Genomic DNA, 144179 nt, shown 5'->3' with positions numbered 1-144179 from the left:
ACAACAAAATAACAGAAATATGGCTCACTGCTCCTGGTTTTCAAGTTCAAAACATGAAAGTCCCTGGATGCAAAAATCCTTGATGGATCCTAAGGCCGTTTGGTTGCAAAATGGGTCCATTGCAGCTAATGCTAGGGAGAAAGTGCAATGATGTAGCAATTTTAGTTAGCTACACCTAATTAGTTTAATTTATGCATTTGCTAATTTTTAAGATTATTTCTTTCTCAAGATCAGTGACGGAGAAAAATTAAATCATCAAACTGGAGACTTCAGCTTGCAATATTTGTTTGAGAAACTGTGGAGAGAGACAAGAATTCTGAATCTTGCTACTGTACGATATTTTTTCATGGTATAGGATAGAGGAAAGGACTCAATGAAGTGTGAATGATTTTTTAAAATAACAGATTGCCATGTCTTTTAAAATAGGTCAAGTTTTTGGCCTAGTTTCCTTTATAGTGTCCCTTAAAGCAATGGGATTTGAATATCCAAGATAGTACCATTGCTTTTTTTGTTTTTAGCCACATCTATGTGTAGCTCTAGTTGTAAGGCAGAAATGTTCCAACGTAAGACTACAATGGCAAAGACCATGTGTCTCAAGCAGTATTTCTGAACAAGTCACACTGAACAGTAAAATTTCAGCAGTGGCCGCATTTCATCCTTATGTGTGATGTTATTCTGAAACAAGTGACTAAGAAAAAACAAACTATAAAAAAAGGTGATGGCCAGTGAAGCCAACACCTGCAGACCCAAATCGTGTCAAACTTGGCCTATTAACTCTCCAAATTCCAGGAGCGTTAGCACCATTGTTTGCTTTACATCTTTAAATTGATTAATCAATTGATTAACTTAAGTAGAATGTAGAATTACAATAATGACATTTAGATTGAAGATACGCAAGATAGTTCTTATAAGAACAAACCACGGCCACCTATGTTGAATGGAGGTAAAATACAACTGCCAGCTGTCAAAGCAAAAAGAATCTGTATGTGTACATTTAGATTCTAAAAAAGGATGTTCAAGATATTTAAAGAGGGAGGAAATTCTGCATGCAATATTAATTAATATAGAATAAATACCATCTGCCTTCTATGTACGGAACAGTCTGGTACATATATTTATGGAGGCATCTTTGCTCTACGAACATAACTTAGGTATAATACACATGTATTTATGATGTTACATAAACTTAATTACTCAACATAATACACATACCAGTCATTGCAGTTGGCCTTAGTGCAGCTATATGGAGTGAGGCAGGACATGAGGAGGATTTCCTCCATCCCAGAGCCCTAGGAAAAGGCCAGGTACAAATCAAGAGTGGTTGTGCTTGGGGAATACAAGGACAGGACTTGTCACTCTACCTACTCTCCCCTGAGGCTGAGGTGGGAGCTCAGCACATCCTTATTAAGATGCAGGTTCTTCTCCCCACTAAGCTGATCCATAAGGGATAGTGCCCTTCAGGCACAACCCATCTAAAACGTACTTTGTTGTGGTGAAACTCTGGATTGACCTAATGCGCAGCCAGTGATAAACATTAGTTGGCTCACACTGTTGTACAGTAATAAACATACCCAAGAGCTTGTCAGTGCATGCTTCGGGAAAGAAGTACAATCTGGAACAACAGGGTCTATGCATACACTTTGAATACAAATCCTTTGCAGGCCGTGGACTTCATTATGAAAACTGTTAATGATTCCAGTTAAGCTGTGAGTGAAGGCAATGCAAAGGCTTGTCCGGTATTTATCCCACTATAATGTGGAAAGATAAATCAGCCTTTAATAAAGGCGACAGTTTGAAGAATACCTTTGTTTTAATGATCACCATTGTTTTGCACTGAGATTTGTAGTTGTAACCACTATCATGGACTGGAACCTTTGTTTTGTATGTGGTCCTACTCTGCATCCTTTGCTGAAGAACCAGCGTGAGCTGTTACACACATGGCACTGTGGGCATGGTTTGTGACATAAAAAGGCTCAAGAAGAGGAAAGAGGATCTTTTTTCAGAATATCACAAAGTGCAGGAAAAGTCATCTAGAGAGCTCCCAAGGATACTGATTTGTGAACAACTCTCTTTCACATATTACTCCCACTACTTCCTGCGAGACAAGAATATTATGCACACAGATCCGGTTTGAGTTTTCACACTGGTGGTTCCTCCCAATACTGCTCATATATCAAAGTTGCTTTCACTTCATAATAGGTCATAAATTCTTCCAATAATAATTCTAAGAATATTGTCTTTGTCTGCTACACTCTAAATAATTAACAAAAATGCCAGGCAGATTTGTGCTGCATTTGATAAGCAGCAGGAAAATGTTAGTATCTCTGCAATTATCTCAATTCCAATAGCTGGCAAAGTCTTATCCTGCAAAGAATCCCACTGAAAGGTCTTCCTCAGCATGACTATGTGATTGCAGAATTACTCAGTAAGGACTGGTGGACTAAATCTCATTCATTTATAATCTGAATCAAGTTGGGAGAAAAAGACGTATTATCTATTTGCATTGCATAGGTTTACAAGATTCACAGGGAGTTTTTCCTCACCAGCACAGAGCTCCATGGAGCATAGACATTATTTTTTCTTACCCGGTTGAAATGCAAGAAATGAAAGACTGTTAATTTATAATACTATACATAGATTCTTAATGCATACATCTACCTTTGTAAGGAAGTTCGCACTGTGTGGTCCTGAAGTCAGCAGCACATCCAGATTTCAGGTGGAAAACAGAAGCTCTGAGTGGAATACCTGTTATATGGAACATACAGGATAATTACATTCCCTGCTAAAGTAAGGCAACTGGCTCAGCTGCCTGAAGGACAGGATTTTATTCTGTTGGGCTAAAACAATCTTCTGTGAGGTTGGAGCCAAGAACATCGAAAAGAAAATGTTGTTCATAATCCATCTGGCTGAAATCTTATACTTATCCTATATCTAGGCACTGGGCCTAGCTCAGAGCCAAAATTAGGCTATGAGGAAAGGTACCACAGAGATGGGGATGAAGCCAGAGAGCTGTTGAGGGAACCCAGTCCATGGCAGACAACAACATGTGAACGGGGGTGGGAGAGAAAGGCTGGGTAGTGGTTCCCGTGTCAGATGAGTGTGGCAGTGAATGAGTCAGCAGTGGTGGTTAGAGTCTTCTCAGTACCCACAGGGATGATCTTTGCGGTCTTAACCAATGTGTTTGGGTTGGATTCTCAACCTAGCAAAAGGTTGAACCAAGATGCTTTATCAATGTCTTATTTAGTTGAACAGTTACAGTATCACTACTGTTACAAATCGATACCACATACAGCCAAGAAACAGCCACTCCCATACTATCAGGCTTCTAACATTTCTCTAACAATTCAAAAGAAAAACAGACTAAGGTATAAACTTCGGCATGAGAGAGCACTTCATGTCCTCTGCTATTTTTAAGTGAACCTGAGAGATGATTGATGTATTTAAATAGCTTTTTAATAAATATTATGTGTGAAATTATGGAAATTTAGCTAAAAGCTGCCATTTTACAACTGTACCATCTGGGAATAGGAGGAAAGTGTGGGGATTATAATTGATCAGATCCTGGACTTTATTGTTTTGGATGGTGCTCAGAGATTTTCCGCAGTTTTAATCTGAATAAGCTCTAGTGGAGCAGCTCAGTTTACAAACCAGTGCACTTTGCAGCTGGATGTTTTATACTACCATGAGACGAGTAAAATAAATAAATTGGTAGGTCACCTTCCTAACTTGATTTTCCTGAGGCAGATCATTTTCTTTCCTTCATGAAGTAAGGAACAGATCTCTTTCAACATTAGGAAGAAAGGAAGTAGGGACAGCTTCCCCTCTGCTCTTCATTTTCACTTCAACCCCTAGAATGAGTTGATCACATTTTGTTCATTAAAATTTCCCACGTTGGAGGGGATGGGGCATTTGTTTGTTTGCTTCTTTGCTTAATTTCTCCCCTTTCAGTTTTTAAAAAGTCCTCTCCGTGAATTATAGCAGCTCCCAAGCTCAAAAATCCGACTGTCTAACCCCAGTTTAAGAATATTGCTATGTACACAATTCTGTAAGGGCCAATTAGCCAAGTGTGACATCAACCCAGGAGTAAGCCTTTTCTCAGATACAGGCTGTGTTCTGTCCATGTTCAGAAGGTAGGAGAAGTAATGTTTAGTCCTTTTATTAACATAGCAGGCACCCAACTTAGAGCTGTGCCTATTTAGGCTTCTAAAAACAGTTCGCACTGAATATGCCCTCTGGCTTCCTGGCAGGGCTACTCCCATACCAGTAACTTGATATGAGCACTCATGGTCACCATAACACCAGCCAAGCACAAGGAAATAAGAGCATCTTTAGAAAATACCTCAATGGGTTAAAAAAACAGCAGGGCACAGCTACCAAAGCCATGTCTGAGATTCCTCCCTCTGCAACACAGAGAGGGGGCTCCCGGTACCTTCTGGCTGTTTGCTACAGAGGAAAAGGATGATTGTGCAGATGGCAACTTCTTGCACAGAAAATCTGTTTTCAGAATTGCAGCAATTGACTAGTTTGAGTTGCTTTTTTCCTCCAGCACTAAGTTGGGAAGGGGGCAGAAAGGTAGCAGCTCTGCTAAAGGCACAGAGATTAACTAAATGCTACAGGCCCAGATTCTGCCCTCATTGTACTGGTGCAGCTTATAGCAGATGATGCAGTTGCACAGCCATGTTAGAGGACAAACACTGTCATGGCAGAGATACAGAGCTTTATTACTAGTAATTTAACTGTCAAAAAGGAAACAATATACTGCATAAATGCCTGGTAGGTGGTTAGAAAAGATGGTGGTTTTAACCTTATCCACAGCGTATTTAATATCAAATTACAAATGCAGACATAGAACACACTGATGTTACTTTTAAACATACCAGACTTGCCTCACTGTGAGATATTTTCTTTTTTGTTGTTCTGAAATTTTTTCATTTTGAGGGATTTCTTGAACAGAAAATTCTACAATCACGACACACAGTTGCCTTTTGCAAAAAGAACACTACTCTACTTTTCAAATTTCCTCCCTTCCTTTCTGAAAGTATAGACAAATTAACAAAGAATAATCATAGCTTAGTCATAAAAACAATCTGTCAATATTTACATGGTGCTCTTCCGTTTCTTGGTCTTTCCTTGCTGGTTTGAAACTTCAGCTAAGCTCAGTATGCACCATCAAGCCCTGGATCTAATAACTTGGGAAGATGATATTTTGAGATGCATTTGCATTAGCAAGTGAAAATCCAAAGAGAGTAAGGAAAAGTGTCCTCAGCATGATTCAAAATAATTGTTGAATGACAGGTCAGGATATAATGGGATGAAAAGAAAACCCAAAGAAAAAAAAAAAGCAGGGAACCAGACTCCAACTAGTGAGCTGAGCAGCTATGTGCAGCAATGAGAAGGCCTGTGGGTGCATTTGCAGCTTCCTCAGACATCGACTGTAAAACTTCAAGTTTATTTATACTTATATTTATATATATAAGTATAAGTATAAATAATATATACTTATTTATTTATATGCCGGAAGGCTGCGCAGCCATTCAGAGAGACCTGGACAGGCTGGAGAGTTGGGCGGGGAGAAATTTAATGAAATATAACAAGGGCAAGTGTAGAGTCCTGCATATGGGCAAGAACAACCCCATGTACCAGTACAAGTTGGGGACAGAGCTGTTGGAGAGCAGCGTAGGGGAAAGGGACCTGGGGGTCCTAGTGGACAACAGGATGACCATGAGCCAGCAGTGTGCCCTTGTGGCCAAGAAGGCCAATGGCATCCTGGGGTGTATTAGAAGGGGTGTGGTCAGCAGGTCGAGAGAGGTTCTCCTCCCCCTCTACTCTGCCCTGGTGAGGCCGCATCTGGAGTATTGTGTCCAGTTCTGGGCCCCTCAGTTCAAGAAGGACAGGGAACTGCTAGAGAGAGTCCAGCGCAGAGCCACGAAGATGATTAAGGGGGTGGAACATCTCCCTTATGAGGAGAGGCTGAGGGAGCTGGGTCTCTTTAGCTTAGAGAAGAGGAGACTGAGGGGTGACCTCATTAATGTTTATAAATATGTAAAGGGCAAGTGTCATGAGGATGGAGCCAGGCTCTTCTCAGTGACATCCCTTGACAGGACAAGGGGCAATGGGTGCAAGCTGGAGCACAGGAGGTTCCACTTAAATTTGAGGAAAAACTTCTTTACTGTAAGGGTGACTGAACACTGGAACAGGCTGCCCAGAGAGGTTGTGGAGTCTCCTTCTCTGGAGACATTCAAAACCCGCCTGGACGCGTTCCTGTGTGATATGGTCTAGGCAATCCTGCCCCGGCAGGGGGATTGGACTAGATGATCTTTCGAGGTCCCTTCCAATCCCTAACATTCTGTGATTCTGTGATTCTGTGATTCTGTTCAAATAAAGACGCAGCTAAGTCACAGTTATGTCAGGTCCATTTTAAACTCTTTGCTCATCTGTGATTTTTTGATACTACTTTTTAGGGGTCTAAGGAAATCCTTTTGAGAAAGGAGAGAATTGGGACTTGAAAACTCCCAACTACCACAGCTGGTGCCCCAGGCACTGTCTGGAAGAAAGAGCAGTTTAAGAGCTATCGAATTGCTTTTCCATCTTACTGGCATTACAGCTTCATAGTTCTGACTTACTGGGGATCAAACTTGGATATTGATAGATATTTCAGCATAAATATAATTTCTCACACCAGAAGTGGGGGCTTTTAGTGCGATAGGAGCAGGCCCACTGCTTTAGCAGTGGCATCGGAACAAGGCAAGTGAATGCTCTCTGTTTCTTTTTTGTTGCAAGTACCTAAGTGCTGCTGCTTCTGAAACTCAATTGCTATAGTATTGCAAAAAATAACTCGGAGCAAGTATGAAAGGAAAAGTACTGACACATAGTTGCAGCATATTTCTTTCAGAAGGTTTCTACCCAGCAGCCTGATTGTTAGCTACAAAAGTCTCTCTCATTTATGCCTTTCCCTGCCCCCCTGCCCCATCCTTCTGGCAAACCTGGTGTTTGGGGACTAAGCAAATAAATTTTATACCTGCAACAGCTTTATCACAACTGATTAAATGAGCATCCTCTCTCTTTCTTCACATTGAAAATCACTCTTAAGATATTTGCAGTTATTGGGGCTGGTGATACTGCAGTCAGAAAAGATATCTGGAACACAGCACGATGGTGGTGCTTTCAGGGGCAGCATACCTGAATTTACTAGTGAACTGGCATCTGAATCCTCCAGTTTAGGGAGCAAAAATATGACACAAGGCATCCCAAATCCCGTAAATGGTTCCAAATAGTTTGTTTTCCAAACATTTCCAAGTGGTTTGCTTATTTTGCATTTCTCAGACACTTATGGACGATGTAATCTTAGCATCAAATTATTGCCAAGTGTGCACAAGCCTTTTCCCAGAAGATCTGGCCTGGGGGTGAATAATGTACTTCGTGCATTTGCAACACAATTACTAGGCAGAGCACAGTGTATGCACGGCCCTGCTCTGCAGTTTGCCCCAATTCAGATACTCTCACTCATGATACTTGGGTAAAACAAGTAGCTTTTCAATTTTCCCCACTGTACACTTCCCTCCTAAAAATCTCCCACATAAGCATTCTTGCTCCTGCAGCTCCACCAATGTCAGCAAATGTGGGAGGGCTGGCATTTTTGGTACAAGAATATTTGGACCCTCTCTACAGTGTCTGCTCTGCTCCCTTGAATACATTTGCAATTAATCAAAGGAACATATGACAAAGGGTGGTCTGCTGTGAAAGGTATCCAGTGCACTTGGACTTAATATCCCCTCATTTCATGCAGATAATGATGCCCTCTCTCCCCTCGGACTCCCTCTGTTTCTCAAACCTGCTGATCAAGGAAGAATAGAAGTTCTGTCTGAGGAAAGGGAAAACAATAAAAGCTCTGATCTACTTACGAAAAGTGCTGTAAGAGAGCTCTACATTATTATATTGTCTAATATACTGTAGTAAAACATTATTAAAATTGAAGCAGTTGAGTTCATTTTCAAACAGATGATGCGTGGAGATGAATGTTCTTCAAATTATCCTCATTAGTACTTTAATATATGTTACACTGATTTTCATATAAATATTGTCTGATTTTATGTAGTATGTAGTCAAATAGCTGGAATCCATTAAAACTGTGCTCCAGCTGTGCAATCGCTGTCCTAACAAAGATACATTTTTACATGTGGTTAATGCCAGGAAGAATCCACAGCTTCATTTATGAGAACATCCAAACATGTTGTTTATTGCAGAAAAAAGCATTTGCGGCAATTTAAAATATCCAGTCAACACCACACTGCTAAATCTAGATAATAGAAATCCTGGAGAAATTTGAGCTAAATCTGTCTGGATTATAGCTGTGGGATTATCTGAATGCTAAATTACTGTATATGTTTTACTCACAAACATGGGCACAGACAGTATAGAAAGATGGACGACTATGCAGATCGCAATAAAGCCCATCCCCAAGAGACTTTTTCATACACTAGGTAAACAACCCCTCTCAAATTATCAAGCATTCTGGATTGAATTAATGCTGTCATTTACTTTGCTGTTGCTGTGTAGAGGAACACGGTTTAACTTGAACAGCTCCTTTAGCACCAGAAAGATAACAAAGATTTTCTCTGTACATCCTTCACAACACACAAAGTGCAGGAATATTAATTGGCTGCCGTGTTTGTATAACTGAATTAAAGAAAATACAACTGTAGTTTAGTGTGTAATCAGACAACCAAATCACGCACAATATTGCAAGAAAAGATTAGCCCTGATTGTCTTGTTAAACCTTCCCTTCCCTCCTCCATTGTTCACACACCAGTGTTTCTGGCTTTCTAAGGACATACAGTGAATGAACCTGGATTGACCTGACACATAGCATCTCTCAAACTTTCCCCTTCAATGATTCACAGATGTGTGAGCTGTGATCAAAAAAAGCAAAGAGGAAAAATGCAGGGCACTGTACAGGCTGAGTAAATTTGAAAGAGGTGATACTGAGTGTGCCATGCCCGAGTCTCTCCTTTGCTGCAAGCGCACAGCTACTGATTACAAATACACATTCCTTCGGTTGGCAGTTTAGCTCAGGTTGACAACTGCAAGTGAAATTACTTTCAGTTGTGTTCATGCAGGAATTAGAATAATTCCTATTATTCTACTCATATGTATTAGTTTTTATTGCTCTCTGATACTTTTTTGATATTTTGGGTGGCAATGCTGCACGTCCATGCACCACGCAGTTACATGGTACGTAAAGCAATCGGGAGGGCTTTCCTGGGGAAGAAGGCTAGACAGCAATTGCTGCTTCCTGTGAACAGCTACCAGCTGATGTAGACATGGCCACTTTCATTTCCTTCTTTCTCATTCAAATAACCTATGGAGGTCTGTAAACAGATTAAATACAACTTTGGATCCTGTGAAACTGTCAATGTAATCCTCTGGTCAAAGTAAAAACAAACAAACGAATAGCCTTTGCCAGAGAGTTCAGTTGCATCCAGATTTTAAGACACATAGTTTTCAGCAGAAAGCAAATTCAGAAAGGGCACCAAAACCTTGCTTTTTTACTGAGAAAGAGGGACTATTATGAATAGATGCCATGGAAATTTGGGCATGATAGCTGTTAGTCTCAAACTGTGCACATGTGCTAACAGATTCACAGTGTCAGCACTCTCTGGTGTTTGAGATAATGAAAAGCAGGTTCCGTTCTTCAGTTTTTCTCCCTCAACCAAAGGAGTAATTTCTCACCATTTCTGCCACTAGTTTGTCTGCTTTTGTGATGAATGTCTGAGTACTAGTTGACCTAGAACACAAAAGCTTGGTTGTTGCATGAGCTGTCTGTAGACTAGTGCTCTCACAGAGCTGAATCAGAGGCGGTAACAATGAGATATTTTACGAGTAAAAGGTTAAAGCCACCTAGACACAAATACCACAGCACGAGTGGAAAGCTGAGTTAATGAGCTCAGGTCTACCCTGTGTCAATGACTGCAATACACATTTCAAAGACTCTAGACCACACAGCTTCAGTCCCAAAGCTGGTTTCTGCCTTGTGATCTCTGCCACAAAAATAATATGCAGAACAGAAAAACGTGAAAAATAGGTGAGGCAAGTGAAGGAGTACAGGTTGGAAAGGGCTAACATGAATATTTTTTTAAAAATCGAGCTAAACTCATGTATAAAAGTAAATTCTAAAAGAACTTGGAAAGAGACAGTACGGCTTCATACCATATTACTAATTTCAAGGATAAATACTTTGGGGGACTGAAACATTAGGAAGAGCTTTAAAGCAAAAGAAGAAATCTTATTTATCTCAAACAGTACAGCAGAGCCATAGACCAAACAATAAAATAGGGCGCGTCATATTACTTTCAGAAATGCTAGATATGCTTCTCCCATCTCTTATATATTCATTACAAAATTAGTTCTACTGTAGCCCAGACATAATTTAAACTATTTCCTCTGCCAGAAACAACCAAACTTTAAAGGCAAATATTAACTCATCTACCATGACTTTCTGAAAAAATAAATATGTTTTGATTAGCATGAGCAGTATTTCAGAGGATGGATCAATTGCCGTTCAAAGGGAGATGAAACAAATTTAGAAATCTGATTCAGCAATGTAGTTAGATAACTGCTCACATGCTTAGAACTATATATGAGCTTAACCCCTTTCCTGAAACAGAGTTCCAACATTAGAATAAATCTCCAACAAAACTCAAATCTTTGTCAGACAAGATCTACAAAAATCTTATGTGAGTTGGGAAAAATATGTTTTCAGTTTTACACAAGTAGTGCTTTCTTCAGTGTAGCCCCTCAGATCAACTGCCATTGTCACATAGGTAGCTTTGTAAAACTCCACAGACACAAACCTGGACGCTGCTCTATAAAACACTGAATGCTCAGACGCACAAGTGGTCAGCACTTACCTAACAGTTTTTCAACGTGGCCCAGAAAGGAGGTAGTTTATTTTAATTTCCTATTGGACAGCTGACCACATAAGGAAAAACACAATTATACATGGCATGGAATAACATTATGTGCAGCTTTACAGTTAATGTCAACACAGTTGGAAAAGCTGCATGGAAAATAAACCACAACGTTAGTGGAGGTGGTTTCTCTACTACAGGCCAGCACTTAGTCATGGTGCCAGAGTAGCACAGGGAAAGGATGCATGATTGGTGTTCATGCTGTACTGACTTCACAGATAAAAAGGAAAAAGGAACATAGTTTTTACTGCCATTACCTGCTTTTTTTTTCTCTTTCACAAGCAACACGTTCCAAAGATTTTTGCAGTCCTTAATTTCCCATTGTATCCTGGTTAAGTGATTTCTTCTTTTCGTCTTTCCATGTGCTTGATTTGAAAGACAGTCATCAGACAAACTTCCGCTAACTCTGCTCATTGCTCTTTCACAACTGATGTGCTAGACTCTCAACAGCTCCCTCTTTGCTGTCCCAGTCTCTTTGACTTTAGAGACCTTGTCTTTAGATCATTCACCAACCCTGAACGAGCTCTGACAACCTGTTCTGGGGATCTGTTTTCCTTTTCCTCAGTTTGTGTGATCTCTAGCATCATCTCCCAAATCAGCCAGAGAAAGTTCCTTCTCTGATTTCCTCTGCACACGGGACACGTTATTTTACTGTACCTCAGGCCAGTGAATGGAGCAAAACACACATGTGAATTACTCAGGCCTACAGCAAATTTGTTATATAGCAGGAGAACAGAAAACAGGAATGCTGTGAGCAAACCCCTGAGAGTTTGCTACTGTCTCAGAAATCCATAGCTAAGAGTTAGCTTATTAGAAAATATGAAGATGATTTTATCGTATTCAATATCTGCTTAATGTGATTTCAAATTGAAACTATTCCTCTTCTAATTGAACTAATTCATATTCTAATATTTAAAATAAGGAGAAAGATTAATTAATAGACTTCAGCAACTTTACATGACCAGCATCACACATTACTTTTAACAAGGAAGTCCCTAAGAAAAGAGTCTCAATACATTTGTTGTCACAGAATGCATTAAAACTCATGTCAGAGATAATGACTCCCTCTATAAATAATGCCTGTACAATGAGTACAGCAGCTTTTCATATTGCACAGTATTAGTTGTGTGGGGTTTTTAGTGCATATACACTATATAATATGTAGATATAACACTAATATAGCTGTTAGTGCAGCCTGGTTAAGAAATGATAGGCAGGTGATTGTTACAGAAGTGAAGTCACCATTCTGGAGGTATGACATAAGTTTATGACAATCTCAGTCTAGAATTTTATTATTTTAAGTTTTAATTCTACCTAAGTACCTTTTAAGACTCAATATACAATGAAAAGAAGCACTACAGAATCATGTTTATAACCAGAGCTGTCTAATATGCTGATTTTTGCATTTAAAAATGATTAAATGTAACTTTACACTTAACGCTAAAGTGTAAATTTTTTAATTTACTGATACCAGCAATAATTTTGCAATTAATATTTTCACTATTCAAACTATCTGTTTACAGTGAGAATTCAACTTTTTTTGATAGCAAACATTTGCTTTCATCTCTACATTCCACTTTCTGCTTCTTATGCAGTGGCATGATCTTGCAAAATCTGAGTTGCCAACACTGGAGAAGAATGTCCATATCTAAGTAAACAAAACAGCTGTTCCAATGGATCTTTTTCTTTTGATCAGGTTTTAGAGAAAAGAACCCACAACCTAGTCTTTGAACTTAAACTCCTTTGGAGTGCTCTTTTTACTCAGGACAGCCAAAGGCATGAAAGCTGATTCATTCAAAATTAACATCAGCCAGTTTTTCTACTCTCCTACCTTGTTAAACAAAGGTTCAGAGCACTTGAACACAGACTTGAATTTAACAATGCTAATAAATTAGTTGACAATAAATTTTAAAGGAATGCAGAGTCTTCTACCTGCCACTACATTGCTTGTACATCTGTCCTATAACACTGAATGAATATACACCACCTGAATTAAAGTAGGGATTCAACTTTGTTTGGGAAAGAGGACAGTAAGGAGCGATGGGACAGAAGCAAGGGCATTTTTCCACTTTGTTTGCGTATGTAACGAATACACTTTGTATTTATGTATTTGGTTTTGTCAGGGATTTGAAATCTTGTGTGGATTTTTTTTTCAGAAGGCCTTCTCAGTTATCTGTTACCTGCTGACACGTGAGTCCTGGGAAAACCTTAGCTGCTCTAAGGGGGAAAAAAATGTTGTGACCACACAACAGAAACCTTTAAATCTCTGTCAGATGGACCTAGCCTGGGAATTTAGCTCAGTATTCAGTCCAGGGTTATTTTTGCCATAGGTAGTTTCTGCAAAAGACAGATGTTTCACTGTGCCTGATTGTCCCACAGTAGTTATGTCCAATTCTTACCTCTGCATTCCCCCTCACAAAGCAATTCCCATTAGAGAAGCCCTGCTTTAGTTTAAGCTAACTTGCACCTTACTACTTAGGTTGATTGCTGTGATGACATCTTGGCAAAGTTTGTGAACACACTCAATATATGTACCTTTGAAAAGACTCAGTCCAATTTGAGTTCATGTATAGAAAACAAAAGCCCCCGTGCTTTTCCTGGTGGCTATCCTCACATCAGAGATGTTCCCTAATGTTGTACTTGGATCTCGAATCTGAGGGACTCCTTAGAGTGCTGTGGGGCATCTGCAGTGAGAGCTGACTTCAATGGCAATTGTGGGGGCTCAGCATGCCTAAAAATTAGGCTTTGTATTTTTAAAAGCTATCAAACATTCTGTTGCTAAAATAACATCTCTTTTTTTGTGTGGCAGAAAAGCAAAAAGAAAACCCCTACGAATTTCTGCTGGCTCTGCAATAACAACAATTGCTGTCAGCATTTGTTTATGAAAACAGGCAAAAGAGAACAAAATACCGTTCTCCCCCCAGCCAACACTGAGCTACACGTCTTTTACTACAGTTAGTGAAAAAGTCTGAAATAATTTTCCAATGCAGTTTAATGCACTAACAAGTCAAGTGCATTCATACTGGCAGTTTCCAGAGGGGCATGTAGGTTGACTTTTGATCCATTTTATTACACTGGAACATGTTTTCTAACAGTGAGTAGGCATGAGAAGGGAAGCCAAGGGTCTGCACTAACAATATAGACTGAATTAGCATTTCTTTTATCAGGCAACGTAGAACGTGCAAATGCCAGACGTGTGTTATTCTGGTTTAAGGCTAAGATTGAATGCTAACATTGACATATTTAAAATGTTAGAACTTGTTTGTACTTGCTACATAATATTAATTTGCTTGGTGATGCCATACTATATTCACGGAATATTTTAGAACCATTATGTCTTACTCTGCACTGAATGAAAAATTAATAAAAATATGCAAGTTGATAGTAAAGGCCAGAACAGTTTTGGTGTGTCAACACAGCAAAGTAATTTTAAAAGACCTCATCTGCATTCACCCTTCATATGCATGCTCAAATGTACAAGGTGGCAAGCCCCATAAAAGCAACAGTATAAAAAAGTGTTTTCTAATTGATTTTTATGCTACTTAGCAAAACATAATCTTCCAAGTGAAGAGGAACTGGATACAAGCGATGACACACCTATGCAAATAAAATATTCATGAAAAAAGCAGAAGAGTATTTGGCTCTTTCAGGCTCTAGGGTTTTTGGTACTAAATACACGATTGGATTTCTTACTGACAACTGCATGGACAGGAACAATAAATGCAGGCCAGTAATGAAGGCTGTGATGAACAGGAATAGCATGGGTAGGTTTGCGCTTGCTCCTGTTGTAACTGCAGGGCTCTGCATCTAGGTGACAAGATTGTTTCTTTTTCAAAATCTGCCCTGTCAGTAGCATGCCTCTCTGGTGAAAAGTGAGTGATTTCTTCTTAAAAGCAGCTTGTTACCTCCCTTAAATTTTAGTGGGATGGGGTGGTTTTGTTTAGACAGAGATCTAACATGTAAAGTGAGTCTTTAGGAGTCCCAGTGATCAAATATAGGGAAAAACATTTAGCCCAATTTTATTTCTAGTTTGCAATAAGTAAAATGAAACTTGGGGAGGAGGAGTCACTGATTGTTTCAACTTATGTAGCCTTTGTTTGAAACAGGATGAGGAACTAATCTCATTTAGGAAAAAACTATATACTTCCAGAACAGACCAACGAACATTTGACAAAGCTGTCTGGTAGTAGGGTCTAAGGGACTGATTTTGGTCTATGGATGACATGCAGAATTCTTTCTTTTTATCTAATGCAACTTCACATATGGCAGTATTTCAGGTAGGCAATGCCATGAGATTTCTAGTTTCAGTACAATTAATTACTACTTTGTAGCTTTGGGAACAAGCTAGGAAAACAGCATTTGTATACATTGCAGCAGGCCTTTAAGGGTACCCTCCATTAGAAAATGTTGTGTCTTACACAGTAGGAGGAATTTCCGTCATCAGTGAAGGGTATCTCCCTTTTGACATTGCCATGTTCTGAAATCCTCTGAACCACCGCATTGGAGGACCATGCACTTTTTTATTAATTTTCAATGTGGCAGACTGTTGCACTGATAAACTAACTTCTCTGTTTTTTCCAAAAATACCAGCGACTACTGCAATGACAAATCATACAATCATACAAAAGTCATAACAACCTGGTAATATTACAGTGGCCACTTTGAAGAGTGGTCTGAAGAGTATTTGCCAAACCTTTTGATCCCTAGTAATCAGAACAGAAGTGCCCAAAATCCAGAGATTAAAGGATTAGGCCTCAAGAAAGACTTGTGGTATTTCAAGAAAATGTGACGGATGCTCACCACTTATTTTTTACAGTGCTGATGAGATTTAGTGTTTAAGGTCCTTTCCTGTTCAGACATAAAAGCTGCTGTAATCAGAGTATTACTAGGGAAAACTACTCTGGTTGGGGATTCAATATGTTTAAATTATTGAGCCAAGGTTATTGTTTGGATTAGGTTAGGAAGGATGAAACTGAAACAAGTAAGCCCCAATAGTGCAGCGAAGCAGAGAAGAACAAAGAAAAATATTTATATTTTTAAATATAATCTGGATAGCCTAAGTATGCTAGTTATAGCTATATAAAAAAATAACTTTGACTAGCCTAGAAACTAGGTATATGTCTACATGGCTACTAGGAACAGACTAAACATTTCCATTGCACTGAAATCCATATGAAAGCAAAACTGGAGACACTGGAGGTGAAAGAGACTCAGCTTGCCCATCCCCTAGAGCCCTGTTGCCCCTCAAAATCTGCATGCTTGGTTCCCACATACCTCCTCGACTTCTGCCACACAAAACTTGACACAAGCAACTAGCATCCATCAGGGTCATTCTGCTAGAAAACAAAAGATATCAGGCTATACTGATGGTAAACCAGCTTAGGATATTTGTCAGTGAGGTCTAAAGATTTTTTGCAGACTTCATCGATCCAAACAGCTAGCAGCTTTTACATAAGAAATACATGGCTATTAGTAATACTTGGTCGTCTTTGTATTTTAGGCAGCCATTAGAGAGGCATGAGAAAGTATCAGCACAAAAATACATTCCAATATACAATCATGCCATTTCAAACACCATTGGATTATTATTACTGATTAGGGAGAAAAAAAACAACAGCTGTCTGGGGAATTCCCTCGATGTCTGGATTATTGATTTAATAGCTACACATCATTGCCTAGATCCTACCACTCCACTAATGTTTGAAAATGCTGTACATGAGTTTACAGTATTATTTTTCCTATTATTGCACAAAAATTCTGTATTTTAGTATGATTTTTAGGTGAATTCAAGATTAGCTGTTACTTCCACTCCATACAATAGGAATATGAAATAGCAATTGTATCTTTTTAAGTAAAAAATAAGTATTTAGAGCTAAAAAAAAAATCCAAATTTTCAGAAAGTTGCTAAGTATTAAATTTCACCTACAATTCATTCCAAAATTCTGCTCTTCCCTCTCTCCCCTGCAGGAAATTTGAACTGGAAAAACTAAGCAGAAATTTAAGGTAGGGAAACTACTCAGTGTGAAGGGGCTGTAAGTGTTACAGTTGCTTAGGTTATGGTGATAGGCTTTGGATATGAGTTTGACATCCTCTCTGGTACATTTAGAATAAAGAAGTAAACAAACAACTGCCTGCTAGCTTTAAATTCTTTGCCCTCATCTGCGAGTGCTGCAGTCAGCCTGTCTCTAGTTTACTTCCTTATGACCAGGTTCAGCCTGCAGAGCCTGTGGTTTTTGTTCTGCATGAGGCTCCCTGTGCATGCCCTGCTTGTGAAGCACACCGATAAGAGGCATGGTGTGCACGGCAGCTTACGTCACGTGGACCACGAGATATGGCAGCACTGTGTGGCACGCTGCTGCAACGGAGGCAGCCCTGGTGGCACCACAGATCTCCTTCGAGTATGGATTGGATTGCTTTGGATTCTTGTGCCTAAAAACATGGGTGTTGACTGAGAAAAGTACCAGTGTTCAGACCTGACAGGGTAAAGTGGTGCGGTAAACAGTGTCTCCATGATGGCTTAACCCAGAGCAGGGTAATCTAAGCAGTACAGACTGTCCTGGTCAAATAAACTAGCATACAAGCAAGAATGACACACTTTGTGCTATACTGCCTCAGTGAAGCATTCCTCTTTCCTAGGATGGGGGTACACCTGGCAGCAGCAAGTCCTGTAAAAGACTTTTCCTTCTAGAGGTGGAATCAACAGAGGTAATATTTTACTACAGGCCTCTCTCATATATATAAGTTTAATTGAATTTAGCTCTACCACATACCAAAGACAATATATAACCCTTAACATGATTCTTGGTCTAAAAACAGTAAGCATTTTTGCATATATATGATGATATTTATTTGTTTAGCATAGGCCTCATTTTTTTTAAAAAAAAAAAGAAGAAAAACTTGAGGAAGGCCTGATACATTTGCAATGATTTTTATGGAAGAAAATGTTGTCTTAAACACTATTATTCTTCTGTTTCTGACAAGTAATGTGATATGCAGTGAAAACCTGTCCCTTCCTACAATGTTGGCTGTTGGTAGTATTCTAGGGCTCTGCTAAATATCACAACTTCTATGAGAAGCATGGAAAATTCTGTATAATGAATCTTTAAGTCAATAAGAAGATATTATGAACAAAAAAAGTGTCTAAAAGTGTAACGATAATAGCTTAAATAGCTTAATATATAAATCTCATGCTTTTATATTTTTATTGGGGAAGGAAAGGGAGACAACAAAATTTGTGCCTGCAGAAGGAAGAGGGCCATAAGTAACAATTAAATAACACATGTTCTTTGGTCTAATCAAAAGTAAACACTGTATATTGATCCTCAGCAGTCTTGTGCAATAAACTATTCTAACATCATACCAGCTATGCACACCTTTCTGTTCTGAACCACTCCTACCAGCTATATTGATTGAGCTCTTCTGTTCTGTGATCTACCTCCTCCTTTGCTGGAAAAGCAACAATGGCAGTGCAGTGAACCACTTAATTTGGAATCTAATATTTCTGTTAGAGCCATTTAATTCTGGGATCTTATCATCCTCAAAAACAAAGAAAAATTGAAACACTTGGAAAATACAGAATGATGATGTACTACTCTAATCATGGAGGTCCCAAGCAATAGGTCCCAAGTAATAGGTCCCAAGTAATAGTTGATCTGCATCTAATCTGATGTACACTTAATTTCAAAATGACAAAACATTTTGATTTTACAGTCATAATAAAGTTTGAGTCAACTTTTAAAAAATAATTAAATTAAAAATGGGAATCTGCTAACAGATAATGTTGGCTAAATCTTATACCATACCAATGCTATGCTTTTCAAATGCCTTTTTTTTTTTTTCCCCAGATAAATACTGAGATAAATTTCCCTAGCTCCTTATGTATCTCACTATTGGTTGTCATCTCTCATATAAGCCTATTCTCTACCCAGTTACCAACTATGTATTAGAGAATTAACCACAACTGTTAAGGTCACATCAGGTCAACTTTAAAGTGATAAAACCTTAATGGAGTAATGGATCAAGGGCGTAACAAAATCTCTTATTTCTGTTTTCTACATCTCTGAAGAAATACTTTAAAGTTCACTAAGAAATACTTATCTAAACATACTAATCTTTTCATATTATTTCAAATATAGGTTGAATTCTAAATCCCATTGATACAATATCTCAATAAATCATACTAAATAAATCATGTTGTGGATCTTAGAAAAAATCTGCAAATCTGCAATCCTAATATATATCTATGTTATTTTTCCCAGAGGGCTCTAAACAAAAAGAACCTTGCGTTGCTGTGTTTTTTAACATATTCAATAATTTATGATATAATAAATTACCCCTCCTTTGTTTATTAAGACTTAGCTAAAAGCTGGCTAGAAAACCAGTGGCTCTAATCTCTCTAATCTAAACCAGTGATTTTGTTGCCTCAGTACCTAACTAGCAGAGATCCTCTAGCTAATACTTTTGGCATTTTTAAGGTGCTGTGATCTTATAGCTATATTGGACAAGAACTTTAAAAACAGTAAGAATATTACTAAGATGATATTTTAGTTCTGCAAAAAGAGATAGTACTTTTCTTTTGAAAAAAAATATTTATTGCTGTTTGGAAAGTGATCATTTCTACTTGTAGCTTTCATCATGCCAACCTTGTTTCCCTTCTCTAGCTCCTCTGTTTCTCTCAAAGCCCCCCAGAACCTCACTAAACCTCACTTTGGTTAGGATGCTTTAATCTCTCATGGAATCTACAACTTATTTCTTAACAAAATCTGTCTTTGTCCCAGTGGAGATTTGGTTTCTTCTATTGACTTCACCCCTTCTTGTTTCTTCAAATCAAAATTGTAACTGATGGAGTTAAATTCTGCACATCTTTTTTAGAAAGGCCACCATTAATCTCTTGCTATTTTCATTAGTAAAAAAAAAAAATTAAAATTATTGTAATGAACTGACTCCTTGGCTGACAATTTTTTCAAAAGCTCCATAAGTTTTTTCATAAGCTCACTCATTTCCCTCTTTGTGTCAATACCTTTGTATCAACATTACTGGTAAGCACTTTCATTTTCTATATTGATATTGCTATTTTTTGGCTTCTACTAATCACATTTGTCCTGTCTTTCATTTCACCTCCATTTATCCCGTTACACTGCATGTCTCAGTGCTCAAAGTTAATCTCCTCCAAGCATTTCTTCTGTTTTGCAACTAATACTTCTGCAGAAATCCTTCAACTACACACAGACATTCTACTTCCTGTCAGTTAAGCCCTTCTGATTTTCCCTGTGCAAATCTGTTCATTAAAATCTCATACAGCCCATGTAACTCCGAGTACAGAATTCCTGCTATATAGATACCCAGCTACCTATATGGGTGCAGGGCAGCGGCGCCGTTGTTGCATGGAGGGGCACCATCTGTTAGAAACTTGGGAAAGGAAACCGGAGTGAATGAGCAGGTGAGTGGCAGAGCAACAGATGAGAGAGGGAACAGGCTGATGGGTGACTGGGAAGGAGAAACACAGCAAAATCAAACAGTGTGGGGGTGAGGGACAAAAATAATGGAGAGATTCAAACGCGTGGCAGAGGACAAGGTTAAGAACAGATAACAGCCACAGAAAACTGGGAATAGAAAATGCAGAGAGATGACAGCACAAAAGAGCAGTAAAGAGTGTGGAACAGTTGCTGTAATGCTTCAAACACTGAAGTTTAATACACTGAAATGAAGGGAAGGTCAAAAGTCTCGAACAGAAAGGTTATAATAAATATTTATTACAATAAGCGTAATGCCACCTCAGACCTTATCACTTCCCCCTCACCCAAACCCATGGCGGCCCCAGTGCCATGCCAGGAGCCATCTGACCCCTGGCCTCTGGTCAGAGGTCCTGTCCCCTCGGACTGCAATCGCTGTCACAGGGGTCCTGACAGGGCGTCTCCCTGGCACCAAACTGTGCGAGGGAAAAGGAAACGAAGTGTTTCAGCGTCTGCCTGGCGGCAAGGGCTGAAACGTGCCTGCCCCTGCCCTCCATACCCAGCAGCGCCAGGAAGCTTGGCCAGGGCTACAGGCCGCAAGGGCGGCCGTCCCTCGGCCCCACGGCGGACGGAGGCAGAGCCGCCACCCCCGCGGCGCCAACCGGTTGCCCTGGCGAAGGCGACGCCACGCAGCAGCCTCCGTGCGAACAAAATGGCGGCGGGCGGCAGCAGCGCGGTCCGGCGGAGCGGGGGCCTGCCCGGGGTAAGGCGGCGGCCCGGGGAGGCAAGCGGGGGCAGCGGGAAGGGGCGCAGGGCAGGGCGGCCGTGCCGTGTCCGCCCCGCACACTAACTCGTCCTCGCTGCAGGTGCGGACACCGCCCGGCGGCGGCCTGCAGCCCAGCGCGGCGGGGCCCGGCGTGGTGAGCAGCGACCTGTTGGCCGAGCAGGCGGAGTACAAGTAAGGAGGCGGGCGGGGCCGGCGGCCAGGCCCTGTCACCTCAGCGTTGTCCCGCTCGCTGCTGGCACTCCTGACGGAGGTTGCAGTTAATCGCCTGTAACTGAGTCCCGCAGCTAGTTCCCGCACAGCGTACAGATGAGGGTACCAAACGCAACGTTTAACGTTCTCCCGCCCCTGCACAGCTCTCCTGCTGCCGTGCTACACGGCCGCCTCAGGGCAGGCTGTGAGTGCTCTAGGCCTTGCTTCGATCCCACAGCAGTGGACATTAGATTTTTCTGCATTTAAAACACATTACTTTAAAATTATGACTATATAAGTGTTTAAGCCTGTTCAAAAAAGCTTAAAAGCCCTAAAGTGTGTGACAAACGCAGTGAAAGCACATTTAAAAGCACTCGCTCTGTTACCTGTCAGTTCTCAGCCCCTGCAAACGGTGAGGATGGACAAGGAGCCATGTCTCAGAAACTCAGTCACACTGCATGAAAAGCTGTAAAGTGAAGCATGCGAGAACACAAGGTTATTTTAACCTGTACATATGTATAGTGACACAATCATACATGACTCCTTCCCCAACCCCTGCTGCTAAGTATATCTAAGGTAAGAACTGGGTTAAAAATAGAAAAAGAAATAGACATAAAATGTATATTAAGCAATGACATGGCCAAAAACAAGGACACCCTTTACCTCTTAGAATTATAGCCTAAACCTTACTGTTTAATGGGTATAGCTGTTTTATTACTATTAATTTGACAGAAACCCAGGAAATTGTTGAAATGTAACTTTGTTAATGCCCTGAAATATATTTCAGTGTTCCTTTGTAGGGTTTATTAAAATTTCACTTAGTTCAGGCAGATACACTGTCATGCTTACATTAATTTATTTTAAATCTTTAAAAAACTCAGTGACAAGCATTCTTACTCTTTCAGGCGACTGAATGCAGAATTAAAAGCAGAAAAAGTGATGCGTCAGGCTGAAGAAGTAATGGTGAGTAGGATATGCAGACTGTTACATAACTTAGCCTTAGTTCACATGCACACAGGGTCAAGTTTCAAAAGAAATTATTTAGACCATGACAACTAAAAGTGTTTTAGTTTCAAATGCAATCTGAGCTTTTAATTATTTTTTTTCAAAATTGTAAACTTCTAAAAACACATCCAAAAGTAGTTTTTATGTAATTTTATCAGGCAGGTATATGTTCACATAGATGCGTAGAGCATTTGTGCAGATACATACATAAAACCACATTAAAAACTTGTTTATGATGTTTAAGAAAAGTATCTGTAGATGGACTTATGTCTTAAATACCAAAAAAAAAAAAAAAAGTATTTGAAAACCAGATACTGTTGCGATAACATCCTGGTGAAATAGGATCTACATTGTTCAACCTGAAAGAAATACAAAGAATAAGCAAGATTAATAGATAATATGTAGTTAGTAAGAAGGAAACTTTCTTAAAATAGAAAAATTTCCTGTTTATTGTCAGTATTATCTTTTAACATTGGTGTGTCTGTGTACCAGAGAGAGTCACGTTTTTGTACGAAAATCAGACAAATTAAAAAAGGGAACGGGGAAGGTATGGTTTATACCCAAAACAGTTTGGAGAAGGTGTTCTGCATACTAGATACATTCATTGTAAGTGCACGCACTAAAATAAATAAGGCTTAAAAAGAAAACTATTAAGTTTTCTGGAAAGCTATACGTATATGCACTTTTCCTACTGTTGAAACTTCATTTTTATGTCCTGTGAAAACATATTCTTCTCTTGAGCTGTGGTAAGCTGAGGCTAGCTGCTTGGCATTTGAACAGAAGCAGATGAAGCTTCCAAAATAGCATCTAATGTCTTTCCTTTAAAAACAGCAACAACTACTTTTTTTTTTTTTTTCCTTCTCTAAATACAGCAGAAGATCAGATATTCTTAGGACACTTAATATACCACATGGCACTGCCACATAGCACAGATATACATTTAACATCAAAAGAAAAACAGTCTTAAGTTGAAAAAAAAACAAAACCAAAAACAAACCAAAACAAACGCCAAACAGGACAACTGCATTTTTTTTCTGGATTATGCTTTCCAACTGTAACTTATCAACATAGAAGCTATCTGAACATTCGGACTGACTTGTTCTCTAAAGTACATGCAACATATATCAGTGTCCAATTGTGGTCATATTGCATGAATAAAGATCTATTTTGAAGGCTTATTGTGCAATATGGAAAATTGAAAATTTGTTCCACCTGCTGTGCATTTGCTACTCCTGTATTTCAGAGAAAAAGGAGGGAGGGTAACAGCATCTCAGATGATGTTAAGATGGGCAAAAGCTTTACGGGAAAAACTTTTACAAGCAAAAGGCAAATACATGTTGTGGAGCAGAAATAAATGTTGGGGGATAGCAATGGCAGTTTAATTTTTAGCCATCTTTTCCTGTGTTTGAGAAATTCTTTTCCATAGTAGATAATTGTCTTTGTGATCTGTGGTTTACAAATATGTTATTCATCTTTAATGGATTTTATTCCCCCAAAACTGACTACTATTTTTTTTTAAATAAAGAAAAGCCAACAGGAGATATTATCGAGACTAGTTTCAGTACAGACTAAGTCATGTGAAGACAACAGACAGAGGTATGTGCGTTACAACTGCTTTATACAATTCATGGGGAATCTTCCACGCTGATCCTGCACACCCTGACTTGCGCCCTAGTCATGCTCGTGTTTTCTCTGTCTTCGCAGCATCCTAGATTGGTGGAGTCTAAATTTTTTCCTGTTATTTGAAACAATTTATACTAAGTGTTGTTCCTTTTTATTTCAAGAAAGTCCTATTTTTGCTGAAATGTTCTATCTAGGATGCTAAGTAGTGCTGACATCTGTAAAAAAGCAAGGTAAGGTTAACAGATTTTTTTGCAGTACAAAACAATAGACACTCAGCAGTAGATGGTTTCTAACCAGTTCATCTGACAAAGCGAAGAAATAGATACTGATTCACATTTAACTTGGCCTAAATGTTCCTGGGACAGGAAGTGCTTGATAAAAAAAAAAAAAGCAAAACCACAAAACACAAACACCCAAGACAGACAAACATTCAGCTGCCACCCTCTGGAACCTGGATATCATTACACTTCGGAGGCCAACATATCTTTGGTCTGTATGAGCATATGCACAACTGTGGGGTTTGGCCTGTATGTTCAAACCCGTTAGCTCTAGAGTGGATACATAGCTGTATTTACTTAGTTGCTCAGAGGCATTATTATTTACTTAATTGTTCAAGAGTTTGTATATTGATAGTGCAGGAAGTGGGTGAATTGAAGATGGACTAATACACAGTTTATCAAGGATCTGATCTGGTAGGTTCCTAAATTTATGATGCCGCTAATCTGGATAACAAAGATACAGGGCCAGACTACAAGGTGCTTCAAATGTTAAGCTGCAGCTGAGAAACTGTTTTGAAATAGTATATATGAAAGTCTGCTAGAGATGATCAAATAATTACTTTTGTGCAGAGCAAAAGTGAAAACAAAAAGTGAGGTTTTTTTATGAAGGTAAAAGGATTTTTTAGTACACAAAAAGGTATGACAAGAAGCATCTGATAGAAGCCTGGCTATACCAGCACAAGTTTGCTACAATAGTTAAAATTATTCCTGACCTATTTTAAAGCCATATCTGTCAGTTTGGGGGGGTGTGTGTGGAAGAAACTCCATGTAGACAGAACACAGAAGATTTTTAAAGAACTTCAAACTGGAGTTGAGTTGTAGGGCTGTTTTATGAAGTAACGTGATCAGAGGATTCAGCTTCCCCAAGGGAGTTAACAGCTTTGATGGTATACATTTGAAATAAATAGGAGTGCTGGCAGAATTAAAAAAAAATATTGGCAATTAGCATGTCAGAGTAGCAGCTGATCTACCAGTTACCTAAATAAATTAAAACACCTTAAAACAACCATAGTCTTTGTTCTGGTAAACATTTATGTGAGAGAAGAATTGAAATCCCATGCTGTAGGGAAAAAAATTAGAAATGTGTGCTAGAAATTAGGCACACTGATTATCCATGAGTGAACATTGAGGCCATTCAATTAGATTAGTTCCAAGTATTTAATATTTAATTATTTTTTTTTCTTTCAAAATTGTGCAAGCTGATAGGCCAGAAATCTAAAGGAAGCACTTGGGATATTTTTGAAAGATCCATTTGAAATTTCCATTGATTCCTTTAAGGAGAATGAATACTAAAGCAACTGGAAATAAGGGGAGAAATTGAAGCAAAGAAAGAGGTAATATCAGGTGGGGAAAAAAAGGCAGGTTAAGAGAAAAAAATGAGTAAGCAAAGAAAAAAAAAAAGGCAACAAATATTTAAGTCACTCTCCAAGTCAGTGTATATTTTAAAATAAGTTGTTCTGGAGTTCTTGTAGCATATTTTTTGCAGAGAAGCTTGAATTACATAGAGACAAAGCAGCTTCAGTGACACGGCATGGAAATCAGCTTTTGTTTACACTTTCTCTCTTCAGAGCATTGCCAGGCTCATGGCGATGGGAACTGTACGCGCATGGGCAAGCATGCTATAGGCTTTGAATAGGATTAGCAAACACAAAGGGTTTGCTCATGCACATGCATCTCATGTTTACATGCAGAGATGGAACTGTTAAACGTTAGCTTCAGTTTCAGTATTGCCACAATCCTCTAGCAACTTATTTTTATACCTTTTCAGGATTTACACATTGATTTCACTTACTGAACAACTGTGGAACTGTATTATGAGGTTTAAAAATGGGTTGTCATGTATGGGGAAGAGGAAAGAAGCCATTAAGGTTAAACAAATTTGAGGAATTTAGTGAACAATGAGGGGTGTTTTTTTTGTTTTGCTTTTTTGTGTTTTTTTGTTTGTTTGTTTGTTTTAAAAAAAAAGAAGGCCCTGAGACAACAGATACAGTAGGAACAAATTAATCTATTGATGGAAATAACATTACTGTTTGAGTATAGAAAGTGGCGTATTTTCATATTTTTCAGAATAACATGTAACTGCTATTTTTGTGGCAGCAAATCCTCACTTTCTGCATGCTCCTAAGGCTAGCCAATAGGAAGAAAGCATGAGGAAAATAGGGTAAATAGACAAAAACTAATCATCCTATTCTTGAAGTCTGTTGCCAACCACACACAGACGATTTCTCCCATTTTTTTTGGATTAATAAAATCTGGAGCTTTGTGCAGATAATTCTTGTTGATGAATGGATGTCTGTGAAATTTTTAAAGGCAAGATCTAGACATTTGCTCAGATCAGCGGGGCAAAAAAAATGAGGTGACTTGATGTGCCTGAAATTTAAATTTTATTCCAAATCTTTTATAAACCAGTATTTCAATTGATGTAAAAAATTATAAAGGGTAGTAAAAAAGTAGCCTTTCAGTGCAATAACACAGACTCACATAACTCATTCTGAAAGCAAAAAAAGTTATATATATGACAAGACACAGCATGCTAAAACTTTCTGCTTGTTTCCAGCAGATTTTAAAAGTAATCATTTAACCTGAAGTTCAGTTACTATGAGGCATGGTTTTCAGCCAAATAACCAGCTAAGAAAGCTGCTTTTTTGTTCCTGATTTTTTCATCTGTAAAATGGATACAACATTTGTAATATGTACTTCACAGAAAATTCTGTGAGGCTTAATTGATAAATTGCTCCCACCTCATATTCACTTGATAGTCCCTGTCATTGACTTGACAACAGTCAATCTGAGCGTACAATTGTACTCCCTTTTAGTATGTATAGGACACTGGTTTATATCTTCATTTTCTTTGTATTAATTCAGGGATTTGTATGTCAGGTAGGTGTATTAACCACTGAGCTGTCGGTGATCTTTGGTAATGGATTGTCAGTCTCTCTTGTTGAAGCTGATAACACTCCGCATACTGCCTAAGTACTCCCTGGTACAGGGAATCATTGATCTTATAAGCCAGTAGTTACAGCAATCGCATGAATTGCAAGAGATGAGATTCAGATCCTGGTACGTAAGTAAACTACTGTATTAGATACCCTAGGCTGACCAGGTGATTTAGATAGCAAACGAGGTAGAATGGAAAGACAAAGAATGAGACTGAATTTATGATTGAACTTAGTATGTGTTGCCACCTTAGCTATGTTGTTTATTCTAGACATATAAAATGTTATTCTCCTGACTCTGACCGGGGTGTTGAATTTTTATTGTAAAATGTTTATTTTGTTATACATGTTCAGTGAATTTTTTTTATTTTTTTTTCTGCAGAGATCCACTCTGTCCTGAAGCTTCCTCTCTTACACACTCACATGACAAGGTATCAAAGTCAAAACTATCCTGGTTAATTTCTCCTCTAGTATAATTTCCACATATTACTTCTGGTTTTGAGGCTGTGCTGCACTGGGGACTTACATGGGTGCGAAGCCAAAAGGAAATGATATTCAAAGCAGTGCTACACAGACAGTGTTACTAGGGTTTCTCAGTGCCACTGGTGGTTAAGTGGACTTACATTACGTTTAATTTTTGTGTTCTAAGTTTCCTTGTCTGTAAAGCATTGACAGAAGTGTCCAGTGTTTTGAACATCAAATTAAGAATTGCAGGTACTAAATATTGGAACATAATTCATTTCTTCCTTTCTCTCCTTCCCTCCCCCACCAGTGTAATACCAAAGGCAGTACTACTGTCTTCTAGATGTAATAATAGACAAGTAGTCAAAATAACTGAATACGGGAAGGGAAATATAATGGAGAAAGGAGATTGAGATTAGGAACAAACTCAATAGGCTCCAATTCCAATTACATTGAATCTTTTAGGATGTGAGCTAAAGCTTCCAAAATACTGTCTGCAGTTATTTATAAGGATGCAGTAGAAAAAAGCCTAATTTTTGAAGAATATTTATTTTAGTGAAAGTAACAAAAATATTAGATCTTCCTTCTACCGGGAATCTCTAAGATTAAAATAATGCATTAAAATAGCATGTTTTTGAAGGTATAATAAGCATTTTTCAAAGAAATGCACTCTATTGACAGTCCAGTAAAGATCTTGATAATAGCTGAGAGCCTTACTTATGCATGAATTTATTATGAATATGTGTGAAAAAAACTCCCACAAGCAAATGACTATTGGATGTATTATAATTTGGGCATATGGATGTGAAAGTTATAAGATAAAGATGAGTGCAAATGGAACTAGAAAATTATATTTTTGAAAGTTTGAAAAGCATACTTAGAAAAGTATCCTTGAGTTTGAATATATGAAAAAGAAAAAACAAACAAAACAAAACACAAAAACACTAGAAAAAAGTAATTCCTACCTAAAAAAAAAAAAATCACTCCTTTCTGAAAAAAATTTGTAGCTCACAAGCAAGAAGAAACGTGCTTCCGTGCCCACGGCTCAGAACAGACTGTACTCTGGATGTAAGGGAAAAAGAACAACTTCAAGGTATATTGTAAACATCTCTTTCTGTTTGTAATAAAATATTTAGTTGCTATTTTTGTCTATCAGGTTATTTTTATTCATGTATGCTTCTACATTTATATATATATTTGTATAAATAAATGTATCAAACTTTTGGTCCTCCTCAGTCAGCTCCACCATGTAGCGATCTCTGTTTACTTGCATAGAGCACCAAAAAGTATTAGTGAATATGTGTGATCAGTGTTACAACAAGGAAACTGTTGCTTTCTGCTCAAGCACTTCTCAAGGCTGACAGTTAACCTCTGTTAACTCTTTCAGTGAAAGGATGCCTAATGAGCATACACGTGGGAAATACATCATCTGAGGCAACATGAGAGAGCAGGCTTAGGTGGTGCAGACTGATTTGTGGCCAGACTTGTGATGGGAAACATGAGGCCCTCAAGGGTCTCCCCTATTTTGGTGAATCTTAGGCTCGCAGGATGAGAGTCAATAATAATATCACAGGTTTCAGGGGTTTCAAGCTGAAAAGTTCAGCTCTGTAGATAGCAAATTTAAGGTTGTAAAAGAAAGAAATGGAGATCAAGAGTAGAGAAACGCATAAAATCCTGGGAGCACATTAAAACTGCCACAAGATAAGGACTAATACCAAAATTGGACAAAAATTGTCTGCAAAGTGGCAGAACATGGAATTGACACAGGCTGAGGTTGTCTTTCAGGACTTGGGAGTCACTTGTGGACCTCCCTTGGGCAGTTCAGGGGAGGCTGTCATGCTGGCACCACATCATGAGATTTAGAAGTGCAGATACAGGACCTGCAGGGTGAACCCAAAGATGTGGGAGAAAGTTAGCAGCTAGAAAGCTAGAAGGAGTTTGGAGGCTGCACTGGGATGAGGATATATTGGAATAAGAACTTAGGAGCTTCAGATCCTGTGGGAACTAATGTCATCTTTTTATAAAAGAAAGCTGAGGAGATACCCTATGTAGCAGATGTGCCACATACCTTGTGTTTTGGTTTTATGAAAACTTTGGTATGCAGCTTCTAGGATCAATGAAGTTTCCTAGGCCAGACATAATGATACAGAAATTGTGGTAGCAAGGTAGGAGTATAGCTAGAGAGGACAGAGTTCTAGAAAAGTTAACATCTGGGGAGAAAAATAGCAGAATTTAAGACAGAGGATAGTAGCTAAAGCCAAGAGAACATTCCTCTGTTTCCTTCTTTTACTCTGATTTAGTTATGAAGTTGTTGGATGACAAGACCATGCCAAAATCTTCTCAGTAGAAAATGGTACTGTTTCTCTGCCTCCTACATTATAATATGTAAAATCCTATAGTTGTTTATGTAGAATACGGTAAAGGTATCTTACAGAAAGAAAATGAGAAATTGTCACCAATGCATCTTTCATGCAAATATGAGCAGTGAAGTTGCATTAGGTAAATAACTGTATAGTCTTAAAATAGCAAATGCACTATATTTTTGTAAATTTTTTTTTGTATTATAAATTTAAAATCTAGGGTTTACTTTTTTTTTTTTTTAGTTCAAAAGCAAGAAACCTGGAAGTACAAAGGACTGATGATGTTGCAGTACTGGAGGATTGCATAGATTTTTCTTTAGCAAAACCAATAAGCAAAATGGAAGAAAAACTAGAGAGAGGAGGCTTAGCAGATGGTCTAGATGATATTATGCCAAGTGTTGGAAATGAAATTGGAGCAGGTAGGTTTTCTCCCATGGTTAAGTACTTTTATTCTTACTTCCTGACTGTTAGAAAGGGGTTCTCCTGGGAAAAAAAGGAACAGTTTCTGTAGAAATTACAGGGAAAGTTCTAAAGCCCTTAAAGGAAAAGGAAAAGAAGGTTTTGCTTCTTTATGTAGTCCTAGAGGAAGATCAGGTCACATATGAATAATCGTGGGAAAAAGTGAATTATCATGATTTCCATATTTGTAGGAAGACACTTGGATGGTTACACATTTGAATATGTGCATAATATTTGATTTGTTTCACTGGGGAAATAGAAATACATGGTGCTAAGCTTGTATTTCCAAAAAGATGAGCTTCAGTCCTTTGCACAGATTCTGCCTTTATAGGAAAAAGCCTTTCCTCAGATCAATGCTGAGGCTCTTAGTAAGTGGCTTAAATGAAGTAATGTTTCAGCTGCAGCACTTGAATGAGAATCCTCCAGATACTTTCCCACTCCAAATGGTGTGTTTATATTTGTCCTAGAAATAGAGTAGGGAAGGGGACGGCAGCATTTGCCAGTGAAGCTAAAGGCATAATGCACATCTGTCTTCTTGGCTCTGGTGTGATAAAAGTGGGTTTATGTCGTTTCTTACAATGCTGAAGCAAGCATGAAGTCAGAGATTCACTGCAGTAGTACAAAATGCCCCAAACCTCTTCTTTTAATCTAACAGCTTGATGTCAACAAGCATGCCAACATAGGAATAGCTTGATTTTTAACCTCATGTAATTCTGTGCAAGTCTTCTGTTAGTAAGTCTCCCAAAATACGTCCTCAGGTATCTTTTTTATAGTTCTTGTTCCTGAAGTAAAAAGAAATTGCTTTGGACTGCACTGAAAGCTTACACCAAATAAATCCAAGGTAACTCAGGAAGAGTTACTACTGGTGTCTAGTAATCAGGTCTTGAGGACCAAGGGCATGTATTTGAGTATTGAGAATGGTTTCTGTAACTTTAATGAAGAAATGAAATTAAAATACTCTGGATTGATTTTTACTTTTAAAATTTGATACTGACTACTTAGAACACCCTGAATGCCTCCTTAATATGCTAAGTAAGTTATTGCAGAGCATGCTAGCAGTGCTAAACTCACAGAACAGTTACAGTTTTCACAAGGAAGTAGATACAGATACAAAATAGGCCCTGTTACAGAGTGGGCTGATCCCTTAGTGGGAATCTCCTAGTAAGGGATTCCTTAGGGCTTATATGCCTGTGCTAGACTTTTTTACACCAACATGCTGATAAGGTTCCATAGCATTGTCCTTTCCCTGAGCTTCTTGCAGCATTCTTCCCAGCCTTAGGTTCCATATCACAGAATCACAGGTTATCACAGTACAGCCATTTTTCTGCCAACACAGTAGCTTATAAGTTATATTTCTCAGGGGCTGTTGTTGTGGGTTATCACTCAACTCTGCAGTAGCAAGCAATGATAGAACCACACAGACATGTAGAAGGCTGAAAATGAAGCTCTATTTTTATCTAATATACCCTCACACATATGAACAAAATACCTGAATATGTTGTCACATTTCATGTTAATCTTCAGATTATCTCAGGAGTTCAAGACACCTATTCTATCTTGCTTGTAGGGTGTCAGAGTCTCTCAGATGTCCTTTTCTTGTTTACCATTCCCTGAACTGCTGGTTACTTTATAACCTAAGGCCATCCTATTAAGTAATGCCCCTCCCTTTTGTCAGCCTCATCAAGTGATTAAAATTGACTAATTAGGAAAATAATTGTTTAATTATCTTTACCTCTTGTGAGAATTCAAACTAATTTTGATCATAGCCACCTCCCAGGGCTGATCTGGTTCTAGCTGCGCTCTTGGATTTTCAACAAGGTTTACTACGAAGCGCTCTTAATGACACAGAGCTGTCTTAAGACAGAAGAGTCTATGGACTGATAACTGTGTAAAAGAGGAAACCAAATGTTAAAAAACAACATGCAGTTTTTGCAGGTACTGGTATAGTCCTAGGGTGATCTATCATGGAGCTTACATTGTTCAATATACAGAAAAATAATCTGGAAAAAAAGAACAATAACTGGTAAAGAAATTTATATATGAAACAATGATTTTAGGATAGTTAAAACTGACATTGAAGTGTTGTAGAAGAATCTCACAGTACTGAGTGAGGTGATAGAATGGAGGTTTATATTCAGCATTAAAAAGTACAAAGTAATGCTGATAGAAAAAACGCCAATTACATCTGAGTTGGACTTTGTGTAGTTGTTACTACGTAAGATGTTTTCAAAAGCATAAACTTATTGCTTGTTCACAGTGGAAAAGGGAAACTTTGTTAGTAATCCTTCAGAAGATAACAGAAAACAAAATATTGTACTGTTACCATTATGCTATGATGTAATTGATGCTACCCCATCTTGAGTAAGAGACACAGTTCTGCACACCCCATCTCAAAACCAGGATGTAGAAATAGGAAAGGTACAGGAAAGCTTATATAGTAGCAATTAGAAGCGTGGAACAACTTGAATTGGATCTTCAATTTGAAAACAAAACAATTGAGGGCAATGTGAAAGATTCTGTAAAGAAAACAGTAATGGTAACGGGAAAGCTGTATTTTTGTAATGCAAAAACTAGTAAATGCCACATTAAATCAGATTTAAAGCAAGCTACATAAAGTGTTTTTCTTTCACATAATGTATAATTAAATTAGCCAACTCTGCCACAGGATATCATGAATGCCAAAGTACAATATGTTTTATGAAGAAAATCAAATAACTTAATAGTATAGAAGTACATGAAAGAATATTAAACTTCATGGCTTCAATATGGGCTCCATCTCAGGATAGCCACTAGTTACCAGAAGCTTGCAAGGATGTAACAGGAGGAAAAAAAGTCAGTCTATCTTATTTTTTCATGGTGTTTTCCTAAATTCTACTTATTATTGGCCTCTGCAGAGTTACAACTTAAATTACAGAATTACAGAATCAATCAGGTTGGAAGAGACGTCTGGGATCATCGAGTCCAACCATTGCCCTGACACCACCGTGTCAACTAGACCATGGCACTAAGTGCCATGTCCAGTCTTTTCTTAAACACATCCAGAGAGGGTGACTCCACCACCTCCCTGGGCAGCCCCTTCCAATGGCTAATGACCCTTGCTGAGAAGAAAGGCTTCCTAATGTCCAACCTGAACCTCCTCTGGCGAAGCTTGAGGCTGTGCCCTCTTGTCCTATCGCTAGTTGCCTGGGAGAAGAGGCCGACTCCCACTCCACTACAACCTCCCTTCAGGTAGTTGTAGACTGCAATAAGGTCACCTCTGAGCCTCCTCTTCTCCAGGCTAAACAACCCCAGCTCCCTCAGCCATTCCTCATAGGTCAGACCCTCTAGACCCTTCACCAGCTTGGTCACCCTCCTCTGGACTCGCTCCAACACCTCAACATCTTTCTTGAAGGGCGGGGCCCAGAACTGGACACAGTATTCAAGCTGCAGTTGGCAGTTGATAAGGGAAGGTGGGTGAAATTAAAAGAATTCCTATTACAGCAAATGAATACATGTACCAATCCATCCCTTCATGTTCAGCTCCAGATACGCCTCCTCTACTTTCTTCTTTTCCACTTGTACCTACGCGAATAATGGTTATCCCTATCTTGCTCAACTGGATTCTTGTACTGTTTCCCTGCCTTGTGCCTGTGGAAGTTCAGAGGGAGTTCCTTGTGAATGATCAGGGGAAATGGTGGGGAATAGGGAACAAAACAACATACTGTTCACACACTGCTCGTTTTGTCATGACAGTAGTACATTTCTTAGCTGTCCAAGAGGGAGGAAGAAAGTACTTCATTTGGAAAGAACATCCAATTAAATTGATTTAATTTTAAACTATTAATTGAATAATGTTAGCAGCGTACTTTAAAAAAGCATAGACTACTGTGTGGGAGGGCTATTTACCTATTAGGAGGGTTTTGCAGTCTACATTTTATTCCTTGTTGTGAGCAGTTTGAAACTACTTTGGATGTAACTACACAAATTGCAACTACAGATTGATTGCAATGTAGACATACCCTACAACAGAGTTTTCTTGACTTCAGTCTCAAGGAATGCTGTAATGTATAGCATAGTATGATGAAAGTTTCTAGTAAGTTTCAATTTTGAGAATTATGCGTCTTTTACATTTTAAAGATGTTGAGTTCAGTCATTAAAAGGAAAAATCTATTCAAAGCTTTGCCTAAGAATCGGAAACTTACAACATTTATTTAGAAATCTGAGGTTTCATTTGCCTATTTCTCTTTAATAATTATAAACAATGTAGTGTTTTTAAAAACAAGAAGATGAAAGTGAGTTCTTACATCAGTCTTTCTTCTCTTCTGCATTGAATAATGAGTACTTGTGGATATTAAATGTAACTTCTTTATGTTCACAGAAGCTCAAAACAGATTTCTTAAGGCAAAGTTATGTTTTATGCAGGAAGAGCTCGATAGTGTAGTGTGTGAATGCAGGAAAAAGGTAAGAGCAGAGTTTTCTTATCTGTAGAAATGGAGTAGGTTCCCCTTTAACAAATAATCACAACAGAATTCCCTCAACCTTTCCTTTTCAGGTATTAAGAGCTAAGGTTGTATTTTTTAAAATTTCCTAAGAATTTAGAGTCAAAAATAGTACTTTCTGTAGAAATGTGATTGTGGTCTAAAAGCTTGCAAAATATACTTAATGAAAAAGAATTTGAGGCAGGAAAGAACCACTGGGAATGAAGACGTGCCCCAACTGTAGGGAGACTGTGGTGCTGCAGAGTGCCCTAGCCATCACTGCTGGGAAGGAGAGCATTACCAGAGCCTGAGAAAAAGGAGGAGGATACAGCAGCAGTCAAATAGAGATTTTGGTATACAGAGAGAAGTTGAGTGGTGCCCAGTGATGGGAGGAGAGGGATGTTTAGGGCAGAATGAGAAATAAAAACCTTGAGAAATTTTAGTCAGGTGCTGAGTGTCCTTGGTGGAAAAAAATGTGGAAACAGCTGATCTGTGATCTGCTTTAATGGAATATGGTAATCAAAACAGAAATTACGCTGTCTCTGTTCTCAAGATTATACTTGATGCGGAGGACTGTATTTGGAATAACATATTTGGGCAGATCAGGCTGAAGTTAAGGCAGTGTGAAGCTACACTGATATTTTACTATTAGAGTGTACTACAAGTGAGTTTCATGATCTGCATTGTCCGGCAATATGTCTTTAGGTGATGCTCAAACATCTTTTGAACTGTAAAACCTTAAATGGTTTGTGTCTGTCTGCCAGAGGGATCACCTCTTTTTTCATGCATTTGTAATCAAGCAAGGTTTTTCAACTAACTTTCCATTTTACAAAATTAGATTATTCTTAGTTTTGGTCTCTTACCTTCAGAATGTTTTTTTCCGCCTATTCCCCCAGGCCCAAATGTGATGATGACATCCAGAACATACAGCAAACCACCTATATGTCTTCTCTCAAGCTTTTAATTTAGAGTTAGGGAGCAGGATGGTATTAAATAAGTTTTTTGAGATAGGTACCTGGAGAAAAACTTTAGAAGGAATTCGATTTTTGTATTTTATATCTGTACTTCATACTTTATTTCATTTTTATCAATACAGTTGGTTCTGCATTTCAATACTTTTATGCTGTGATCAGAAGTAAGTTGTTACATTAGATTTTTGAAGACATTTCCACTTTCAAATCAAATATAATTTTGTCAGTAGCTATTGAACTTCATCATTCCATGCCAAAAATACTACAGAATTCAGTTACTATAGCAGATGACAGGAGCCAACCTTGTACCTATTCTTGTCCTGCTCCCAGAGCACTCTGCATTTAAATGTATCATTTTGGGTACTAGTTTCTCTGGTGTGAAAATAACTTTATTACATTCAGAAGGTCACAAAAATTTCATATTGCCAAAGCCTTGAGATAGATTCTGGGTTTTGTTCCAATTCACAGTCCAGTTATTATAAGGAAGCAGTAGATCTGTTTTAAATATAAAGAAGTGGGAGTTTCTGAGGTGCATGCGGTCACGTGAAACTTAGGGTAAAGCATATTATTTCCCAGGTGAGAAGCATGTATTCCTAGGGCCTGAGAGGACAGGAGAGAAAGACTTGTTTTCATAGAAACTCCATTTCTGCATGTGCCTTGATTTCTTTTCCTTAAAGAAATGAAAGGCATAATGTATCTCTGAAATAGTCTACATTAGTATTCACTTATAATGTTTAAAAGGTTATAAAAGAAAAATGCCTTGAAATTATAAGGCTTAATGTGGGATGTAATTGCCAGTAGGTCATGAAGCTAATACGGGATTCACATGATGTTAAGAGAATCTTGAATTTGAATACTTGATGTATCCTGGATCATTAGCTTGCTTTTAAGTCAAAACCAGATAATGTCCTAAAACATAATGGATTGATTTATCAGTAATTATCTTCTTTCTCCCAGAGTTTTTCTTCATGTGTGCATTTAGCTATTCTCACAAAAATGTCACGAAACATCTATATGCCACTGTTATTCATATTATTCTATAATATTTTGATAGTTCTCAAAACCGTTGAACTATGAGAAATTAAATGTTTTACATACTGCTACAAAACAGTTCCAAGTAAAAGACTGCAGAAAATTAAATGAGAGAAGTGTTACTGTTTTTTGAACTACTGTCCTGGTAAATTGGTCTTTTGTTTTCTTAGTTTGTCTTAGTTGTTTCTTAAAATCGTGGTGAAATCAGCCGTGAAGGATCTACACATTTAAAAATAACATAATTTAAAAAAATCGTTACCTCCGTATCTACTATATATATATTTTTACTGCCTTTTATTTACAAAACATTACTATCACATTATCCTACTGCTTCCTTGCAATAATTTAGTTGCCTTTTTTTGCTAATTACTGCCAAACAGGATGATGAAAATGAGAATTTAAAATCTCAGCTTAAAGATACTGAAGGAAGAAACGCCAGACTGCAACAAGCAATCAGTACGCAACATTCTCCGACTGAAAAGTACAAAATGTTGGCAGAAGAAGCAACCAAAAAAAGTGAAGGGTTACAACAAGAGGTCATTGCGCTAGAAAAGGTATTGCAGATATTAGTCTCATTTATCTCATGGAAGGGAAAAAAACGTATCAAATCACCCTCTGTATCCCAGTTTGATAGATTCATATCCAATGATCCCATTAGCATTCCAGTCTCTAATAGTAGTTCTAGAAATTGTATTTTTAAACAGTCTAATCACTTTTTTAAAGGAAGAAATAATATATTTTGCTTTTCTTCTGCTTCTACAATCACATATTTCTGTATTTTAAAATTAAATTCTTGTATAAAAGACCCGCAAGAGACAAAACAACCTTTTCAGAAACTGCTGTCAAATTCACAAAGGAATCTGGAAAAATACAGGGAAATTTTTTTTCTGGTTTTAATTATAATTGTTAAAAATTACTTCTCGTGATAAAAATTTTATGGTAAACTGTAGGACCTGGTGAACATCTTAAAAAAAAAACAACACCTGCAGCTTATATAGTATCTTCTGCACGTAGAGGAAAGGATGTGTCTTTGTTCTTGAAAATGGACTGTTTGAAAACCAGCCGCCCCAGTTTGGATGAATCAAATTAACCTGGCTCCTGCTGTAGGCCACATATGCAAAATTGTGTACGTGCCTAGTTGTAGCAGATGGGCCTGCACACACAGCTTTGTTTTGTTTGGAACTTAATCTAAGAGCAGCATGTGTTTTTCTTTAATTACTCGGAGCTAGAGAGGTTAACTTCAAAATCATGTAATACATACAGTATTGTGTAGTACATGTAATATAACTAGGAGAATGTTTCACTTCAAAATTTGGAGAAAACAGAACACAACGCGGCCCTAACAAAGTCTCATTATACTTCATTCAATCATACTATGCATTGTATAGGCATGCTTTCATCTTCATGTTACGTAGTTCTGGCATTTCAAAACTAAAATGTTCTCAGTTTGTGTGTTCTTTTTGTGCAGATACTTGGAGGTTTTAAGGTCCCTTAAATAAGTACCCCGATTGTTGATTCTGTCAGGAAAAATATTCAGAAGTAGTACTCGTACTACTGTCGGCTCACAGTAAATAGGGCTAAGAGACTTACAGAGTCGTTTAGTCAGTTCTCTTAAATAAGACAGAATAGATTATTTCCAAACCATGCTGGACCCAAGTTTGTTTAACCTGTACTTAAAGCCTTCTGTGATGGCAATTTCCATAATTTCCTGAGACCGTCTATGCTGGTTCTTGTACATGGGCACAGTTAGGAAGTTTATGCCAGTGTTTAGGCATAATCTCATCTGTTGTGATGAGAAGTTTATTCACTTCTGCTGTACAGCTACCACAGCCAAAATATGGTTGCTTCCCTCACTTGTCTTTGCTCTGGATCTACCATCCTCAGTTCCTTCAATTATTCCTAATAGGTTGTGTTTTCTAGAATTTCTCAAGGTTACTGATCAGACACGATCATGACAAATAGTGGCAGTTCTTTAAAACACTGAGAAGGCAAAAAAGGCAGGTTTATGTAATGAATGGTTCTCTGCTAATTCAGAAGTTATTTTACATATTTTTTTCTGATATAAAAAAATTATCTAACTGCCAAAACCATGCATTTAAAACTCATTTTGCAGTAGCTGCTTAAGTCTCCTAATGGATTTAGCAATCTGAAAACTATTTTTCTTTAGGTATGAAGTATTGTTCAATACTGTATAATTAATATAGTTGTAGATTAATTCTAGACATGTTTAAAAACAATTTACTGTGAAGATGGGCCCAAATTTTTACTGCTGTGCTGCTGAACTCTCAAGACTCATACTTTCAGCCTAGAGAAAGTTTTCTGTATAGTTGAGATAGCACAAGTGTAACCTCTGATTTTTGGGGTTTTATTGCTGCTTTTGTCGTTTCTGTGGCGACATAAATAGGAGAAGACTTAAGTTGTGATATGTGCTTTCCCAAACTTGCTTAGATTGTCAACAATTTACACAATTTCATTGATCCCCCAGCTACATTTTTTGTATGTGCCTAGGCAAAGATTCTCACCTAGGTTTCACAATTTACCTGAACCATGGTAACTAGTTTGTTATTTTTACATTTCATTCTTTCGGTGTTTGGTCTCTGAACATTTCTGCTGGAACACCCACCTCAGGCAGCATCTGAATTGTTATGCTCCCCCCAAACTTCTATCCTCTTCTTTCCAGCATTCCCTTTTTTTCCCCCGTCTAGTTGATCTAATAAATGATATCACCTCTCCCGTCTTTTTTCACCACCTGTCTACAAGAACATTCCTTCCTCTGTGTTCTCTCTCACATGTTAATTCGATGGAGCTATAATGTTGGCTAAAGGTCAGGAAAACACCAGGAGTGCTCTTACTCCTTTTGAGGCTTTGTGCAGGGGATTTTATAATTGAAGAAGGGCTTGATGTTAAGCAAGCATTCTCTCTCAAATGTTTTGGGGAGTGGACAGGTGTTGCTGAGCTTTCTAAAGACCTAAGTGCTGTGTATGCTTGCTACCGGGAGGACAGAAAGCCTGCTCGGAGGGTTACTCATAGACGAGCTCTCTGGTATCACACCCCATACTGATACTCAAGTGCCTCAGCCATGCCAGAACAGAGGAGAAAATCCAGAGATTGAAATGGGATGCAGTTTTAGAACATAGTAGGTTTTTCCCCCCTCTTAGAGAAATATTATATCAGAAAATTAATCCAGCTTTTACTTAAAGTATTGAAGAATGGGCAGAAACGTTGCCTACTTACAAAGTAAAATACTTATTTCAGGCATTTTGAAGATGAAAAACTTGGAGTCTAAGATATTTGACAATACACCCTCACTAGATGACTTCTAAAAAAATCCTTGATAAGATATTATATATTACAGGAAATGTCAAAAAGCCCTAAAAGAATTATTAGAATTCTTTCATTAAATTATATGATTAGCTGATACAGAATTTGCATTGCATGCAGACTATTTGTCTGGTCATTAAATGCTTGAAAGGCTATATTCCAAAGCTTTTCATATGAATATAGAATAAAATACGTAGCACAAAAGATTTCATTGACCCTATTCACAGCTCCATCATCTTGATACAAGACAAAGAGGTTTGCACGCTGTGCAGCTTGTTGTGTTTGGAAACATGGGGGTCAGTTGCCAGCAAATGAATTTGCATTTTCTGATGATGGATACCCACGTGTTCCAGAAAGGGGAACTTTTTCTTTCTGTGCCCATTACTAAAAATTTTATAATCTTTAAAAAAATAGTCTATTTCTTTTGCACAAATGACAAGATGTGCTCTTTCTGCCAGAATTGTTTATTTCTTCTACTTTGTCTTTTATCTATACTCCCTGATCTTTAATATCATTATTCCATTCCTCATCTTGGTCTCTTTTTCTCATTTGCCCACTTACAGCACTATGAAATACTATCATCAGAGATAAGAGGGAACTGTTTTGATTGTTGCCATAAACACTTGATGAACTATTTTCTGCTAGATGAAATCGTTACTCCCCTCAGCCATCTTCAGGAGGCTGTTTTAACTTTTTGTTGGTAATTGCATGTAGTCATCTCTGGGCAAAAGAGGTAAAAGGAACAGTGGGAAGAAGCAGCTGGGAATACTAGCTGCCGTGCCAAAATCTGCCACAGAGCAGACATACCAACGTTTTTTTTCTCTTTTTCTGACCGGGCATACAAGGTTTTTCAGTCAATCCTGTGGTCTCACATGATCAGCTCCACAATTATTCTAAAAGAAGTTTAAAACAAAGATGAGAAAGATCCCTTTTCAAGATTTCAAAGGAGGGGATGTTTTAACTGTAGAATTAATGGGCTTTGAGACAGATTCTATCTGCAGGCCAAGGAAGTCCACAGACTTCAGTTTTCAAGGGTGAGCCTTGCTGTAAATGTGTTGTCTATACGGGATTCATTGACATACCATTATTCATAACGTTTGTTTTATCCTTTGCTTCTCTATATAGCAATTGGAGAATCTAAAGCCTGTACAAAGGCACGGCCGCAAGCAGTCAGAGTGCAAACGGGGACCCTGGAAGAAGCAAAAAGGTATAAAGTGGAGCTGAATAAACTGAAGCAAAGTAACAAGGTACAGTGGCTTAGGAAAACAAGTCCCGACCTGTAATCACTCAGTAAGGCTAGAATGAGGACAAAAGGCGTGATCAGCTTTGGAAGTATTTGTGTCTCTTACAGACAGTCCCAAAATTAACTTTAGAGCAAGTCACGAAAGGGCTTGATAAGTTATCTCAGATGACACTACTGCAGCCGATGCAGGAGGAAGAAATGTACACAATAAAGTTATAGCTTTTCTGATTTCTGCATTTGTGTGAAAATTAGATGCGTTTAGAAAAATGAGAGGTACACATACATACCTAGTACATACACAGGCAAACCACAGTCTGTTATCTTTGAGGTTTTCTTTTCTTCGCTCTAAGTTTTGATGTGGGAATATTTTTGATTCATCCATTTCTTTTCAGAAATGTCATGTGTGGCTACTGTTTGTCATTTTGTTATGTAATGCCAAGTTCATTGGTAAAAGCACACTTTCATAAATAATACATTTCTCCTTTTCTTCCCACTAGGAACAACTCAAAACAATTGAAGAACTAAAACAGAAAACAAGAAACTGAAGAAACAAGCAGGAGAGCTAATGACAGGTTTTAAAAAGCAGTTACAGTTAATTGATATTTTTTGAAGAGACAAAAGGTTAAGGCCCAGAGTACTGTTACATTTCAGTTAACAACCTCTAGCATAAATGCCTCTGTTTGTCAGTAATGTGATCATGTAAACTAGAGCCCCGAGATTGGGAGGATTCAATGCAAGGGAGCAGCAGCCCTCACTTCTATTAGTGCATATTGGTAACATTTTGCTTTATAGCAAAGGCTGGTCTTCTTTGAGTGACTCCATTCCTAACTTCAAACATACCCTGTCATAGTGAAGGATACTACTGACAAGCTTTAGGACGGAGAGTATCTATTTGTTCAAGAACAAATACTGTCAGGTAGTAACAGCAACTCCCTTGGTGCTGTGTCAGTAGAATCCTTTTTAGCACGCAAGAGATTTTTTTAGTTTTTTCCCCCCAGAGTATTACTCGTCGTATCAGCAGCTGTAAACAGCATGCCCTCGCAGGAACGAGCCATACGTTTTCAGTCCTACATTCTTCCGGTTTCTCAAAGTGTGTCCTTCTCCATTAGCATTGGTTTCTTTTTATTGTATTCTGAGGTGTTCTATACATATACAGTTCTGCCCAGTGCAGATCTTCCTTACATGTCAGACAAAAAAAAGAAGGAAAAGAAGAGGAAAAAAAAAGAGTGCTTATCCTAGCCGTGAATGTTCCTAGATTTGAAGGAGGAGAGCTGCTCTCCAGCCCTTTTGTAATTCCTGGAGTATCATGCATACTTTGTGTCACACACAATGCAGTAACGTCTGCATGGCTGCCTGTGTGTTCCCATCCACACTGCACTGCAAGCTAGCCTTGTTTTGAAAGTCATGATTGTACATTCATTTCATATCTCCCTCCATTCCTTGTTCCCTGAAGCATAAAAGGAGGGCGGGGCTACTGCCTTTGCAGGTTATTTAGCAGCTGAAGCTGGAATTGCATAGAGGATAGGTGGTAGAGTACTTGCTGACAATTCATGCTAAACAATTAGTGATACAGCTTTCGTAGAAGGGTGGTATAGTGCAAAGTGGGTTAATACTTCAGATAGAATATAGCTAAAAAGGTATTTAACTATCCCATTTGATAAAGCTGTACTGATGTCCCAAAAAGGAGGGGTGTTTTACTTAGAAGGAGAAGCCTCGGGCACTGCAGAGTGGGTAAATACCTTGTATTTCTCAAAATGTATTTCAGCATAGGCTTGTCAAATGAGCTTTGATGGTACAAACTGAAAGAATCTGTGAGTTTACATGCAAGCAAATTAAAGTGAGAGGCGCATATACCAAGAGATGTTGCCCAAATCAAACAAATTTCCACTTCCTGATGCATTTAGGTCTTACAGTTCCATCACACCTCTCATCTCCCAAACGCTTGGGATTGCGTGCTGTCATTTGTATCCGTTTTCCTTCCGAGGCATATGCAGAGCTACGGGCTTCACAATTGTCTAGCTAATACGTTAACATCACAGGGTGGTTCACCTCTGATTGCTTACTCCGCTCAATCTAATGTGACTGATGTCAGGAGGGAGTTAATGCACTGCTTTTTGCACTCTTGAACCAAAGCTGTAAGGGAGCTAAAGCGAGCAACATATGGTGACTTCTTGAGCAGAAGCACCTTAGAAGGTGCTTTGAGATAAGAAAATAGAACATTTGATTTACCCTTTGAGCACTGCAGTGCTCACCAGACATCTTGTAAACACTCTTGAAGCTGTTGAGCCCCCATAGAGGAAGAATTAAGTGGCACCTTCATGTAACAAAATACACCTACTTATCCTAAGAACTGGGAATTGCGATATGGAAAGACACATACTGGCAGTAATAGGATGCAGAGGAGAACTTGGGGATTCATCTAACAGAAGTAGTGCTAGCTTAGCCTTTGGCTGGCCTTTCTAGCTTTTCCAAGGTTATTTGGAGAATGAAAAAAATACAGAAATACAGCATTCACTCAAAATATATACATGAGGTAGCTCATTGTCCTCTGGACCATGCATTCACTGAAACAGGTGTTAAAGAGCAGTATTTCTGTTTGTGAACCAAAAATGTCGTCACCCATAAACTTCATTAAATGTATTTTAGAAAAATTACAAATACTGATTCAGACCTGCAGATAGTAGAGGAAGTCACTTACCTTTTCTTACAAAAGATGTTATTTACTCACAGAAGGCAGCTGCTGTTAGTTCTCCTTTCAGAACAGACTGTGATTGGAAGGACCTGAGAAAAAATGGTGCTAACTGCCTTTTATAGCCTCTGGCAGAAGACACAGGGGAGGGGCAGGGAAAGCTCACCTGTGCTCAGTATAGGTAATCACCTGAAAAACCTCAAGTCTGCTTCACACACGCCTTTTGTTGAATGAATGAGGGAAACCTCATTTGGGCCATTTGTGTAGTATTTGTGTGGCAGAGTCAGGTGCACGTAGCAGGGACAGCCAGCTCGAAGGTGAGGACATGCTGCCACCTGAAGAGTGATGGAGGAAAAAAATCCCCTAAAGGTATTAAGTATCAGTAGTGGGATGAGTTGCAGCTGGCAGCAAGTAGCTGCTGGTGTTCCAGTTGGTCTCTTCAGACTGTTCTCTGCTTGCCTTGACAGAGAGAATTTAATAGAAAATCTTAGTTATAAAAGGTTGATTAAGGGCAGTTACGCTGAGCTTTACAGAGCTGGAGGGTGTTACACTGCCTGTGGGAACTGCAATATGCTTTGGTGGTGTTTTGAACTGACAATATGTCAGTATATTAAAAACCCCACAACAGATTCCTTGTAGAGGTGAATTGTTCGCTGTTCTTCAAAACATAACCATTTTATTAAAATTTGCAGTAAAAACTATTTAGCTGGGACACTTTCCTTTCTACTTGGAGTGGTAATAGGTAAAGAGATTATAGTCCAGTGTGGGGATGGGGACATCTGGCACAGCTGTGACCTCTGCTGTGACACCAGATGGAACCCAGGGACTCTCAGCGCTCTCTGGCTGCTGCACCTTTAAGATGGGTAGTTCTGTGCAAACACACTGCCCATTTTCTACTTGGTTCCTCATCCAGCCTTGATGGCTCTGATGACATTTTCCCAAGCAATTGCATTATTTGAACAGACAATACCCTTGTCACAAGTTTAAAAGTTCTGTTTGTTCCTTTCAGTGTTCCATTTAAGGCAATGTGCTATATCCTATGTAGTGGAAATACAAGTTCAGAGTACTGTATGGCTTTTAAACATATATATGTACACGTGTGGGGGGGTGTACATGTCCCATAATGGACCATCAATGTACGGTGTGACACATGGCAACGCAGCTACCAGGGGACAGCTCCAGGTATTTCTCGTTAAGGTGTAGTACAGTTATTTTGTTTTATGCTGACTGATAATTTTTAATGGTGTTATATTATTTTGTTAAAATCCTCATTTAACATTAAATCATGCACATTAGAGGTGCTACCATGCTGAATCTTAACGACGTGTTGGATTTGTAATAGCTTTAAAGTTAAGCTGTACATTGATCAGCTTGAAAGAATGTACACCAGTTTTCTCATGTGTGTTCTTTAGAGGTCGCAACAGTTGGCAGATTTTCAGTAATTTCCATGCCTCAAGGCACTAAGAAAAGCTATTGGTCCTGTTTTACTGGAGCTGAAGTTACAATGTTTAGCATAGAATTTACCAAAATATCCCTACGCCGCAGCGAGCAGAAAAGGCGGCACGGACTCTGCGATCAAGGAGGCAAGGACCAAAAGTCCTAAGGCTCCTTTATTGTTACTCCACTACCCTATTTAAATGCTACAATGCAGGAGCCGGACTATGCAGTTCAAGATGACATCAACATTCACACGCTAAGCACTCATCACCCATTCTGGGAAGAGCCACAGTGTTCTGGGCTCAAAACATCAACAACCATTCCTTGTTTTCAGTTCTGTGTTCAGAACTGACCTTCAACACGTGTTTACTTCTTTCATGCCTCAAAGGGCCCTGTGAACTGGTCACGGCTCCTTTATCTTAAAAGCAAGAACTATTCTCAATGCAGCGTTCCCAAGTGAATCCTCTGCTCTTCAAGTAAAGCACAGCTGTTTGCAGGCTGACGGTCTTCACACTACGCTATAAATTTTTGCAGAAAAATACGAACAGCAGCTTCAGCTTGAACAGGTGACCATCCATCAAAGCCAGAGGACAAAAACCGGGACTGTAGATGTGAAGCCCCTTTCAGCTATCCCAGTCATACAGGAGTTTGTATTGGTCAGTCACACTATTGTACCTTCTGCTCCTAATTTTGTTTTGTTTTGTTTTTTGTTTTTTTTTTTTTTAAAGATGCACATTGAAGCTGCTAAGATGCTTTCTTTTACTGAAGAGGAACTCAAGAAAGCTCTTGCCTGCGGAAATAACTGATTCCATAAAAAAAACAACTTCTGTTTCAAATAAAAGTCAGATAGTACATTATTTTGGCACTGTATATGAATGCTTGTTAATAACAATAGTTAATAACTATATCCCAGTGAACTAATTTTGTTGATTTTACTTATGTTTAAATCGTTTAACTGTTCTAAGCGTGGTAGCTTGTGCTGTAGTATCATATGAAATACAAATTGCTACTGCAGTTTCAGGCCAAACTGTCCATTCTGTAATGAGCGGAGCAGCACAGACCATGCAAGGAATATCCCAACAGGTGAACTCTGTTACCAGTTTGCTGTGTTACAGCATTTAAAACTATACCTTATCTCAGGTAATACTGAGGCCAAAGAAGTCAGGGCTTAGTCTCAGAAAATTCCTCGTTGCAACAGAAATAAATTAATGAGCGATCCAGCTGAGAAGAAAATGTCGTGTCCTTTTTAAAACACGTGCTTGGAGAATTGGCCCTGTCTGTTCTCTGTAACAGATCTCCCCTCAAAGCTAGCTGGTCTGGCATCTGATTTAAGCACCAACAGCTCTTGTATAGAAATGATCCTAACTTGTTTTAGCTATTACATCTTACACCCTTGGCTGGCAAACACATACATGAGCCTTGCCCCTCACTATCCGGACAGACTCCACAATCTGATACAGTTGTATTGTTTAAAATTGCTACTTCAGTCAAGGTGAAAATACTAAATCTTTCCCTGGCCATGAGCTGCTGCATTGGGACACAGTCAGGAGCCATGGCTCCATATTCACAGGTGCTCTACAAGCACTACATCCTTCATTATGTCATCGTTATAATCAGGAGCTAGATAAAAGTTTGGGTGTGGATGAGCTGAGCAGATCATGTGCCCATTAATGAACAGGAGCAATAAAAGCCTGTGCTGCTTGCATGAACCTCGGTCAAACCTCAGCGGTTTCAATTGATTCCTCCCTCAGAGTAATTGAATGGGAACACAATACTAAGTTTATGCACTGAAAGAAAGGTCTAGACAGTGATTCTGATCTCAAAATGGGAAAGTGTTTCTGCTTAGATCCTACTAGCAAAGTAACGTGAACTAACAGTGAAACAAGTAACTCGGGCCTGCCCCTGTGAGATGAGACAAACTACATTTAGATTAGTATTTTAGTAGTGTAATGCCAATGCAGATAAAATCTTTAAATTACAGCCAGAAATAGTGCATTAAGAGAATCTTATAGTCCATACTGAAATGCACACGTGAACTGGTACTAGCTTAGGTTTCTGCAGAGCTGCTGAAGAAAACATTTTTAACATTGCTACATCACTAACCGAGAATAATTGAGAACTCCGTCACAGTTCACTGATGAAAAAGGCAAGTACAACATAGACTTAAATAAAACTGGCTGCTCATCAGTTTAGAACTCCAGTCTTAAAGTGGAGATTTCTTATGATATTAAAAAGGAGTTCCTCACTGTTAAGAGCAAATGGAAATTTTCGTTAGAAATCAGATGACACCCAGTGGCAAACCAGGAGATGAGATGGGGGAACTTTCAGCTCTCCTCTGAAAATGCATTGCCTCGCCTCTTCTGATAAGCCAGTCTAAATTCCTCTCCAAGCATGTTAACGTCATCTTCGTCTTTGAGTATTCCCTGCAATAAGGGGAAAGAAACACACGTTAGAAAGTAAAACAAAGCAGAGAGATGATTATGGATCTCTGAAATTGTCTATGGAAGTGAATGGAATGCCTGGTGTCCATGGTACCGGTGTTTTACCTTTAAAACAAACAGCCCTGAAAACCGTCACAAAACCTCAGCAGATGAGTTTCAGATTGGCGGACTTGATCCTAACTAGAACCGCCTCCTTTGTTCTTCACGCAAAAGATGATGAGAACCCCGTACAGATTCCAACACGAGCACTATACAAAAGACAACATTTATCTGCATTCTCTTTCCAATAAAAGTGATTATGGTCAGCACAGGTGCAGGCTTAGTCAAACCAAGCAACTGCATCGCAAAGAGGCACTGGCTGGGGTGGGGCTCTTCTCCACACCTGCAGTAGCATTGAAATGAGCCCAGACAAAGAAGTTACTTTGGAAATCAGCTGACACTGAACAGCTTAATCAGAGACTATGTTTTGGGGCAGGGAAGCAGGGGAATCCAGAAATCTAAATCTCTTGACTAATTCTAAATTCATTTTAGGGCTAAAAATGTGTATGACCCACGGAACACACCTTACAGCATTTAGAAAAAAAAAATTACAAATTGCCTTTATTATTGGGGACTTGAGAATTAGGTAGAGCTTTTCTATTTAACCATTTTGCGTGAAGTAACGTGATGTATGCCCACAAGATTCAGACAGAGTGTTGAAGCAGAGCAAAGAACAGAGCAGAACATCAATACCATGGAACAGGTATGAGCCTTGGACACTCTGAAACAGCCAAGACTTCCTACAACAGTAAATTCAAACCAGAAAACTCTATCACTATATTGCCCGTTTGAGTTATCCTTTAGTTAAATCTACATTAGAAAATAACTCACTCCAAATTTTAAAAATTAATGCACCAAGTTAGCATATTAGTTGAATAAAAATTGTACTCTGCTATATTTATACTGTTTTCCAGTATTGCCGAAAAGAATGTCTTTAAATAGTTGGATGATTCCCTCCCTACTGTAAATGCATTTTTACATCCCTAAAGCAGCTCTCTGTTCATTTGTGTACCGTCAGGTGATCTTTCTGATTATGAAGTATAATACAAAATAAATTGTAGTTTATTCCCATTACAATAATTGCTTCCATCTTGTTAACTTTTAAAAACACAAGGATGAACAGAGAGAGGGTAGAAATGCTTCTGTCAGCACTGCAGTTTATTGCACTGCAAGAGACGAGGCCTCGTTTCCATGGGAACTGAAGACTTAGACAACAGCCAATGCTGTAAGAAACTGCTCCCAAAAGCCCACCTGAGAAGGCGGGTGGAAACGGGGTTTAAGATATGGTGGACCCCTTTCTAGCTAGGAAAGCCGTGCTTTAGAACGTACATCCCGTATCCCCAAAACTGGACATGCAAAGTGCAGTGGAAGCTTTCATGAAGTTCTGTACAAGGCATCAATATTGCAGTAGAGCCCAATGCCCCTCACACAGTATTTCTGTAAATTGCCTCCCCACTCAAAAAGAAAAAGAAAACAAAGAAGAAAGGAAGCTGACCCAGTAAGGACACTCACTGACTCCAGGAATTTACACAGCTCTGCAACTTCACCTTGAACTGTCCAAGAGAAAACTGATTTACAGGGCAAACATTTAAAGCATTTAAAAATACAATTCACTTACTCGAGGAAGGTAACCCAGTAATTTAGACGCATGCTCTTTCAGGAGTTTCTGTCTCTCTTCTTCAACAATTGCACGGATGTTTTCTCGTCTTCTCTCCTCTAACTGTCTTTCTTCAAGTTCACGCTCCTACAATAAACAAGCAAATTTTCGTAACTGTTCAGTTTCAGCTCTGTGAACATTTGTTTCCACCAATATCCACTACAGAATAAAGAAAAATTTTTTTTAGTGGAGTAAATTTTGAACTTCCACTTATTAACTCCTGGTCACATTACATTAATTTGAAAAGATGGAAAAGTGTATGGAAAAAAACACAAAGCACTCTTTAAACAATACATGTTTGGTAACTAGGAAAAAATCTCAGACAAAAGAGAAGACTGCGTGGCATGACATGGGGCTGGTCTGCTGTGTGTTTAGTCTCATCTTAGAAGCCCTTGCAAGTTAAGTGAAATTCTGGTTCCTTCTTGGCTCTGAGACAAGTTAGTCTGTTCCTGCCCTACTGTCCTCGTCCAGGAAAGGAGAAATAGGAACATATTCTCATGCTGATGACTAGAAATTGCAATTCACGTTACATATGTGATTTATACTTTATAAACAGGTCTAAAAACCGCAGTAGAGAGCTCCCTGACTTGTTTTCAGTTTGCGCCTTTCCTTCCTCAAATGGTAATTCAAGAGATTTAATCTGAAATCAAGGGTGGGTCTTCCCCTTCTCACACAACACCATCAGTGCTGCTGATCAGGGACGCTGCCCTGGACATCAGCTGTGTTGCTGATCCCACAGCTCTTGACTTGCAGAGCACGTCAGGTATAGAGGGGTCGAGGGATGTTGCTGACTCTAACCTCTTGAGCTACAAAAGACATTAGCTCTAAGAAGACTTTTTTCTTGTCAGCAAACCAAAACAAAGGCCTGCTTCCCCCTGAACATTTCTCTGCAATTCCCCATCACTTTTCCCTAGTACCGCAAAAGTATTCTCATATTGAAACGTTTGGGCTAAACCAAAGGCGAACGTGAAAACTTCTCTTACTTTATCTGCAATGAATTGTTTGCGACGGTCTTCCATAAGTTTTTCCACAGCCCTTCTGTGTTCAAGCTGTTTCATTCTGCGTTTCTGAACATTCATCTGTTCAATGCGATCATCCTCTGCAAACTTGGCCAACATCTGTTGTCTGAAGGCTTCTTCCTCTTCTTGCATAGCTTGTCGCACTATCTTCTTTAAAGCAAGCTGCTCTTCATATGTTTGCCTTAAGTCTAGACGTTGCCTTATTCTCTTTTCAATTTCTGCCTATAAAGGAAATTCGATAAAATGCTGTATTATTGAAAATACGTCAGAAAAGTTTTACCATCATCAGCCAATCTACCCGATTTATCTTGGAGTAAATTTACCGTAGCTCTTACCTTCTAGCATATATAACTGGAGCAAACACTCCACATCTGACAGTGCTCCCCAGTATTAACCGGTTTGGGCAAATGTCTCAGGTTTCTCAAAATTAAGTCCAGAACAAAAGGAGATTATTTTTTTCCACAAGCACCAAGTGAATCAACAAGACAGTGCTCCTGAACAACTCTCTAAAAATAGCAGTGTTGTCTATCTCAGCCGGTGTTTGTCACCCGTAGCAAGATAAGAGAGAGCGTGGGCGGCCCCACAGGAAAAAGCAAATGGACATGCAAAAACCAGGCAGTTAATTAACCTACTTAGCTTTAACCTGAACTTGAAAGTTATTGGCATTCTCCTTTATGAGATAAATAAATGTATAAAGGGGACCATAAGGGTATTCAAAACCTTCAGTTGTCTTCCTGGTTGAAATAAAAACATGAATACTTTAGGGATGGCAAAGGAAACTCAAACAACACATTTTCCCTGCAAAAACTAAGTTAATGTACAAACTGCTTGTCTGACTACGAACTTTTAGGAACTAGTGTTGGAAATAGACACTTTGTGCCAGAACAGAAAGTGGAAACAATTCAAATTCATTTAATACACCTAAACCCACATCACAATGAAGCTTTTTGCTTTGAGACAGCTCACAGACAAAATGGGTGCAAGCAAGTCCCTCAAAACCATCCCAAAGTCACAAACACTTTGAATTTGCTAAGTCTGCTGTGTTGTTAACAAAACCAAACCAAACCAAACCCCGATCCATGAACAACCCTGCCAGCATTGTTAGAGGAAAAGTTGTGGAACATCCTCAGATGCAGAAGGAATTGCGTGTGGGATATACTCTCACAAAACGTTCTTTAAGACCATGACTCCAGTGACAATTGCCAAAGCCTGAAGGAGCGCCGCTCCATCACAATGACATCAGGAGAAGCGAGTGGACAGAGGAAGACTATGTAAATACTGCTGCTTGCATTCACTTCATTAATTGTTTTCTAGATCAGCCATTCAAAATGGTTTCATTTTCTCTTTAAATTTTTGTATCTGGTCTAAATTAGATTAGTTTGCCCACACCTATAAGTACTCCATAAATTATGTATTTTCCTGCATTTACACTACTGTTTTTATTAAAGTTTCATCTAGACCAGCTCCGCTAACCTGAATGTTCTGCAGGAACTTTAGCAAAGTTGCAGTACTCCTCTCCACTTGCATTTTACTTGAACAGTTTATGCATAGGTACGCGCAACATACATGCAACATATAAAAAAGCTGGTATGTGACAAGTACCAAAATACCCATATATGTATCTACAGAAGTCCAGAGAAAGTGAAATATTCCCCCTGCCCCCTCAACACACAGGCACTGCTCCATCAACCTGCCAACACTTACCCTCTCCTTCTTCCTTTCTGCCTCCGCTCGTTCTTCCAGATACAGCTCTTGTCGTAGTTGTTCTAGTTCTTCACGCTGCTGCTGTTCTCTTTCCAGATTTTGGGCCATCTATTACAAGAAGGAAGGATTTCTAAATGAAAGACAAGAACGTACAATAATTTTTTTCTACAATTGCAATTTCTGATACCATGCTTTGAAGCCTTTTTTTTTTCTCCTCAGTGTCTCGAATTTTAGCCATCCGATCTTCTTCTCGTTGTTGCTGAATGTTGGCAAACTCCATAATTTTCCTATTTTCTTCTTCCATCTCTTCCTGTTTCCTTCTCCTCCAGATAGCTTGTTCTTTTTTAAATTCTTCAATGTCTGTCTGAGTTGCTCTCATTTTATCTAACTTTAGTTGTTTTTCCCTGTAGAAGATGGAAGAAAACATTCAGTTATTTAACATGCTGCAGAGTAACATTAAACTGACCCATATGCTCATAATTAACAATATGTTCCAGAAACTAAGATCTAAATGACTCTCCTCACCCATTCAGCTAGAAATGCTTAAATTTAAAATACTTATGGATGAATTGCCCCCAAAAGGGAATCTCATGTCTAACACCTTTCTTCAGGAGGACACACTGTACACATAGGTACACACTACTACCCCATTGTATACATGCTCCATCAAAGCAGAAAGAGGAGGAGAAGGAAGCTTAATGCCACCAGAATCTCCTAAAACTTTTTATTTATTTATACTAAACTCTTCCCCCCCCCACTACTACCCTGCCCTCAGAAACCTCCTTGCCTATCCCTGTCCATAACACAGGCTACAACACATCTCACGAAGGAGCAGGGACGTGAGGTGAGGCAGAAACCTGTGCTATGCAGTCACTTCCCGCATGAGGGGCCCGATGGAAGCACTCTTTGAAATAAGCTGAATTTCATATTTGGGGAACAAGGGCACAAGATTGACCGGAACGACAAGAACATTCTGATGCTTAAACAGCAAAATCCACGCAAATCAGTCTCTTGTTAAGTAAAATGGGACCAAGGAAAACTAAAATGGGCCTCAGTCTGTGAAATAAATGTATACAAATTAGTTTTCTATACAAAATTACATAAGCTGTTTTGTTTAAAATTAATAAATAATAAAAATTCAAAGTAACTAACATTTGGTCTTCCTCATAGATCTTTCTTACAATTTCATCAATCATGAGTTTCTCTCTTAGAAACTCTTCGTAAGCATCCTGCTTCTTCCTCTCTAGTTCCTCAAGCTGTTCTTCCAGTTCTTGCTGATACATTATTTTCTCCTCGTTTCGCTTCAGTTCTGCAGAAATTTCTTCTTTTGTTACCCTTTCGTACTCTTCCTTCATCTGTCTGGCTATTTCAGCCTCACGTTTCTATAGGGAAAAAAGCAATGCGAGATTCCTTTGTACTCCCACTAATACAACTTGTAGTGAAAAATTACACAGGATAAAAAGGAATTATACTGCATTACAAAAATGGACTGTTTTCCACCTCAATCTATAAATATCGTGCCTTAACATGTGTAATAGCTTAACTCAGTAAGCAGAACCCTTTAAGAGAACCATCAATATCTAAACAACTTGAAAAGATCTAGTAATACTTAAAGGAAGCTCTGTACTGAACAAAGACTTAGTAGAGCATTCAGCATGAGTGAAGTTAGCTCACATCGGCATAATGACTGGGATGTGGTTTAACTATCTAGAACATCCTCACTAAATGTGTTGTCTTTATGGCAATTTGCATAAATTAAATTGTTTCAAACATTAATATAATCAGAATCACCTGCCTGATCACCAGTATTATTCTGTACATAAATAAAAGGTCACAGTTCTTTCTGAAGTTATTCAACTACTTGTTTAACAGTAGTAGCAACGTTTTCAACAATCTTCTTCTGAGGTAAAGATTCACTGCAATAAGCACTTACTGTACAAAGCATATACTTTTAAAAATATATAATTTAATTTATACAAAGCATTTTAATTTAGAAAAATATTACAAAACCAGTCACATAAAAACTGTATTTATTCATACAGCTTAATTCACTACTACTTTGATCGCAATGGCAAAGTAAGCCTTTTTCTTATAGCCTGTTATTACCTGCTAATTAGTCCTTCATAACACAAAACATATTTTCCATAAACACTGAACACCTAAACCTAACAGAATTTTAGATAAAAAGGCCAGCTTCAAAGGAAATTTTTTCAGCACAATCCATACAAAGGGTTACAGCACTCAGTGCTGGGAGACGCTGTGAAACCAGTTACCATTTTCTCATACTGTATAGCTTCTTTTTCAGCGATCTGTGCAGCTCGCTCTTTGTTCATGTAAGCAGATTGCAGTTTTTTTTCTAACTCTCGAAGTTCAAGACTGGATGGAAAAAAAAAAGAAATTGATGCTATTCCAAGGTCAGTACCTATGGGAAAAAAAACGAAATTTCCATCGCTATTTAAAACACAATTTTAAAAAATTAGTTTTAAAGGAAAAAGCCCAGTTTTAGATGAAAAATACTGCTCTAGTAGAAGAGCAGAAAAAGAAAGCAAAATCTGTCTCAAACCAAGAATTATCTGTATTTGTACATATGCCATCAAGTTTTGCATACTTTACATCTAACTATGTAAATGCACACATACATATACTTACAGATATAAGTGTACATATACATATATAAGCATATAGTCAACATGAAAATTTTGTGGATCAGAGTTTTTCTCTTGTTGACAAAATTTGCTTAAAAGTAATTTTTTATCGTATCTTGATCTTCAATAACTTTTCCTTCCAGGTCAGGTTCATTTCCGCTTCTGCTACCACTTTCACAAAGTGTTCTCGTCCCCAGTAGCCCCCATCACCCCACGCCGTTCAGACGCTCACGCCCCCCCTCCCCTCCCCTCCTCTGTCTCGCATTCACCTCCAACACTTTCCTGACGCTGCTCACTGACAGCTGGAGTCACCCCTCTGATCACAGCCTTCTCCAAAGCACTGCTCAAAATCTACCTTTTCCGATGTTTTTTTCCAGTTATGATCTTCTCTGCCACACAAATTCAAAAAGTTGAAGCCTATTCTAAAAAATAAATTGTCTCTGATTTTAGCATACTAAAACTTCACGCTGTGGCTCGAGAACGTCTCACGCTATAACCTTACTGCATCGAGGGTTCAGTCCAAAGGGTGACTGCGGAAAATAAACGAGCAGGAGGTACACAACTGGCTCGATTACATTCTATAAGTACACTTTTCAGAGCTGGGCTTGATTTACAATAACAGTTCGCTAAGTAAAGCAGTGAGATTTTTGAAGCGTTACCTGTTCTCTCTTACTTGTTGCCTCATCTTTTCATCTTTCAGTTTTTCGCGGTTCAGCCTCGCCAGCTCAGCCGCCAGCCTCTCTTCTTGCTCCAGCTGCAGCTCTCTCTGTCTTTTGTTCTCTTCTGCCTAATGAGAACAAACCATTCCCGTAACAGCTCTCCTCCGCGCACAGCTGGGAGCGGGCAGACTGCAAGGCCACGCAGTCAGTACGTAATGGTCAAAGGAAAAAGCTTTGGAAAGGTCAAGCCCGGCCGAGCTCCGCGGCACAGCGCGACCGCCCGGCCCGACCACGGCCGGACCGGCGGCTCTGCGTTCGCACATGCACGCAGGGGCCCTGGGGGCTCCGGCCCCGCCGCCCTTACCCGCAGCGCGCCCTCCTCCAGCCGCCGCTCGCGCTCCAGCGCGGCCCGCAGCCTGGCTGCCCACTTCCGCCCTCCGCGCTCCTCCGCCTCCACCTGCGCCGCCAGCCCCGCGCCCCGCTGCACGGACGCCATCTCTCCCGCCCGCCCCGCCGCGCTGTCACGGCAACGAGCGGGGCAGCCCGGCGGAAGGGCGGGGAACGGAGTTCACTTCCGGGGGAAACCCGCCGCGCTGATTGGCCGGGAGGGCGACGCGACCCCTCCGTGAGCGGCAGGGCCGGGAGGCGGGCGGGGAGAGGAGCCCCGGCCCCGCATCGCTCCCCTGCGCCCCGCATCGCTCCCCTGCGCCCCGCCGCCCTGGCCGGCAGCACGGGCAGGTTCAGAACTTGGGACTTCAGTACAGGTGTGCAAGGGCGAGCACGGGGGGCGTAGGCCGGGACTCGCGGCAGCCCGGTCCTCACTCAGGGCTGAGGCCTCCTCCTGCGCTGCCAAGACCTACACCGAGAATGTACTTCTTTTCAGCCTCTTTCGAAGGCCAGTACAAATGTGTGGTAGATGCTGCACACATCCATGCATTCACATACGTTACAGAAGTGGGTAAACAATTTTCCCGAAGAGAACTGCCCGCGGAGCAGCCCGTGCCAGGTTACTGGCATGTCCATTCGTCCTCCTTGCTCTGGAGAAGCAGGAATCAGTAAAAGTTGAGCACAGGGAGTTGGAAGAAACACAATGACCCAAATATATATATATATAAAAAAATTATTCAAGAGCATTGCTTGAATTATTACTTTACATTAATGCACTTTACTCATCTATAATCACAAACCTAGGTGGCAGCATTTAATTAAGAATTTCTGTCCTTCATAGCTATTATGATGGATCCCAAACACGTATGGGGGATAAAGGTCACGGGAGAAATCAACAGCCAGAACATTAACCACGGACATCACCAAAATACATAATTCTACATGATTTTGGTAAGGTTGCTTGGGATATAGTATGCCTCATTTAAACCTGACAGGCAAAAGCAAAATCCAGCCCTTATTTTTTCCAGAGAAGACAGACCTACCTTCTCCTCATGTCAAAAAGCAGATCTCCTTGATGGCACCAACTAGTTTCTCAGTTAAAGACCTACGAATTTAACACTTGCAGAACAGAGAGCTGAGTCCAGGCAGAGTTCCACACTGCATCTGAAGGAACAGAATAAAAATTTACTGTTTTTGCAACCTGCTGGGTCAGACTCCTTAAAAGTCAAGTATGTTTATATTTAACTTTGCTTTCCATAATACAATTTATGAGGTTTTTAGAAAAACAGATAATGAAATATCTACTTCACTAGAGTTTGGAAAGGAATCAGTCCCAGCCGCATAACTGCTAGCAAACTCTTGTTTCATACAGCGTTTCTTCTTGCAGCAGCCTGGTGACAGCTTACTGGTCAGTGACCTGCTGCTCATTCCTTTTTCCTAACAGCATTAAACACTCCCAGGGCCTGAAAAGCTTCAGGTAACCAGCAGCCCACTGTACAAATGTGACGTTACACTCAGCAGTTCTTTCTCAGGGTCAACATAGCATATGAATCAATGACTCGGGTCTCAGTCTCACCACCCACTGATCAGCTCAGCACAGCAGAAACGAAGACTGCTGAAGAATGAAAATTTTGCTAATGATAAAAACGATGAAATGGAGCATTAAAGGGAAAAAGAAAGTTCCCTTTATTTCAGCAGTTTAAATTGAAGGTGATGCAGGAGCACACAGCAGAAAAGGTCATTAAATGAAAATGGTGATGCCATTTTGCAGGTTTACCTCTTTTCTACAGTGTTTTACCAGATGATCGTAACATGAGACAGTGACAAATGCGTTCCAGCTGAGATAAGATATGTGGGTCATGCTGACTTTGCAACATTATAAACCGCTACCGGGGATAACACAGCTTTCTCTGTGAGATAATTTACCTTCTTTGGATGAAAAGATAAATGTGAATTAACAGGGAAGAGTCTAAAACATCTGAGCTGTGCTATTGATCTACTAAAGACCTAGATAAGTCACAGAGAAACTAATGCTTGGCTTGAGAACAGTGATGGATGGGATAGCAGATTTAGCAGCTAAGGGGCTATCAGTGTCAAGAAAATCTTAGCACTAATTTTTTTTTTTAATTATCTTGCCATAGTAGGGAAAATATGTCCCATAGCAGCAGTAGGCAGAAGTGATCTTTTCCTTATGACATTATGGACTGTAAACAAAAATATTACAAGGAACAAAATACTCAGTCCTTCAAATGCGTTCAACAAAAATACAGCTGTTCCTGATGAGAAAAATGTGGTTTTAATAAACACGTAGCTGTAGTATTGAGTTTTCAAAGAAAAAGGAGAATAAATGGAGTGTCTCAGGCCAGAAGGGATGGTTGTGCAAAGGACATGAACAGAAATTAGTCTTTTAGGGGTGCCGTGTTCTTTGCTTTGTTTTTGGGCTTCCATTTCTGCTCAGTCCTACTGGTCAAGAGTAAAAGCTGTGAGCTGTGTGTCTAAAGGCTGACATGACTAAAACTATTAGAATTAATTTATATCCACAGCCTTGTACAGCATGTATTTCTGGGTAAACTCAGAGTTCTTAACATTTCCTATTAATATTTCTTACTGATTTACTCAAGATTCCAGCTTATAAAGCACCCACCTACTCTTCTGAGGAGACACACTGTTTCTAACAACTGAATACATAAATTCCAAAAGACCACAGACGAATTTTACTCCACGGTGACATTACACTCCAATGTTTCTTACAGAGGGTATTTTTGCTTGTTGGACATGAAATAATTGTTATTCTAGTTAAAAGGACAGGATAACACCAAAACACACTCCTTAGGTAGTTTGTAGAGAGGATCTTCACAAATAAAAATTGTAGTGTAGTGCAACTACACTAGATTCTGCTTCTGTGCAGCAGAAGGATTAGACAGTCCCTTCCAGGCTTATGTGTTGACAAAATAATTTTTCATCCCACAATCTCTTACCTCCACACAATCCTTGTCATTTCTTTGTTTCCACATTAGCAATGCCAGAAAACATAAGTGCTTCTTGAAACATGAAGCCCAAACTGATTTGATGCTGTAAAACAAAAGTAGGGAATTAGGACACTATTTAGTCACTCATTTTCAAGTCTGTCTCCAGCCAGCATTCAGGATTTGTTCAGGGTCAAGAAGGGAAGGCTGCCTTAGGCTCTCAGACTGTTTCTTTCATATTTTCTCTGGGTGCTTCTGTTTCTCTGCAGTTTCTGTCCCATTCCTACTACTCCAACAAATACCAAGTTTGTGGCTTTCTGCATCCCTCCCATCGATCAACATTATTTACATTGTTTAATAGTTTCTAAGTGTCCTATATATTCTATAGTTTATTATTTCTTATTATTTCCCTACTTTAATCTGTATTGCAGTTCAACTGCTTCTTATATGTAACCTGAAAAAAAGGCAGCAATTACACCATCAACATCAACCAGATTTTGTACAACATTCAACACCCATTCAGTGAGCTGTGAAATGAGCTTTTACAGCACACAGCAAAGCCTGAGCTTTCTTGCCAACTGGCTGCCTGGCTAGTAGATCTGCTTGGGTTATGAAACAGGGCATTTCTCGTGTGCATTTGGCACAACTTTGCTAGCACGTTCACTGATTAAACAACAATTAGACAGCCATGTCCACCATGCTCTTTTTAATCCAACTAGCAAACACAGGGGAGAATACAAGTTGCAATTACGAGGCCTTCTGCTTCACCTGTAATAATTTTTTTTAAGCAAATGTTCTAGGCAAATATAGTTCTTCTACGTAAAGAATGTTACAAAACCACTGCTATAACGACACTTCTAGTTTGTGCAGCCAGAGCTTTATCCACTTACTTATCAGAATCAAACTCCTGTCCCCTGTGAAAATGCATAAAGATCCTAAGTTCAAGCAAAAGGACTGAGTTCTTTCTTAAGAAATGAACAGTGATGATTTTTAGTTGAGAATCTAGATGTTCATGGGTATGAAAGCTATGTTTGTAAAAGCTTTTTGAAAAAGTTATATCTATTTAATCAGATTTTTACACATGAGCTCTGATTTAATTATTTGTCAAAAAGTGTCCCTCAGGGTAACAAGCTCCATTTGTAGCTTTTAATTTGGAAGCAGAAAGATTAAATACCAGACTTACATCTTTCCTACTCTATCCTATCCTTGTCTTTCCCGTGGGGGGTTTAGAGGAGGCATTTGAGCAACCAGCCTGCAACAAGCTCATCTGCCAAAGTGTCCAAGTGAACAGGGCAAAGGGAGTGTCTCGGAGGGAAACCAGTCATTGCCCCCAACCCAGCAATCATCATCACCTCAGCTGATTTTGGCTGTCATTTAAGCACTTGACCTGGTCACAGTTTCCTTTTCAGTATTTTGTATGCAATGCCATCAGAACATACACCTCTGGAAGGAAGATTCATAATTTCCAAAGCCGAAAGAGATATTGAGAAAAAAACCTGTTAAGTATTAAGCTTTACTCTTCTTTTCCCTATAGCAGCACCCATAGAAAAGTATACACCAAGTAAAAGGGTGAGATGGCATATGCCTCCTGGACTGCCTACTCCCTCGGAAGCACCAAGTCCAGGTGTTAGCATATATTCTAACTTGGGTGCAAAAGAGAGCACCAAGAAACACGCTTAGAAGAAAGCAGAATCCCCTTTCATTCCTGCAAGATACACCAAACACAATTAATTCCAAAGAGTTCAGTTTAACATTTGTGAATAATTAAAAAGCTGAGAAGCTCCAAAGGGGAGCTCAGCAGAAAACTAAGAAGAAAGATGCCATTTGCAAATAACAGAATATTTAACAAACTAATCTGCAACCATAACCTTAAGCCAACCAATGGAAAGGGCAACTGAAGGGCAACTGCAGAAAACATCAGTCCCAGAAAGGGCTGAGAGCAATGTGAAAGTAATTCTGCTGTCTGCATCCATCTCTTACACTGGCACTTCACCCTGCCTGTCAGCCTCGGCAGAGCCCCCTGATAGCAGACTCTGCTTCCCTGCCCTGCATGGGGATGTGTCTGGAGGAGTCCTGGGGCATGTTTAGTAAAATCCCTGATGTTTTATTCAAGAGCCTTTAGAGAGGAGAAGAGCGCACAGTGGTTAATGATACCTTCCACTGCTGACAGAACAGCAATTTTGTGCTCCAAAAAAATTCACCAGCAAACTGGTGAATTGCCTCTGTATCGCTATGGATCAGACAAAGCCCACAGATTTTGGTCTGTGAGGTGTTCCCAGTTTCTCACCTCTCATCATGATTCGTTTGCTGGGACCCTACATGCCAGGTCTGTCAAAAGGGCACACTGATGTGGGGCACTGCATAGCCAGTGGCTGCGAAGAGCGCTCGAGAGGCCTTCTTGGGTGGCTGCAGCTCAGTGCCATGCTCCCTGCCTCGCACCATGCTGCTCTGCACACTGTGGATCGGCTGCCCAAAAGTGAGGCCCACCCAACCCCAAAAGCTGTTTTTACTCTGCCACCCCACAGCTGGACTCACTAGTCCCTTCCCTCAATCAAAGGCCTTCACTCTGAGCAGCGCCCAGATGGTAACTCATCTGCGCAGGAACCTTTGGCAACTTTTCCCCAAAGCAGCATGTGCTCTTGCTCACACCTGCCCCTCAGCACTTGCTCTAGAAGCAGCAAGGGGAACCAAAGATGCACAGTGCTTCCCCTAAGCAGATGACAAGCAGGCAGTTCACTCATCTGACCTCCCTCAAATTGTCATTACTAATATTCCCATATACTCTCTTCCCAACTCTGACCTCCTCAGCATCCTTCAGAAACCTGAAGGTGCCTGCCCTGCAGGTTGTGAGTGTGGGGCCCATGCCACGCTGCAGGCAGCTGCCCGCTCAGGGGTAGGACCGGCGCAATCTTACCCAAATGGCTTTGCTATGCATCAGTCCCTGTGTCTGCTTCAAAAAGTGCTTGTGTAAGCCAAGCTCATTCTTCATACTGAGATGATCCCACAGTTGGTACGGAGGCACCAGCTGATTTTGGTCTCAGAGCTACTGCAGGAAAGCAGGGCCCTTCTCATGCCTCTGTACAGAAGGAGATCCAACGACACCATAACTACTGTTTTGCTTGGAAGGAGCTAGAAAGTCCTCTCGTTTCACTGAGAAAATTTGAGGTCATCCTATAGAACTGTAAAAAGAAAAAAGATAAGATTATAAAAGGACTTCCACCAGTGAGCAACATTCACTTCTCATTTGATATCTTAAGACAAGTTCCTTACTTGAAATCAGAAAACAATGTACACACATGTACTGGTTGCACGTTTATGCCTTGCACAATAAGGAAATGTAGTTTTGAAATAAACAGTTGCACTGAAATTATTTCTAGAATTTAGAAATCAAACCTAATCTAATTTGCTACAGCTGGACACCACCTGCAGAGTACTGTTTAAGTACTGTGAACATTATGCACTTATCTTTTAAATATTGATAATGCCATTTTTCATTTATGTGACATAAAGTCCCACAGGGAATAATTATGCTAATAAACCTTAATGATTCTTGCAAATAAATGATCAAACAAAATTGCTGCTGTTGATTTATATTAATGGATGCCTTTAGGAGGAGATTTGTCAGGATGTGCTGCTTCTTGAATCCCAATTCATCTTATTTAGCAGAAGAATGTACATAGTTTGTAAAACAGATTAAGTGTTTAAAATATAATGTGTTCGTGGAGTTTCTGCAGTTCATAACGTTCAAGCATTATTATCTTGCCTTATGGCAAAACTGCATTAAATGGCTTCTTTGTATACAACTTTCTTCAGTCCTTTTTTTTCCCCTTCTTTTGTCCCTTGTGGCTAAAAAAGGCCTTCTTTTGAAGATCTTTACCTTAACCTTTCTGGTACTCATGTAAGAATCGATGATCATTTTGCTGTCCTCTTAGATGAAGACCGCTGACGACCAACTTTGCTTTCGCTGCAATGAATCTAGAAACATTTTTGGTGCTTTAATAAGGGCACATCACCTGAAGCTGGTGACCTACAGAATTTTATAGGATATGTTAAGATAAGCAGTTTCTACTTTTCTTCTGTTGTCTGATATGCTGGAAATTCCCACTCCCCATCCATCTACACTTTTGAAATTTTAACCAAGTTCATTTGGAAAACATTTCACATGGGCTTGCCTTTTAGATAATACATACATTTGAAAGCAGTATCGATGTGCTGCTTTTAACTCCTGATTATAGGGCAGGACATATTTTAAAATTGTCAGAGGAGAGGAGGCTAAGGAAATAACAGGAGAAGGAATTTTAAGATTATGAATTTAAACTTTAGTGGAGCTAGAAGAAGAGAATAAGCACATGCTTTGTCTATTCAGCAAAACAGATACATGCAAGTGCAAGGTGGTGGTGGGTCAGAGCTAGAACCAGGCTGGCAGGGGAAGCAGAAATGTGCTTTCCCTGCCTCTGCAATACTCAATGCCCAGTGGTGAGAGTCGTACAAGTACGCTTAATTCTTTGCTTGAACAACTTTGTCAAATTGAGCTACTCCAGCAGGATAACAGCCGAACGAAGGCATAGGATGTTTTTGCCTTTGAGGCAAATAATACGGTTAAGTAATCAGTAATTTGCTGAAACTTCCAGCCATCCAGAGATTTTTCAGGACTTTTTTTCCCTTCTTACCTCCTCCTGCTTGTCCAAAAGTTCCGTTTCAAAGAAGAGCTAAATAGCCTACTATGCAAACATTTGCTTTCTCTCATAATGTAACTGGCTCCCATGAAACATGACAATGCATCCACAACAGGCTGGTATTTCAAAGAGCTGACATGAGTGGATTTTACTACTGACTGGATAATACAATCGTGAAATCCAGCTCAAACATGGCACTAATTCACTCCATGTACAAGGAAACCAATAACTGCAGCACAGGGATGAAGGTGCCTAATAATGCTCTAGAATGAACTGGTGGTTTGAATGATTTCTTCAAAGAGGAACACTCCTCAAAAGCCTGTTAGGTAAGGCTTTTCCTCTGCGAACTGGGGACTAATCTTGCAGACCCTGAAAGCAATGGAAGTTCCAAACACTGAAGGGTTGCAATATTCAAGTTAATTTTCTTACAGTCTGTGGACTGATAATCCTCAGATTTGTCAACTCCACTTCAAACACTGCTATGAAAACCTTTCTTCTGCAATTCAGAGCACCAGTCCTGCATGTGGTGGGGTAGTTTGCCTGTCCTGCCTTTCTGTTAAACAATGAGAAACTTACAGTCTCGTTCTGTTCATCCCTTGCACGTGGGTTCTTTGATAGCTCTCCAAGCAACTAGCAGGGGGAACATTTTCAAATATGTAATTACCTTTTGTATGTGACAACAGCAAAAAGACTTTGAGCAATTAGTATGATTGGACAGAGACTGAGGACTAGGGGTGCCTGGATTCTGGCTTTGTAATTAGCTGCGCAGCATTCAGAAAACTATTTTATGTTACTGCCTTTTTGCATGCCTGCAACAACGCTTGTCATACTTACACAGCAGGAGCATCATAGGGATTAGTACGTTTGTACCTGTACTGCATCTGAATGCGTACATCACTACCTGCTAAAGGCTATCACTGCGCTATCAGGACTCACAGTTCCCCAGATGCATGACTGCCATTCTCATCACCCTCCTTGCTCATTGCAAATCATAAAGCAGTACTGGTCTCATGCTCTGACTGATACAAGCTTTCTAGGAACAGGTGACGGCCCATTTTCCCAGAAGGTCCTTAGGGAAGTCTGGGCTCTCAGGGACATCCAGAGCAGAGGGAAGCACCATGCTCCCAGCCACAAAGCGCTGTGCTGCAAGTCAGGAGCCTCAGTCCTATCTCCAGCATTCTGTGCCTCAGTTTTTCTAACAACGAAATGGGAGTCAGCCATGTACACTTCAGTGTACAAAACATACAGCACTTACGTATGGGTATATGTAACTTTGCACACAACTGCAAGCAACTGAAGTGAAACACTCACACTGTTTTTATGCACATAAACCAAGATTCCAAATGGATTTGACTATCAATTTGCTAGGAATTCACACGTATTCCTTAGTGCTTATACAGTGGATTGATTCTGTGTTAATACTTGCCCACTTTTATCCTGTGTCTCCTAAATAATTCATGTTTATTGATTACTACTTACAAGTACCACAGTATTTTGACACCAGATTCTTCACTGGCAGTTGCATAAAACAAAGTTACTGTTATCTAGACTGCAAGATTCACTTTCTAAATATTTTCCTCTTTTAAAAACTGACTTGAAAGGAACGATTCATTCTTACCTACTTGTTATGTAATGTGTGAGTTTCCTGAAGGACTATAAATTTTTATTTTATATCAGGGGGTGGGGGGGGGGTGGGGGGAGACAGGAGGAAGAGGCAAACCCTTTCTTCTTATGAATTTCAATATTTGAAAAGCTGATTCTCTTTGCCTTCCAGGCAGCTTGTCAGCAAATACCCACCTTTCTTGGCTCCCAAGATGGATTAGCAAGTCATGGGAAAGCATCCTGTTACTCTGCACACAGCCTAGGATGAGAATGGCATCCAACCAATCCAGACCTAAGATGTAGAAGGGAGTCCCCCTGCACAAGTCCTTCTCTGGACACCTTGAGCTTGAGGACACAATCTTGAGTCTTTGTAGCATCTTGTCCCCAACTGAAAGCAAGAAAACAAACAAACAAACAACAATATTCCAAAAGTGCTTTCAAAGTGGGATGTGGAAGCTGAGACTATAAAGTGAGATGTCCCTTACATAATGTATAACCCTGAATACCCAGTAGTCTTAGATGTAGAAGATCTACCTTCCATGCCCTCAACTGCATCAGATAGAGAATTTGTCTCTTTTTCCTCAACAAGCTATGAAAAAAAATTGAGATCTTATTCATCCCAAAATGTATGAAGCCCTCCCTAAATATTAATTTTCTGGCCAGTCCCAGTCAGTGCTAAACAACTGTTAAGGTTATATATAGACTCTACTAAGCTCTATTTTATCTCAGCTTTGAACAGTTTAATTTAAACTGATCTGAGTAAAAGCAGAAAAAATCCTAGACATCTGTTGACATTTATTTTCTAAATAATATTGCTAAAAATTTGCAATTCAGCAATAAAATAGGCAGAGCTTACAAGCAAGTGATATAATAATAATGCTGAATATAACCTTATTCATGTCATACTGTAAAGGAAAAGCCCTTTTAATGAACTCATAATGAGCTATGGTAGAAACATTAAAAAAAGACAAGAATAAAAATACCAGTACACAATAAATACCAAACCACACATTTTTGTCATCTCTACCTACATCCCAAAGATGTTTACTGTGGATTTTTTATGCCATGTAGATTTCATTTAAACAAAGTTTTGAGCCTGTTCTAGTTGGTAATCTTCTAAGTGTAAGTAGATGCAGTAATTAAGATACTTAAACATAAAGCCATGAAATAACATGACATTCATGACATGGATCCAAGCTTTTCTGTTGGTCTCTTTCAGGTATTATTTTTATTGTTGATACCCTGAAAACAGCAACATCTTAAAAATAGGTAAAGTAAGTTTTAACCTTAATAAATTAAAGAATTAACATATTTATAGCATGCCATAATGTTGTTCAGGTGGAAGAGCTGACTCTCATACCCTCTTCAGGACTGACAGAGGAAAGCGGGGGAGTATCCCCAGGCCCCCCAGTGCTGCAGGAAGGTTTAGTACCATTCTCACAGGAGTCATGTGGAGCAGCCGTATCTTTACTACGCTTTGCCTGAGGAGTGAAAACCACACTGTACAAACACTGATTTACCAAGGGACAGAAAGGGAAAATGAGCTTTTGCACCTGTTTGCATCAGACCACGTCCAGCCCTGGGAGAGGTTCTCAGGCCAGGGAGGGGTATTTCCATTGATGCAAACCAGAACTTGGAACTAGCGCATTCACAGCAGAACATTTCTAGATACCATGCTCGCGACTACCATTGTTCATGATGACCTGGTCCCAGACTTTGTAACAACCTGCTTTTCTAACAATAACATACCACGCCTTTACAGGCACTTGTCACTGAGAGATCTGAAAGCCAAAGGCTGCACTGTTTATAGCTGTCTGAATTCAGTACTGCTCGCGTCTGCCTGAAGATGACCAAAGTGAGTACTTTCCTACATAGTTTATTTTTAAAAGGTTACTATTGTAGTACACTGTTAGAAGACACTAAAATACACCACAGACCTTGGCTTATTTTAAGAGTTTGCTATACTCTGCTTTTCCTTTAACTTCAAATATCAGAAGTGCCTTGTTTCCCTGGACAAGTCTCTGTACGGACTCACCATTTCTGTAACTTCAGCCTCACATTCATGAATCCACCAAGGCTACTGAATATTTATCAGATTTTGGACATTTCTTTTTTTTTTTGGCTGAAAGATTTGCATTTAAATAAATAACAACAAAAGAAAGAGTTGAAAAGAGTCTTCCAGAACTCCCTTTCCCCCACGTTACCTCTTTCAACTTTTGTACCATCATTGCAGTCATTGTCTACCAAATCTTCCCAGGCAGACAGAGAATATATTACTGCTGCAAAAACCAAGATGCAGTTTAGGAACAATAACTGCATGTGATTACATGAGTTTACAACATGCATATTGTTATGATACTTGTAGCTTTTTATTACTATTATTAAAAAGTCTACAATATCTGATTAGTTCTTCATTAAAACTAACGTTGAATTTGCTATTTATTACTTTTTGTTATTTTATTTGCTTTCTTTTCCTGGAAGATACTGTACCAGAAAATGTGAATTTATCTTCCTTTAATCAATTTAAAATTAGCTTCCATCAGCATAATCTTTTTGTATCATCTCCCTGGGCAATAGCCACTCTTCACACCAGAGTGTTCTGGCAGCATTCCCTCCTTGTTTTGGTACAAATGCCACCAACAAGGACCTGCCACCCTCTTTGGTGCCAACAGAAACGAGATGTTTCTGCTGAAAATCAGAGCTTTTGCATGTTACTTCCTGCAAGCAACAAAAAAGAAGCACCAAGATCTTGTCTGCCTGCTCTGTGCATAGGTTATCCCTTTCCCACAGGCACCCCTGCAACACCTCAAACATCCACAGTGTGTTGAGTAAGCTCAAGACCAGTGAAATGGAGACTTTTGCTGCCAATGGAAATGGCTGCTCAGGACACAAATAGTCGTGGGGAAAAGCCCTGAATCAGTTTTTCCTTCATCCCCACTCACTAATGCAGATAAAGGGAAGATGTAAATACACTGAAGGTAAAAAAAAATATAAAAAAGGCAGCAGCAACCTTGGGAGCTCGAAGCTGCTTCTGAGGGTCTACAGGAGAACACAGCCAACGTCTGCTAAATGTCCTCTAACTTCAGAAACAATTGAGCTCGTCTTCCTCTCCCTAGCACTTCCCGAACTCCACAAAGAAGCAAACAGAAGCAACCCAAGCTCCTCTTTCCTCTCCATGTTGCATCAGGGAAAGGGCAGCACCAGACGATGAACCGGAGGCATTTGGGTGTGTGATACTTCTTACTAAGTCTCACTTGTAAACGGATGGTTTCAAGGGCAGGTTTTCCATTTGTAAGGGATTTTTTTTGCCTTGCTGTTACCCTGATGTGTTTTTAGAGGGTCAAGGACAGCGCAGCAATGACTTACAATGCCACAGCTAGGGGGATGGGATGTCCATAAGAACAAGAAATTCCCTCCTTTTGCTGGAGGTTTGCTGGTCATTATGCTGGTCCCACTAACATAGCTGCAGCTGCTAAACTGCACTGCAAGAATATTAAATGCTTTTTTAGTACCACTCTTCCATGCTAGCAATTGCTGTAGTTACAGAAAGGCATTACAAAACCTCCACAGAGAAAGGCTGTCTCTGCTCAATTCCCAAGCGGGCACCATCAGAAAGTTCAGCAACTTCCAGACCATCAACACTGCATCTGTTCTGGTGGCAAGTGCTAACGCTGAGAGTTTTCCCTTTATACATTTACTAGAACTAATCCGTACCTTTCTAAACTCAGAGCAATTTCCTGTCCTGAGGAAAAAGCGTCTTCTCATTCTAAATCCACTTTAACAATCATGCCTACCCCATTCCACTGAGACTGTTCAGAGGGAAGAGACTCTAATCTATTTAGCTTCACAGAGGGTTTCTCTCTGACATGTGCTCTCCTAATAGACCATTTATTAGGATGAAGGGTGCTCCCCAGAGAGTGCATACAGCAGGACAGGCCTAGCCTGAGTGACAGTCTGTCCAGCAGAGATTGACTTTAATGAAGCACAGAATAAACAGGAAGATTAAGAGAGTGCAAAAATCAGTGACAAGTTTTGAGTTCACCTGGGCAGCTTACTGTGCAGCACAGACCTGTCATGGAGTTATAAATGTTATATATCTGTTTGGTTGCTAAGGATCACCTATAACACACAGAAATCCTGCACTCATTACAAGAGAAAGCTTTCCCCTTGATTCTCACCCTTGAGAGAGGGTACCTGTTTGAAACCCAAAACCACTCACAAGTTGTGAGACTCTGGCAGTTGTGTGGTCTGACCCCCTGCTCAGAGCTGGGCCAGCTTCTAGCATGTTGTTCTGGGTTTCAGGGCTCTGGGATTTTCCAAGTAATTCCTTTTCAGATGACAACCTTTTGTAGATATTCATCATGGAGCTTCTTTCTCTGCAATAGAATTCTGGTGACGGTGTGGATATATTGTATAGGATCCATCTTAGCACAGCTTAGCATCTGCCAGCTATAAATATCTACCTCAGGATGAGATCACATCAGCATCTCTCTCCACTGGCTGTTAATGAAAAAAGACAAACTCAGACAGACATCTTTGGACAATGACTTTCACCCACAAACATAAGGCAAGTAGCTCTGAGATGTAGCCAAGTCTCTTCATTATAACAAGTGTGACTCTTACTCCAGACATCTCTCCAAGGTCTTCACACTTACTTCTGCTGAACTCTGATATAAATGGATAAATGGAGGCTGAGACTGAGGCTATGAATGGAGAGAAGTTTATCACCCAGTGATAACGACCTACAAATGTGGCACACCTCACAGCAAGAAAAGCCTGATTTAGGCAACTACTCCCAGCAACTAAGACTCATGTTAAATCTTCTTGTCTCTGGATGATCTGCTGAATTTAAATACACCATTTTGGTAAAGCACAGAAACCAGTCATTCTTCTTTCTGCAGATGCTAGTATTGAGGAGAACGCAGAATACCGGCAGGATACTTTATTCCCAGAAAAGTGAATGGGAGTTGTAGCTCTAGTTTCTAGGGCAGCAGAATTAAGTCAGTGTGAACTACTTTCAAACAGCTTTGTTCCTGCAGGTCAGACAAACTCTTTACCAAAACAAAGAGCAGAAGTTGCCAAACAGAATAACAACAACAAAAACACACACACTTGCTGTAAAATTTCAGGATCACCTGTAGTTTTTGACATAAAGTGGCTACATAAGATCAGCTTTATAGATGCTGTTCTAGAGTTCACATTGTCTAGTTTATTTCCCTGTAAAATTTCTGCTTCGTCTGCACTAGTATTCACATATGACATCCAACCCAACAGACAATGGCTGCTCCACTGTATAGACTTTTGTGGGTTTTTTTTTCTTTAAAGCAGCATATATAAGGTCTTTCTGTGAGTACAAGAACTTAAATTATATGTGAAACAAGCAATACAAAAAGTGTAATCTTAGATGTTTTAGCATCCCAATCTGCCCGTGTTGCAATTATACACTGTCAACAGATGATGGCACCAAAATTCAATCTGTAAGCAAATACTACTAGGTAACTGACAGATTGCTTGGACAAATACATTAAAACAAATGTACTGAAATTTAGCTAATTTAAACTGTATAAAACAGACATAAACTAAGTAAAGGCTGGAATGTGCCTTTTAAAATAAACCATCACCTTTCCCCTGCTCCCTCTTCCCCCATGTCTCAGACTTCAATCACAGAATCACAGAATGTTAGGGATTGGAAGGGACCTTGAAAGATCATCTAGTCCAATCGCCCTGCCAGAGCAGGATTACCTAGACCATATCACACAGGAACGCGTCCAGGCGGGTTTTGAACGTCTCCAGAGAAGGAGACTCCACAGCCTCTCTGGGCAGCCTGTTCCAGTGTTCTGTTACCCTCACCGTAAAGAAGTTTTTCCTCATATTTATGCGGAACCTCCTGTGTTCCAGCTTGCACCCATTGCCCCTTGTCCTGTCAAGGGATGTCACTGAGAAGAGCCTGGCTCCATCCTCATGACACTTGCCCTTTACATATTTATAAACATTAATGAGGTCACCCCTCAGTCTCCTCCAAGCTAAAGAGACCCAGCTCCCTCAGGCTCTCCTCATAAGGGAGATGTTCCACTCCCTTAATCATCTTCGTGGCTCTGCGCTGGACTCTCTCTAGCAGTTCCCTGTCCTTTTTGAACTGAGGGGCCCAGAACTGGACACAATATTCCAGGTGGGGCCTCACCAGGGCAGAGTAGAGGGGGAGGAGAACCTCTCTTGACCTGCTAACCACACCCCTTCTAATACACCCCAGGATGCCATTGGCCTTCTTGGCCACAAGGGCACACTGCTGGCTCATGGTCATCCTGCTGTCCACTAGGACCCCCAGGTCCCTTTCCCCTACGCTGCTCTCCAACAGGTCTGTCCCCAACTTGTACTCATACATCAATCCTTAACCAGTACAAGTTGTACAATCCTTAACCAGTAAACAAGGATTTTGCCTTTCAAAGTGTGCACAGCAAAATGAGACATTAAGTCAAGAGTTTTACTTCTGAGGGACACTGTGGATAGATACTCATGTTACTGAAGTCATCATACTTTCAACCTTTGCTAATCTTGTGCTATGTAGAGCAGTAACCATTCTCTTAAAAGTACAAGCTAACTACAGGATCAGATGCACAATCAAGAATGTGAACCTTGAGAATGTATCAGCAGTAAGCAAGATATGCTTCCAAATCCATAAATAATTTGGCTGTTAGAAGTCACAAATGTACTACCCCTCCACAGATATTTTCACGAGTTTCTTACTTCAGTCTTTGTCAATTGCTGTGGTTTAAACACCATCAGTTTTGGCTAGCACTTGAAAAACCATCTGGTATATAAATATTCATCAATTAATTTATGAGAAATATAGTCTCCTTTCACTGCTTCTCAGGTAAACATCGTGTACAGATTTAAAATAGCAGGAGCAGTATATATAATTTAAGGTTAGGTAACCTGATTAGTAATAGTATTTCTAATGCAGGTTATACTTTAAATCAGGAAGGAGGAAGGTGTTAAATAATTCAACAGAAAGTACAACAAATGAACACTTATGTGGCTAACAATTTAGTGTTCTTTAGTCCTTGCAGAGGTTTAATGGAGGCTATGTTGCTTAATCTATGGAAGTGTTTTCTATTTGCTATATGCTAGCAGAACCATCATTAAAACTGTAATTTATTATTGGAATGAGCCTCAAATATTATGCCCCAGCATTATGTCCTGGAACCAATGGTCAGGTCAGCATTTTGTTCATGGTATTATGCTCTGATATGCCTCGAGCAAGACAAAGAGGTCCATTAATTCTGAAAGGCCAAAACCCCAACAACTATACTTGTTCGATGTCTAATTAGTAGGTTGAATTCTACAGTCCAGAATAATGCTAGTGGCTAAACAATTTTTAAAGGGTAGAACACAATAATATTTCACAAAATGTATTTAAAATTAAGAAATACTCCAAAGCCTAACTATGGAATATAAAGAGTAAATACCTACCACATTCACCTGTTGCTATTACCAAAATGACTGCATTGAAATTTGAAGGCTTAAAACTGCATCTTCTGTGTTCAGAGATCACTGTGAAAGCAATTTCTACAAGCTGTCCATTTATTCCTTCTAGCTCATTCATTTACTGATAGGACTGTCATTTTTTGACAGACAGTAATGAAGGTATTAGTAGCTGTTTTACCCTGCTTTATACATTTTCTATACCTTTCATCATTAAAGAATATTTTGACACATTGTAACAAGACAACATTATTCTTTATGCTTGATGCACGGTAGCATCTTTATACTAGTATGTCTCTGTTAAAAAAGAGCAGATTTTTATCATTGGAAACTGTACACTCTTTGCTTTTAAGGTATGACAGGAAAAGGCTTTATATGAGACGTCAAAATTTTCCTATTCAAATATGCAAATATGATTGAGTTTTACACCATCGAAAACAAAAACAAGATTCAAAACATACCTTCATTCTTCATACAGAGTACGTTGTAGGAATTTTCTTTTTTTTTGGTTAACACTGAAGTTATCTGTCCTGTTCCAAAATAAATCTTCTGTTCTGACTGATTCTCCTCCCTGTGTATTTTGAGTATTACACCTTGGTCACTTGCTCGGGAAAGGCCTTGTAGATGAAAAAACTGGAATAGAAGTTAAGGAAATACTTTGTTTCTAGCTCTACTAAAAGTACTATATATGCTCTGCTTAATCTGATTTTCATTGAGGGCTAATGTTAGAAAGTTGCTTATTCTCCAAATTTGTGACTTTGATCCATTAAAATCTTTCCTTTCTCCAGCCTCCCACTGCAAACTTTTTACAGGATTTTTTGTTAACTAGGTAACAACAACAAAATATACCATATTTACACCACATATACCAAAACTATAAACTGGGTTGGGCTTCTGCATGCAGCTGTAGTAGAAATTAGAAACAACAATAAGGGTTGGAGTTAAAAAGCCAAAGTTGCACAGTTAAAATAGCAGCATGTTATTTCTAGTTCCCTAAGCAGATAAAATCAAAAGTCGGGGCAGACTAGAACTGATTTTGTTCAAATGAAGTATTTTACATCTTGTCTCTGCATTACTGTTTTTCCTCACAAGACCACCAGATCAGTTACTAAATTACCAAAGTCTAACCTCCATCCTTGTGAACAGCTGCAAGGACCACAGCTTCATCTAAGTGCTTAAGTATCACTTTATCCCTAAAAGTCATCCTTGACTGATGAGCAAACAGCCTGCCAGCCTCATACACAGGCTGAAAAAGCAAATATGATACCCAGAGTCATCACACCAGCAGGCCTTTCTTCCAGCTAAGTGGGCAACGCTGCTGGTACAGAAAGAGTATTTACAGAGAGGTAGATAATACTGACTCACCTACGTTAAGCTATTCTTTTGCTCCCTGCTCACTGAGAAAGGGCATTAAATAAGATACATACAAGCCTGACTTACTATTAGAATTTAATTTGACCAGCATTGCAGCATGCATCTTCTGCAGATTAGATTCTTAATGACTACACCTCAGATAATCTCATTCTTTTAATTCGTGTGCTAGATCTATTCTGTGGTGATCCCTGTTGGGACCACAGTACGGTGATGGCTCACCAACAAGACTTCGAATGGGCTGAGTGAGGTGTTGCAAGAACATAGCTGTGGCAGCGGAAAACTGTGTGTGGCTTAACAGCTCTGTGTCAGACTGTTCAGCCACCCTCCCTCAGCTTCACCAGTCCCAGCCATTGTACCCAAGCTATTTTTGCCTTAACTCAAGTGCAAATACAAGGCTGGCATCCTGAATTGCCTGCACTGTAGATGAACCAAGGCAGACAAGACTGGTTCAATAGGAATCTCAATCAGATATCAGGTTAAAACACCCATTAGCACATCCCCTTAACACATCACTTGCAGAACAAAGGCCTGGAAATGAACAATCCCTGAAGCAACACAATACTCACCTGATATCTGGCTAACCCCTCCCAAGAAAAAACTTAGCAAAGCCATGACTTCAGCTAATATAAATCAGAAGAGCAGCAGGGCAGCCTGTGACTGGTAGTAAAACAGAAGTATAAACGGAATGAGTTCCTCCACTCCAGGAACATGGCTCAATGATGAGGGGATAGGGAAGATGAAAAATCTCAGAAGGAGCTTCAAAAGCCCTCACCTTACTGGCCACATAATACAAATTTTCTTTTGTTTTAAAGAAAGGCATGAGGACTACAGTACAGTATTTATATTTGGCCAACTTTATATTCAAAACCAAAATCCCATGCTCTGTTCTTCTGGGACAAATACATGTGTGTGTCTGTGTATCTGTGCATTTTAGTAATTTATATAAAAGTTAATCCAGTGGTGTGATGAGAAATGCACATTACATTTAAATGAGCAGAGGGAATAACAAAGAAAACAGATGAATGCCATTACAGATATCTGTGAGGAAGAGAATACGGATGTGAAGCTCCTGTTTGAGAATTTTAACAGCTGTCAACATTAAACTACCCCAGTGGGAATTAGAAGAGTAAAGCCTTTAGCAAATCTTGCAGGTTACTGATGTTTGGCCTGTGCATCCACAGAGGGTTGAAATTAATGGAGCAAGGTTTAAATTCAGTCAATACATTCAGGATAATTTTGTGTTCTGTTGAATGTCATCTTCATCACGAAGAATAAATTTCTGTCTTATACTAAAAGAAATCTAGTAAATGTAGTATTTTTAACCTTCTGAATGTTCAGACCAATATATGCAACCAGAGGACTAAAAGTACTGTCTCACTCTTAAATGCAGCACATGCAAGATTTAAATTGTAAGCTATTTGAAGAAGCTATATCAACTAGCAGCTTGCTCTTCACTTGCTTTTAGTTACAGCACTAGCAGGGTGAGCTAGGTTCAATAATAGAGCATACAATAAAGTTCAATCAACTTATTTCTGTTAATTACAAAAAAAATGAGAAACAGATATTTGCCTTGTTTACAGAAATTCTCCCTACTACTATGAAAGCAGCACTCTTTTTAACTACAATTATTAGCACCAAAACCTTGACATCTGCAGTAGGATGGGCTCTAAGTCACTCCTTCCACTGGGTGCCCAGGCTACTCGAGAGGTGAAAGTGGAGGGGTGCGAGAGGGAGCCTGGCAGGCACACTCCGCTACAAAGCGCTGAAGCACAGGGAAGCCTAGAGTAACAGTTAACTATCTCTTAGCTCAGTAACGCTTCTTCTAAATCCAGTCTTCCACCTCTGAAAGAGACACACAACTTGGGTTCAATCAAGTTACAAAATTAAGCAAAACATTCTGCATAGAAAGCTTACCAAACACCAGCCACATACACACACATTACCTGTCATAGCCTGTTCCTATATTACAGGGACATTATAAGAATAGTATAGTGTAGTATATAGTTGCCTTTTGATTGGCCAAAGGGCTTAGTTATTATGTATCTGTGTTCACATAACTAGTCTTTACTCAAAGCTTAGAGTGAGCAGGGACTTTCTTGCCCTCCCCACCAAGGGCAGGGTTGACATAAAGAATCATAAAGTGTATACCTAGGCCTCACTACCTATATAAAGATATCAAAACTAATATAAACCCCATAGGCACAGCAGCCTACCACAGCCTTGTCTATTGTCTATATTCATTTTTACTCTTCAACAGATCACAATCCCAGGACAATAAAAATGAGCAGTTCTACTGCCACCCACAGTATCCGGTGTCCTCCCAGTACCACTCTTCAAACTGCTATTGCACAAAGAGAAAGTCAAATACTGGAAAAATAACAAAACAGAGGATATTAAAAATAAAAGAAGCAAAAGTAGTCTGCACGAGAGGTGTACCTTATTTAGCACATTCTTATAAACAGCAGTAACGCACAAACCCAATGATGGGCAGAGATGTTTACCCAGTGGTCTGTAAACAACACGGTTACATGGATTACCTGTGTCAAGTTAGAAGACATTGAGGCTTATGGATGAGCCCACAACTAACAAAACAACCCTCCTCTATTTTCAGCCTACTTGTGCAAGACAAGTAGAACATGAGAATCCATTATCATTCTAAAAATTACTATGAGTTATTTAGCATAACCCAGACCTTCTCTGCGTGGGGAAGATTAACAATATTTGAAAATCAGGAATCCATAAAGTACGCAAAGTAACAGTTCAGCCTACTTTAATGCAAGACCCTTTAGGTCTGAACATATTATGTAGCATTTCTTCAAGAAGCTCTTCAGAAAAGTCAAATTTATTATATCTTGCCACAAATAAAGAACAAGTTCCTGACAGGGGTACAATGCTTCTTTCAAAGGATTGCAGTGTAAATGGAGTCACTGTAACTTGCTTTGTTAAATCAGATACTAGATCTTGATCTGCATAAAAGATTATTTTGAGAGGGAGACATGGGTTCAAGACACTCTTTTCCTAGAGACTGACTCCTTTTGCAATGAGATCTAAACCATGGTTAAAAACAGTTCTTTAGCTAACTACAACCCAACACAATAGCACGTGGCCGAGCCTGCAGACATTCCAAAACCATACCTCCAGGGATTATTAACCCTTTGTTAGTAAATTTAACCTTTAAATTAATTTATTGCAGACTGAGGAAAGGAGAAATGAAAGCAGCTGGATTGAAGATCTAAGGTGAATAGAGCACTGCTGTGGTTTCTTAAATGAATCAAACCTGTGTAGTGGCTGGAGCATGGGGACCATGCTACTCATCTCAAAGCTGCCTGAAGGTTATGTGAAAACTGGCTACATCCTGCAGCACTAACTCATCAACTGCCATGGGGAAATCTGCTCAAGTACAGACTGCAGGATATGGTTTGCAGTGTGTGCTTCTTAGAATGTTGCTAGAGAAATGAGGCAGTTATGAGCATACTTGAAAGAGAAAGGACCTGACGGTAATTAGGGAATAAGTGTGCATTAGAGGCTTTTAAAATTTAATTCAGATACCAAATTATATCTCAGTTCTCTTTCCTTAACAAACAACAAAAAAAGCTTCTGACCCAAAATAAGCTTCTTTAAAACTGAGTACAGCAGCTATTATTCAGCCTTTATATTGTACTATCAATCACCCTGAAAACATCACCCAATGAGGTCTTGTTGTACTTGTCCTACAAATATATGACACAATACTTGCCCCAAAGAGTTTGCCGTTTATGTTATGAAGTCTAATTACAGCGTAAGCATAAACCAGAAACCCTCTTACAAGGGGCAAAATTCTGAAAAAATCAAGATACTTACAAGCCTAGCTCATCCTGATTTGTGAGGCTATTTTTAGAACAGTATAGGCTGATGTGCTCTGAGCTTTTTTGTATTTGCATTAAGTCCTCTGTGATTCCTCCTCTGAAATGTGTGCATATGCTGAGACCATGTGAGATGCTACCACTGGCGCTTGTCATAAGAATTAAATCCCTCTCAAGCTTGTTTACAGCTCAGCACTTGTCATACTGCTCCCCTGAGCTTCATGGCTGGTTGGTTTTTTTCTTTCTCTTTGGCTCTGTGAAAGATTTAATTTCTTTTTTGTTTATGTGTGTACTTACACTTGCAGGTGCAGAAAAGAAAAAAATTGCTGTACCCAGATGTTTTGAAGCTGCAGTAGCATACATACAGCTGAAATTAAGGAGAAAAACTGTAGCAGATAAAACCAACTTTCTCATACAGTATTCTACAGCATATTTAATAAACCTATAACACTTCATTGACAAGAAGACTCTTGAATTCAATTTTAGGAAGACCAGAATATTTTACAGTTGCTGTCTCTGCTCTTTTGCAAAGAGTTTTTTAAAGTCTGAAGGTGGTCCAATTACTCCTATTTTCAATTTGCTAATATCTTCTTGTAGTGGTTACAGACTCAATCATCAATACAGCTATTGCAAACCAAACTGTCTTAGCTCATTACTGAATTAGTTGAATCTTAGACAGTTTTATCCAGATTTTCACCCATACTTTGAAAAATATAATGTGTTGTGAAACAAAAATTACCCTCTTGCTTCTGTACTAATAGTAGAAATCATTGCCTGGATTGCCTGTAGAGACTCTAGTTCTAAGATCTCAAATCACGTCTAGTTAAGCGTATCTCCATTTCACAACTCCAGCTGGTTAACCTTGCAATTCATTTACCCCTCCACATACTCTAACAGTCCATAAAAGGCTGCAAAGATTAATGAGCTACGGTTTCATACGCAACTACTGTAGCTATCCATATACAAACACAGTAATGGCTTGTGTGCTTCACCTTAACAGCATGTGCAGACAGAGCCTTTCTACAATGAGTAGAAGGGCTGCTAACTTCTTTGTTCAAGCTCAGCCCATGCATCAAGAACCTTTCCTTAGATATGCATATTCCTAGTAAGTTTATTCACACAACTGTGTGCAGAACAAAATAGTTCTTTGGTTGTCTTTCTTTGATCAACTTTTAACTTTTCTTGTCATGTGCAATCTGTAACACAGAACTTGCTGATGATGCGAATGGTAAAATTACAAGCATCTGATGCAGAACCCACTGCAATTTTAAAGGACACTCTTATGAAACCTAAACAGATGAATCTGCTTTGCTTTTAGCTGTTTTCAGCCTCACTAACTTCCTCTAGACCTTCTGCTGGGCACTGCGTGGAAGAGCCTGACCAGTGGCTCTGTGACGTGACCTCTACAATCACAGCATTCTGCCTACTGTCGCAGTAGGGAAGACGATTTTTTTTTTTAAATATCTATATGCTTGTTGGTTTTTCTCTGGATTTTGAGTTATCACCAAAATAAATTTAAAAAAAAAAAAAAAATTTCTTTCTCCAGTGAGGTTCAGTATGTTCCTGATCTTAGAACTGATCCTGCATAATATTCAAAAGTTTAGGGTATTAGAGAGGCACCATGAAATTGGTGAGTATTTTTTCTTTCTAAACACTTTGATTTTATATCTCAGCATTACTAACTTTACTATGCACAACTAAAATATACACTGTCAAACTGATGGCAGAGCAGTAAAGATATGTTTGCGTAAAAAAAACGCAGGAGAGAAAGTCCATTTCCTATGCTATGAGAAAGAACACAAGGACAGTTAAACCAAAACTGTTTTTACAGCATACCCAGAATGCAAGGTGCTGCACAAATAAAAAAAAGCAGTATTGACTTAATATGGTCTCCGGCAAGCATAAAAGTTTCCTACTCTGCACATGTTTTTTTCAGAAGATTAAATGAAAGACAAGAGATCCTAGTGCATAATATGGATGAGGTGCACAAAGTGCTTTTCACCTCCCCCAAACCAGATATGGCAGTCAAATGTATTTAGCTTGACAGACAGGAATTACTACTCTAGTTTGGACTGAGTGAACTTTGTCAATTATTGACCTTTACCTAATTGGTGTACATTATACTCCGGAATATCAGTTTACAGTCAGGTCAAATTTCTTTGTGCTGTGAAGTGACTGACAACAGTTTGGTCAGACACTGCACAGAATCTCATGTTTCTTGATGGAGACTTCTACTCTCACTAACTAAAAGAATAAAAGCAGAAGCATTTTGCCTGTACATGTTCTATATTCCACTCACAGTAAAGTTCCCATTTGCTGCTGCTTCTTATTGATCTTTTATCGAATGAGGAATCTTGACAATCCAATGACACTCTTCGTTTGCTGCTTTGTATTCTCTCTGGAGATTCTGTTCAGCAGAATCCCTACTAGCTTTAGCATTACCTATAAGGAAGAGAATATGGCTGTTATTGCAGGGAGTCAGAAGTTCAGGGTGGATATACTTTACCCACCCTAATTAGGAATAAGCAAGAGACTGACCTTTAAAACCTTTTTTCACAGAATCACAGAATCACAGAATGTTAGGGATTGGAAGGGACCTCGAAAGATCATCTAGTCCAATCCCCCTGCCGGGGCAGGATTGCCTAGACCATATCACACAGGAACGCGTCCAGGCGGGTTTTGAATGTCTCCAGAGAAGGAGACTCCACAACCTCTCTGGGCAGCCTGTTCCAGTGTTCAGTCACCCTTACAGTAAAGAAGTTTTTCCTCAAATTTAAGTGGAACCTCCTGTGCTCCAGCTTGCACCCATTGCCCCTTGTCCTGTCAAGGGATGTCACTGAGAAGAGCCTGGCTCCATCCTCTTGACACTTGCCCTTTACATATTTATAAACATTAATGAGGTCACCCCTCCGTCTCTTCTTCTCTAAGCTAAAGAGACCCAGCTCCCTCAGCCTCTCCTCATAAGGGAGATGTTCCACTCCCTTAATCATCTTTGTGGCTCTGCGCTGGACTCTCTCTAGCAGTTCCCTGTCCTTCTTGAACTGAGGGGCCCAGAACTGGACACAATATTCCAGATGCGGCCTCACCAGGGCAGAGTAGAGGGAGAGGAGAACCTCTCTCGACCTGCTGACCACACCCCTTCTAATACACCCCAGGATGCCATTGGCCTTCTTGGCCACAAGGGCACACTGCTGGCTCATGGTCATCCTGTTGTCCACTAGGACCCCCAGGTCCCTTTCCCCTACGCTGCTCTCCAACAGCTCTGTCCCCAACTTGTACTGGTACATGGGGTTGTTCTTGCCCAGATGCAGGACTCTACACTTGCCCTTGTTATATTTCATTAAATTTCTCCCCGCCCAACTCTCCAGCCTGTCCAGGTCTCTCTGAATGGCTGCGCAGCCTTCCGGCATCTCAGCCACTCCTCCCAGTTTTGTGTCATCAGCGAACTTGCTGACAGCGCACTCTAATCCCTCATCCAAGTCATTAATGAATATATTGAATAGAACTGGTCCCAGAACCGACCCTTGCGGAACTCCGCTAGACACAGGCCTCCAACTGGACTCTGTCCCGCTGACCACTACTCTCTGGCTTCTTTCCTTCAGCCAGTTTACAATCCACCTCACTACCTGATCATCCAGACCACACTTCCCCAGTTTAGCTGCGAGGATGCTGTGGGAGACCGTGTCAAACGCTTTACTGAAATCGAGATAGACCACATCCACAGCTTTACCATCATCTATCCACCGGGTAACATCCTCATAAAAGGCTATCAAGTTGGTTGAGCAAGACTTCCCGTTGGTGAATCCATGCTGAGTGCCCCTAATGATCCCCCTATCCTTGATGTGCCTAGAGACAGCACCAAGAACAAGTTGCTCCATCACCTTTCCAGGGATGGAGGTGAGGCTGACTGGTCTATAGTTACCCGGGTCCTCCTTCCTGCCCTTTTTGAAGACTGGAGTGACATTCGCTTTCCTCCAGTCCTCAGGCACCTCTCCTGTTGCCCATGACTTAGCAAAGATGATGGAGAGTGGCCTAGCAATGACTTCCGCCAGCTCCCTCAGCACCCGCGGGTGCATCCCATCAGGGCCCATGGATTTATGGACATCCAGGTTGCTTAATTGGTCCCTGACCCAGCCCTCATCAACCAAGACAGATTCCTCCTCTATCCTGACTTCTTCTGAGGCCTCAGGGGTCCAGGGCTCCTCAGGACAGCCTCCAGCAGTATAGACAGAGGCAAAGAAGGCATTCAGTAACTCCGCCTTCTTTTTATCCTCTGTCTCCAGGAACCCCCACCTCATTCATCAGTGGGCCTACATTGCCTCTAGTGTTGGCTTTACCTGCAATGTATTTGAAGAAGCCCTTTCTGTTGTCCTTGACCTCTCTTGCAAGGTTTAATTCCAAGGAGGCCTTAGCTTTCCTAGTTGCCTCCCTACATCCTCTGACAACAGACTTATATTCCTCCCAAGTGGCCAGCCCCTCCTTCCACGATCTGTACACCTTCTTCTTCCACTTGAGTTTGCCCAGCAGTTCCCTGTTCAACCATGCAGGTCTCCTGGTACCCTTCCTTGACTTCCTACCTGTTGGGATGCTCTGATCTTGAGCTCGGAAGAAGCAGTCCTTGAACGCTAACCAACTATCTTGGGCCCCCTTACCTTCTAGTACCCTGTCCCATGGGATTTCCCCTAGCAATTGCTTGAAAAGGCCAAAGTTGGCCCTCCTGAAGTTCAGGGTTGTGATTCTGCTAGCTATTCTGTTCCTGCCACATGAGATCCTGAACTCTACCATCTCATGGTCGCTACAACCAAGGCTGCCCTCAACCTTCACCTCTTCAACCAGACCCTCCTTGTTAGTGAGGATCAGATCCAGCAGCGCTCCTCTCCTAGTTGGCTCATCCACCATTTGCATCAAAAAGTTATCATCAATGCACTGGAGGAACCTCCTGGACTGGGGATGGCTGGCTGAGTAGGCCTCCCAGCAAATATCAGGGTAGTTGAAATCCCCCACAACAACCAGGCCCTGTAATTGCGAGACTTTTTCGTAGTTCCCTCCCCCTGCTCCCCGCAATTTATTTTATGCAGGGTCACATACAAAATGATATACAAGAGATGTGATCAAGAAACTCTCCTAAAAGTGCAAGTGGATTGTAAGCTCTCTAAAACAATACATTTTATTTTGATGGAAAGAACCAACGCATTTGTAAGGACTGTGTAAACACACTAAATAAAGAATACATTAATATAAACCACATATGATGTGAGAAGACAACAGATATATTTTTATTACTGCCAAAATACAAATGGCAGTAAGAGGTAACAGCATGTTAAAAGCTTACAAGATACCACTGCTAAACAGCAGTTCCCTAGTGCAGTTAAATCACTCTGTGAAAGCTTACAGTCAGGAAAAGAGGTCCACTTTCATGCAGAATTTTTGTTCGTTTCATTTCAACAATGAATAAACTTTCCCATATATAATAGTGTCTGTGGATCAACTGTACTAGGAAGCACCATCCTTAGCCTGGTGGAAATGCACAAGCCTAGCAACAGTTTGAGAGGCACAGCTGTCCTGGAAGGGAACAATGCTTCCCAGAGCCCTCAGGGAGCCCTACTTCCTCAGCACAGACTGAATGCACATCTCACCTACTTTTATGGAGAGTGGTGATGAAATCTTATTTCCCTCCACTGAGTAGCTCACCTAGTCAGAAGCGTGCTTGGATTAGCAAGATGCTCTAATTCAAATATAATGGCAATTTTACAATCTGTTTAGACAACTTCGTGCTCAAGACAGCATAAGGATTGTTGCTGAACTCTACCCTCTTTTTAACATGATTAAAAAAATAAGATCCCTTTTGTTCTTTATTACTCTCCATCTACATCAGGGAAAATAAAACCAAGTTATGTTTTCATTATAGTTGCACATAAACAAGTGTGCGTGCATACGAGGAAAATAATGTGAATACAGTAACAGTTCAATATAGTTAAGACTTCACCTGACTACTTATACTGCCGCCACTCACCCTCTATCAAGTTCAGTTTTTCTAAAGGTTTCCTTTCAGGCTGAATTCTTCCTAATTGCTCACAGTACTGGGACTCATTTTGAGCTCCTCCATTCTGTCACAGGTTTACTTAGTAATAAGATTTCATATATAAATAATTAAAAATTAAAGTGTGAGTGACAAGTCTTCCTGGGTAGCAAACTAGTTTTCTACTTTCTTAAATCCTACACAGTAACATTTGAATTTTCAGAATTTATACTGAAAATAATTCTTCTGTAACTGCAACAGGATGCTCCTATTGCAACGTGCTTGCTTGGATGAACCAAATTATGTTGAATTTGGATAGATCTAAAAATATACATCACATGCATGCAAATTATAAAAGTTGTATTACAGCCTTTAAGACTTTACACTGAAGGATGTATATAGGTCATACTCAAAAAAGGTTTCTGCCTTCAGTGGCAGCAGTTAATTGAAATATACACAACTAATAACATCTCTGGAGATCCAGCCATAATAAGCAGACAGTTTCCAAAGGAACGGATCCAATAGCTTTATTACTTGCAGCTGTTTGGTATACTGAAAGCTCACTGTGTTTATTCCTCTTATGGAAATGCTTTCCCCCTGACAAAGTAGGAATTTGTCTACAATGCCCTACAGACTACTCCAAGAGTTGTATTTCTTAGGTGTGGTTTCCCATTCAGCAGCAACTGAATGGCCTAAACTGGCCATGCTGTTCTCTGCTGCTGCTTGTTGCTGCTGCCAGTGGTGTTTTTATCAGCCCCGTGATTTAGCTCAGCACATATCTGCAAAAACTGGTCGAAGTGAGACTTAGCAGCTACAGGGCAAGAGGGCTGCTTCAATCACTGAAAATGTTTTTACAGAATCAGAGCCTTACAAGCCTCAGTTTAGCAAATTTATGAGATTAAACTTGGACTCCTCTTGTAAAACTCACCTTCCTTCATCTAAAAATTTGTAATGGCTAAGTAAAAGAAATTATTTATAAGGCAAAATTCACCTAACTCTATTTGTGGTAATGCAGTATGATAGTCCAAAGGGTGCTGGTGATGCAGGTTTACAAGGGAAGAGAATCATCTTTTTCCCCCTCAACTATATCTGTGGCTATAATACAAAGATAAAACTTTCAGGTACACAGACCTTGGTGTTCTGAAACTGAAGCAACAAATTGCAGCAAAGTACAAGCTGGGAATAATTATTTTTAATTCTGTTATGTTCATTAATTCACCAATTTAAGAGAAAAGGCAGATTAAACAAATGAAGAGCACAAGACACTATCCAGTGGAGAAACCAGGATGGATTTAAAACCCTGCAGGATGGACAAAGAAACCACTACGAAACAGCCAAGGATCTACTAGAAGAATTATGCCAAAATTCTAACTGCAGTATGTTTTAGTTCTATGCTGTACTCAGTTCATTATTTTTAATATCCATTAAACGTTTGAATTTTAGCTCTCCGGCTCATCTTTCAAACATCTTTCATGATAACATTGCTTCTGATATTTAAAGACCATACAAATGTAACATCTGGTTTGGTATTGGCACTATGCCCTCACCAGTATTTTAAATATGCTAAGGGAGACAACTGCAAAGTGAAGGGAGGAAACTTTTATCTTTCACTCCACTGAATAAAACTGAGAAGAAGAGTTCTGTACAGAGCTTATTATTATACATCCCATTCACAAGTAACTTGCATTACTTTTGCTAGGAAAAACTTTGATGTGCTTACTGTATTTTAAATACAGGTTGTATTTTCATTTCCTTTTACATCATCAAGCCTTCTGAGGAACCCAGAAGACAACAGATTTCTTTTATCAAATAGAAATAAGTTTTATGGTATTAAAAAGTATGTTCTGCTTTAGTAAGTTTGTCTTATTACTTTAAATTGAACCCATGTTAAGTTCCAAGCAGATCTATAAACAATAGAGGTTTTGTGCATTCAAGTTTCTCTTATAACAAACTTGAAGAAACTTCATAGGTTATCCTCAAGAAAGGCTAAGTCATTATCAGCCTTAAAAGACAGGATGATGCAGCCCACCTTGATATTTTTCTGCTGTGGTACTTACTAGCGTGCTATCTCAGACAAAGGTCACTGAAGAGTGACAAGCTATAGTTTAAAGGATGTTTAACAGTATTGTTAAGAGACTCTGCAGAAGAACTGACAGAACTTCATTATTTAGCAAGGATTAATAAAATGCCACTACTCAACACTAAGGCACTGTCAGGTTCCGAATTAAGCTCGCCGGCAGTTGCCCAGCCCTTGGCAGCAACCCCAAGTAAATTAAATGCAGTCAGTCCCACGTGGGATCCGCCTATAAAATCACACGGTATGCTTTACCTGCCCAAAATCCTGACCACAAAAAAAAACAGATTCATGATCCTGGAGTTCAGACAAAGCACAACTGAGGCACGGTATCAATAAACTTAGCCTTGGCTAAGGAGGTGCTGCAGGGTGGGATGTCACTCACCCCTAGCCGGGAGCTAACGCCTCGCGCCTCACAAAATGTCGTCACGGTCAGGTAGTCCTTACCCCAGAAGATGGCGTCTGAGCACGTGGGATAGGACGGTTTCTGAGACAGTGCCAAAAAAAGGGGGGGGAGCAAGGCGTATCGAGGAACAGATCCCCACAGGCACATCTTACTATATTAATATATAACAACATACATGCCACATGTTAAGAGCTTCTTTTTGGTTCCATCAAGGAAGATCATACAAGCACTCTCGTCTCCTCTAGCGTAACTGGCCTTTCTATGGTTTCAAGAGGGCATCCAGTATATGTTATCTAGGAAAAAAAAATAAGAGTGGAAAGTCACACAAATAGAAGAGCTTCCCTAGCAGGAACATGTTGCCCTAGGCTCCTTTCAGGAATTCTGATCTGATATGGATATCTAAAGCTCTTTGCTATCTTTCAGAGCCATTAAAGTTGGATGTGCCCAACTGCTCTGGTTCCTCAAGTTGAAATTTTAGGAATCAGTAAAAATGCTTCACTTCATCAGATAAAGCAGGTTAACCAACCTGTTCTGCATGTTACACACTATTCATGATTAAAATTCTGAACTTACTTTTGCTTCTCCTCTGTAGAAGTGTCTTTTGCTTTCCATCACCAGCCAACAACTTAGAAGTTGATTATACACCAACAGTCAAGAGAAGGAGACATTCCAAGATACAAAGGATTGTGACAGGGGGAAAAGCAGCCATTTAAATTATATCTAACAAATAAACTGCATTTCACTAAATATCATGGGAAAATTACACCATGTGCCATCAACTTGCTAGCTCAAAGAAGTGAAGTCTTTTCAAGAAGATTAAGTGGAAAGAGAAATCTCAGCTGAATTCGGCTGAAAACCTGAGAAACACGTACACAAAATTCAATCCTCATTTCAGGCAGCAAACACCCAGGTAATTCAAATATATACAATTTAAAAACTCTTAAGTATTCATGTTCCACTTATTCCACAGCCTTAAAAGAGAGGAAAGCAAAGACTTCAATTTGTTACTAGAATATCATGACAGGATCAGAATGAAAAAGTCACGATAGGCTGTAAGAAACAGACCGGCAGGCTACTTCCCTTTAGTCAAAAGGATTAATTCTTAATTATATTATTTATGAGCAAAACATATGAAGGTTACATTTGCAAGGCTACCACGTTATCAGTATGAGACAACTTTCTTTACAAAGATACCACTATATGCTACCCCATTCACCAAAATTTTTGGAGAAAACAGCTCTTTTGAATTAAATGCCTAACACTGAGAATTTAGTGAACTAAAATACAAAATAAAGTTTATTTTCATTAAATTAATAACATAAGGGATTCATTTAGCAAAGCTACTTAAAAAATGCTTAAAGAATAGAGAATTGGTGGCTGACAAGCTAACACTTTTTGATCATGGAATTAATCTTATTTGAAATTGTCTGATACAGCCCATACATGTAACTTGAGCATTTTATTTTCTTAATATGAAGCTAAATTTACCCAAATTTAAATGCAGATATACTTATAACATTACAGTTATTCTTGTGGTTGTCACAAAAATCTCAGTCTCTCTGAAATAACGGGTTTGAACAGTAAAAAAACCTCAACAAAACCAGCACATTTTAATATCAATAAACACATTAGCTTTATAGCACCTTGCAAGCATCTCAACTACATTAATCCCCCTCAAAATGAAGTGCTTCACAGCTAAGCATCTTCCACATTTTTTTTAAAATCTGCTGCAATACAGGAAAGATCAACTTAACATGGTTACTTTGGGTCAATGAAATGACTGAATACAAAATTTTAATTAAGTGTCTTAGAGCTAAAACAGCGATCCAAAACTCAAAAGGAACACAGCAAAGAACTTTCTGCATAGTGTCTGTTTAATATGAAATACCAGTCAATATACTTTCCCTTTTATCACTGAATTAACAGGGAAAGCTAGTCAAAATTATGCACAAAAATCTGATGTTCAAAGGAGATAACATGCTGGGCTTAATCTAAGAACTAAGAACTGTCCTTCTGAGCTACATTAAAACTGGAGGAAAGGTTTTATTAAAAGCAAAAATCATTCAAGCAATCATAAAACATACTTACCAATTTTTTTTATTATAGGTATATTAAGCATACATCAAAAAAATAGGATGCAACTAGACAAAATAAGCTCATGAGCCTCAAAAAATCAAACACTAATGAAAACAAAGAGAGAACAATCAGGTATAAAATTTGCCCTACACAAATATTTCTAAACAGTTTCTAACAAAACTCTACTGTGACAGCCTACGGCCACAGTCTTTGGTGGAATATTAGTATCCTACAGCATAAAAAAATAACTGCTTTCTACATGCCTGCATATAAATAACAATGCTTAATGCCCGCAGAAAAGCTTTGACATAATTTATTTAAGGTTTTGCAGAATACGAAGTGTTACTCAAGATTCTTTACATCACAGAACATGATTTAACACCTCTTGCCCAGGGATCTTCTCTCTCTCTCCCCCCATTTCCAGGAAAAGTGGATGTGATTTTATTATAAAAATTTTCTTGTTTAAAATACATCACCCAATACTTAGAACCCAGTATGTGCTATGATTTGATCTGATTTTTTTTCCTGGGTTTACTCACCCATTCTGTTAAACTGAACTGCAGGTAAGCCAAAGTTTCTTTCCTAAACTGCACAAGGCAAACTGAGACATTGGCTGCAGCTGAGGAAGTTCCAAGTGACTGAACACTCACTGACCATAAGCTAATAATGACAACAGTTTTCCATTAAATGTAAATAATGAAGATAGCATATATGTGGCACATGATTGCCTTAAAAATAAATGATATATAAACAGTCTGAAATTATTATTCAAGCAAATATGGTAAATCTCTTGAGATGAGGGGAAATGGTGACTCTAGTATGGATACCAAGAATTAACTTTAAGTTCCTTTTTTTGGTAAGACAACGAAAACTTGAGGCAAAATGTCTTCCTAAGTACAAAAAGAGAGGTGGCACAGAATAAGAACAACTGATAGCTGGATGGAAAAAAACCTTTTAAATGACTTGGAAACAAACAAACTGAATTATGTGCAGTTATGTTCAACTAGCTCAAAAAGCATTCAATGTAAGTCGATCCTCTGGAATGACTTCAGCCAAAAGTACAAATATAACATCTCTAGGAAACCTCCTACATAACATCATAGAGATTAATCTTCATAATTATCCAGCCTCCTACAGTGTTTAGTCAGCAAATTAATTACTTCGTATAGGAAAAATTGTAATGAATTTTATTTTTTCTCCAAAAAAAATACCATGCCACTGTTTTCTAAAGCTATCTGATGGTCTTGCTAGAACAATCTAGTTTTCTCACACCCCTTCCTTTGGAAGGGCTACTAGATATTTGGGTGTTTTATACCTAACATTACCTTTTGTATAAGCATTCTCTATATGGTTTGAAACAAACAATGCTTTACATATTAAGTATCGAGAATATATATACACTTCTGCCAAATACACAGATTTTTCAGTCTGAGTTTTATTTGCCAACTTTTCTCAACAGTATGTGGCTAAATTCTTCCAAATTCTTATTATTAAAATGGTAAATGTTTTTAAAATTTAATTGCATAATAAAAGACACATGTGAGGAGTTTACAAGCAAGTATCATACAACTGGTTCCAGTTCTCCACCACACATCATAAAGTTATTCAAAATATATAATTTGCATGGAAGATCATCAATCAGTTTAAAAATACTATAGAGATTTCTCTGGGTTTAAATGCAGATGCATTCAGGAACTCCTTCAGTAATATACACATCAAGTTCCATAGCTGATTAAGTCCTTTAAACTGTCCTCATTGTGGTGCTGTATTTTATAATCTTCCACATGTACATGCATGAAGACATCAGACTAGTTAATCATACCTCTAGTTAACAAATTTCACTAAAATCTTTAAAGAACAAAAGAATACTGCAACTTATTGCTCTCAGCTTTTTTGTGTGTCTTGCTATTTAAAGTTCTTAAAGTGGCACATCTTGTAGAGCTGTGACTATGTAAACAGTTCCACTTCTCTTTTTAAGTCACAGAATCACAGAATCAATCAGGTTGGAAGAGACCTCTGGGATCATCGAGTCCAACCATTGCCCTGACACCACCACGTCAACTAGACCATGGCACTAAGTGCCATGTCCAGTCTTCTAAACATGCATGGATGAAAATTAAGATGCAATTCAAAATTTAAGTCATATAACTCTTTAGAGTTTGAAGCAATTTGAGATGTTGAGAGTGATGTGGTTTATTTAGAGGCTCCAACAATAAGCTGGATGGTTTCTAAATTTTAATACTGCTGATTAGACTCATTTAGCAGCTGAGCTCAGCTAACCTAGGAGGACAGAGTAGACACCAGTTGCATGCTGATGGCCCAGGAAAATATCTCTATATAATCTGGAAAAGTTAGCACATCTTACCACAATACACAGCTACAAAATATGTTTATGCATAGGCACTTGTTCATTTAATTCTTTAAAAAAACCAAACCCAACCAAACAAAAAACCCCACATAGGTCTCAAATTCATAATTTTAAAATGAAATAGTTTTTGGGAACTGTCATTAAATCTTTAAAAAAAAATGTGGGAAGACTACAGCCAAAGTTCCAAGCTGAGCATAAAATTATGCACAAAGACAAAATTTTGTTGCAAATATTTACTCAAAAAGTAATAATTTACAGCAGTGCTTTAACAGCTGTTGAAAACATTTAACATCCATTAGAAACAAAACTGTGAGTCAAAAGCACATTCTGAATGTTTTAAATGGAGCAATGAAGTCATAAGAGCAAGCTACCGTTAATCATATGCATTCCTATATCTAGCTGCTAGCTAGAAGACAAAAAACAAAAACAAACCAACAAACCAAAACCAGCAGCCATCTTTCTGTACACAATTTAGACTACAAAAAGTCCTGAAATTAAACTGTACAATTCTACTTTATATGCCCCTGTGTCCTATTTGTAACAGTTAGCCAGTAGCAGCTGCAAAATGTCAGAGTGCATGCCAGTTGGTGTTTCCAGTTTAGGATTTTCCTTCTTTTTGCTTAAAACAGTTTTTACATTAAACCGTACTTTGGTGTGACTTATAGACCATTCCTACAGGTCCTAAGAATAATTAAAACAATGGTAAAAGCCTAACAGCTACAGTACTTTCAACAGTATGTTCTACTTTATACAGTTGTGTTCGGTATTTCTGCACAGCCTGCACACTGAAAGCCCCACAAATATATATATATTTTATTGTAATAATTCCACTTTCACTGAAAGTTTATTAGGGTAAGCTTACAGCCTGGCAGGATTACACCTGTACAGAGGTGCATAGATTCATATAATTCTGTTTACATGCTTTTGCAGACAGGAATGTGACACCAAGTCCAAAGGTTTAGGTTTACCCAAATTATCAGGAGACCAATAACCATCATTACAAGTGTGCTCCATTTCAGCATCAGAAGTGAATTCATACTAAATTCCACTGTTTAATGATATTCACACTGAAGGATTTAAAAAAATATTTTATTGGCAAACAAATCACCTTATCCCGGGCTAGTTAACTATAAAAATTTATTCCTCCTTTCAAATATCAATCTGATAAGGTATATCACATCCAAGAGTCAGGAATATAGATTTGAACGTGCTACCTTTTGTAAATTTAGTTAATTCAGTTGTACATACACATACATGCTATCTTCATATGCAAAACTTCCCTTCAGTGTCTCCTTCTCACCCCTCGCCCCTTTTTCATTTTTAATAATTAGCATCAATGAGCACACTCATCAGGAATGGTCCATGGTGTTCTTACCATTGTTTATTACAAACAATAAAATTAGCAATTTCAGCTTGCTTCATTTTCATCTGTCTTGTTTACAGTTGTTTCCATTCTGTTGGGACTGCTTTCTTTAGAAGTCTCATCTGTTTGTTCAGAGAGTTGTCCAGCTTTCTTTGATGAAGTTGCAACATTACCTTTTTGAAGAATTTCAGTAGCTTCGTGCTCTAGTACCTCTGATGGAGTCAAAGGCTCCAAATGAATACTGCCTTGTTCACTAATGTCTGAACTAACTGATTCAGGTTCATCTCTTTTTCTCAAGAACTGCTCAAAACTAACATCTTCACCCAATGTTAGTTTTAAGTCCCTTGAGTTCATTGATGAAAGTGTAGTTTCATCCAAGCTATGTACTTTAGTCTGCTCATTCAAGATAACATTATCTGAACTTTGGCAAGTTTTCAACTCACTTTCCTCATGAATACATTTTTGTTTCTCATTTACTAATTGTTTGTTATTATCTGAATCACAACATGCTCCTTTCTCATGCAAAGAATTCTTTGAGCTGTTGTCAGCGAGTTCCAAACTAGGAACATTTACTGTATTTGACAATGGTGAGTTTTCTTCATTCTTCTCAACTGATGCAACGTTTTTAGTTTGATTTCTGTTGCATTCTTTTGTTTCGTCTGAAGAGTCATGCTCTTGTTTGCTGAAAAAAAACCAAAACAAGGTATTTTTATAACAAATTAAATAAAGCAACACACAGCTGTACTCTGCAAAGTGACACTCAGAAAGTGGTATTGTAGATTTCCTGTTTGGTATTTCTCACAAATTTTCATAGCAAGATGAGCTGAATTTAATTAACAACTGCATTTTTCTTACCTATTTACAAACTCAGCTTTGTATTTAGCAGTCAGTCAGTAGTTCTTGCATTTCACCTCCAGAAAGGAAGGTTAAGTTGTCCCCTTTGTGCGACACATGGAATTTTCCAAAATACAGTGTTAAGTTCCTCTACCTGCACAGCCTCTTCGACACAGATGCAGATACAACTACTTGGAAATTTTTGTTGATGATGTAGCCAGTTTGTACCTTTATACAGTCAAATTGACTCCGCAATACTAATGAGAGTAAAGCGAGGAAAAAAGCTAACAGTTGGAAATCTAAATTAACTTAAATCTAAAATTTATTTGAGCAACTACAAATTCAGATTCACTAAAAAAGTGAACCTGCGAAGTAGCATTTTCAGTCACTTTTCAGAGTAAAACTGTATGTTTAAAAAAGGAAATATATATCAGTACTGAATTATGCAAGTAAAAATGAGAATCTTACCGTACAACAAAATCTAAAACACAGCATATGAACTTTGTATACAAACTGATTTTTTAAACTATATGCATGCAGTGCTTTAGGATGACTAGGAAAAAATATCAAAATGCTCCAAAGAAAGACTGAACTGTATACTTCAAATGCATCTGTACCCACAAAAATACAAAATAGTCCAGTCACGTTGCTATATGCAATTTGCTCGTATGTTCCAACAGTCAAAATCCTAAATCCTAGTTTCTAATATTTCTCTTCATTTGTTATAGGAACACCAACTTCTCCCATCCTTTCAATGACAGAGCTCTATTTTTGTTGTAAAGACTTATTTTTGGTAAAAGTTTAATATAATTTCTAAGCCATTCACAATGTTTCAGAATGATAAGTAGCTCAAATTACTTAAAAAGCTGATAGTGACAGACAAAAGAAATCAGGGCAGGGAAGATGGAAGAACAACAGTTGGTCTGATTTCAGATATAAATTCTATATAGGAAGTGAAATTAGGAGCAAATAAGTCTCCCAAGTTAACTTCTAAAATTTAAAACTTAAATTGAAAATAGTATCTGAACAGCGACATGCAGACAAAAGATGAGATGTGAGAGAGATAGTTTCACCAAATATCCCATTAATCAAAATTCATTTGTACTTTATTTCTTCAAATAGTTTTAAAAATGGTTTGAAATAATTTTTGGCTAAAACATTACCTAAGCAACAGATAAGGAATAACAAAGGTTATTCCTTAAAAGGAATAACCAATTTTCTGCTACTATGGTTTTATGATGTATTTTCAAACTGAAAGTCTAGACATGTTCTATTGATCCAGGAATTTGAAACAATTCACATGATTTGCCTATATGCTAAACAATATTGATTTCTACAAAAAATGGTTATTCTGGAAGAGGGTGCCACATACTAACAAACATTCAGAAATCTGTTTTCAAGTTTTACTTTCATTTAAATAAACTAATCGAAGAATATTCCATTTCCTACTTAGAATTTAAGTCAGAGGAATATTTTAAGCAGTGATAAGAGACTGCTGACAGTCACTGAGGTAGTTGTAAGAATCTTTTCATCCTGTTACACTGATTTTTCATTCGTAATAAAGGAGTTAACTCAAGAGATATGCCAACCTCTTTACCAAATTACAACTTATTTTTGCTACTTGTGTCAAACAGAAGAGTTTTTTTTCATTTATTGGACTATCTAAACCAGTAAATGGCATTCTCAAATATAAAAACAAATTTTCTATCCAAGTTCTTATCTCTCTTCAACTTCCAGACAAAAGGGGAAAAGGGGTAATATTTGAGGGAAAACTCAAGACTAACTTCCAGCACAAAAGCCAACACTAAGAACCACCTGTCAGCTGTGGCTGACATAACTGGTCTTGCCACAACTGTTCCTAATTACCTCATCTATTGCAGAGAAACACTTAAGCTATACAGAGCCATACAAATGCTAGTAAATATTTAGAATTGTTTTCATATGAAAATCCAGTCAACTTTTTATGAAACCATGTATATACATGACCTTTAGCTTTCAACAAGCAGCCTGAGGGTGAGGTGGAGTTGCAGAGTTAACAAGCATAGTATTATGCTTGGGAAGTTTTGAACACAGATATGCAAAAAAAGAGAAAGGGTTTAAATAAAGGGATGATTAATGCCTTATTAGCACACACAGAGCAGTGTTTCCACACTGGAAATCCCAGATGGATTACACATGTACACACCCACAAGACTGATACAGAGAAACTCTTCAAAGGACAAATCTGCCCTTAACATGTAAAAGGAATCCATCACAATTTCCCTCACTTCTAGGTAACCAAATCCCAGCTTCATTCAAACCCAGCCTGACATTCTTACTAATTTCTGGCAAAACACAGGAAGGGAAGGAGAGGAATTGGTGAAGAAAAAAAGAAAAATCTCTATATATTAATTTCTCTTGCAGAAAAAAGCTGTATCTCATCAGCATACCTTCCCATAAATCATTTATGAAAAAAAAAGAGTATAAAAAGAAAATTGAACAAGTTTTTGCACAACAATCACCATCACAAAAACAATTATCCACAAGAACGTGACCTGTTAGATCACTAAGCACTACAGTAAGTTCATTTAGATAGAACAGTTCTCCAATGAAATAATTTACCTCTGCTGAGAACTGCAGATTGAATAAGCAAAACCTAGCAATTGTGACACACTAAAATCCCGCAATGAAAGAAAAATCATATAGGATTTCAGAAATCATTCTGTTAGTAAGTTCACTAGCTGAAAAGAATAGCCCTTCATCCAATATTAGGAATGAATGTACTCTTACTACCTATGTTGCAAACAATACTGGTTACAGTGTAAGAAAAACTAAAATTCAGACATTAGACGACTGGAGAAATGTGAGAATGATAAGTATTATATAGAAAAAAAGGACTTCAGTGAACAGTTAGAATGTACAATCTGACTTTTGTTTAACGAAAACAATGACCCATTTTCTATAAGCATGATACAAATCGTGGCCAGACTATCAAATATGGGCTATACTAATAAAATAGCTGCTGTATGGGCTATATGAAATCAGGTTTTAGAATAAGGCTACTTCAAGGGAGTAGCGTAAGACATAACTTTGAACACAAGAGATGAGTCTACCAGGTGCAAACATACACCCACCCCAAGCTACAGAAGCCTAGAAATTAAAGGGATTTTTTTTCTTTTTCACATTGTGTAGAAAATGTAAGATTTGGGTGCCGAGTAAGGCTGAGGGAAGCTAGGCTCTGAATATTTGTTCTTTTAAAATCCTAGTAGCTAAAGTTTTTTGCCATTCTTTGCTACAGATATCCACTTAACTTTATTTAGAGTATTTTATTATTTTATATTGGTATTTGATATTAAGATTTTAAAAAAATCATTCAGGGAAAAATTCTACTTCAGAACAGAACTATAAACAAGGGACACTTACACATGTGCATACAGAGTAGTTGCAAAGTATGTGCAAACACACCTTCAGTCCGTGGAGAAGTATTTCCAGGTAACAAACCTATATTGCAGCTGCATTTACATTAACAGTTTGGTGTGAAACAACACTATGGTTTTGAGGCACATTCTGGATTGTTCCCGACATACTGGTTTGGTTTACAGAGCAGACCTAGGCTATGCAAACTCAATTTCTTTTGAGGAAAATGACCTGAAACTCGATCAGCAAATGCTCCAACTCCTAAAGGAGCTGGATCTCAAGAGTCCAAACCACAACAAAATGTTCCACGCAGCTCTGAATATGTGCACAGTACTGGCACTCTGTCAGGGAACACAAGCTGGACTAAAATAACACCTCGAATCACAGTGCAGTGAAGATGCAGGATTCTCCAAATCAACGGCTTTCATCTACCGATCTGCTCCTGCAGCACTAATTACAGTAATATCATACACAACCACCTTGGCTAATAACAGAGAAAAGTGTTTCCGACTGAGAATCTCTGGTGCTAGAGCTACAATATCCAGAGTCTGTCTTAAAGCCATAAAATAGTATTAATGAAGTTTTAACACAAAACACAGAACCGATTTATATATTAAAATTATTTTTGTCTACTTAAACACTAGGAGAAAGTAGTACAATCATATTCAATTAGAATTACAGTGACTGTTTACTAATCCGTAGCTTAAAGACAGAGTTAGCTTATAATACCTGAACCACTTAGTCTCAATTCTTAGCAGCATTTAAGTGAAAGTAAAATTTCAATTATTTGGCCCACACTGCGTATGACTAGAATAAAGAGAGATAAAGCAGAACCTTTTCCAAGAAGAAAAGTAACCTACAGAGAGACCTTAAAGCAGTTTGCCTCTTTTTTTAAAAGGCACTATAAATGCATATATATACAAATACCTACAATTTATGTTTTGACTAAGCTTTTAAAGGTTAAATTGCACCACAATTGTGAAAGATCACTAACTGGAGTACATTATTTCAGGATGTGGGATCTGGAGTATAATTTAGATTAATTATACAAAGTTTAAGTCTGCTCACAACATGTGCCAAAAGAAATGTATACGATTTCAATCATTTCCCAGACTGACATAAGAAATTCAACAATTTTGCATATTTTAAGTGTAGAGCTATAATTGTTAGCTATCCAACAATTTCACATATTTGCTCTGCTAAATTGGTTGAGTATACTTTCCACAAATTACAGGTTTTTAAAACCTAAATGAATATCCAAGAATTAACATTTTATACTGTATTTTAAAAATTGTTTCCCCAGTTGCCCCTGTAATACTGTTAACTCATTTGCAATATTATTTACAAAAAATGCTTCTTTTAACAACCTGTACAATTTATTTAATGTCTTATGAACCTTGACTAATTAGCAGTTTAAGCATTACTAAGAACGTGCTTTGACACTTGGAACCTAAATTCTGCATGTCTTGTTGAGTAAGTACATTACAACCACCATTCAAAATTTTCTATCATAGAAAATACACATTATGAAAATACTAACTTTTGCCCAATTACCTGAGAAATAACACAGCATGTGCTATTTTATGTACCTGCTTTCAAGATGCAGCTGATCATTGTATTTACCTTTCAAAAGCTGGCGTTTCTTTTTTTCCTTCAGATAAACTATGTCTTGAAATTTTCTGTAATAATTAATGATATTTCTTTTATTTGACATTCATGAGCAACTGATGACAATATAAAGTTGTAGAAATAATTTCACACTGACACTCCCATAAATCTGCTACGTAGCAAAGATTGAGCACGGATCTTAGTACAGATGTTTGCTAACAGTCTTCCAAGTTAAAAAAAAAACAAACACAAAACAGAAACAAAGCAAAACTTTAAAGCAACTCTTGTAGCCTTTTTCATATACGTAATTTCAATTATGCCTTATTGAACAGGATGCAAACTAAGTCTGGACAGCTTTTTATTTGGAGGGGGGAAAAAAAAATCTGAACTGGTGTTTTGCTAACAAAAAAAAAAAAAGCAAAAAAAGCAAAGGAAAAGCAAGAAAGACAAAGTTGAGGTTAGTGTATTTCTTTTATTACATAGTGTTTTAGCCCTACAGATGCTATTACACTAAGTGTAAGTATAAGGGAGATTCTTAACAAAATGCTTGTCACAGGAGAAACTTTTGAGTCTATTACAATTTACCGAAATGAAATAACTTTGGTTAGCAGGTCAAGAGAGGTTTTCCTCCCCCTCTACTCTGCCCTGGTGAGGCCCCATCTGGAATATTGTGTCCAGTTCTGGGCCCCTCAGTTCAAGAAAGACAGGGAACTGCTAGAGAGAGTCCAGCGCAGAGCCACGAAGATGATTAAGGGAGTGGAACATCTCCCTTATGAGGAGAGGCTGAGGGAGCTGGGTCTCTTTAGCTTGGAGAAGAGGAGACGGAGGGGTGACCTCATTAATGTTTATAAATATGTAAAGGGCAAGTGTCATGAGGATGGAGCCAGGCTCTTCTCAGTGACATCCCTTGACAGGACAAGGGGCAATGGGTGCAAGCTGGAACACAGGAGGTTCCGCATAAATATGAGGAAAAACTTCTTTACGGTGAGGGTGACCGAACACTGGAACAGGCTGCCCAGAGAGGTTGTGGAGTCTCCTCTGGAGACATTCAAAACCCACCTGGACGCGTTCCTGTGTGATATGGTCTAGGTAATCCTGCTCTGGCAGGGGGATTGGACTAGATGATCTTTCGAGGTCCCTTCCAATCCCTAACATTCTGTGATTCTGTGAATGGCAGTTCACTGCTCTGAAAGGCCTTGGTTCAAATGTCCGGTAAGGTCAGACAGCTAACACCAAAGTAGCCTATTCTGTATTCCCCATCTTTTCCAACCATAAGAGCTAGGGTATGTGGGTTGGTTTTATTTGTTTTATTTTTGTTTGGATTTGGGTGGGATGTTGCTTTTGTTTTATTTTTAAACAAAATCCAATATTATGGAACACAATTACGTGGAACAAAAAATTCAAGTTTGACTACTTCTATAATGCTGAAACAGAATATGGGATAAAAAACAAACAAACAAACAACTAAGAAAACACACCTGAAGTGGTAATGGTGTCTATGGAAAGAAAAGGTGTTACTGTGTACGTTTGAGAATCTTGCTTAACGCTGATGAATTAAGATGAACAGTCTTCTCACATTTCTACAATATCATTGCTTCTGTTTAAACAACCTCACCAACCCCTCTGCATTTTGGAAAGTAGGCAAGCACTGTTACAAGAAAAATCTTTACTAGGTAAAAATCTTCACTAGGTCTGAGGGCTTCTCCCACTCTCTTACTGGCTCGGACTTCTGTAACAGATTGCACTTTTTGAAGGGCAACAGAAAGACAACTTCTTACAGAAGAAAATTCTGTAAAATCAGAATTCAAAAATGGTATTTTTTGAAAAAAATTTAAGATGTACTGTGAGATTATTTAGCTTCCTGATAGGCAGAAAAAGCAGGGGAAAACGTGTACACACGCCTAGGAAAAAACCCACTTTGGGCCTGAAGAGGCATTTCCAAAGATTTTCCTCTTTAAAGAAGTACAAATAAAAAACCCTCAAAAAGTTACAGTTCAGAGTCAAAATTTATCCAGATCTCAGGTTGTATTTCAGGTCAATTTCCAAGTTCCCTTAAGATGAAGATACATAAGGCAACTAAACCATTCCTTCATTGGAGCCTGGCATACAAATCAACCAGAATGGACTGACTGCAAAGTGGAAAACTTTGGGTGTGGCAGACCTACTAAAGGTGTCCCTCCAACACTGCTGTATCTTTTTGTAGTAAAACACAGAAAGCTAGATTTTTGCACTATGTGTATCTTCTGAACACCATGACCCAGTAGTATATGTATAGTTCAAAAAGAATTGTCTTGGATCTTCAAACTCGTTATGAAGTTCAGAGATATTGTTAGACTGTGTGGAGAAAAGAAAAGACATTACCTCCAACTTAGCTTCTCTCTCTCTAATGAAGATTTCGGTCTTTAACCTAGTGGATAATGAATTAAGATTCAATGTTTTAAAATACTCTACAGTTAAAACAGAGATAAGGATAGATACTTACAGTAGGAAAGCAACTTGGTAATCTGAAATAAATTTTAAAGTTGATACTTATTTTGAGCTTAAACATACTTCAGAGTTCCAGTAGAGCATTTCAGAATTTTGAAATGTTTTCTTGGCTATACAGAAATTATAAGATTAACTTGTTTCATGTAACCTCTTCCAGTTATCTCACCTCATGAAAACCAGGAAGCAACACTCTTAAGATGGTTAGCAATACTTTTATTCTAGTGCTTACTGCAATTCTACATGAGGAATAACCTCCTCATCATAAAGGCCTTTTAAACCATGACTGAAGTATTTGATTTGAAATGCTAAATTAAGTGCATAAAGCTACATTATGACCCAACAAAAAACATTCTGCAAAACAAGCTCAGTTTTCTTTTACTTGTCTGCCATAACCCAAATATCCAGAACACAACTGTAAAACATTGCAGCTGACCTCCAACTACTATCTGGAGGAGATACTTCCCTCAAAATACCTTCACGGGCACAGTCCATACATTAGATGAGCTATAAATTATTTAAATTTATTGACTTTTAAAACTACATTAATTAAACAGCTTATCACAACATCACTAAAATTGATTTTCTGTGTTTATATAAGAAAACGCTATTGCAGAGATAGCAAGAGGTATGTCTCTTACAAAACCTTAAGTCATCAGTTCTAATATAAAATCTAACCTTTCAAAGGTTTCCTATAAAAAAAAAAAAGAAAAACTGAACAAAACCCTCAAAATTGCTTATGCCTGTATCTTCTTTGTTGATGCTGCATTAAAGGCAAATTTAATCTGCTGAAGTATGGTGCTGCCTGTTATATTTAAATAATGTTATTAATCATAAATTTAATGATTCATGACCTCAGCGAGTCTTAATGGCTGTCTACAACGTACAAAATACTGGACAGAAGAAACAGTTATCAACTTATATTTTTAAAAAATGTATACTAATATTAGATTGATATCTACCACATGCATTTTCCTAACTTAATCCAAGAAAGCAGTGCTAAACCCAGACCTTTTAAAGAATTTTAGCACATACTTTCGGCACACCATAAACACCTTCTAACACTAATGTTCTAGCAGGTAAACAACAACTTGGACTGTAGTATAAACAACCATTTATAACTATTTTAATTATTACATCTTAATTTGCAATGAAAGATAGCAAAAATAACTAAAAAAAAAAAAGGGTTGTTTAAAAATAACGTTGCTATGATAGCACTGTAACAATGCTCATCTAACAATGCTCATCTAATTAACTGTAAGAAAAATGATCAGGGTAAATCAAATCACACTTTTTTTGGGTCAGGGACTTGAAATACTCTGAAGTATTTAATCATGAGTAGCAACACCAGTAAAACATGATGCAACACCAAATATTTAGCTCAGCTTCACTGATTTAATGACTTCTACAAAGAAGTTAAACAAATATGTTGGAACAGTAATTTATCTAAAAACAGTCACTCTTGAAAGAACATAACAATTTAGACACAAATAAATCAGATATTTTATATCCAAGGACAAAACATAGCAGTGTTGTTGTCTGAATAAATATAAGTTTTGCCACCAAAATAAATGGGTATGAATTGGATCCAGTACATGTAGACTGTTTTAAATACATTATAAACATTGTTTTACAACATCAAATTCTGAGATTTCTGTGGTCATGTTTTATAGCTTATAAAAGAGATTCAAACTGGCTAGTTTATGCTGGTTTGGAAGTGAATAGGTTTTATAACATTTTGTGATAACCACATCTTTATTCATATGGTTTACCTTGGATTCCTGACATATTCTCAACCTTAATTCTGTTTAGGAATAGACTATAGAAAGTAGTTCCTTCTAATATGGAATTAGCAGAAGTTTCATAAATAGATATTAAACCATAGAAGACTATCACCTCCTGATGTTCCCAAAACTTTAAAGATATAAGAAATCTTAAATCCCATAGTTCTCAAACAGCAACGAAGGCAATTTACGGTCTTACATCTGTGGAGCTACAGTGCTTCTGGAAAGAACATTATGAAAATAAAACAAAGATCATGACCATCTCCGGTAAGTACAGCCTGCTGGTCCACAATTTTGAGCAATTTTGAAACCCTTCTAGAACTCCCCAAAGATTCTTTATTCTACATAAAAATAAACTTCTAGTTAAGAACAATGAAGAAATTCCCCTTAATTGTCAATCCCTTAAAAAAAAATGCCCTCAAAATGTAGCAGCTGAGCACAAAATTTCAGTTTGATTGAGATACTCCATAGAATGGATTTGCCATAAAAACAAAGAGACTGAGAATAAAAGCCAGGTAAGTAAGAACAGTAGACACCTTAAAGTCTAAACTCAGGTCAATCCGAAACTTTGATACACGAGGAGTCACCTAGGACTAATGGAAGAGATTTGGAGTCAGTGAAACAAGTAGACTCTAAAATGCACAGTCAAAGCATGGATTGGAGTATTCTCATTTCTGAAATTCATACACTCTTATTGCTTCCCCTGCTCTCACATAATAAAATTATATTTGTGCACAATTCTCCCCCAAATATCTGATTGTATAAGCATTTACTGGGAAGGTACACGTGAATGCATAGTTAGAAGAAAAAGCTGCTTCTATGCTATGGTGTTTTACACTGTTAACGACTGGATGTGAAAGGAAAGATGGTGACATTCAGGTTACTTGACACTGTCTCCAGTTTCTCACCTGTAAAATGGGGCGAGCAATGAGGAGAGCTACATAATAACTATTATTATCATGACTAATGAAGTGTTATTATGCACAAAGCTGCACAGTTACAAAGATTTAACAGAATAACAACAAACATTTATTTTCTTGTCAGAAAGAGTTTGAAAACAAAGGCAATATAGAATTTGCTAATCAAGCAAGGTTGCCCTGCAACTATATGTCTTAAGAACCCATAATGCAGTGAGACTCAACGTCCTGAAAATAACAAAAAAGATACAGGTTAAGGTATATACAAATGAAATCTTAATTCTTTGACCATGAGCTAAACTGGTTATACCATGCATATTCATGCTCTGTCCTTGCAGATGTGGTCCACTACGTTGCATTACTCATGTAACTTGGTAGTTGTTGGGACCATCAGGGATATTTAATATCGAGTCAGGCAGGTTTACTTGCATGGTTTAGTACTGTTTTTATGTTATGAGCTTTCCACATGAGTAACTTTTGAGATCCTCACACAAATGGAAACAGGATGCCACAATGCCAATTGTTTCTCCGTGAACTATTTACACAAAGCTGGCAAATCTGAATGTAGTTTACAAGTGTTTAAACTGCAAGTCTGAAACTTAAAAAATTTCTGTAGCAAAGCTGTAAAAGAATCAAATTATAATATTCCAAATGAGCATTCAAAAGAGGTTTAATTCACGTAACTTCAAATTGATGTGTCATTCTAGTGTAATTTCTGGGAAATTCTTAGAGAACATTTCTGAAAGCCATGAAAATCTGCAATCATATTCCAGTTGTGTTGCTGCCGGAAACCTGAATGGAAGTGAAATATCATAGATTCAACTTCTTCTGAAATGCAACAGCATGCTCACAATGAAAACACAAACCCACTATGCTTTTCTGAATGCTGCTGTGTCAAAACAGCAGTAAGTCCTGCAAGAAAAATCTGTAGTAGGTAACTGATGCTTGAAGTTGAACAGCAGCATTCAAGATGGAACATAGCTTCTGTCAGAAGAAAAAAAAAATAGCAAAAAGAACAAGACTTTAGAGTATTGAGTAAGCGTGCAGATGCTCATTCACAAAATATGCATAAGAGACAATGGATGACAGGATCCTTGCTATTATTAGGAATACCACAGTGGTTGAAGAAGCTCACTATCACCAAAACTGTTACTGTTTGAACACTACAAGTGAAGAGGACAAAAATACTGGTAAAAAGGGATTAATTTCAGAGAATTTGATGACGTAGAAAAAGAAAGTGCTGCAAATCAAGAACAGCTTGCGTTTATCAGAAATAATCTCTTATAACTAGAAGGCTGAAACAGTGACTGATCTCACAGTAAGATTAGCTCTATTAGGTTGCTTGGAAGCTAGTAAATTAGAAATTCAACCAAGACATATATCCTGTAAGCAGGAGGCTGACTTTGGAGATTTTCATCATGACACTAGATTTTCATCATGAAAAAAGGAAAGCTCATCATATATCCAGACAACCTGTTGATGGATAAACTTGCCATAGATAATCTAGAACTGAAGATGAAGTCAGAAGCAGTAAAATCAAAAGCAGATGTCTCAGCAGCTTGAGTAGAGCATCCTTGAAGATGGGAGATGATACCAAAAGAACAAGGTGTGAATGAACTGTGGCTGCTCCACCCTCAGAATCGAGGGTCAATAAATGTATCTGCTTCCATCACATGTTCTCCTCCTACAATATTTAGGAGCAAAAAGAAGCTTAGCTACCAGAGCAAAGCAGCTAATTCCTTTGGCCAAGATTCAGTTTATGCAGTTAACATGCGACAGAAGTCATTCAAAGCATATTTTGCCACTATATATACTGTAAAGTCATTGGCAGACAAAAATGCAACTTACTTGAATATTAAATAGATCAGGACTTGTATGTTTTAGTGAACACCCAAAGAGAATGACAAAGCCCTTCAGTTTCAGAAGCCAGGATCAAGTTCAGAACAAAATGGGCTTTGATGTCAACACATATACGTCATCATTTATACACTACTCTAGCTTGGGATGATATATATAGACTTGAGCAGCAAAGAAATACTGCAAATGAGCAGCAAAGAAACACTGCATCATGTAAGTGAAACTCCTGGTAAGCCCCTCTTCAAAGGAGTATAGCCCCCAAAAAGCTGCAAGTCAATGCTGCAAAGCAGAGAACGTTATCACAGAAGGGCGTTTGCCAGACTACAGTATTGGGAGAAAAGACCAGACCTGCTGCCTAAAAGATGCAAGAAGAGAATACCACAGCTTCAACGTACAAAGAAAAAGGTCTGGTCAGATCCTTGTTCGCTTACATACCAAAATAATCCCAAGCTGGACTGGGTTCAATTTTCTGGTCCACAATGATGTATCAGTGAGCCAAGGCAGTATAGGATACCTGCTCACTTTCAACTCCCCTGCAACAAAAATGTCTGCTGTCAGTTCATTTAAAAATATGTTAATTGTTGCGCAAAGCAGAGAGTTGAGCATTAGAAGTGTACTGGCATAGTTACTAAGCCTTAATCCCTCAGCACAAGGTGGATCACTAAACAAACAAGGCAACTTTATGTAGAGTAACAATTTTAAAAGCAATTTCTGCTGGAACATTTCCAGCTAGCTTATCTGTATTACTAATGGCAGGATTCTGGCCCAAAGTCAGTCTCATCGACACTACACAGAGCTCAGAGAACATGTCTGGTCATTAGCAATAAAGATGAGTTTTGCAACACATATAGACAGTCTGCTATATAATAAAAGATACCAAAAGATACCATCTGAGAGATGCAAGAGAAGATCTAAAAGCATTCAAGATTGTAACTGTGAGTCATTGTTTCCGACGATAAAGTGATTCTGAAGAGCCCCATAAACAAGTCATACCTCATTGAATTATAGGTCAAAAAATGGGAAGAAACATTCATAGATCACTGAGAAACTACACAGCAAAAGTTATGAATATTGTCTGCAAGTTCCTCTTCTTCCAAAGCAAACCACAGAGTACCATGAAGAACCATGCCGCAAAAAGATGAACATTTTTGTGTGTACTCTGTACTGCAAATAATGAATTAAAAAAATCTGCTACACAGGTATACTCATGCTTTTAGCTTTAGCAATGATATGTTCTTGTCCACAGTATCACAGAATTAGTATACAGAACAGGACAAGATTTACTGAAATTAATGAAGTCTATGAGCATGACAGTTTCAAAAAGCACCATCACAGATTATATCCCCTCATGTAGTACCAGTAACTAAACTTACGCCAACACCAGAGCTCTCAAAAATAATGGCTATCTGCATTTGTCCTAATCTCACAGCTTGCAGAAACAAACCTGCACATATTCTTGACTCCAAATCTTTTCAGTGCTTACCCATCTGCTTCTGAGTACTACATACTCTGTATATCCAACATGCTTAAATATTTTCACATGACATCCCTGTAATACAATCAAGACAGCAAGATCCTTGTGCAGTACTGACAACAGCCTGCCACAACTGTACCTCTTTCGCCACCGCTCAATACATCTAAACCTTTCTTTACATATAGTTCAGCAAGCATTAAATCCCAACACCTAATGCCTGCTCCTAGTAGAAAAGCTAAGGTTGTATCACAGCTCAACACTTTATTTTTCCATTGTTTTGAGATTCACTGAAATCTAAACTGTTAAAGCACACAAGCCACCCTGGATTAATGAAGGGAATATAGCTCACCCTCCTAGATAACTCTTTCCAGTGTTTTGTTCAATTTCAATATTCTGTACTCTAAAATAAGAAATTTAATTTTTCAAATGGGTTTGTGGAACGCTTTTCCAAATTAACTTCCTTCCCCTGTTCATTCCTGCCAGAATATCTTCAATTCTTTTTAATAATGTCTATTAGTCATCCTATCAGACCATCAGTTTCATTCAACTGCATCACATGCTAAACAGTTACTAGTGGAGGTCTGAAGTTTATAGCATATACTTTGCTCTACTATTACTCATAGCCAAAGATAAGTATTTCCACGTTTGGATCAGATGACAGATTATTCCAGTATCCTCTCTCACTGTCCGCCTTATGGAAACTAAGAAAGAAAATACTTAATAGTTATGAAATAACCTGTTGGGGATATTTCCAACACTCAGTGAAGGCTGATTTATGCTTAGAGGCCTAAGAACTTCTCGCTCTGTTGGAAGAGTTCTCATCATGCATGAGAACATGTAATCACTTTTGGAAACCTGCTATAGGCTAGATGGACTCAATGACACCTTGTTGTTAAATCAGGGTTAAACTATTTTCCTCTGTCTTTCAAAATATCTTTCTTTGCAGTCTAATTGACATTTTGGTTCCTGTGTTCTGAAATGGTTGAGAGAGAACTCAAATGTCTGATTCAACTGACACACCTTTGAACCTTCAATTAAGGCATAAGTAGGCCCACAAGCTACATTGTAAAAGCTCAGGTACCATTCCAGGATAAATCGGGGCTGGCTTGGCACACCATCTGATTCTTCTAAGGTTAAAAAGAAATCCAAGCAAACCCTGCAACACAAACTCCACAATACTGCAGGCTCTTTTTCATATCCTTAAAAAACTGAAAGCCAAAATCCTCATATTAATTTTTCTTTGAAAGAATTAAAACGTTAATACAAAAACGGTATACCTTTGTCATATAAATAACATAATTTTGAAAATAATTTGTAAATATTTAAAATATTAAGACTGAATTTGTCGTATTTCAATAAAGGTAACTTTTAAAAATTCATATTATGTAAAGAACATAAAACATTTCATAAAGCTAGTATTAAAAGCAAGTTGAAGTAACAGTCTCACTATGTCTTGACTTAGAAGTCAGGATTGAGAAGTTCTAATACTGCAAGAATTATTCATGTCTCTTTGGCCAAACTGAACAAACACCCGGTTTTGATTCTAGCTGCAGTAGGTAATCATTTTGTATCCCCATTCTGTAATTGTGGATGCGGTAAGAACAAAAAGCACTAGCAAAATAAGGGTCTATGTTAATCCATACATTTCAAATTCTATGAAATTCAAAAGAAATCCAAGTTCCAAGTGCAAATTTTGGCCATCTGTCACTAAATTAATAGAAATAAACATTAAGCAGTAAAACAAAACTTACTCAGATACATGTTCAGCAGTTGGGATATCTACGGAAACTGAAAATAAAAATAAAGGATTTAATTAAAAAGATTTTAAAATGTGGAAATACAGAAGTACTTGCTTTCAAATCCAAGTACACAGAAATAATGATAATGCAACTGAAAAAAGGACTGCAATAACACAGACATCCACATGTAATAGTTATATATGTGTATTATATAAAAAAGATACTATATGTACTCACCTTTCTCTATAATAACTTGACAAGTATGAGTGTGGCTTTCACTCAGATGTGTGGCCATGTTATCTAAGCCAGAAACATCAGTCAGGAAATCACAGTTAAGACATACTACAGTCACACCTCTAGAGAAGAGAAAGTACAAAAGGAAGTATAAACACAACATGGCTGTGAAAACAGTTTTCTTAACTTACAGCAACTGGACAGACTATAAAAATATAAATAAAATTTCCTGCAACTTTAGATGAGATGACTCACAAAAACATATTCTTAACTTTTTATACTGCAACAAGCACCTGGAAATCCCAGTCAATGACCAGAGCATCTCCACGCTGGATGTAGTACAAAGAACACCACTTTAGACAAAAATTTATCTCTAAAGCATGACTTTCTCAGTTTTGATTGTTTGGGTATTTTTGTTTCCCTTCCCACACCCATATTTTGCACATTATGAATAATTGCAAAATAAAGAAATAGAAATATTTTTTTAAAATGCTCAGGGTTAAGAAAGATGTTAATAAATGTGGACAAATAACAAATATTTGTCACTGAACAGAACACTGCTAGTGGAAGAGCTAATGTTTTTATTTTCCTGCTCTTTCTAAATTGTGGACGCCTAGAAATTCAAAAAGGTACTAATCACATTTAACTAATCAGTTCACTATCAGAAAGTAAAAACATAATGATCTGTAACTGAAAAAAGCTGAATTACCGTAGCTCTTCTGAATGCTTCTTATAGATCCAAAATCTTTTACTTGGACGAGCACTGTGAAAACTAAATATAAGAAAACATTACCACTTAGATTGGTTTTCTTGAGTACATTACTCCACATACCCCCTACACTGTACATGGTACTGCAATTTGCTTATAACAAGGCATGAAAATAGAAGGCTCAATTACTGACCTGTGTTATTCTAAAACATTAAATTGCTGAAAGCTTACAGGCTTGTGAATCTCAGCTCTAGTTTAAAACACTGGCTCTCTTGTAAATAACAAATTTGGGAGAGGCAAGGCTTAACTTCATTGGCACAGTCCTGGCAAGAACAGTTACATTGCTTCCATCAGCAGTTCAGCTCTTGAAGCACCATGGCTGTAGCTATACAGTGCTCCACAAAAGAAGTGAAGCTTTGCTGAACTCACGCTTCCTAAAGAGACGGCTTTAAATAATATAAATCACATTTTCAGACAACCTGTAAGTTATCTCATATGCAGTTTAAGTATGTGCCAACACTGTACTCCTATATGAAACAAAAAGCGAGCACCTGAATACAGGGGCTGCTACTGTAGAAATACCCTCCTTCCTCAGCATCCCTTGTGCCTTACACTCACCAAAAGGTGATGATACGTGCTGCAAGGGATCAAAGTAGGGTGAGCATCAGTGCATCAAGGAAACAAAGGACAACAGACTGGCTATTTTACTGCATTCTTGGATTTGACACACCCAGAACATGGGCAACTGGAGGAACAGTTTACCTTACATTCCTCTCTCCCCTTCTGGAGTAAATTTTCTCTTGTACAATCAGAATTAGGCATATTAATTTTTATTATTATATTAAGCATGCAACCAATATGTTATATGCATAAAAGCATGTAAACTATTTCAGCCTAGAATCTACATGAGCACTGAAATTAATATGAATAGGTCAACATATAAAATACATACAAAAACTTTTAAAGACTTGGGTCAAATTCAAGAATTCTAGCATTCAAAAATTCCAAGGCATTTTATACCTACATGTATTTAAAAAGACAACTGCATTCTGTATTTTTATGCAATACATTTGGCTTGTTCGGGGCACAGGATTAACAAGTAGTGTAATTCTATTCCTCTGAAAACTAACACATTTGTTTTCTTAACAGGCTTTTTTACAGCTGTCATCACTAATCAGTGATGACAATCAGTGCCAAACCTCCCGCAAAATGAGATGTTATTTTTATGGATGACCAGAAGTAGCATAAGAAAAAGTATCCACTTGAGTATGCTATTTGAGACATCCTTTACATGGTATTCTGAGCAGATTTCATTAGCTACAGCTGTGGTTGTATGCATTCAGCACTTGTAAAATCAGATGAAGTATTTAATCTGAAACCCAGAGAACACGCAACAATTAGTCATCATTTGTTAAGTATGGCTGAAATGATTATGGAAGGTCCCATAGAAACTCTGAAGCAAAGACAGAACACTGCCTGAACCACTGGATTTTTAAGGCAAAACAAGAACAAGGGGTTTAAGCCCTCATTACAAAGTAAAAATCCAATCTTACGCATTTCCCATTTGACCCAGTTCAAAATTCAGCTAATAGAAACACTTAACACACCTTTTATGAATTTAGGAAGTATGTGATAACCCAATAAAAATTTTGAAGAGTTCTTACCTCATCATGTGATTCACATAGGCTTTGCTACAGCTAGTGTTGTATCTGCATAAGCTACAGTGTACATAAGCAGGAAAATGGCTTGCAAAATCTTTTATTTCCGAGTAACACTCAATGCATTTGTGAACTCCCAAATGATACCTGACAGTAATATGAAAAAATTAATAGTTAATATCAACAATTTAAGATGATATAACTATTTCAAACTTTTTGCTTTATATCAGTACCAAGCTTGCCTACATTAGGGAAAAAATGAGGAACTCTAAAACGTATCAGTTAAATACTTTTTATAGGTTATGTAAAAACACATGAAAAAAACTTTTTTTTTTTCCTTGAAGTATACTGTCATGATGACCTTAATAAAAAAGTGAAAGTTAATGTAAGCATCTGTTATTTGCCACTCCTGGAAAAAAGATACTGCAGCAGATGAGAACCTCCAACTTCAGCTGCTGCTGTTGTCTCAATGTACTTGAGAAAGATTTCAAAGAAATGGTTCATCCACCACGATGCACAGAAAAAGCCTTTGGTTTTCCTGTCACCCCTGATATTCCCCACAAGCTTTGAAATACCTACAAAGCAAGAATGTAATCCTGCTCTTCCCCAATTTTGCTGTCCATTTTTGGGTGTCTCAGCTACACACTGTGAGTGTTAGCACCTTATTGGAAGGGAAACATTACATTTTGACAAAGAAAATTGCTAACTCAGCCAACTAAATTATATTCTAGTCCATAAAACACCCATTATATTATTAATATAAGGATAGCAAAGCCCAGTAAATTGTAAATATAAGGACAGCTGTCTCCCAACAGCTTGCTTTTTCTTTCTTTTTTTTTTGTTTGTTTGTTTTTGTAGCTCCCCAAATTAAAGTATCTCCTAGGACAGACAAGACTTAATCTTTCAAATAACGGGTTCAAATAAAACCCTTAAAAAACTGAAGGAGGAAAATACTTTTCCCTCCATAATACAACTTGCAAAGAACACCCAGGCAGATGTATTCCCCTCCACAGGTCACTTTTAAACATAAATCTGCCTAATGAGTCAGTATTTCAAGAGTCTGTGGCTCTGGGCAGAGAAAAATTCTAAATTTAGAACAGAAAAGTTTCCAGAACATCTGTTCTTCCATCCTGAAGTAGTCTACCACGAACAACATTGGTGAAGGAAGATTCAGAATTATAATCACGGTACCTGTATGTGGAAAGTTTATGCGCCTGCTTTTTCTGCAAAACTGAAGTGTCAAATCTTCTGTATTGCAGTATTAGAAGTTATCAAAAGATAATGAAAGGATCAGTTATTAATATTCAAAGTATAAAGATATTTTTAATGCTAATATTTTACCTTAGATTATGCAATGCTGTATTTGTAACTCGTTTTTTTTTGCTGTTGGTTGATGCATTTTGCTTCTTCGATGTAGCTGGTTTTGATTTTGCTTTTGACTTATTTGTATTAGATTTGTTATGATTTTTAGTGGTTGTATTTTTAGCTTTAGGTGATAACTGAAACGTGGAAGTGCTTGTACTAACAGAAGATGTAGCTGATGATCCTGATTGCAGAGACCCAACAGATGCTCGAATAGTCACCTACAAGTATGAAATTAAAAATTTTTCCTTTTAGATTTAAGCTAAGTTCCCATTTCTATTTGTCTAAAAGTTTAAGCCACTTTAGGACAAAAATCATAGCATGTGAAACAATCCTCAGTAAAGACTACTTTGAAAAATATGAAATACTGTTCACTACAGTAAACCTAACCTCAATTGTCTACTGGATGCTTAAAAAGCTCTTCTTTTGATGGAAATAGTTAAGCCATGACAAAACACACTGCTCTCTTTTCAGACCTGCAACTGGCTACATCCTGCTTTCTTAAAAGAAAAAAAAAAAAGTAGCTGTGGAAAAGAAACACAAGGGTCAGGTCAATTAGCCCTCCTAAGAAGAATATCTAGCAATCCCATCAGTGCCTGGATTTGACAAAAGCCCTGTGTCTTGTTGCTTCATGATTAGCCAATCTACTTCCTTCACATATTTTTTCTTCTCATCCTAGACCCCCAAGGACTAATTCTAGTTTCTGACCTCCCATCAGGTATTATCATACTCCCTTGTCTTGCCCTTAAATTTGCTTCTCCAGTTTTCACTCACAGCTTGACTCCTAATTATACTTCTTGCCCATACTCTTAGTTTAGAATCACCTCATCTTCTAAACCTGTATGCAAGCTCTTCAGTCTCAACATCAGGCCCCTCAGACCAACATCCAGACTATCTCCTTTACTCCTATCACAAGAAATGATAAATGGGAGGGGGAAAATTAACCAACAGCTCAAGAAAGCAGCAGCACTGACTGGACTACTGGCATATACATGTATGGAAGAATGGGACAGGGAGCAACACCACAGATCACCAGGAAGAAACCATAAACTGTGCCTGGCAATTCTTGCAACAGGAGTATTTTTAAGAGTTTTAGCTTTAGAGGTGGCAAAAAAAAAAAAAATCTTTGCTTTGGAAAAGAAAGGAGAAAAGCACTTCCTTCTATTCCACCCCTTTCTCTACCAATACATTTTTTTTCCCTTGCCCCCTCTAATTTTCCTGTATGAACTCTTACCTTTGTTCCAGGAGGCAATCCTTCTAACTGTTTGGGTTTCCTAAATGTTCGGTGATGCTGAGTCTTGTGATCCATTTTTTCTTTACATGTCAAAAATTGCAGTCTGCACTTGGTGCAACGGTATATTCCTTTTTTCTTTTAAAAATGGAAGACAATCTATAGTAAGCATGAACATAATGCTAAACAAAACTCCAACCCTAGCTTGTCTCAAGGAATGGTCATCCAGTTTCTAAAACATTAACTGGACAAACTCCTTATACTGTACAAAGCCAAGATACTGTGTAGGAATTAAAGAGAGTTAAATACTTGAAAATGCAAGGAAGTGTCCTTGAGGAGGAGGAATCAGATTACCAGTTACAAGACGACACAGTACTTCATAACCTTTTCCTCTACTTGAACTAGTGAAAGGTTTGCTAGTAACCTCAAGAAAAGCAGAACAGATTATTACAACTTAATGAAGAAAACAATTAACAGAGATATTCTTTCAATGATATTCCAAGATTTTTTTTAAAAAGGGACCTGCTGTCACACAAAAACATGGCAAAGTAACAATTCCCTTGAAAACTTTTCAAAAGAAGCAGTCATAATTCTTCTACCATATTTTAACTATTCTTACCCAGTAACAACCATACAAATCAGTTACATTTTTTTTCAGAGAGATTCATGACATATTTAGCACATTTTTAGCAGTAATGATTGAAAATATCTGCTTACCTGATGCCTCATGTAATGATGCATATACGGTGCTCCAATTTTAATTACTTTGAGGCAAAATGGGCATAGCAAGTGTTTCGTATTTTCATGAACTGTTCTAAAATGTGTTTCTACATCTGAAAAAGCTGAGGATCTGTAGTTGCATACCTAAAACAAAAAGTTAGACTTCCTTGTTGAAAGTGTATTGACAGTAAAGACGGGGGGTAGTGTAATCTAAATACAAAACAGTCACTCTGAGATACCTGGCAAACATACGGCATTTCACCTGGCTTATGATTGTCCTTCATATGTTGCAAAAGAACTTGCTCTGTTTCAAAGGATAATTCACAGATTTTACAAATCGCTAGAAAAAGTGAAAAACAAGAAAAAAGTAAAAATTCGTTTGGGGTCATAAGAAGATAAACTATAATACATCCATATATGTGAACTGTATAAATCTAGAAGGGTAAAGCAATCTAACAATTATTCTACTCTTCAGAAGAAATTCTCTGTACAATTTCAGGAAGCCAGGAATGCAAGGCCCTTAAGCATGAATTCTTGCAGTCAAGCTTTCAATTAAAACAAAAACAAAACAAAACAAAAAAACACCCAAAGCTTTTAAAAATATTTTTTTCCACACACATTGCTCTAAAATTGAATGAGCACTCAGCTCCTATATTAAACCTCAAGATTATCACTCTTAAAATACAATAGCTTTATTCTGAAGTTACAAACCAGCAAAGTAAAAGTCAGAAAATATCTAAAAATTTCAGGTCACAAAAAGATTCAATGTGATACAATCCAACTTACTAGATGACTCATAAGGCGTGTGAGTACTTTCAATGTGGCACTGCAGCTGGAATGGGGTGGGAAACTGACGGAAACAGTGGTGGCAGGTGGTATGGCTTTCCCAACTTTCACTGCTCTGCTTCTCAAGCTCCAAGTGATGTTTCATGTGGTTCATAAACCTTCAAATGATAGTGAAGAGGTGCAAAAAACTACATTTTAACATTCACTATACATGACATATCACATGCAAGATGTACAGGATTCTTTAGAACTTTACTCTGTAAGGACTTCTCAATTTCAAAAAATCTAAGGAATAAGTCTTTGTTAAAAAAAATTAAAAGGCAACAAAGTTAAGCAAGCTGACTATGCCAGAAATTATCTTTCAAAGCTTAAAAAGAAGGACTGTTATAAGGAACATGCAACATATCTGAAACATGTTCTAAGACTAAGTAGTGTATTGAATTTTTCATGTTTGCTTAGGTAAAATTCTTGTCTTGAGATAAAGGGAAATTAGCAAAGGCAACAACAACAAAGCATGTCAGCTGTTCACACTTCACCACCATGAGAGTCTCAAAGCCACATTCTGAAGCAAGCATAACTTCAGTTCTGCTGAAAACAATTAAGTATCAAGAACACATCCACAATTAGGACATTATAGCTTTATCTGAAACCACCTCCATTCAAAACTCACAGGCTTCCAGGAGCTTTCTTTGTACAAAGCATTTCAGACTTAAGTTGAATTATGAAGGACGGTTATCGAAGAATGCCACTGTGCAGCTGTGACAATCAGAAAATTGTGCAATTGTGCAATTGCAGACAATCAGAAAAGTGTGAGAAACTTGGTGGTATGTTACTACCTGAAGTTACCACCTTTTCCTCATTAATATGTCCACCTATCTGTAGTAGGAACGTATTCTGGCTGAGAAGTCTAGGCACTCATGACAACACTGACAGGTCACAGTTACTGGTGGAGTAGCACAAGGACAGGTTAGTTGTACAACCCACTACTGTTAAACTTCAGAAACTGTTCTATTTTGAATGTGTTTCATTTCAGTACAGCCAGAGGAACTACTAAATGTAGGTCACACTCACAAAAGGAATGTAGTTCTTGAAGTGGTGTCCTTGGAATTGGAAAAAAACAAATGAACAAGGAGAATAGTCTCTTAAGCTCAAGCTTCTAATATCATACAGTTGCTTAAAAAAAGAAATGAAAAAGAGAAAAAAAAAAAAGCTAACTGAAGATATCCAAGTACCTAAGCAGAAGAAAGGAATTGACACTAGTACTGCATATTACCTTAATAGAACATTATTTCAATGGTGTGTTCAACCATAGATCTTTTAAGGGAAACAGGGGATTACCCTGACCAAACACTTTGTGCTTTTCTGAATTAAGGTTCAGAAAACTTCCACTAGAAGTACAGAGGTACTATGTATTTATTTTGACCACTCTAAATGGTTAAAGGTATAAAACATACCTTGGAATAAAATTTCTGAAGTTACAGAACTATGGAATAGAGCTACAAAGTTACAGCAAAACTTAATATGGTTCAAAGTCAACTCTAGAGAAATTCAAAGAAAAAAGTAAGTGCTCATTTTTAATTACTTGCTGTGGAACATAGGGGTACCATAGCACCAATAGCTTAAACACATAATGCTGAGCAGAAAACAGTGCCTGAAAAATATTTTTTAAAATGAACCCAGTATCATAATGAAGTATTCTTTCTGTGGACCACTTTTCATGATACTGCAAGAAAGCCTTATTTGAAAAGTATTATGCACAGAAAAAATGAAGGAAAACTTCTCGGCCCATATCAAACATCATTTATTGCTCTTAAAAAGATAAATTGGAAGGGAAGAAATGCCATAATTAACAGGAACTATCAAATCATGAGAGTAAACTCTTTTGAAGTCTAACAACATACCACATTTACACATACTTCATGATTAATAGCAAATTTAACATTTGTTATTACATGAAACTTTTGGTTTGTTCAATAATCCAGGTCTAATGTTAGCATAAACCCGTACTTTTTAACTTGCAGATTGTGCCCTTTGAAGGAATAGTCCATTTTTCAGTTTTACATTCTGCCTCTTCAGCTTCCCTTGAAGAATGCATACAAAAAAGTTCAATGACCTTACCTTCCAAAGGAACAATGACATGAACTCGTCTACCTAGTAAAACAGCTTACTGAAGTTTTTTTTCAGCATTTGGAAGTAAAATTATTCCATCAAAATAACAGATGTTACATAAGTAAACCACCAACTATTAGTCATTGTGCATCCCTAAAGGGAATTAACACTCGCATCTACTGATATCACCATCAGTCCAGATGGCAAATTGTAAAATAGTTTGTGTTGCCCTTTCTAACCTCAAAGTCCTACAACTGCTCTCATTAAAACTCTACTGTTTATGTTAGACACCATTAAAATTTGTACTCTAATCTGTAAAAAAGTTTAAGTTATGGCCACACATGCATAGTAAAAACTAATTTCTGTTCAGTCACCCAATATTATCAGTTTTCAGAAAGAAAAACATTTCTATTCCAGAGAGACAAATTTTTAATGCATGAGACTAAGTGCTAAGCACTGTGATTAACAAGCAATTAAGAAAATGAGTTCAAATACCTTATGTTATTTTTAAGAACTTTCAGACAACTGAAGCACTTAAATGTCGTATGAGTCTTCTGCTCCTGCTGTACCTGCTGGGTGTCACCTTCATGTTTCCCATAATAAAAGTCGTTAACTAACATAATCAATTTTCCTTTCTCAGATTCAGCAGTCTTGCTTGTTGTGCTTGAACAGTCTGTTTTGGCCATTCCCGTGAAAAGGTTATTTACCATATCTGGACAACAATACTGGACGGAAAGGGGGAGAAGAGACAGACAGAGACAAAGGTATCAGTCTCTCTTACCAACCTGCATCAATGACAACATCATTTTGAAAACTGAAGCCACTCACCAACTAGAGTTAGATGCAAAGCTCAATTCTCCGACACAGCAACCTTATTCATATTCACATATGAATTTTGAACAGTAACTGATCTTTAGGTAGTGTTTAGGTAATAAAACACTATATATTACAAAAACTGAAAAGGGATTATTCTCCTGGGTTCATATAAGATAAATATAATCTAGAAATCAGAATACCAGTGTTGCCTTACTCATTATAAAAATGTCTACTTCATTTAAATTTAATGACAAGAAACAGAAAAGCAGCTTTTACGCAAGTATTTTGCTGACAAACGTGTTTATTGAGAACTTAATGGAAAGTTTTATCTTTTATTTCTTTGGGGATGACATATGTTGAAGCGTGAAAAAATTCTTTCCAGCATTACTGAAAAATTCAAAAATTCTAAGTTACACAATACACATTGTTCAAGCTTCTTTATGTCAAGTTGTACATAACGAATGCTTAACCCAACAGCTATACTATGAAACGTAATGCTTAAAAAGTATGAAGTACTTCATACAGAAGATGCTATGAAGTTTCCAACAGCGAACTCCTCTGAATGTTTCAGAGGACAGATCTTTCTCCTGCTGAATAATGGTTCTTATTGTGCAGGACTACTTTCTATGAGCCTACTAGTAAGGAGTTCATTTCCTACTGTGGAAGTGTAACTCAGTATATTTATTGCATATAGTTTAATTAAAATTTTAATTAAATAATACTAAGTAAACCCACTTCTTTATGGTTCTTTCATTTGGTTGATGTACTCGGTGCAAAAGCTATTCTCTACAAATAATGACTGGAGAAACATAAAACCCTTGATTTTTTTCCACTGTTATGTATGCTTCTTAATTGTATTTTGAAGCTGAAGAGGACAGTAGCTACTATTTAGGGTATCTTAAGCCCAGGAAGTCAGAATGATCTGTGTTAACAGTAACTTAAGAGCCTCACAGATTTCTATTACACAGTAGTTCATACTCCTTTTTGCATGGGTTATTCACATTGTATATAGGGCGCAAAGCCATTCCACCACCCTCTGAAATGGAATACGTATGCCTGAGAACTGCATGAATCTTTGCCAAATAATAGTAAATATTTTCCAGAAACAGTAACAAGTAGTTTCATAAGCAGACTAAATAATGCTTAGTTTCCAAAAGCTTTTTCTCACAGTGTTTAAGAATGAACTACAAGTTAAGTTTTATCCCCTCAGCTTAACAACTTTTTTAGCTACCAAGTGATATATCAAGATAAAAACGTAATTTTACATTGTCATCTTTGTCTCAGTAGCGATCTAACACAGATGTGGGTCAACTGGCTGCCTATTATCATGGGCACTTACCCTCATCAAATTAACCTGAATCTGGCCAGTGGTTCAGGAAGTCACAGCTGCAGCAGAAAGAAGTCATACAGAGACAGCAAATATACTTCAATTCATTGGAAACACACGGCAAAAAGTGGCAAGATTTAGAGCTCCCCTACTCTATTCTTCCTCTCCATGACTGCAAGACATTGAGCATTTGGCTTCTGGTTTATCATAGCCAGAAGCCAGACTATCTTCGTATCAAAACATGACACACTCTCATAACCAAACAGAAGCCCAGTTAAGTTTGTTATAATGTGTACCAGCACCAAAATATTTTACCTTCATATGATTTTTTAGAGGATCCATAAGGTTGAAATGAATATTGCACTTTGGACAAGCTCGTGGAAAAGGCCCTCCATTTTTAATGGTGCTCAATGCAGCATTTGTACCTGTAAAATTTAAAATATGTTAAGATTCAGAATTCACAAGCAGTATACTTGATTTATTATTATTTATTATTCTAGCAAAATATGTTATTTCAAATGAAAACTATTACAATTGATGTAGCTGTAGTAACCATAAGCAAGGTTTTACAACTATCTTTTAACTACCCTTCCTTTTTTTCCAAACTGAGTTTGTTCTGTTTGATATAGACCTATAAACAACTTTTACAAAATCTTAGCAACAAATAAGGAAAAAATGGGAGGGGGTGAAGGTAGCATGATAGAGACAAAGCATTAATTCTATGTACCACTTGCCCCACACTCCCCACATAGGATGGATTTTTGATGTTTCTGTTTTAAGAACTTTAATTCTCAAGTGAACATGTAATACTTGTTTTATGCCATGACCCGATCATCATCACAACAGCATTCAGATAACTGGTTTTGGAAAGGAATTTCACCATCTGGTTCTCAATGATGAGAATATTTCTCTCTGGACAGATGTTGGAACCTAGGCCTATTCAGATGCATCATTCCTGTTGAGCAAAGGTGTCTTTGGAGAACCCGGAGAATAAATCCTCTAAATAATTACTCCCAGTAATGAAAGGAAATAGTATTTCTCTTATCAACATGAAATGATTAATACCTTTTGAGCAAAAACAAAAAAGCTTTGCATTAAGCTTAAACTTTAATGAATAAATCCAGGTTTCCAGTTTTCTCCAAACTGCCAAAAAAACACCAGAGCAAGAGCTACTTTTCCAGATGAAGTTCTCTTGCATTCTCAAGTCATTCACAGATATGGAGGACTCCATGCTAAGTAAGTAGTTTAGAACAAGAGGTCAAACACAGGAAGAGTTTTAAGAAACATCTCAACTGTAGAGTCAACTGTACCCTGCCACGGCTATGAAAAAAATGTAATAAAAATAAACAGACAAATAAATCCACTTTTAACAAGGGAATGAGTAAGTGTAGGAGTTAAGAGATGACCATGCAACAGCGCTATACATTTTTTCACAAAAATAGTCTTGCATAGTCCATGAGGTAGACACGAAGCAAACTATATTTCCTTGAAGATAACAGTATTGTTAAGAATCGTAATTATGCAGAAAGTCCTTCACATCAGTGGATGGCCATGCAAGAGATGTAACGCAAAATAGTGCTGCGAGTTTTCACTATTACAGTTTGTAAAACATTTTGACACATCACAGCTAAGTTCAAGCTGAGTTGGAAGAGAACAGGTTCTGCAGCAAGATCTTGTGTTCTATGGTGCTTCAGTGCTGCATTCTGTGACAGATTAGAAACTGCTATGCTAGCATGGGACAGCTTAGAGACAAACTCAAAAATAAGGTTCTCAGGGAATATGATCTACTTCTCTGTTACTGCATGTAGTAAGATCCTCCAGTTATCTTTTGTATATTATAGGCTGCAACACAATATCTGTTTTATCCAACACAGGGTGGAGGAAATTTTTTTGCTGCAATATTCCATGTTATTCCATGTTATAACCACTTTCTTCTGGTTGCTGAGGAATAGCCTGATAGCAAACCAGCTGCAAACAAGACATGCAAAAAACCCAAATATGAAATTATTCCAAACAACAGAATCACACTGTAGGTAGCTCCTCATTTTAACATTATAAGAGAGAGGATGTGGTTGGAAATACCTCAAAGTCAAGAAGAAATCCTCATCTATTACAATCAGCTGGGAAGCACCTTTGGCTCAGGAGGAAAATGCACCTAATTATTACTATGCTGAAACAGCTAGGCTACCTCTCTTCTTGAAGGAAGGGAAAGGTCTTTCAAAGAACATCCTCTCTTTGAAACTTAAATCCCCCTTCTCCCTTCCCACTACTATTTTAAACTGTATCAAAAACACTGCTGCAAAAGAAAGGGGGGAACTGCAAAACACACTTTGCAATAGTTAGTCGAAGTACAGAATAATTTAGGTTGGACCTGTGGAGGTGTTTTTGTCCAACCTCCCACTCAAAGCAAGCCCCACCTTATCAGGATGCTCAGAGCAGTGTCCAGTCGACTTCTGAGTATCTCCAAGGATGGAGATACACAACTGACTCCTTGCTGCCTTGTCTGACATTCCTACAATGATTTTTTTTTCTTCCTTTTATCTAATCAGAACTAGTTGATAAATTCAGCAGCCACAGAATTCTTTTAATCTTGATTTTCTGGTTGTTTGTTTTTTAGAAGTTTCAACTCTCTGTTCAGTTCTTTGACATCTGAACTAATCTGAACTAAAATCTGAACTAAGAGTATGAGGTCGGACCATTTATTTTGATCATCTGGCTTCACAGCCACTAAACAACTTAACTAATCATTGCTTTACAAAATTCAAACATACCAACTAAACAATAAAGGTCTAAAATTTGAATAGGTAATAACCTAGGGTGTATTAATTTGCAAAGGTATGTAAATCCTTGCATAGAAAGGTTTTTCTTATTTTACGGCATAAGAACAGTTACTTCTGTATGTTGCCTTAATAGCATTAATAATACTGATCAACTTAAACATTACACGAGTGCTAGCTTTTTCCATGAAACAGAGGCATGGATTGACAGCTAGACTGTTTGATCTACCCTACCTTTTGAAGATACATTTTGTGATGGTGTTACTGTTGCAGAGTTAACTGCAGATGAAACAGCTGAATTGCTTCCAGCACCTACCTCATTAGGCTTGGCCTTTTTTGGAATTACACTGTTGGCCTCAGAAGTAGCAGGACGCTTAGATACAAAACCACTCTCATTCAGACCTACAGTGGTTTAAATTAAAGAACCTTAGGTTTTTTTCCATAGTATATTACAAACACATTACTGATGCCTATACTATAAAGGATGGACAAGTCTACATAAAGCAGTTAAGACTTCCCTAAAATAATAAGCCATACAGAAGTTAAGAAAACAGTATCCAACTCAGACCGAATATTCTAAGGCCAGGGGAGAAGGAAAGGGTAAATGCGAAGAGATACAGACCCATCCCTGAAACCCAGCAAATCATACTACGACCACCTGAATTTATTTGCCTACTTTTCACATCTTGACCCACACTAATCTGAAACAAGGTGAGTTCACAGTAATAAAGTTAAGCTAAGCAGCTGGTTTCTGCAATGCCCACTATTTGGAACAACCTCTGCCCTTCTGATAAAAAAACAGCCCTCCTTTTTTCTGGTCCTATGTTAATACTGGTTTAGTTTGTTATTTAACTCTCTAAACATTTGAGACTTCAGTTTGTATGCAAAATGAAAACAGTGTTGCAACTTCTAATGACCACTCACAGCACATCTATTTGCTCTCTTCTGAAAGAACAATTGATTCACTTATTGTTTGCAGTATTTCTTCTAAAAAAAGAAAATCACTAAAAAATAACTCAAAAATTCAGAGGTTCAGTGCCTGATTAACACGCCCATCAATACTTGGCTCCATCTTGTCCTGAAAGCCATATCTCTATCACTGTAAGATTACCCTTGATGATGTAATCCCAATAGAGATCAGTCCTCAAGGAGACCTGAAAGAGCACAGCTGCATACCAAGAAGTCTGAAGTGCCAGCACAGGCCTTGTAAATCTCTCACAATCACAGACTGCAAATAGCCTTAAGACTATGATATGACAAAGACTGGACTTTAGTTCCAGATGCACTGATCTGAACTAAGGACATAGTCCCCTCCCAATGGTCTAGCCGCTCCAATGATTTCTTTGGGTGTAATAAGAAGCTGAATTAGTATCTTTAAAAGCCTTCCCAGCAAGCAGAGATAACTTGTGTCACAAAATTATTTGAATGTCTTCTGAGAAGAAACAAAACAACCCCCTCATACCCCCAAGTTGTGTTTACTCAGTGGTAACTACCTACACCTAGCAAACAGTCTGGATAGTATCCCCATTCAATCCACACAGGCAAAGACTCCCAGCAGGGAATGCTGATAATTTGAGCATGTTGGAGAATTTACCACACTATGCCTCATGTACAGGAAAACATAATTCACTTGTTATATACATATTTAATCATCCTAATGGTCTCTTTTCTAGCACACCTTTCCTTCTTTCTGACATAAAAGAACATATTAAGCTCAAATGTCTCGCCCTGTGCATTGTTTGTCTAAGGCAATTAACACATTCATAAAATAAACAGGTTATTCATTAGATACTAGCATCACAGAATCACACAGAATCACAGAATCAATCAGGTTGGAAGAGACCTCTGGGATTATCGAGTCCAACCATTGCACTGACACCACCATGTCAACTAGACCATGGCACTAAGTGCCATGTCCAGTCTTTTCTTAAACACATCCAGAGAGGGTGACTCCACCACCTCCCTGGGCAGCCCGTTCCAATGGCTAATGACCCTTTCTGAGAAGAAAGGCTTCCTAATGTCCAACCTGAACCTCCCCTGGCGAAGCTTGAGGCTGTGTCCTCTTGTCCTAGCGCTAGTTGCCTGGGAGAAGAGGCCGACTCCCACTGCGCTACAACCTCCCTTCAGGTAGTTGCAGACTGCAATAAGGTCACCTCTGAGCCTCCTCTTCTCCAGGCTAAACACCCCCAGCTCCCTCTCAGCCATTCCTCATAGGTCATACCCTCCAGACCCTTCACCAGCTTGGTCGCCCTCCTCTGGACTCGCTCCAACACCTCAACATCTTTCTTCAAGGGCGGGGCCCAGAACTGGACACAGTACTCAAGGTGCGGCCTCACCAGTGCTGAGTACAGAGGGACGATCACTTCCCTAGACCGGCTGGCTACACCATTCCTAATAGAGGCCAGGATGCCATTGGCCTTCTTGGCCACCTGGGCACACTGCTGGCTCATGTTTAGCCAGCTGTCGATCAGCACCCCCAGGCCTCTTTCCGCCGGGCTGCTTTCTAACCTCTCTTCCCCCAGCCTGTAGAGCTGCATGGGGTTGTTGCGGCCGAAGTGTAAGACCCGGCACTTGTTCCTGTTGAACGTCATGCCGTTGGTCTCGGCCCATCTATCTAACCTGTCCAGATCCCTCTGTAGGACCTTCCTACCCTCCAGGAGATCGACACTCCCACCCAGCTTGGTGTCATCTGCAAATTTGCTGAGGGTGCACTCCATCCCTACATCTAGATCATCTATAAAGATATTGGACAGCACCGGCCCCAAAACTGAGCCCTGGGGAACACCGCTAGTGACCGGCCGCCAGTTGGACTTTGCCCCATTCACCACCACTCTCTGGGCTCGGCCATCCAGCCAGTTTTTAACCCATCGAAGAGTCCACCCATCCAAGCCCCGGGCAGCCAGTTTGTCTAGGAGGATGCTGTTGGAGACAGTGGGAGTAGTACTTTTTAATTTACTTGTATTTGAACTGGTTACTGGTATATGAGCTGGTTACATTGACAAATGTGTCTTGATCAGCAAAGGCTTCCATAGAGCTGGTATGATTTTAGCATTCTTCTGTATCACTGAGGCTATTCAAGCATCAGGCCATAAACCTACAGCAGGAACTGTGGCTATGTATTTAATTATGTGTAGCTGTATAGCAAGGGCCACGGAAAAGACAGGAGGTCTGACTGATTTTACAAGAGTCTTCAGTAAAGTATTTTATTTTACTGTAGAAAACCTGATTTGGAAAAAAGGACTATTTTTTACATATTAACAAAACCGGTAATAATTTTAAGTAAAAAAGCTTGACACATCTGTGACAAAAAATTTGAAGACTATTTTATATATTTATAAAGGTGAGCATTCTTAACTCAGTTTATACAACTCATCTAATAAATTCTGTCTTTCAGAAGAATTATAATAATACTAGGAGAATATACATATGCTTGCATTTGAATTCTGTTGTTTGTTCATTTAACAAAAAATATTTAAGCCTATTTTGGAAAATAATCAAACCAGTTCAAAGTATTATTTAATATCTAGCCGGTATAAATCAGATTGATTCTTCTTTTCATCAAAGTGCTTCTCTCAGCCAGTACGTGGACACAAGAATTCCTTGCATCACCCATGTTCCAGACTATAGTTTGTCCAATCCTCTACCCAGCAGACCACACAGCTGAAACTGTCAGGGACTCCAGGTCTCAAGAGAGCAGAGAAAAGAAGCAGCCAGACAATTCTTGTTTAGTTTTCAGGCTGTTCAGGAATCTATTATCTTCACTTCATGCTATTAGTGAATACTTGTGTAAATATTTTGTAGCTATTATGAAACAGTTGGCTATACTCTTACACACAGTATTATTGTGTACAATATCTAAAATGATTGCAAGGAGCAAAGGATATTGCATGCAGTATCACCTTGCCAACAGGTTTCTAAACACACATTACAACACCACTGTAAAATCCTTAACACTGTTATGTGCATCTGTGCTGGCTGGGCCTGATTTTATGAATGATGGCAAAAGACAGTAGAAATGGTAACCTACAACAAAAATATTTAATGTACTGTGGTAACACTCAGATCAAATTAACACAACAGGGTCATGAAAGCCAAATTGTTTCAGGCCTCCAGTGCATTGTCCCACACCAACATCTCCCATTTATCTAGTGCAATGAATGCATGTATACAGCTCAGTCAACTCCTAAATACCACAGAATAGTTCTTCTATTGGTTATGGCATTCTCTGGTTCCTCCAAGTGGGTAAAGTTTGTTGGAGAATGAACTCAAAATATTCTCAGAAAGCAAGCTACAGTTTTACACACATCCCCAGTGCCTACCCAACCTGCAGATAAGAGTTACCAATGCTGTTTAACTTAACATCACCACTATTTAGCAACCTAACAAAATGGCTGGTTAGTATCCGTTAGCAGCTTGTCATTTCCCTGCTTAGACCTCAGAAATAAATATTTATGCTATATTGAGCTAAAAAAATATCTTTGATGATCCATGTACAGATGTTAAATTGTCCTGCAGAGTATCACAGGCCAGTTCAGTTCCCAAAAGGATTCTGCTTTTGAATACCATACTCCAGAATGTCTTGTGCCCACAGCGCTGCACGTGAATTAGAGGAAGCATAGCACCAACACAGGCAAGCAGGCATCGGCACATACGAACAACATGAACGGAAGTGCATTATGTGACCTCACCATGCAAGCCAAACCACAAAATACACAAGACACTTCCCTGTTGTGAAGTGAAACGTATTTTAAATTTGCCTCTGTGTCATGAAGATATTCGTGTTTCAACCCACAATTATAAACCTTTTCTTTTAATTTCTAAATCCTATTGCCATCTTACAGAAATAAATATAGACTAAGTATGGTATATTTAAGACGCTATGAATTACAATCCTTGATGCTTTTAAACATTTAATTTTTCTCAATAAGAGACTAATACACGTAATTTTTAAATATGCAAGTAGGTCTCCTAAATTAAAAAAACACCACCAAACAAACCCACAAACAACTAAGCTTTAATACCTGTTCTTTGGAGAACAAGGGCTGGAATATTAAACCATTTATAAGAAATAAAACCTTTGCTTACTTTACAAAAAGCTATTTAACCCAGAATGACAAGAATGACATCACAGAATAGTTGGACATATGCAAGGAAATACACTAGCAGCCCTTCACTGATAACTATCTGGAGTGAATGCCTAAACTAGAGATGCAAAATCATCACATCAAGCAGAACAAACTAGCAATCACTCTGTTCTACATAACTTGTTAGTACGACCAGTCAGGCCATTCATTGTACATAACCTGTTGCCCCATGGAAGAATCAGAAGTGACCGTCATCTGCAACTTATAGACTGACAGGATTCTGGTCAGTTACTACAACAGTACAATCCTTCACAAAAGAGAAGGGAAGTCCCAAGTTACAGCCTGAAGCACCGCACGCTTCAAATCTACTTCATCTGCTGTGACACAATGTGCTTATTCTTTTGTTTATAAGTAGGTTAAATAGTTTCTGTTGAAACACAATTTAGCTAGATGAAAAAAATATTTTAGTTGTCAAACTATGTACTCTTTCCCTTCCCCTCCTTTTCAGGCAGGATCATTCTGATCCCATCTACTTCAACTCCTATATATAGCAGTCAGGAAACAAAGATCATAATCCCAGGGAATCCACACAGCAGACTCAGGAAGTTCTTCTGGTACTGTTCACAGCCCCTCTCTTGCTAACAGTCATTCTATTCATGCTAGTCAGAGTGTTGGATATATTGAAAATGAGCCTTTATTGGTCAAAAAAATTACAGTGGATGTGGCAATACCTTTTTCCACCTAAATGAGCATTATAAGAAGACATCAGTTGATTAGAGTCTAATGCACTGAAAAGCAAAATCTGACAACACAAGGCTCCAAAGTTTATTTCATTAAACATTACACAGTGTTATGTACAGGGGGAAGAAAAAAAGTAGCTATACTATGTTCTAGAAATCCTATTTAAAGTTATAAGCCAAAGATCTGCCCTATAGTTAAATGACATTAGGCTGTTTCTTTCTCTTATCAACTACTACAGTTATACCCACCTGTTAGATTCACTGCTGGTTCAGTCTCGTACTGTGGAACTCCCGAGTTCTGTCTCACACCAAACAGTATACCAGATGTATCATCTGGTGCAGCTGGTGGAGAATCCATAATATAATCCTAATAAGATATTTTCAAGAGGGAAAAGAAATTTGAGGTTTAACATTTTTTTACTTGCAGGCTTCAAAGGGTTTATTTTAAAAACATATGATTGCTTGAAACTACTCATAAGTACTCAGCTGTAAATCAAGTTAATGACAATCTCCCCCAAATAGTTTGACATTTTAATAAGTTTACAACTCTTATCAGTGGTTGTTAATTTATTCATAGCTGTGTATCAGAATAGTAAAAACAACTTTAAGGCCTGAGAAAGTCCTTTTTACAAAATATTAGTAAACCTGTTTGAATTGCTAATTGTAACTGCTTTTGGTCAAAAGTCTGATGATGTTTCAAATTATATTTGAATTGTTTTTCGAAAAACCCTTCAACCCAAACTCAGGCACTTGCCTGTTACTCTTGCCTAACAGCTAGCTGCATTTTAAAAGATCAGAAAACAGAACTCAAAAGTAGCAGAAACTTGCAGCAAGCAGAAGCTTCTCAAAGCAAGATGATATTAAATCAATCAAATTCTACTAAGTGGTCAAGCTTTAATGGAAGTAAAAGTGTATCTATAGCATGCTGACTGGGAATGGCACTCATTTGTGGTATCACTAAGGTTTTTTGTTTTTTTGTTTTTTTTGTTTTTTTTTCCTGTCATATAGAGTAATTTCATAAGGACTTCTGGAAATAATATAATCAAACCCTCTTTTCAAAGCACAGCTAACCTAAAAGTTGGTTCATGTTTCTCAACACCTTGTCATATTAAATTTTGAGCATCTCCAAGTACAGGTATCCTCTTACCCTTCAGTTTAAAAGGTTTGCCCTTTAGTACTACATATAACCTAAGAAATTAAATGGTCCACACTTCTTGGCTCCAACACTGAAAACTGTTCAAACTAAACACCTTCACTGATCACTCAATAGGTAACATTTGGAGGCAAAAGAAACATTAAATTTTGTTCTCTTTACAGATTTTCAAGGTTGGGGTGCGAAGTAGGAGAAACACACTTTCCAAGTTTCATCAATACTGCTCACATCTTAACAGGCCATTCCTCCTAACATAAACAATCTGGAACATGAAATATTTTCAGCAATAGCAATATGGAGTTAAGAAAAACCTTATAACAGAGTTAAGTTTAATTTCAACATTAAGGTATGAACAGCAGAATATTGGCACTTGATCTTTCTCCTCTGAAATAATTCAATTGGATACACTTCATCAAGCTGTACTGTGAAACAAAGAACTTGACAAAAGTAGCTTCATTTTCCCCCCCAAAAAAAAACCAAACCAAAACCCAAACAGATCACCCAACACATATACATAGACTCTGTCATCAGTGTATCCAGGAGACAAAGGCCAAAATACTTTTTGCTGTAAAGATCAATGTCACAAAATGCTTCCCATTCACAACTGTGCTACCTACTTGAAAACATCCCTCTGGAAGTTACCACATTTTTAACTACTACCATGTTGACTGAACTTGATGGAAAGAAGTCTAAAGAAGTGCACAAGTACACATACAAGTATGATAATCTATTTTAGGACTCCTAAGTAACAGAAAATATTTGATCACAAAGGAAGATGTTTCTCCCCATCCTGCCTTTTTGTTGTACATCTCAAATGAAGACCCTGCATGACCTTAATGATAACGAAGACCCATTCTTTCTTCTGGTGAGTGACCTAATCCAATCTAACCAAATTAAACAAATTTTCAAGAGTAGTTGTGGAAATAGTTCCTAAATTTCTCTGCTCTATTTGTTATGAGTAACAGCTACATGAGCTGCAGTCGTAACAGAGCAGGTGTTGCTGTAGCCACAATGGTTTCAGACTAGCCAGTGAAATTACAAGTAAAGCAGCTTAGCCTGCAACCCTGCTTCAAGCACAGTTAATGCTCAGGTGGTAAGCCTGTGGTAGGCTCTTAGTGTGGAGAACTATGCACACCACCTACATTTGAAAGATGACCAATACAATAGCTACACCAAAATCTGCACCTCTTACTACTCTGTGGTTTGTTTAAGTGCTGCTAACATTTTAGCCTTCTTCAAAATAATAGCCTAGGTATTTTGATGGCATGTGTACATCTCCCTAGCATATACTAAACATACCTGGTGAACAAAAAGGTAAAAAACAGACATCCTTGAAACTCAGTGCCTCATAATTTTCAAAATGTCCTTTTCTGTTTACAATTCCTTTCATGCAGTTTGGCTCTGACACTTTACATACAGAAAAACCCACTATCTTCCTATGCTTTAGAAAGTAAATAATTTTAAAGGAAAAAAAAAAACCAAACCAGCTTTACCACATCAATGAAGAAAAAAAAAAAAATCAAACTAATATGTACAGGTGCTCTCACATGCAGAAAGGCAAAACCCAACACCTTTATAAATTAAGTTCCCAGGGCTCAAGTGAAGAAAAATAATCCACCACCACTTTTAGTTTTCCAAGAGACCAGTGAAAATACTGGGTTCATACTCTAGATTTCTTAACTGTGGGAACTAACATGATAATTGGTAACCAAATCCACAGAGAGAAATTACAATGCGTAGTATTGGACCTTTGCTCTCCCAAAATTAACTGAACAACTGGAACCTGAATCAAACTCAGACTGAGGAAAGTGGCTATTAAGTAGGGGAAAGATAAGGACAGAATTGGCTGGGGCTTATTGAAGAGCATTCTGAGCTCTGAATGACAGAAAATCTTCACTGCTAAGAGCAGATTTTTCTTAAAGAAAAGGATAGTGCTATGCTATCATATACAACAGCAGTAGCTCTGACTGAACTAGAATTGCTGTAAACAGGACGACTGAAGCCAAATTCAACTCAGAATTTCTGGAACTGCATTAACATAGTGCAGCAACAAGAATACAAAAACTAGACTTTTACAGGAAGTCAGTGAATCAAGCCTGTGATTGGAAAGGGGTATTTCAATGATAAAACTGGAATACCAAACATGGACAAAAGGTAAATTATAGACCTACATGATATGAAATTGAGGAAATGTGTTTCGGCCCAGCTGGTGATCAAAAGCAATCAGTTCCCACAGAAAAAACTGACATCCTGAAATATTACACCATATTAAGAATGCAAAGACACTCTGAAGGATGTTCAGCTAAAAAGGAGTCCTGCCACAGTGTCTAGTCACACCTCACAGTCATCTTCACATCGTGATATTTTAATTTCAAAGTTAAGTTTCAATATCTGGAAGCTGAAGATCCAAATGTCAAACATTTCACAGAAAAACTTATTTGAAGCCCTTATCACTTAGGAAGAATCAAGTTGGGAAGAAACAAAATGTGTGAACGAAAATGTGACAGAAAGCCCAAGGCAGAAAAATTATCAATATAAAACATTGGCCTGAAGTGAAATAAAGACTAGATAAAGGGGAAAAAAAAAAATCCAAAAAAACTAAGGAGCTCTTGAATGAAGACAATTCAAACCAAGGACATGAACCAGAATACAGGTAGTATACATATGACACTAAAAACAAGTGACATAATGCGGCAGGAGCAATATTAAAAATCACAGAACTTTGCCTAAGATGTTGAACTATAGTACCTCCCTTAAAAAAAAAAAGCACAAACAAGCCTATTTCCCCATAAAAAGTATAACATAATCAAGTGGCAGGAACAATACAAAAGCAAGAAATCAAATTATTCTAGATAAGGTTGAAATTGGAAATATAATTCTGAATCTAGTAAAGTTGAGTTGAAGAGATGGAAGATTCACTCTCAGCATGTCTTAAGCAAGGAAAAAAACACAGAAAAATCTTCGTAAAGGTACTCAAGAATTTCTTAACATTCAAAGAATAGGATGTTACAATTAGGATAACTTAAAAAAAAAATTAAAAATTAAAATTAAAAAACTAAGAGCTCATGAAAGCCATGATCAAAATGTCAACACTGTAAAGAAACCATATAACGTACGATAAGTTCAACAGTGGAAGCTTTAAGAGACCACAGAATATGTATGCTTTAAGAGACCACAGAATATGTATGCACTGGATATCCCAGACTTCCTAAAGCATGTCAGTCTAGCTTGGAATAGACAGAACTGACTAATACATGGTTAGAGATCCTTTTCCATGCCGTGTACCTTGAAAGTCATATTTCAGGCTACAACTTCTTCAAATAGGTCTTCCTCTACTCTGCCAGGGAAGAACAACAACCTGCAGATTTTGGCAAAGACTATAAAACTTAACTAAAGCTTCATCTGTGACATTCCTGTTGAAAGTAAACTTGATGAATGAGAAAGAACTCTCACAAAAAGGAGTGTTGTGTGCATAGTGTCTTTAAAGGAAATCACTGTCTTGATGAGTTTCGTCCAGCTTACATATACCTTTTGGATAAGTTCAGCTTTCCTAGGCCTGTTTAAGGTTTTCTAATAAAAACAATGTAGAGGCCTACAGCCTCTAAAGCTAGCAGCTTTATCTATTAGATCAAAAACATGAGCATGTATGTGCAAGGGAAGTAAAGGAGGGGACTTCCTTTTGCAGTAAAGGTTCTGCAAGACATCCTAGCAATCCTTTGAAGGATTTAATAAAGCATACTATGTCATAAGTAAATATTTATAAAAATAAAATTCAGACTTGAAATATGTGTATACATCATGTGAAGTAGCAGACCTTTCTGTATTAATCTGTCCTGCTTTATACAGACAGATTTAAGAGACTCCAAAGGCAACCTAGATATCCTACTGATATCTGGACTTTTGATTATATCATTTTATAGGCCACCTTAGATTTGGTGACAGACTGATTTAGCTAACCTGCTTCACTAGACATGTCCACAATTTCTCTCTGCAAACCATCAATCAACTGCTGAAGACTCAAAATTGGGAAGTATGAGTTCTCTCCTAATGAATCTGCCAGAGATTCAGCTACCCAGTTGACAGGCAATGATTACATTGCACTGTTTCTCTTAAAATACAACCCCCCACTGGCAATGATTTAGCCACATCTTAAGAAGAATACCTAATCCTCATGTTTTAATGGCCTTACTAACTATGTTCATTCAGACTGATTCCCCTGTTCAGCAAATGCAAAACATATTAGGCTGCATGATTTTTATTTATGCCAAAAGACTGACATCTGGGACAACTGCAGGTGTGTGCATTTGCATGGACAGTGGAGATGATGCCTACTGTCAGGCTTGATTTTAACCTGACCGTAGTAGCTAATATTACAGGCACATGTCTAAACAGTTTCAGCCTGAATTATTTTTGATAAAGGTATCATATAGTTTACCTCACACAAATATGGAATTTTAATCTTCATTCTCTCTCACAAATGTCCAACAGCTAAGGCAATAAAACCAGCATCTAACTTGACTCCCTGAAGTTATCATTCTGAGGCTCTGTGGCAATCTAGGAAGATCTATGATACATTATATATGTGCATAATTCCCTTGAGCTTTTCCATCAAAACAAGTATGTTGCCAAATTGTTTCATCTACTGACCCTCAACTTTTGGTTGCTTAAGTCCTCCTTAGCATACTCCTGCTTCACTACAACCGCCACGTGAACCAAAGAGCAAAAACACCTAAGGAGCTACCACTACAGCATTCTCTTAAGAAGCAAAAATCCCAAGAGATGCACTGTAAAAATCAGGTGGGAAACCACAAAGTTACTTTAAACACCAAATGCAAGCTATTTAAAAATGAAATTAATTTATCAATACGGAAGATCCGTCTCTGAGCAGAGAAGTCTGCAAAATTTAGCGAATGAGAATTCTCATCATTTCTCTACACAACATAAACAAAATAACCTAAACAGTACTGATTTCTCTTATGCCTAAAATTTTCATCTACTGTAATTCTACTGTTACTAAAGCTACCATCTTTGAGTCTTCCAAATCAGTGTTTCCAAATATGTATTTTAATTCACCAGTGCAAGGTTATGGTCCTAGAATCTTTACAGTTTATATAATGCTAGTCTATAATCTAGCCCAGGTCTCCAAATTACTAGACGGAGTCAGTATGTTCCATATTAACTTATTGAAAAGCAATTGCACCCGAGTATTTTACAGTTTAAGGGAATAAAATTTTACCTGATTGAGTATTACAGGCTGTGCTGTTATGGTAGTCACGGGCCTGGATACAGGTTGAGCCACTACAGGAACCGTGGTATTTCTTGATACTGGCTGTGTCGTCACTGGAATGGTTACAGGTCTGCTAACAGGCTGTGATATTCCAGAACTTGACCCAGGCATCTGCTGTGTTGATAAACATCCAGCAACTGGTCTCTGCAGTGTTTGTGAAGTTCCTGAAACATTCACTGGTATAGACAATGGCTGCACTGCTACAGAGCTAGTTGTAGGTCTGGATACAGACTGAAAGACTGATGAAACAGGCATGGCACTGGGGCTGGAGGCAGGTGTTGCATAATGGTGACTGTCAGGCTTGAATGTAGTAACTGTACCTGTTGCAAAGGATTCCAAAGTTATCTTTATATAATTTTGCAGTCAGATATTTCATAAGTGTTGTGGATTTTTTGTTTTTAATTACCATATTAGGACAATAAAGTACCTCTACTGGGTGCACCATTCTGTATCCCCCTTCGTGATGAGCCGAGGTTGACTCTGTTCAATATATCTGTCAAAAGTTACATTTATCTTAATTGCAGTTAAATTAATAGCTTAATTGCTTTTCAAATTAAAAGTAGCATTCATAACCACTAATTAAGCCAATTAGGATTTGACTTATAAATCAGAATATTATTTCTATAATAAATACCTGGTAAAACAAAGTGTCATTTGTACAAATTAAGATACGTTCTACTCCCCTTCTCTTCAGTTAAGCTAGTTCACCTGAGAACCTCAGTTTTTATTTTCTTGGAGATAGATTAACACACAAATAAGAGTGCAAACAAAAAAAAGAACGTTTCATAAATATTTAGCTTTGCTGATTATAATGCATTTATTCACTTCTGTTTCCCATATACATGATAAGTTCCCCAAATACTAAAACTGCTCTACGCTAAATGAAGCATTTTTTCTAAACCAGTAACTACACAATTTACTTCAGTATTACAGGAAAATACAGCACTTACAAACTTGTTTTTAGACTTCATGATCTCCATTTTCCAATGCAAAAGAAAAATCAGCAGGAACTGTGTTGGAACTGCATTACAAGAGGACTGATCTTCTTACGTATCCTACATGGTAGTCTACGACCAGAGTTCTAGCTCATCAGAAACACATGGAATTTCTTAGATTTGACGTTTACTCCCTAACTAATGTCACCAATATTCCCCGCATTTTTATGTCTTAGTCTGGGGTTTCTGATCATTCCAGAATGTTACAAATACATTCATCAAATCAAAGTATTTTTCTACCACCAGATTCTCAATTCCGTTAGTGTTCCTGTCAAGTTTCTTGCACTGACATGCGAAAATATTCATCTGAAACTAGATTGATCTTCCAATATCTAACCATCAAGGTTTAAAGAACCTTCTCAAACCAGGGTCAAATTACATCATGATCTCAAACAATAGATCTTAGAGTATCTACAAATTGTGTTTAACAACCTTAAGGCTGTTTTCATCAGCAACAGCTCATTAGCATACACTACTCAGATTGATAAATAAATCTAACAGCAGCAGAGCTCTGAAGAGCACAGCTTTCAGCCTGTCACCTGCATTTAGATCATACTAATTAAAAAGCAGCTGCAACCAACAGATCCAAACAGGTTTGTATTTTTTAAGATATGATAAAATTTCATCCTGTAATACTATTTTTACTTCAACACAACACTATGAGCAAGGATTAACTTAATTCAAGATTTAGCTGAGCACATACTTTTTCGTTTGTTAATAAGTCTATATTGCACATTCGAATTCCAGGGTGAAACAAATCTAAAGCCTTCATCTACCTACAAAAAAAAAAAAAGCTATCCTAAAAGTTATGTCTCACAAAGCATATTCAGCTTCAGATGGTCTGATGCACACACAACTCACATCCTAAAATACAAAGGTAGATTTTACTGTTTTTAAAGAGACCATTTCAGGAAGTCAGTGATTTGAAATTATAAACTAGATTTACATGACTCAACTGATTCATCATAGACTTGATGTGCCCTTTCCCCTCCCCCATTGAAGTGTTACTTGTCCTGTTTAGGTAAAACAGCACTGAAGTATGAGAAAGCTAACATGCTGAACATTTTAAAGTAGCAACAAATTACTGGTTTGTATTATCACGAAAAAGGAATCAAGCAAAATGAGCAGTAAGTGGAGGAAAAATGAGCAGTAACTGGAGGAAATGGTAAAGGGAACAAAGCATGAATTACTTTTTATCCCAGTCAAACTAATCCTCCAGTACATCAGAAGAGGCACTTTATTGTACGTGACACTGTGCCAGCAGGTCAAAGTTGGGTTTTTAACTACTTCCTTCAAGTTTTCCACACCTGTCTGTATAAAAACTGCTAATTACATTGTCAGGAAAAGGTTAAAAAAATGCTATGTATTGCAGAAAATATACCTTTCAGAAAAACTAAGAACTACATGCGAGTTTCCGTTTGTCACCTCATTTTTCATCTGATCAGATGGGAATTTTCTCAGGTAAAAACTAAACAACAGTGATAAGCAAAGCTGAGTTCATTGTGTCTTGCCTACCACCAATAACAAACTGAAGCCTGACTACTGCCAGGTAGTACTACTTACAAGCCAGAGAACAACTGAGGTCATTCTTCCATAGCTGTTTTGGATAGTGAAGTAGAAGATTACAAAGAGAAAAGTTGAGGAAAGAAAAGGAAAAGAGATAAAAGTAACAAGTTATGCCATAAGTTATTTTACTTGTGTCAGGACTGAGTACGGACAGCGCTAAATAAGATGCATACATTGTAAGTCTCTATCTTTTACCAAAGCTCTTTAAGTTGCTGAATCATATCAAAATTATAGTTTTCACCTCAACTATTTCTATCCTTTATGACTACAAAAAAATCTTGTGATTATGACAACTGCAATGAAACTTGCCATATTTGTTCCATCGTATGCCCAGTGCCTTAACAACTGTTCTATGCCATGACCTACTGCCAATGACCAACAGTGACCCAGAGATCTCTGGACTTTCCAGAAAACAGTACGGGTATTTTTCAGTCCTTCTAGAAGTTTGTAACAGAAAACTTCTCAGACTAATTTTAAAATATTCTTCAACTTTTCAAGAGGATCTAGAATATTTTTAAAATTTCAAAAAGATTAACCCTTAAGAACTATTTTCAGTTGAGAGAACTTTTAACATCAGCTTCAGTATTTCTTTAATACGTAAAACATAATTTTCCTCTTTTTTAAGCTAGTGTAAGAAGCATTAGCCTTACTAACCCAGTGAGTAACAAAGTAAAATAGAGTTCAGATGCAAGATGGAAAGTATTGTGAACTAAAGTGACTGAACAGCTAATAACAGCTCCAAAGTCCATGCAGCAGAGTGTGACAGAGAGCCTAGTACAACATTTTGTCTTGAGATTCTTCACTGCAAACTATACACTTTCAGAAAATGACTATGGAAATCTTGGATACAAGCATAGCAGAGATGAGGCAGAAACTGAAAGTAGTAAACCTCACCAGGCAAAATCTCGTGTATTCGATAGCTAGAGAAACGTTAGGTCAAACCTCTTAACAACTGACTACAAGATGGCTGCACACAGAAATCTGGAAGTTTCATTACTAAAATTAATTTAAGTAAAAAAAATAATGTTCTCCTTTACTTACCTGCTAAAGCCCAAGCACAGGACAAACATGGAATCCTGACACATCTGCTGTCACCACAGACACCTAACCTCACTCCCTGCACTAGGAGAAAACTACAGAACTTGATGAAAAAAACTATTTTACAGGGGATGAATGAGTTTATCAATAAAAATCTGACTTAACAGAGAGGCTTCTACTATTTTCACATTAATCACTTTTCCTGATTGTGCTTTTATTATAGACACTTAGGACAGTTAGCTTGGTTTTGACAGAATGATGTCCATCCATTCACTGTCCACCAACACCTGACCGATGCCTCGGTCTTTAATGTCAGGACTGGTTGTCCTCAGGAGACTCAGCCCCCAGAGCCTGAAGTTAGGGATGGGGGGGCTGAGTGAACCCCCCGTAATCCAGGAGGAGACGGTTAGTGACCTGCTGTGCCAATTGGACACCCACAAGGCTATGGGCCCGGACGGGATTCACCCCAGAGTAATGAAGGAACTGGCAAATCAACTTGCCAAACCACTCTCTGTTGACGGGATTCACCCCAGAGTAATGAAGGAACTGGCAAATGAACTTGCCAAACCACTCTCTATTATCTACCGGCAGTCCTGGTTAACTGGAGAAGTTCCAGCTGACTGGAAATTAGCAAATGTAATGTCCATCTACAAGAAGGGTCGGAAGGACGATCCAGGGAACTATAGGCCTGTCAGCCTGACCTCGGTGCCAAGCAAGGTGATGGAACAGATCATCCTGAGTGCCATTACACGGCACATGCAGGACAATCAGGGCCAGCCAACATTGATTCGTGAAAGGCAGGTCCTGCTTGACCAACCTGATCTCCTTCTATGACAAAGTGACCCGCTTAGCAGACGAGGGCAGGGCTGTGGATGTAGTCTATCTAGACTTCAGTAAGGCATTCGACACTGTCTCCAACAGCATCCTCCTAGACAAACTGGCTGCCCGGGGCTTGGATGGGTGGACTCTTCGATGGGTTAAAAACTGGCTGGACGGCCGAGCCCAGAGAGTGGTGGTGAATGGGGCAAAGTCCAACTGGCGGCCGGTCACTAGCGGTGTTCCCCAGGGCTCAGTTTTGGGGCCGGTGCTGTCCAATATCTTTATAGATGATCTAGATGTAGGGATGGAGTGCACCCTCAGCAAATTTGCAGATGACACCAAGCTGGGTGGGAGTGTCGATCTCCTGGAGGGTAGGAAGGCCCTACAGAGGGATCTGGACAGGTTAGATAGATGGGCCGAGACCAATGGCATGATGTTCAACAGGAACAAGTGCCGGGTCTTACACTTCGGCCGCAACAACCCCATGCAGCTCTACAGGCTGGGGGAAGAGTGGTTAGAAAGTGGCCCGGCTGAAAGAGACCTGGGGGTGCTGATCGACAGCTGGCTAAACGTGAGCCAGCAGTGTGCCCAGGTGGCCAAGAAGGCCAATGGCATCCTGGCCTCTATTAGGAATGGTGTAGCCAGCCAGTCTAGGGAAGTGATTGTCCCTTTGTACTCGGCACTGGTGAGGCCGCACCTTGAGTACTGTGTCCAGTTCTGGGCCCCGCCCTTGAAGAAAGATGTTGAGGTGTTGGAGCGAGTCCAGAGGAGGGCGACCAAGCTGGTGAAGGGTCTGGAGGGTATGACCTATGAGGAATGGCTGAGAGGGAGCTGGGGGTGTTTAGCCTGGAGAAGAGGAGGCTCAGAGGTGACCTTATTGCAGTCTACAACTACCTGAAGGGAGGTTGTAGCGCAGTGGGAGTCGGCCTCTTCTCCCAGGCAACTAGCGATAGGACAAGAGGACACAGCCTCAAGCTTCGCCAGGGGAGGTTCAGGTTGGACATTAGGAAGCATTTCTTTACAGAAAGGGTCATTAGCCATTGGAACGGGCTGCCCAGGGAGGTGGTGGAGTCACCCTCTCTGGATGTGTTTAAGAAAAGACTGGACATGGCACTTAGTGCCATGGTCTAGTTGACATGGTGGTGTCAGTGCAATGGTTGGACTCGATGATCCCAGAGGTCTCTTCCAACCTGATTGATTCTGTGAAATATGGGATGGAGAAAAAAGAGGGACTGTAACATGAAGACTTAAATTTATGCACGTTCCTTTAGTAGGGAGACACTTCCAAGTATCTAACTAAATATCAACTATATTAAGAGCACTTGCATGCATGGTTTCAGCCTTGTATATATTGGATTTTTAATCATATTGTTAATGGTAAAACCTTCAAACTTCCTTGTTTTGACTTCACGGATTTAAGGTTAGAGGTAGACAGAGCTGTGCATAACCTGGGTTTTAGGACAGAATTTCTTAAGAATTCCAATTTTCAGTATGACTGCAAACTACAGAACAGCTTTAAGACGTAGAATTTCTTAAGTCTTACTTTTAAAAATTTTATATTTTCAAAGTAAGTTTGAAGTTTTACATCTTGAAATATCCGTTTTAAATTATGGAAAATGTTATCTTACATGTACTAGCTGGCTTCGAGCTTGAGATTTCCCCAACAAAGATTGGCTCATCATCATCATCATCCTCCTCCACTTCTTTCACTCTCTTTTGCCATGGTTCTAGCTCCTCTTCTTCACATTCCATAAATAATTCTGCCATTTTGAAACTAGACAGTAAAACACAAAACACACAGACCAAAACATTCAGTACTTTCATGAAACAAATGTTTCACTGTTCAGATAATTCCCATAGAACGGTCTTCCTTCCCCCTCCCCACCATGTTCTCTACTGGTTGAGCCTGATCTGATATAGAAGATCTTCAAAGACAACACCACATCACCTTTCTGATAATTACTTGAATGCTCATCTTCGCTATTAAAGATGAGAAAAGACCAAAGATATCCTCCACGTAATTTAAACTATTTTTATAGGGTCCACCAGCAACTATCGGAGGAAGCCTCTGACACCACAGTGAAAGGTATCTTTAAAAAAATACTCCTATTCCAGGTAAGTGATTCACAAGAAATCTGAAGACCCTACTATGAAGCATGTAATAGATCAGGTACAACTGAGTTACTGAAACACTAGTTACAGCTTTATTCTCTTTGCATCTAAAAGACAAGTATCAAGATTATTTCACATCTTTTAATCTATTTTTTTCATTTCAATGCTATGATTTGAGACCAAGCTTTCACTGACTTTTTTTCTAGCAACAAAGCCAGCCTAATAAGCTCCCGCCCTGCTCCTGCACTGCTCCTGCGGTTGTGCTCATATAACTTTTCACGGGACTATGACGTGAACCAGTGCAGGTTAAAAATAACCTGGCCTACTAACAGTTTTACTGACGTGACTGAGAAGTCAAAAAAATCTGTGGCCTGAGCAATCAAAGTTGCAGTAAGGGGGAATGGATTTGATTACAGGTGGTGTAGAGGAACTGCTCAAATGGTCTCCATTGCCAAAGGAAACATCTACATCCATTTTAAGAGTACAACTAGCTTCCAAGTTTTCAGCTTCTTTATTAACATAGAAAATGCATTCCAGGAATCCTGTTAGTGGATGCTCTCAAAGCCAAAACCAACAGTGAATCCTTCCCCTACTCTACCCAAATATTTCCCAGTAGAGGTGCAGATGCCAGTATAAGAAAGGTAAAGCTATCGACAATAGACTTCATTTTCCTCATTTTTAATATGTATAAACATATATACACATTCATACACGTATCTCCTTAACGGTAGTCCATGGATCCGAGAGGTCCAAAACTTCAATGAAATGCTACATATATATATAAAGTATCAAAGAAAGTGTTTAAACCATTGTTTAGGCTAAAAAGTGTCAAAATTGTGAACAAGTTCTTTAAAACATTCTAAAAATATCATTAGATTATATCAAGATATCGCTTTAAAAAGCCACTGCCCAGCAAAAACTAAGGCTAGTCATGAAAGTTCATTAGGTAGGCACAGATAATCAACAACCTGCAAAAACACAAGTCCACAGAACATTATTACAGTTACTAGACAAGCAATGAACTAAAAACCTGATACAAGACAGAAAAAAAAAAATGGAACTCATTGCACAAAAGAGCAACAAGCTTCTGATGAAATGAGTGTTTCAAAGGCATTAGTTGGAACATCTTTATTTATCACGGCAATTATGTTTAAAGATACCCAAATATTAAAAGTCAGTTGTATTTATAACTTTTTTTTTTTTTTACTGTTAGGATTTAAAAGCACTCAACATAGAAACAACAAAAATGATACAAACATTAATAAATTTAACAAGAGTGTAACAGCTGTAGTGAAAACAGCAGAAAGTGATCTGTAGCAGCACACCTTAAAGATCCACAGAAATCAATGCTACAGAAAGTCATGGCAAATGCAGCTGCAATAAGATTTAGAGCTACTAAAAACCCATTTATTCCTTTATACGCAGTTCAGGTGTTCCTCTCTTAAGGTCAAGTGAGCTTTCCAATACTCAATACTTCTTTAGATTGGCTTAAAACAACTGAAACCAAATCACCGGTATGAAATTGGTAGCGAGCTTAAAGAGTGAGAACATTTACGTTAACCAGAAAGTTCTCAGACTAGCCTTGTTTGTCGTCTTTCCATAATAGTATTATTGGTGAATTATTCAAACATTTTTTTTTCTCCAGTTTAATAGCTGCACTTCAAACGAACAAGCAAGTTATATTATTGACAAGCCAGGTCATACGGTGAGTGCCCACATTGTATTTTTCAGACGACTTCCCATACAGGCACATGACTTTCCATCATGTCAGCTGTAGAAAAGCATGCAATCCACAGCTTCATCAGGACTGTGAGCAATTGTATTTTTATTGAGTGCTGCATTTGTTTCAGCAGCGAAGAAATGATGACCAAGCTGAAACTGACCCTGAAAGTTTTAAAAAGCCAAAGTATAAACCAACTTCCCTCAAAAACAAACTAAACCAGCCGACACTACCCTCTCTGCCACGAGATGGTATAAGCTCCGCCTAGGGAAGGGCAATGTTGCCTTTGCAAACCAGTCAGAAGTTCACACCCCCGAGCTGCGATGGGTGCGAGGCCGCGGGAGGAAGCCAAGGCCCGAGGGCAGCCGAGCAGCTGCCGCTCCACCCGCAGCGCCCCTGGCGCCGCCGTCTCCGGCGCAGCCTGACCGCCCTGCGTCCCGCCTCCCTAGCGCCGGGTGACCGCAAGGACTCGGCTGAGGCTGCAGGTTCGGCTCTGAACGAGGCCCGCATACCACAGCCGCGGCGGGACGGAAGGAGGCCCAGCGGCAAGCCGCATCCACTGCCAATGGCCTGCCTGGCCGCGGCCGGCCCCTGGACGGCGGAGGCAGGGCGGAGCGAGCCCTGCCCGGGACGCGCCTGCGGGCGGACCCCCCGGTTCCCAGCGGGGCCCCGCGGGCGGTCCGAAGAAGCCCTCACGGCCCGGGGTCCCCGCTCCACAGACGCGAGGGGAGTGCAAGGCCGCGCTCCGACCTAAGATGGCGTCGGTCTCGCAGGCGACAATCCCCCCCGCGGCCCGCCCGCCGCCGAGCGGCGGCTCCCTCCGCCCGGGGTGGCGGCAGGCCGCCCCAACAGGGAGGGCCGAGGGGAAGGAGCAGGCTGGCTTACCGTTATGTGCGTCCGGAGAGGCCGCGGCAAGGCCGCCCCGCTCCCTTCCTCCCGGGCTGGCGGGGGGATGGGAGGCAGCCGCGCTGGCGGAGGCGCCTCACATCGCCGAACCGCGGCGCCCCACCTCAGCCGCCGCCGGGGGAGGGCGGGAGGGCGGGCGAGGGAGGGAGGCGGGGGTGACCGCCCGGCGCGCTGCCTGACGGGGAGAGCGCGGGTCAGCCCCACAGCGGCGCCTGCTTTCCGGCAGCCGCGGGGCGGGGTCGGGCCGCGGCCGCGCGGGGGCGGTGCCACGCGCCATGTGCCGGGCCTCACACCCCGCGGCCGGCGGCGGGCCGCGCCCTGGCGCGCGCCTGCTGCCTCGCGCCTCCTCAGCCGTCGTCCTCCGCGCCCGGCCCCGCCTGCTCTCCACCGCCTTGGCGAGGGCTGACAGGGCCAGCCGTGACGCGGGCAGATGCGCGGCGGGCCCCCGCGGGCGGGGAGAGGACCCACGA

General features: G+C 38.7%; 3 protein-coding genes across 10 annotated transcripts; 1 reads left to right on the top strand and 2 right to left on the bottom strand.

Moving 5' to 3' along the window:
- Positions 1 to 21116: 21116 nt before the first annotated feature.
- On the top strand, positions 21117 to 46474 carry TEX9 (testis expressed 9). Its single transcript, XM_068410448.1, is given in 15 exon segments — positions 21117 to 21182; positions 21286 to 21377; positions 22301 to 22358; positions 23926 to 23996; positions 27620 to 27676; positions 28715 to 28792; positions 30303 to 30478; positions 34876 to 34958; positions 37359 to 37547; positions 41053 to 41096; positions 41474 to 41546; positions 42040 to 42067; positions 42070 to 42146; positions 42149 to 42163; positions 46397 to 46474. Coding segments are annotated over 15 exon segments (1170 nt in total). The 5' UTR covers positions 21117 to 21131.
- Positions 46404 to 56363, bottom strand: MNS1 (meiosis specific nuclear structural 1). The gene is made up of 9 exons (XM_068410447.1): positions 56197 to 56363; positions 55833 to 55960; positions 54802 to 54904; positions 53681 to 53910; positions 52716 to 52932; positions 52529 to 52636; positions 50789 to 51046; positions 49767 to 49892; positions 46404 to 48091 (listed from the first exon to the last, which is right to left on the bottom strand). The coding sequence occupies exons 1-9, from the start codon at positions 56326 to 56328 to the stop codon at positions 47993 to 47995; spliced, it is 1401 nt and encodes a 466-aa protein (XP_068266548.1). The 5' UTR covers positions 56329 to 56363; the 3' UTR covers positions 46404 to 47992.
- A 32670-nt stretch (positions 56364 to 89033) lies between these two features.
- On the bottom strand, positions 89034 to 143878 carry ZNF280D (zinc finger protein 280D). 8 transcript variants are annotated; one of them, XM_068410197.1, is made up of 19 exons: positions 143689 to 143878; positions 140600 to 140745; positions 134981 to 135046; positions 134503 to 134873; positions 128363 to 128480; positions 119828 to 119937; positions 117865 to 118094; positions 115261 to 115418; positions 114714 to 114814; positions 114472 to 114618; positions 113758 to 113892; positions 112503 to 112744; positions 111168 to 111308; positions 109504 to 109566; positions 108798 to 108916; positions 108573 to 108609; positions 100667 to 100712; positions 98321 to 98376; positions 89034 to 93149 (listed from the first exon to the last, which is right to left on the bottom strand). In XM_068410197.1, exons 2-19 carry the CDS (start codon positions 140736 to 140738, stop codon positions 92513 to 92515), a joined length of 2916 nt encoding a protein of 971 aa, XP_068266298.1. In that variant the 5' UTR covers positions 140739 to 140745; positions 143689 to 143878; the 3' UTR covers positions 89034 to 92512. The 8 variants fall into 8 exon arrangements, 4 of the variants coding, with proteins under 4 accessions (XP_068266298.1, XP_068266299.1, XP_068266300.1 ...); XR_011048957.1 differs by lacking the exon at positions 98321 to 98376 and adding an exon at positions 105783 to 105880 and having other exon boundaries at positions 93132 to 93149; XR_011048956.1 differs by lacking the exon at positions 89034 to 93149 and adding an exon at positions 105783 to 105880 and having other exon boundaries at positions 98355 to 98376.
- Between the last annotated feature and the right edge of the window lie 301 nt (positions 143879 to 144179).

This window comes from Nyctibius grandis, chromosome 11 (assembly GCF_013368605.1).
Source record: "Nyctibius grandis isolate bNycGra1 chromosome 11, bNycGra1.pri, whole genome shotgun sequence".
In the NCBI taxonomy this organism is placed as follows: domain Eukaryota; kingdom Metazoa; phylum Chordata; class Aves; order Nyctibiiformes; family Nyctibiidae; genus Nyctibius; species Nyctibius grandis.
This window is presented reverse-complemented; position numbering and strand designations above follow the sequence as displayed.

Coding starts and splice junctions, on each gene's coding strand:
- MNS1 (XM_068410447.1), bottom strand. CDS start 56,328: ATGGCGTCCGTGCAGCGGGGCGCGGGGCTGGCGGCGCAGGTGGAGGCG. Junction 55,961..56,196: donor TGGAGGAGGGCGCGCTGCGG/GTAAGGGCGGCG, acceptor TGTTCTCATTAG/GCAGAAGAGAACAAAAGACA. Junction 52,933..53,680: donor ATCTATGAGGAAGACCAAAT/GTTAGTTACTTT, acceptor CATCTTCTACAG/GGAAAAACAACTAAAGTTAG.
- ZNF280D (XM_068410197.1), bottom strand. CDS start 140,738: ATGGCAGAATTATTTATGGAATGTGAAGAAGAGGAGCTAGAACCATGG. Junction 135,047..140,599: donor CTCGAAGCCAGCTAGTACAT/GTAAGATAACAT, acceptor AACTTTTGACAG/ATATATTGAACAGAGTCAAC. Junction 108,917..109,503: donor AAGCATTCAGAAGAGCTACG/GTAATTCAGCTT, acceptor TCTCTTCTCTAG/AGGTGTGACTGTAGTATGTC.